Raw genomic sequence first — 144179 nt, forward strand, 5'->3', positions numbered from 1 at the left:
ACAGGTAACCACATGAGCAACAACAAAGAAATCTTTTCTGAAAACATGTTCCCTACAGCTCAGCACACCGCTGTATCCTATTACAATAAATATTTTTTTTTTCCTGACCTTTACAACTAGAAATTAACAGTTAAAAGTGCCTTTAGGTTATATAATAGGTCTGATACTTACAATTACAAGGCACCAAGGCTGGCGTTTACATTCAAACATGGCATCAATGCAAAATCAAACAAAGCTCTACTCACCATTAGTATAGTGGAAGGTGACGAGTGTCCGAATGGAACCTCTTCAAAATAATGTCTTTCCACTCATTTGTGCACTTGCGAGTGAGATCCCTTTCAAATGTCAGCTGTACCAACTGAGCTTTGCGTACATAAAGCATAGCACGTCTATGATCTGTGAAAACGTTTTTATGAGTTGAGAACAAGTTCTTGCACATGGCAGTGGAGGCACCAACAGTTAAAGTGAGTTTGAAAGCAGTCAGTATGCTTGACATGGCCTTCAATGTTTTCTGTTGTGTTTTGAGGATACGTGTAATTGTCCACGGAGCTCCTTGCAGATGTGTGATGCAACTTCATAGTTCGGCAGCTAACTCTGCCCCCAGCATGCAGCATTACATAACAATTCATTATTTTATTTATTATTTTTGAAGCGTATGATCATATCAATATTTTTTGAGGTGGCACAGCATTCCATTTGGGCAGGCATTGCCCGTCAATGCCCCCCCTTGGAGCCGACCCTGAATAAACATCTTCCCCTTAAAAAATAGGCTTTGTGTCACTTAGTGAATACTACCTTAGTATACCCCAGACTGAGCAGAATCAAAGGACACCAAAGTTAGGACCTTAACTTGGGGATAAGATCCCTTAGGAGCCCCCTGAATGTACAGACCATATTCACTCTCATAGGTGATAATGGCAAATACACACATCAAATAAACAATGCCCTATAAAAATTAAGCTTTGTGTCACTTAGTGACTACTACCAAACTATACCCCAGACATAGAAGAATCCAATGTCATCAAAGTGAGGTCCGTAATTTGGGTATAGGACCACTCAGGAGCCCGCTGAATGGACTGCCCCTATCCACTCCCATAGTTTTTTGTTTTTTTAATTGAGACATCTTAAAGGGAAATGCAACATCAATGTTCAACCCACATTTTTCTTTCATGATTAGAAAGAGCATGCAATTTTAGACAACTTTACAATTAACTTTGATTATCTAATTTGTTTCATTCTCTTGCTATTCTTGGTTGAAAAGTATTTCTAATTGTGCATTGCTATTTCTTCAACAAAGGATACCTAAAAAATAACTTTTTTTTCTACTTGGGTAGTAGTTGCTAAGTGACACAAAGCCTAGTTTTTAGAGGGCACATGTTTATATAATGTATGTATTTCCATTATCACCTAGGAGATTGGATAGGGGCAGTGCATTTAATGGGCTCTTGAGGGGTCCTATACCTAAGTTAGGGTCCTAACTTTCATGTCATTGGATTCTGCTCAGTCTGGGGTATACTTGGGTAGTAGTCACTAAGTGAAACAAAGCTTGTTTTTTTTTAGGACAGATGTTTATACGATGTATGTATTTGCCATTATCATCAATGAGACTAGATAGGGGCAGTGAATTCAGGGGGCTGGTGTCATTGAATTCTGCTTTGTCAGAGGTATACTTGGGTAGTGGTCACTGCCTGCCACAAAGCCTAGTTTTTTAGGGCAGATGTTTATATGATATTATTATATATGTATGTATTTGCCATTATAAACTACTAGGTGATAAGCCTACCCAGAGGGCAGTCTATTTAAAAAAAAAAAAAAAAAAAACTACAACCCCCAAAGCTAAAATTACAAAAAAATAAAAATGTAAAATTACAGAAAAATAAACAAAGCTATCCAAAATAAAAAATGTAAACCTAAACTAATACCCCTATAAAAATAAAAAAATCCCCCCCAAATAAAAATACCCCCTAATCTAATAATAAACTACCAATAGCCCTTCAAAGGGCTTTTGTAGGGCAATGCCCTAAGTTAAACAGCTCTTTTACCTAAACAAATGACCAATTACCCCCTAACAATAAAACCCCTCAAAATAAAAAAAAACAACACTAAAAAAAACTAAACTACCCATTGCTCCTAAAGGGGCATTTGTATGGGCATTGCCCTTAAATGGCATTCAGCTCTCTGTTTCGGGCCGCCTTCGATCCAGATGAAGATAGAAGATGATGGAACCGCCTGGAAGAAGACCTTCTCTGCCGGACTTCAGGAACAGTGAGTGTCTATTTGGGGCTTAGGTTTAGGCTTTTTTATTTTAAATTTTTGGGTGTTTTTTTTTAGATTAGGGTTTTTTGGGGCTTAAAAAAGAGCTGTTTGCCCTTTTTTTTTAGTGTTAGTTTTTTTTATTTTGGGGGGTTGGTTGGGTGGTGGGTTTTACTATTGGGGGGGACTTAGGCCCCTATTTAAGAAAGTCTGGCGGACCTGACCCGACAGTGCGGATCAGGTCCGCCAGACCTCGCTGAATACGGCGAGCAATACGCTCGCCGTATTCAGCATTGCACCAGCAGCTCACAAGAGCTGCTGGTGCAACGCCGCCCCCTGCAGACTCGGGGGTGTCAATCAACCCGATCGGGTTGATTTCCGGCGATATCTGTCCGCCTGCTCAGAGCAGGCGGACAGGTTATGGAGCAGCTCGCCAGAAACACGGGGCATCAAGCTCCATTCGGAGCTTGATAGATAGGCCCTTTAGTATTTTTTAGAGGTAAAAGAGCTGTTAAACACAGGGCAATGCACTACAAAAGGCCCTTTTAAGGGCTATTGGTAGTTTAGATTGGGGGTGTTTTTATTTTGGGGCGCTCTTTTTTATTTTCATAGGGATTAGGTTTTTAAAAAAATATATTTTTGATAATTTTATTTTTTCTGTAATGTTACTTTTTATTTTTTGTAATTTAATGTTAGTTTTTTTTTATTTTAATTGTAATTTAGTAGTAATTGGGGTTAATTTAGGGGTTGTTAGGTTAGGGGGCTTAGTAACTAAATTAGTTATTTGCGTTGTGGGGGCTTTGGCGGTTTACAGGTTAATAGGTTGATTGCGATGTGGGTGTTTGGCGGTTTAGAGGTTAATATGTTAATTAGGTTTATTGCAATGTGGGGGGTTGGTGGCTTAAGAGTTAATAGGCTAAATAGGTTTATTGCAATGTGTGGGTTTTGCAGTTTAGGGGTTAATAGGTTAATTAGGTTTATTGCGATGTGGGTGGTTAATATTTTAATTGTTATATGCAAATTAGGGGTTAATTACTTTGTTTTGCGATGTAGGGGTTTGTGATTTAGATGTTTGTTAATACTTCATGCGGGAGGTTATTTTTTTTTTGTTATACTTCGTGCGGGTGGTTATGTGTTTTTTAGTTATTTCGTGCAGGCAGTTGCTTGTTTTTTTTTGTTTTTTTTAAGGCTTCGGGTTTTCCTACGCTGCATCCAGGTGGATTCCAAAAATGGCAGGGTGGTGAAAGAATCCACCTGGATTCTTTCACCACCATGCCATTTTCGGAATCCATCGCTGCATCCAGGTGGATTCTTTTGGCTGCGCATGCAGCCAACATTCTAAAGAGGATGCGTGTGCAACTGGCGACACCAACAGAAGTGTTACAAACGCAATTATAGTATAGATGAGGATGGATAGGAGCAGTGAGTCTGTTCAGGGGCTTCTGAGGTGACGTATACCTAAGTTAGGGAGCTAACTTTGATAATGGGTTTGTCTTAGTCAGGGGTATGTTTGGGTAATAGTCACAAAATGACACAAAACCATTTTTTCATTGTTTTCTTTTAACGTGGACAGTGAATAATGAGTAACAAAAAAGTGTTCTTTAGGTAGGTCTTTGAAGAAAGGTTAAGGCTCCAGAGGAAAACAATAGGATGGTGTGTAGTAAAAATCCTATTGTAGTCATGCCCAGCAGTTTATTGTCCTTTAAAGGGAATAAATATTTGTGATACTTTATGGGGCACGCTTTGAAATCTTGGAGGTCCTGAGATCCATGCAGTCGGGTTGTGGGATTTAATTAGGGTTTATGAGGTAAAAATTTTAATGAGTTAAAGCACTGGTTTTTAAACCTCCTAAAGGCCAGATTTTGAGGATATCTAAATTAGAGCACAGTTGAAATAATCAGCTGATTAGTAAACATGGTTATTTTACCTGCTCTCACCCAAGGTAACCCAGAAAATCTGGTCTGTTAGGGAGGCCTATGAACAGGTTTAAAAAGCAGTAAGTTAGGGGTCAAATGGATAGAAAGGTCAAAAAGGAAAATGTGCATTTAAATTTGGGATAATCTTTGCAATATACTTTAATTAGTAAAAAAAAATGCTTTAAATAAAGGTTATTACTGTTTTTCAGCGTGCAGCAGTATTTAAACACCACACCTTCTCAGAGGGTCAGCAGTTGCAATACACAGCACTGCCAGCTCTCTGAGCAAGCAGTGTCACATACTGGTGCACGGGCCCCCACAAGATGTGTGGGTATGCTGCTGAAAAACAGTAATATCTTTTACTAGAAGCATTTTAGCTAATGGGAGTATACTGCGAGCATGCTTCTATTTCAAACTGAAATGCATTCATGCACATTTAATTTGGATCCTTTTATCCCTTGAATGTGATAGCGTGGTCAGGCATCTATTAAAGACCAGAGGTTTATGGAACTAATGCAGTAGGATCAACTGCAGGATAAAGATCCATGCAACTTGGCAACAATACAATCTGAACCAGCCATTATGGATGTCCACAAAATAATATATTTAGCGCCTTACTTAGTTTTAGTATACGACTAATAACAAATGTAAGGCTATAATAATTAACTCTTTTGATTTTCCTCTTACTAACATTTTTTGTAATGAGTTACTGAAAATGTAATAAAAGTAAGTAAAATCTTCCCTTGCAACGAAACAAGAACGTTGCCTTGCTGAATCTGCTGCTAAAATGGCGCCTTTACTGCGTACAAAGAGGAACCAGAAAGCCGCACCGCGTCACGTCATATCCGCCAAAGTAGCCAACGAAACTGCAGCTTTTAAGTCAACCATTGTGCCTTGGAAATATTAACCAATGAGGAGAACGCCGAATCGGAAAAAGATAGGTTTGCGCATGCGCTCTTGGTTTGTCTTGTGAAGGTTTGGTCGTTGCTCTCGCTAGTCTGTGGATCACGGATTTAATGGTACGGATGGTTCGTGGTGGGTGATTTAACTCCTGCTTCATATTTACTTGCTACAGTGAATGCATTTTCGTTTCAGTCTTAGCAGGTATAGATGAATATATAAAAAGTTAAATGTAAGGGGAAGTATCGCTAGGTAAACAGTCATTTTTACGTATCTTATCTAAATATAGGAATGTGAATTCTGATTAATCTAAAGCATATTTTCTTTCCTATAGCAATGTATGAAAACAAGAGAAATATGAATAACCAAGGTAAATACTGGAAGAAAATGGGCTCTGGGTGGTATGTTAACACATTGGTTACAAGAGAAACTACAGTATATTATCCCTTGTGAACTTTTTGGCAAATTATTGTATATACTGTACGTATGAACTTGAATAGTGGTGGAAAAGTAACATGATTATTGGGATTTTTACCAGTGTATTTGAAGACCTGTAATAGTAGCCTTAGGGAGAAACTGAATAACTGAAAATGTCTCCTTAAAGGGACACTAAAGCCAAATGTTTTTCTTTCATGATTCAAATAGAGCATGCAGTTTAGGCAGCTTTCTAATTTACTCCTATTCATTTTTCTTTGTTCTCTTGCTATCTTTATTTAAATAGCAGAAATGTAAAGCTTAGGAGCCGGAGCATTTTAAGTTCAGCACCCTGGTATAGCGCTTGCTTTATTGGTGGCTACATTTGGCTAACCAATAAGCAAGTGTAACCCAGGTTCTGAACAAAAAGTGGTCTGGTTCCTAAGCTTTACATTCCTGCTTATAGCAAGAGAACGAAGAAAATTTGTTAATAGGAGTAAATTAGAAAGTTGCTTAAAATTGTATGTTCTATCTGAATCATGAAATATAAAAAATTGGGTTTAGTATCCATTTAAATGACCCTTACATAGAAAAGTAAAATAATCTATGCCAGTGCTTGACAAATGTTTAAAAATTAGGAGCCAGTAAGAATATTTAGGAGCCAGACAGTTAGATTTGTATATATGGAGAATAACCAAAAAAGTTAGGCGCCAGAAGTACAATTCTAGGAGCCAGTGACTCCTGGGTTTGTCGAGCCCTGATCTATGTCATTTCAGCTGTATTTTACACATCCAAACACATTGTTTTTTGTGTTTAAACTTTTTAGTTGATTCACACTAAAATATTTGGTAGATTTTGCTCATTTGTGTTAAAGGGACATAATACTCATCTGCTAAATCACTTGAAACTGATGCAGTATAACTGTAAAAATCTGACAGGAAAATATCATTTGAGCATCAGCAGAGTAAGTTCTGTGTAAGAAGTTATAATTCACCTGCTCCCAGCTCCAGGTAAAAAATAAAATGAAGAAATGAACAGCAGCCAATCAGCATCAACAGTGCTGAGGTCATGAACCCTTTTACTGTGATCTCATGAGATTTGACTTAAAGGGACATAATACTCATATGCTAAATCACTTGAAAGTGATGCAGTATAACTGTAAAAAGCTGACAGGAAAATATCACCTGAGCATCTCTATGTAAAAAAGGAAGATATTTTACCTCTCAGTCTCCTCATCTCAGCAGAGTAAGTTCTGTGTAAAAAGTTATACTTCACCTGCTCCCAGCTGCAGGTAAAAAAATGAAGAAATGAACAGCAGCCAATCAGCATCAGCAGTGCTGAGGTCATGAACTCTTACTGTGATCTCATGATATTTGACTTAAAGGGCTATAATACCCAAATGTTTAAACACTTGAAAGTGATGCAGCATAGCTGTAAAAAGCTGACTAGAAAATATCACCTGAACATCTCTATGTAAAAAAGAAAGATATTTTACCTCAAAAGTTCCTCAGTAGCCACCTCCCATAGTAAAGGATTTCTAAGCAGCATTTTAGTGTGTCTGTCCTGGGACATCTGAAGGGATGAGCATCGTGAACTCTCATATTATTTCACCAATCAGGTAAAGGAAGCTTACTATGAAATCTCATGATAGTTAAGGGAAATCTCATGAGATCACAGTAAGAGTTAATGACCTCAGCACTGCTGATGCTGATTGGCTGCTGTTCATTTCTTCATTTTTTTTTACCTGCAGCTGGGAGCAGGTGAAGTATAACTTTTTACACAGAACTTACTCTGCTGAGCTGAGTAAATTGTGAGGTAAAATATCTTCCTTTTTTACATAGAGATGCTCAGGTGATATTTTCCTGTCAGCTTTTTACAGTTATACTGCATCAGTTTCAAGTGATTTAGCATATGAGTATTATGTCCCTTTAACTCTCATGAGATTTCATAGTAAGCTTCCTTTACCTGATAGGTGAAATAATGAGAGTTCACGAGGCTCATCCTTTCAGCTGTTCCAGGACAGACACACTAAAATGCTGCTTAGAAATCCTTTACAATGGGAGGTGGCTACTGAGGAACTTTTGAGGTAAAATATCTTTCTTTTTTACATAGAGATGTTCAGGAGATATTTTCTAGTCAGCTTTTTACAGCTATGCTGCATCACTTTCAAGTGTTTAAACATTTGGGTATTATGGCCCTTTTAACTCATGAGATTTCATTTAAACTTTTTTACACTGAATAGGGAAATAAGATGAGTGTGCACGTAAGATCGCTCCCTTAGCTGTCCCTTTTTACATAGAGATGTTCAGGTGATATTTTTTAGTCAGCTTTTTACAGCTATGCTGCATCACTTTCAAGTGTTTAAACATTTGGGTATTATGGCCCTTTAAGCAGCACAACAGTGTATTCTGCTTAGATACCTTAAAGGGTAATTGCTCAAATTATTTATCTTATGAATGAAAGATTAATTCTTAAACACTTTTTTTTTTTTTTCTATTCGTTTTTTTACTTTAAAACATTTAAAGGGACAGTAAAGTCCAAAATGAAACTTAAATTAATTGGACAGAGCATTACATTGTAAATACTTTCCAATTTGTTTTTCATCATGACTTTTTTGCTTAGTTCTCTTGGTATCCTTTGTTGTAAAGTAAACCTAGGTGAGCTCAGGAGTGTGTACATGGTTTTTAGCCATCTTGCAGCAGTGTTGGCAACAGTATTTATAGCAATACATAGTTGCAATTACTACTGTCATAGACTGCTATAGACACGTGTACGTTCCTAAACTCCTATTCGCATTACCTATGTTTTCTCTTCAACAAAGGATACCAAAGAACAAAGCAAATTTGATCATAGAAGTAAATTGGAATGTTGTTTAAAATTGTATGTTCTACCTGAATCATGAAATTTTGACTTTACTGTCTCTTTTTAATGAAAAAATATTTTACTACATATTCTACAGCAAATGGCGGTTACATGTTTAAATTAAAACATTTAAAAAAAAATTTGATTCAACAATAAATTGACAAAAATGTTTTATATATACAATGATTAATTTATCAACAGTGTTAAAGGGTAGCATTCTCTTGGCATCCTTGTTGCATTAAACTGATACTAAATTTTAGCATTTGTGAATTGCTAGGATTTACCAGTGGAACAAATAAAGGGGAGTTTCATTCCTGAAGTATAAAATACTTAATGCTGAAAGTTTCTTTATTTGTCTGAAGCGTTCGCTGCCCTGAGCTCCTCAGGCAGCCCATGACAGAATGCTATTTTGCTGTGAGGTGATGTTTCCACCTCTTAGCCAATAGTTTCACAAACGTTAGGATTTACTTAAACTTTAACAGCAATTCACTACTGGGAGCTAGCTGTATGCATTGAGTGACCCAATAATATGAAAAAAATAAAATATATATATATATATATATATATATATATATATATATATATATATATATATATATATATCCACCAATCGGCAGCTCCTGGGTCTACCTAGGTATCTTTCAACAAAGGATACTAAGAAAACAAATTAAATAATATAAATTAATTGGAAAGAAGTTGTTTTAAATCACAGGTCTCTGAACCACAAAAGAAAAAAAAATTGGATTTCATGTCCCTTTAATTATCTGTAGTAAGACTTCGCAATAAACTGTAATTATTATATTTCCTCTTTTTCCTGAAATTTAAGTTGGGGGAAATTATGGATTTCCAGTCATGTAAACTAAAATAGCACCTTACCTTGCCACGTCTCCCTAATTTATAGTTTATCTTATCTTTTCTGAAGACACAATGTATATTTTGCTTGCATTCATAACCCAGAAGCCCATATTTTCCTAAATAGTAATATTATACAACTCATATGTTGAGAAACATGGAATATTTAGTTTAGAAATCACTGTTGTATAGGTTTGTATCAACATATGTCTAGAAAATACTTTATGGTTTGTATGTAATTGTGATATTCACTATAAATTTACTTGCAAATGTTTTTCACCAGACCTAGGAAAATGCTATTTTAAATTGATATCTTGCCACACACAACTGAGATGTAACTTTCTGCAAGCTTTTATATTTTCACTTATAAAATTGTATTTACCCATCTTTCTTTGTTAGGCCAAAACTTCAATCCTGGATCTTCAAAAAATTACCAAAATTGGGATGGATCCAAAACATCCAGTAATTTTGTGCCACTTTATAATCAGAACTTTGGAGTGCCATTAGATGGACCTGGGCCTACAGCCAGGTGAGCTATGCCAGTCCTCTGTACCTAAATTATTTGTTATTCTTCAGTATTTTCACTTGTGTATGGCAGAAAGATAGTGTGTGTGTGTATATATATATATATATATATATATATATATATATATATATATATATATATATATATATATATATATATATATATATATATATATATATATTATTCCATGGCAGACTTACAAATGCACATGCCTGGAGTTCAATAATGTAAATGGAAAAAAATTGGAATTAATGTAGGCATCCCTTGAAGGGGCATTGGCGCAGGTTAGGGGTCTCAATGTTCTGTGTATTCTCTCAAGTACAGGAGATTCTGTGCTAAGGGATCCACCAGTAAATGCTTAAAAAGCTCTTGAGATTTTTCTGTTAAAGATTTGTATTTCTCTCCAGTTGGCGCTCTCTCCATATGGCACTTTAGTTGTAGCTATAGCGCTGATTGGAGAACAATTCAGACTGTTGGCTCACAGAAAAAATTGCACTTATGAAGTGAGCCGTAGAGCAAGGGGTATTTGAAATATATATATATATATATATATATATATATATATATATATATATATATATATATATATATATATATATATATATATATATATATATGTTTTAGTCCATCTTCGTTACGACTAATGAATTAAACTCCATCTAAAATATAGCTAACATTCCGGATCTGATTTTAAAAAGGGAAGAGATTACCATCACTTTAAGCAATATCGTCTTTCATTTGAGAAGCATAATCTGGTGGCAAAGAAACATTTTCACAATTATGTTATATATGTGATTTTGGCGACACTGGAGGGGCCTCTTGTGGCTAAAAAAATTGATGACAGAAGTTGATAGTGCAGTTTAGAATTTAACTTGTTTGTCAACTACTAGATGTGTATTGGGGTTGTTTTCGGGTTTTTTCCGAAGCCATATTGGCAGATGTGTGCAATTCGTTGAAATAAATATCCAATGAAAAATGTGTATATATTCAACCACCTATTGCACAAGTAGTAAAAGCTTTAACCCTTTACTTCAGGGACATACTTTGAGGATCTTCAGTTGAGATATATATATATATATATATATATATATATATATATATATATATATATATATATATATATATATATATATATATATATATATATATATATAATTATATATATAATAATAATAATAAAAATAATAATAATAATAAAAATAATACCTTTTTGTAATTTAGCAATAATTTACTCTGTAGCAGACTTTATTATCAAGGTACATTTAGTTTATAGCATGCCAATAGTAAGTAATATGGATCTTGCTGAGTAGAATATATTTTTTATTATACTTTATTTATGAAGCTCCAACATATTCCGCAGCACTTTCATGAATACAATTCAAAAAGCTCAGATAATACAGGAGCATGCTAATACCACTAGGACACTTCAGGAAGTGCTGACTCTATACTCCAATAAGAATTAACACATGCTCATATAAGGTTACGCTCTTCTTTTATAAGCAATAATCACAGAAGCTACTGCTTCATTGTAAAGTCTCCGTTCACATAAATCTGCCTAATGGCAATATACATACTTCTGTTAACGGTAGTATAACACAATAATATGAAAGCCTGAGCAAAGCATATTGTAAAAGTAAACTGAAAGCTGTATTGCTTCTAAGGTAAAGTACTGGGTTGATTTCACCCCCCAAACCGAGTTCGGCATATTTTCCTTCTGAAGCTTGTATATGCAACAGTCTTGTATCCAAGATGGACGTCACTGATAAAAGTGGTCAGCCCTTTAAGTCATTTACAGGCATATACTTTATATGCACAAACATATGTCCCAAGATCGGTTAGAGTGTCTCCCAGTTATTATTTGCATCTTTAAAATGGAAGAGTTTGAATGGGGGTTGGAACCAAGTGTAGACTTACGTCATGTAGGCCATTGCTCGACAAATTTATTTAACCCTTAAGTGCTAAGCCATTTCCCACCTGGGTGCTAAGCTGGATTTGAGCTGTTTTTTTTTTTTTGTTTTTTTTGTTTGTTTTTTCCTCCAGATCCCCAAGACGTTACCATTGGAAAGATTCCAACAGTGGGTCTTGGGGGTCTGTAGCTGCTTATATGCCTGAGATACAGGCTTCTAAGCAGCATACCCCCATTTTTCCTATATTGTTCATTGTAAATTTTAAATAAAGTTGCGCAGTGACGTCATCACACGAAACGTGAAGCCCCGGCGATGGCTGCCATTATACAGGCCAGATTGCCGGGGTGGGAGTCAGTGGGAGCCCCCAAATTGCCCTCAAGGTGGGTGAGTTCTAGCGACGGCTCTAAAACGTTGTCAGCACCTGACTGGAACAATTTGCGACTGCTCAGAGACGTCGTTAGCACTCAAAGGGTTAAAAATTAGCAGCCAGTAAGGATATTTAGGAGTCAGACTGTGCTAGTTGTATATAAATGTATGGAGAAAACCACAATAAGAGCCACGGGTAGAATTCTAGGAGCCAGTGGCTCCCTGGCTAATGGGTTTTTTTCGAGCCCTGATTTAGGCAATATTTAAATGTCATAATAAAGCTTAAACATGTAACCTATGGGTGTATTTATATCATTTTTAATAATTTTGTATACATAGTGCCCTCAAAAAGCTAGTACAGTTTGGATTTGGAATTCCAGATAAGGGGATTTGTACCTTTACTCAGAATTGGTACAGCTGCAATTCTTTCTCTTTTTGATTTAGAAATGTATCATGGAATGTACCCCCTAGCGCAAACAGCCAACCTTCCTTATTACCTTCATTTAACCAGAGTTATGGAAGGCCATCAGAGGGATCTCAACCTCCAGAGAGGCAAGTATTTTCTTTCCTCTACATGAGTGTGTGTAGTATGTATGTGTGTGTGTAAAGCTACTATCACTGAGGGAAAAAGTTAGTAGTCAACTCAATGTTAAAGGTAGGAAAAAGTCAAATTTCTAAGTCGTCAGCTACAAAGTCTTCAGGGACTAGTTTACTACTGGAAATTTCGATGTATGTATGAAAGTGTTTTTAAAATATGAACTATGCAGTACTATAGCAAATCTATTAAACTGTTTCATACTCAGTGTTTGAGGTTTTTTCCTTTGGTTAAGTTAATTGGGCATGATCTACTAGCAGTTCCAATGGCCTTCTGAGTAAATATTGTTATATGGTCAGGTTTGTAAATTCATTGCAATTTGCTATATTGATAGGTAGACAGGAACCAATACAATATATGAATTGTACCACAGCTGAGGTTTATTTTTCTTTTCATTTTAAATTATTAATATTTAACTTATTTTAATGAAACAAACATGTTGGTGGACACATTAAGCATCTTTCTTCTAAGGGTGGAAAAAAATTTCCTTTCACTGAACCGAAAATGTCCGCAGTTTAGAAACCACTAAAATGTAATTATTACAGTCTAGGAAATATTAACATTAAAACATTGTTGTGTTCCTTCACAAGTGCTCTTTCAGTTTTAAGATAATGGATGACAGATACAGTTTATATCAAATTTAGGAGCCAGCTAGAAAATTTTAAAGAACCGGCTACTCACTAAGCAATTGTGTTCCTGTATTAAAGGGACACTGAATCCAAATTTTTTCTTTCATGATTCAGATAGAGAATGCAATTTTAAGCAACTTTCTATTTTACTCCTATTATCAATTTTTCTTCGTTCTCTTGCTATCTTTTTTTTTTTATTTTATTTTTTTTAAAGCAGGAATATAAATCTTAGCAGCCAGCCCATTTTAGGTTCAGCACCATGGATAGTTTTTGCTTCTCAAACCAAAAATGGTTCTCAACCAAAAATGGGCTGGCTCCTATGTATCACATTCCTGCTTTTTAAATAAAGATAGCAAGAGAGAGAGAAGAAAAATTAATAGGAGTAAATAAGAAAGTTGCTTAAAATTGCATGCTCTATATGAATCATAAAATTATTTTTTTTGGGGTTTAGTGTCCCTTTTAATATGAAAAATAATCCAAAAGTTAGGCGAGTGTAAAATTTTAAGTTATAGTTTGCAGAATCTCTATATATATTTATGTATGGTTTAACCAACATCCCATAATGTAGTTCAATCAATTGATGAGTTTAACATCTATAAAAATGTTTTTCTCATTTAGAAATGCATCATCTTGGAATGCACCACCTAGATCAAACCAGGGTTTTGGTATGCCATCAGAAGGACCCCGAGCTCCAGAGAGGTGAGTCCATCACTGTCCTTTACTTGACTCTGAGTTCGTTTACCAATTTATTTTGCACTTATAATTTTTTATATGCAGTAGTAGCTATATATGACATAGGCATTTTGAATCAGGACATTTCCAATACAATGCAAAATCTATGCACCAAAATATAGTAACTTAACTTTGGAAAAAGGACAGTTAAAGGGACAGTATACTGTAAAATAGTTTTTCCCTTAATGTGTTTACAATTGCTTTTTTACCAACTGCAGAGTAAAAAATGTATGAAAATTATATTTTTAAGGCTTATTTGTGTATATTAAAGCTCTGATTTTTTGTTTTGAAGCCACAACCTAATAAAATGGGTTGAGCTTGTTGTTTTAATCAGATCTCATTACTGTATCACATTGTGCACATATACCTGCTTCTTTATCTTATATCTGTCCTTAAAACAATCACCAATACTTTGAGAAAACAATGGAAAATCAACATTGTATTACCTTATCTCTGTTATATCCGACTGGGAGTGTAATTTCTTCTGCTGGCTGTGTTTACAAAGCTTATCTATATCTGGTACGCGCGGCCACAAACTTTGAGAATAGGTGGGGATACCACATGCTAAATTAACAATTTCAAATGCCAATATAAGGGTAAAGGAGCTACTTGTAAACAATTTAATACACTCCAGCAGGTAAAGTGGATCATTGGGAACAAATTAAAGGGGAGAAAATTTTTGAGTAAACTGTCCCTTTAATACATATTTTAACTGTTAAAGAATGACAAGGCCGCACCAGTGCTACCTTTAATAAAGGTAGTATTTATTGTTAGCGCAATTTAATTTGTCAAACCATCACCTCAATATAATTCATCACAAAATGCCCATATTGCATAAATGTTTGCAAAAAAAAATATACAGTCCGGTAGCCACTGAAAATGTTATAATGAAGCTGAAGTGCATATATCACGCTTCCCAGCTAATCCGGATAGAAAAGTTCATGCCGTAACTGGAGCACTTGGTGCACAAGCACGCTCCAAAATAAGCCTGAAAAGTATGGATTGATGTCCATACAGGTAATTATCTCAAATACCTTTTTAGTATGAAGTCCGGTCCAATCCTTAAAAAGATTTAGATTACGCAAGGAAGTTCCACTTCCTAACTGTGTACTTCTATCACTTGCTATTTGTACCTTAAAGTGAATGTCAATTGTGATGCTAAAGTGCCCGGTTTTTAAAAATTCGATTACAAACAGGGGCACTTTAATTCATCAAAATTTACATTTCACTCCTGTTGTGAAAAAACAAAAAAAACAAAACTTTCCTTGTAATCTTCATAGCAGCTCCAGCTTCCTCCACCCGTTGCAAAGCCTCTTCCTGGGTCTAAAATGAGGAATCCGGCTTCCTCCAATCACAGTGTTGAATCAGACATTGATTCCACCCAGGGGGGAAGCCGTGATTGGAGGATGACCTATCCATCATTTCTGACATCAGAAATGGCTTGCAACAACCGGAGGAAGCTGGAGCTGCTGTCAAGATTAAAAGGGAAGTTTTTTTTGTTTGTTTGTTTTTTCACAACAGAAGTGAAATGTAAATTTTGATGAATTAACGTACCCCTGTTTTTAATCGAATTTTCAAAAACCGGGCACTTTAGCATCAAAATTGATATTCACTTTAAACGTGAATGGCTATTGGCTAAGAAAATATGTGCAAATTCAAATGATATCCAGCGTTTTACAAAATTGCCATCACTATCTCCAAAAGCGTACCAGCATTTACATACTACTAGAACTAAATTATGAGCACCGAAGTGTAAAGTATCAAGAGAAATTGATCACGTTCATGTTATTAGTACCTGTTTAATAAACACAAGGAAATGGTGGACATTTTTAATAAATATAGCTTTATTTTGAGATCAAATCAAACTTTAGTCCGCATAATTGGTGAGTAAGTCAGTGTTAGGCATCAGCATTGAAGGGACATGAAACCCAGAATATTTATTTCCAATTTACTTTGATAATCTAATATGCTTTGCTCTCTTGGTATCATTTGTTAAGCAAGTTTTTTTTCCCCCCAATGAGGTTTCCACCTCTTAGCCATGCGTGCCTACAGCATAATGCCAAATGGCCCACCCAGTTATTCGCTAAGATGTTGAAATGTCACCTCATTGAAGAAAAAAAATGATCATTGCCGGCTTGGCTAAGCAGCGAAAGTTAAGCCGCAGCGAAATAAATGTTTTTTTTTTTTATTATTATTATTATTATAAATGATGGTGGCCTTTATTTTTTTTAATGATGGTAAATCATAGTGTGGTGGTTTGTTGTTTTTTTTTGTTTTTTTTTAACGCTAGGTTTTACTATCACTTTAACAATAAACAGGAGAGAATGAAATCTGGAAAAACACAATTTTACAATTGGAGAACCAATGGATCTTGCAGTAATTCCTTTTGGGCTCAATGTTTGTGGATAGATCATTTTTTGAGATACTAAATCTTATGCTGCGAGATGTGCAGCTTTATACTGATTATTTGAGCAGAGATTGAACTTTGTATCAGATTTTCTCCATTATTTTCAAAAGGATCTAGGTTATCAAAGTTAATCTGTGTCTAATCAATAATCTGTCAATCTCTACATGATATACTAATGTATTTGAGAGGTTACTGCGATCTCCTCCACATTTGTGTAACAGCATAGAGTAATTTTATTTAACTGTTTAAAGGGTTGATGTACCAATAACAACAATGGTATGTAAATGCTAAATCATACACCCTGTATCATCAATTATATTTTTCGGTCCATGTATATAGTAATGCTAATAGATCTGATCAGATTCTCTTGATTGGGACATTACCCACATTTTATACATGAATAAAATGTGGGCAATCTGATCCAAGATATGACCGAACAAACACAATCATAGTTTTGATCAGTTCCCATGTTTTGATCACAGATAGAGCAGTCTTGGGGAAAACGTGTGTGGCGGAATAAGGGTATGTGAAAAAGGATAGTTTTTTGTTTTTTTTAGGGGGGGGTTTGTTGTCACGATTAGTATGGCATTGTATATACAATGCTATATCACTTAATTGTGTTGTGACATACATGGTTTGTGAATTGATTTGCTAGACATGTTAAAACATACATGAATTACATGTGTTCATTTTAATGACTGAATATACATCAAGTGATCAACAAATTTAATCACTATGACTATGCAAATCGAATAGACGTCATATGGCTCGATTTCATCCTCTGATTGGCAGGAGGAGGATTGGATACACAGACTTGTCCCTGATAGATGATTAAAGTTGGTTGAACTTGCACTCTTCTGATTGGTAGAACATGTCAATATAAACAAGGCTAGAACTCAGTTGCTTCTAACCTTGAGAATTGCTGGGGTTTTTTTTTTTTGTTTGTTTTTTATCTGATAACATAATAGCATATTTGAAAAAATATGTGTTTTGTGTGCTTTTTACTGTGTGTGACATCTATAGATATAGTGATAAGCCTACATTAACTGTCGTTTATTGAGAGATCCTTAAAGGAATAGGAAAGACAAAATTAAACTTGCATGTTATTTTAAGACACTTTTAAATTCACTTCTATTTTCAAATGTTTTGTTCTCTTGGTATCCCTTGTTGAACAAGGATATGCACATATCCTACCCTAGTAGGAGCTAGCTGCTGATTGGTGCCTGCACAAATGTGTCTTGTCTTGTGATTTGCTAACTAGATGTTTTCAGTTTGCTGTTGCTGCCAGTAGTGCATTGTTGTTCCTTCAGCAATGGATAACAACAAGAAAATTAAGCAAATTTGATATTTAACCCCTTAACGACCGACGACGTATGCCATACGTCCTCAAAAAAAAAAGCACTTAACGACCGAGGACGTATGGCATACGTCGTCGGTTAAACAGAGCACTGGAAGCGATCGAAATCGCTTCCAGCTGCTCTAACAGTATTGCAGGCTTGCCTTGAGGTCTAGGCATCCTGCAATACTGTTCCCGAGTGCCGGGACCGGATTGATCACTCCCCCACGAGTGATCACTTCCGGTTTCGCTCCACGTGGAGCCCGGCAGTGTTTCAGAGCATCGGAAGCGATCGGACACGCTTCCGATGCTCTGCTTGTGTGCTAAGTGCCTCGGTGGGTCGAGGCACTTAGTTAGTTATAAAATAAAAGTAAAAATTTAAAAAAAAAACGTATAAAATAAAAAAAAGCCTAAAATAGCCCCCCCTCCCCCTTCACTAGGCATCCAAGATGGCGATGCCCAGTGCATCATGGGGCCTCTGGGGGTGTCCCTAGCCTGCCTCATCATAGGGGCAAGCTAGGGTCACCCAATCTGAGCCTCCCACCCAAAAAAAAATAATAATAAAATACCCCATTTGTCTGATCATGTCAATATTTGTAAATATTGACTATGATCAGTGTGGATCTCCCTCCCTCTCCTCACTTGCCATTTTGTTGGAGAGAGAGAGAGACCTGTATTTAGCAGAGAGATTTATTTCTTTTATTTGTTAAAAAATATAGAACCAAAGGCTCTTTTCAGAGCCATTAACCCCTAGCTTGCCAGTGATCACTATATATCACTGGCAGTAGCATAGGTGCACTTTTTTTTTGCTGCATTTTGCTGTCTGTGCATTTTTTTAGGGGTTAATTTTGTTGTTGTAATTTTTTAAAAACCCAAAGGCTCTTTTCAGAAACATTTAGTTAATTTAATTTAATTTTCAGAGCCATTAACCCCTAGCTTGCCAGTGATCGCTATAAATCACTGGCAGTTGCATAGCTGTACTTTTTTGCTGTCTGTGCATTTTTTTAGGGGTTCATTTTGTTGTAATTTTTTAAAAACCCAAAGGCTCTTTTCAGAAACATTTAGTTAATTTAATTTTCAGAGCCATTAACCCCTAGCTTGCCAGTGATCGCTATAAATCACTGGCAGTTGCATAGCTGTACTTTTTTGCTGTCTGTGCATTTTTTTTAGGGGTTAATTTTGTTGTAATTTTTTAAAAACCCAAAGGCTCTTTTCAGAAACATTTAGTTAATTTAATTTTCAGAGCCATTAACCCCTAGCTTGCCAGTGATCGCTATAAATCACTGGCAGTAGCATAGCTGTACTTTTTTGCTAGTTAATTTAGTTAATTAATTTAGTTAATTTAATTTTTTTTAGTAATTGTTTTCTGTGACAGATACAAAAATGTCACAGAAAAGATATAGTGCTGAGGAGGCGTATGCCATCCTTGCGTCAGAGTCAGATGCCTCAATTTCTGACTCAGACCCCAATTTTGACCCTGCCATGTGCTCAGATACATCACTAGATGCAGTCTCAACTGATAGTGATGTATCTGTGGCTGCTAGCCCCCCTGCCAGCCCCCCTGCTAGCCCCCCTGCCAGAAGGAGGCGTGTTGCTGCCATTGCTGCTGAAGAGTGGGTAACGCCTCATCTCCAGAGGCCAGATATCCCACCCTTCACAGCAAATGCTGGCATAAATATAGATGTGGCAGGTTTTAGCCCCCAGCAGTTTCTGGAAGTGTTTCTGGGCGATGATATATTGGGGAACATTGTCGCCCAAACTAATTTATATGCCCATCAGTTCCGTGCTGCAAAGCCTGGAACATATTTGGCAAAGCAGCAATGGGCCCCCATCAATGTGCCAGAATTCAAAAAATTCTGGGCATTGACTATGCTGATGGGCATCATAAAGAAACCCTCCATTCGCTCCTACTGGAGTAGTAGCCCCATCTGCTCTACCCCCATTTTCTCCCAGACTATGTCGAGGAAGAGGTATGAAATGATTCTGCATTTCATGCACTTCAGCGACAACAGCCTGTGCCCCCCTAGGGAGCATCCCCAATTTGACAGGCTGTATAAAATCCGCCCCCTGATAACCCACTTTTCTGCCAGGTTTGCAGAGGCTTATACACCTGGAAGGAATATATGCGTTGATGAATCCCTAATGAAGTATAAGGGAAGGCTGGGATTCAAGCAGTATATTCCTTCCAAACGCTCCAGATATGGGGTAAAGGTGTATAAGCTCTGTGACAGCGAGACTGGGTATACTCAGGCCTTCCGGGTGTATGAGGGAAAGGATAGCCACCTTGACCCTCCAGGTTGCCCAGAACATATTGGAACCACTGGCAAGATTGTCTGGGACCTGATATTACCCCTAATGAACAAAGGGTATCACTTGTACTTAGACAATTTTTATACAAGTGTCCTTTTGTTCAAGCTACTGTATTGCTTTGATACAGTAGCTTGCGGTACAATTAAAAAGAACCGTGCAGGTTTCCCAGGACAACTTGTACGCACCCGGCTACGAAGGGGGGAGACCTCAGCTCTACGCCAAGAGGAGCTGTTGGCACTTAAGTACAGAGACAAGAAGGATGTATACCTTCTTACCACCATCCACACAGAGAGGACGGTGGCGGTTTCTGTACGTGGCAGAGCTGAGATCATAAGGAAGCCAGTGTGCATCAAGTCTTATAACCGGCATATGGGTGGGGTTGATCTGGCTGATCAGCTGCTGCAGCCCTACCTAATTATGCGGAAGACAAGGGCCTGGTACAAAAAGGTTGCAATTTACCTAATGCAGATTGCAACCCACAACGCTTTTTTGTTGTTCAAAAAAGCAAACCCCAGAGTTAAAAAAAACTTTTTTACAGTTTCAGCTCCAGATTATTACTGGGATTTTGTACCATGATGCACCTGCTCCCCGGGCGGTGATGGGAGAGAGCAGAGTTGGGGCTACTCATTTTATTTTTAAAATCCCCCCTACTGCCGCAAAGCAGAAACCACAAAAAAAATGCAGAGTCTGTACCAAGAGGGGGAAGAGAAGGGACACCATATATCACTGTCCTGATTGCCCTGGACAGCCTGCACTCTGCATTGGGGACTGCTTCAAGCGGTACCATACAATGGTCAATTTTTAAAAAAATAAATACATTTGGTGTTATATATATATAAATATTTTTTTTTGGTTATGTTTACTGTTAGATGGGTTTTTTTTTTTTTTACTTTTACTGTGCCAGATTTTTACATTTCACTACTCTATTTTTTTCTAAAATTGGGCCTGTTATTTTTTTTAACCAAAACCCCTGTCAAATCTATGCATGGGGGACATAGGTGTTCTCAGGGTGCCTTGCAAAAAACAACCTGAAGTATGTTTTTGTAATAACTTACAACAGTCTCTCCTAAATCATAGTCAAAAAGCAATGTGTCTGTAAAAATGAAAATTGAAAACTAACCACCATACACTTTCTCCAATTTTTTGGGCTAAAACGGTTGCTTCAAAGGCATCAAAGCACACCATATACAATACCTTGGGGTGTCAACATTTAAAAAATATACACTTTCATGGCAATAAATAAAAGTGGGGTATGCAATAGGCCACAAACTAAAGATAGGCCTATCAGAAGAAATACTCTCATTGTTAATAACTAAAATCACAAGTCATAAAATTGTAACATAACCTTCCCAAAATCCTGGCAAACCTATGCATGGGGGGCATAGGTGTACTCAGGGTGCCTTGCAGAAAACAACCTGAAGTATTCTTTTGCAATAACTTACAACAGTCTCTCCTAAATCATAGTCAAAAAGCAATGTGTCTGTAAAAATGAAAATTGAAAAATAACCACCATACACTTTCTCCAATTTTTTGGGCTAAAACGGTTGCTTCAAAGGCATCCAAGCACACCATATACAATACCTTGGGGTGTCAACATTTAAAAAATATACACTTTCATGGCAATAAATAAAAGTGGGGTATGCAATAGGCCACAAACTAAAGATAGGCCTATCAGAAGAAATACTCTCATTGTTAATAACTAAAATCACAAGTCATAAAATTGTAACATAACCTTCCCAAAATCCTGGCAAACCTATGCATGGGGGGCATAGGTGTACTCGGGGTTCCTTGCAGAAAACAACCTGAAGTATTCTTTTGCAATAATTTACAACAGTCTCTCCTAAATCATCATCAAAAAGCAATGTGTCTGTAAAAATGAAAATTGAAAAATAACCACCATACACTTTCTCCAATTTTTTGGGCTACAACAGTTGCTTCAAAGGCATCAAAGCACACCATATACAATACCTTGGGGTGTCAACTTTTCAAATATATGCACATTCATGGAAAACAAATAAATTGGGGTATGTTAAAAGACCCCCCAAAAAGACGATAGGCAAAGAAAATATGTTAAATGTGAAAAAAAATCACAAACGCATGTCAGACATTTGGCATTGCACCCCCCCAAACAAGCCACCAAACCTATGCATAGGTGGTATCACTGAACTCAGGAGATGTTGGTGACCACATATTGGTGTCTTCTTTGGTAGTAACACATAACAGGAGCTGTGAATCCATGTCTAAAGTAAATGTATGTGAACAATAACACAAAAATATGAATGCCCAATAGTTTGACAAAGACTAGTGGTTAAATTAGTGCATGGAAAGTGTTAAAATACCTGCATTTGAAATACCCTAGGAAGTCTACTTTTCAAAAATATATGGTTTGATTGAGGTAAATTACTTTGGCCGGCTAAAGAAATGTCTTAAATAGGACATGGGTGCATGGGATGTGAAAATTCAAAGTGGAAAAAATGGAATGGGCTTCCTAAAAATAAGGCCTTTTAGCCCCCAGAGAACCCAACACACCTATACATGGGTGGTATCACTGTACTCAGGAGAGGTTGTTGAACACATATTGAGGTGTTTTTTGGCAGTAACACATAACAGGAACTGAAAATCCATGCCTAAAGTACAATGTGTGCGAAAAATAACACAAAAAAATGACTAACCAAAAGTTTGACAAAGACTGGTGGTTGAATTAGTGCATGGAAAGTGTTAAAATATCAGCATTTGAAAAACCCTAGGGTGTCTACTTTTCAAAAATATATGGTTTGATGGGGGTAAATTCCATTGGCCAGCTTCAGAAATGTCCCAAATAGGATATGGGTGCATGATGACCGATGTGAAAATTCCAAGTTGAAAAACTGGAATGCGCTACCTAAAAATAAGGCCATTTAGCCCCCAGAGAAGCCGACACACCTATACATAGGTGGTATCACTGTACTCGGGAGATGTTGTTGAACACATATTGAGGTGGTTTTTGGCAGTAACACATAACAGGAACTGAAAATCCATGCCTAAAGTACAATGTGTGTGAAAAATAACACAAAAAAATGACTACCCAAAAGTTTGACAAAGACTAGTGGTTGAATTAGTGCATGGAAAGTGTTAAAATACCAGCATTTGAAATACCCTAGGGGGTCTACTTTTCAAAAATATATGGTTTGATGGGGGTAAACTCCATTGGCCAGCTTCAGAAATGTCCCAAATAGGACATGGGTGCATGATGACCGATGTGAAAATTCCAAGTTGAAAAACTGGAATGCGCTCTCTAAAAATAAGGGCTTTTAGCCCACAGAGAACCCGACACACCTATACATGGGTGGTATCACTGTACCCAGGAGATGCTACTGAAGACATATTAGGGTGTTATTTGGCAGTAACCCTTACCATTTTATCAGTAAATATATTCTTAAATTGCTATTTGTCAAAAAATCTAATTATTTCCCCCCCCCCCCCCCCCCCAAACTTTGGCATAGCTTGGTGGTAAAATGGTTGCATGAAAAAAGTCAAAATACCCCAAGTTTAATACCTTAGGTTGTCTTCTTTTAAAAAATATATACATTTGAAGGGTTATTCAGGGATTCCTGACAGATATTGGTGTTACAATGTAACTATCGCCAATTTTGAAAAAACATGGTTTTGAAATAGCAAAGTGCTACTTGTACTTATTGCCCTATAACTTGCAAAAAAAGCAAAGAACATGTAAACATTGGGTATTTCTAAACTCAAGACAAAATTTAGAAACTGTTTAGCATTGGTATTTTATGGTGGTTGTAGATGTGTTAGAGATTTTGGGGCTCAAAGTTAGAAAAAGTGCGTTTTTTTTTTTTTCATTTTTTCCTAATATTTTATAAATTTTTTTATAGTAAATTATAAGATATGATGAAAATAATGGTATCTTTAGAAAGTCCATTTAATGGCGAGAAAAACGGTATATAATATGTGTGGGTACAGTAAATGAGTAAGAGGAAAATAACAGTTAAACACAAACATCGCAGAAATGAAAAAATAGCCTTGGTCCCAGATGGTCAACAAATTGAAAAGTGGCCTGGTCACTAAGGGGTTAAAGTAAATTGGAAATTTGTTTGAAATTGTATGTTCTATCAGAATCATTAAATAATATTTTGGGTTTGTCGTCCCTTTTTAAATCATACTGTAAATAGGAAAAACTTGCCCATTTAGAGTTACATGTAAAACTATTGTTTTAGATTCACTTTCTCTTGTTAAGTGTATCCAGTCCACGGATCATCCATTACTTATGGGATACTAACTCCTCCCCAACAGGAAGTGCAAGAGGATTCACCCAGCAGAGCTGCTATATAGCTCCTCCCCTAACTGCCATTACCAGTCATTCTCTTGCACCCAACGAATAGATAGGATGTGTGAGAGGACTGTGGTTATTATACTTAGTTTCATACCTTCAATCAAAAGTTTCTTATTTTATAATAGCACCGGAGTGTGTTATTCCTTCTCTGGTAGAATTTGAAGAAGAATCTACCTGAGTTTTTCTATGATTTTAGCCGGAGTAGTTAAGATCATATTGCTGTTTCTCGGCCATCTGAGGAGAGGTAAACTTCAGATCAGGGGACAGCGGGCAGATTAATCTGCAAAGAGGTATGTAGCAGCTTATTATTTTCTGACAATGGAATTGATGAGAAAATTCTGCCATACCGATATAATGTAAACTCAGCCTTAAATGCAGTAGCAGCAACTGGTATCAGGCTGTCATGTATGTATATTTTACACTTCAGTATTCTGGGGAATGGCACTTCACTGGAATTATACTGTATGCATAAAACTTTAGCCTAATTTGCAGGGACTAGCAACAGGCTTTTTAATAACACTCAATTTATTAATGTTAAATGTTTTTTGCTGGCATGTAAAATAGTTTAATTTTCTGAGGTACTGGGTGAAAAAATGTTTTGGGCACTATTTTTTTCCACTTGGCAGTCGTTTTATTTAATTTATGACAGTTTACTGATCTCTCTCACTGTTATTCACTCACAGCAGAGCTGTGAGATTGTAGTTGACTGTGATAAAAAAACGTTTATTTCTGTATTTTTTTTTTTTTTTTCTGCTATCAGGGTTAGTTATCCTTTGCTAATGGGAGCAATCCTTTGCTAAAATTGTGGGGGGTTTTTACAAAGATTTGATGCTATAACTTTTCAGTTTATTAATTTTCAACTGTCATAACTTTTTCTGTGCTTCTTATAGGCACAGTACGTTTTCATATTATAGTAAATTACTTGAAAAGTATTTCCAAGTTGCTAGTTTATTTGCTAGTGTGTTAAACATGTCTGATTCAGAGGAAGATATCTGTGCTATATGTGCTAAAGCCAAAGTGGAGCCCAATAGAAATTTATGTACTAACTGTATTGATGCTACTTTAAATAAAAGTCAATCTGTACAAATTGAACATATTTCACCAAACAACGAGGGGAGAGTTATGCCGACTAACTCGCCTCACGTGTCAGTACCTGCATCTCCCGCTCGGGAGGTGCGTGATATTGTAGCGCCGAGTACATCTGGGCGGCCATTACAAATCACATTACAGGATATGGCTACTGTTATGACTGAAGTTTTGGCTAAATTACCAGAACTAAGAGGTAAGCGTGATCACTCTGGGGTGAGAACAGAGTGCGCTGATAATATTAGGGCCATGTCAGACACTGCGTCACAATTTGCAGAACATGAGGACGGAGAGCTTCATTCTGCGGGTGACGGTTCTGATCCAAACAAACTGGATTCAGATATTTTAAATTTAAGCTGGAAAACCTCCGTGTATTACTAGGGGGAGGTGTTAGCGGCTCTGAATGATTGTAACACAGTTGCAATACCAGAGAAAATGTGTAGGTTGGATAAATATTTTGCGGTACCGGCGAGTACTGACGTTTTTCCTATACCTAAGAGACTTACTGAAATTGTTATTAAGGAGTGGGATAGACCCGGTGTGCCGTTCTCACCCCCTCCGATATTTAGAAAGATGTTTCCAATAGACGCCACCACACGGGACTTATGGCAAACGGTCCCTAAGGTGGAGGGAGCAGTTTCTACTTTAGCTAAGACAGCATGAATCGAGGGCCCCCGATCCGGGAACGGATCTAGTGGGGGGCAGACTTTCTCTCTTCGCCCAGGCTTGGGCAAGAGATGTCCAGGATCCCTGGGCGTTAGAGATCATATCTCAGGGATACCTTCTAGACTTCAAATTCTCTCCCCCAAGAGGGAGATTTCATCTGTCAAGGTTGTCAACAAACCAAATAAAGAAAGAGGCGTTTCTACGCTGCGTACAAGATCTTTTATTAATGGGAGTGATCCATCCGGTTCCGCGGTCGGAACAAGGACAAGGGTTTTACTCAAATCTGTTTGTGGTTCCCAAAAAAGAGGGAACTTTCAGGCCAATCTTGGATTTAAAGATCCTAAACAAATTCCTAAGAGTTCCATCGTTCAAAATGGAAACTATTCGGACAATTTTACCCATGATCCAAAAGGGTCAGTACATGACCACAGTGGATTTAAAGGATGCTTACCTTCACATACCGATTCACAAAGATCATTACCGGTATCTAAGGTTTGCCTTTCTAGACAGGCATTACCAGTTTGTAGCTCTTCCATTCGGATTGGCTACGGCTCCGAGAATCTTCACAAAGGTTCTGGGTGCTCTTCTGGCGGTACTAAGACCGCGAGGAATTGCGGTAGCTCCGTACCTAGACGACATTCTGATACAAGCTTCAAGCTTTCAAACTGCCAAGTCTCATACAGAGTTAGTACTGGCATTTCTAAGGTCGCATGGATGGAAGGTGAACGAAAAGAAGAGTTCTCTCCTTCCACTCACAAGAGTTCCCTTCTTGGGGACTCTTATAGATTCTGTAGAAATGAAGATTTACCTGACAGAAGACAGGTTAACAAAGCTTCAAAATGCATGCCGTGTCCTTCATTCCATTCAACACCCGTCAGTAGCTCAATGCATGGAGGTGATCGGCTTAATGGTAGCAGCAATGGACATAGTACCCTTTGCACGCCTACATCTCAGACCGCTGCAATTGTGCATGCTAAGTCAGTGGAATGGGGATTATTCAGACTTGTCCCCTACTCTGAATCTGGATCAAGAGACCAGAAATTCTCTTCTATGGTAGCTTTCTCGGCCACATCTGTCCAGGGGGATGCCATTCAGCAGGCCGGACTGGACAATTGTAACAACAGACGCCAGCCTACTAGGTTGGGGCGCTGTCTGGAATTCTCTGAAGGCTCAGGGACAATGGAATCAGGAGGAGAGTCTCCTACCAATAAACATTCTGGAATTGAGAGCAGTTCTCAATGCCCTTCTGGCTTGGCCCCAGTTAACAACTCGGGGGTTCATCAGGTTTCAGTCGGACAACATCACGACTGTAGCTTACATCAACCATCAGGGAGGGACAAGAAGCTCCCTAGCAATGATGGAAGTATCAAAGATAATTCGCTGGGCAGAGTCTCACTCTTGCCACCTGTCAGCAATCCACATCCCGGGAGTGGAGAACTGGGAGGCGGATTTCTTAAGTCGTCAGACTTTTCATCCGGGGGAGTGGGAACTTCATCCGGAGGTCTTTGCCCAAATACTTCGACGTTGGGGCAAACCAGAGATAGATCTCATGGCGTCTCGACAGAACGCCAAGCTTCCTCGTTACGGGTCCAGATCCAGGGATCCGGGAGCGGTTCTGATAGATGCTTTGACAGCACCTTGGACCTTCGGGATGGCTTATGTGTTTCCACCCTTCCCGATGCTTCCTGGATTGATTGCCAGAATCAAACAGGAGAGAGCATCAGTGATTCTAATAACGCCTGCATGGCCACGCAGGACTTGGTATGCAGATCTAGTGGACATGTCATCCTGTCCACCTTGGTGGCTACCTCTGAAACAGGACCTTCTGATCCAGGGTCCCTTCAAACATCAAAATCTAATTTCTCTGAAGCTGACTGCTTGGAAATTGAACGCTTGATTTTATCAAAACGTGGTTTTTCTGAGTCCGTTATTGATACCTTAATACAGGCTAGGAAGCCTGTTACCAGAAAGATTTACCATAAGATATGGCGCAAATACTTATATTGGTGCGAATCCAAGAGTTACTCATGGAGTAAGGTTAGGATTCCGAGGATATTGTCTTTTCTACAAGAAGGTTTAGAAAAGGGTTTATCCGCTAGTTCCTTAAAGGGACAGATTTCAGCTCTGTCCATTCTTTTACACAAACGTCTGTCAGAAGTTCCGGACGTTCAAGCTTTTTGTCAGGCTTTAGCTAGGATCAAGCCTGTGTTTAAAACTGTTGCTCCACCATGGAGTTTGAACTTAGTTCTTAATGTTTTACAGGGGGTTCCGTTTGTACCCCTTCATTCCATTGATATCAAGTTGTTATCTTGGAAAGTTCTGTTTTTAATGGCGATTTCCTCGGCTCGAAGAGTCTCTGAGTTATCTGCCTTACATTGTGATTCTCCTTATCTGATTTTTCATTCAGACAAGGTAGTTCTGCGTACTAAACCTGGGTTCCTACCTAAGGTGGTCACTAACAGGAATATCAATCAAGAGATTGTGGTTCCATCTTTGTGTCCTAATCCTTCTTCGAAAAAGGAACGTCTGCTACACAATCTAGATGTAGTCCGTGCCCTGAAATTTTATCTACAGGCAACTAAGGATTTTCGACAAACGTCTTCCCTGTTTGTCGTTTATTCTGGTCAGAGGAGAGGTCAAAAAGCTTCGGCTACCTCTCTCTCCTTTTGGCTTCGTAGCATAATACGGTTAGCTTATGAGACTGCTGGACAGCAGCCTCCTGAAAGAATTACAGCACATTCTACTAGAGCTGTGGCTTCCACTTGGGCCTTTAAGAATGAGGCTTCTGTTGAACAGATTTGCAAGGCTGCAACTTGGTCTTCTCTTCATACTTTTTACAAATTTTACAAATTTGACACTTTTGCTTCTTCGGAGGCTGTTTTTGGGAGAAAGGTTCTTCAGGCAGTGGTTCCTTCCGTATAAAGAGCCTGCCTGTCCCTCCCGTCATCCGTGTGCTTTGGTATTGGTATCCCATAAGTAATGGATGATCCGTGGACTGGATACACTTAACAAGAGAAAACATAATTTATGCTTACCTGATAAATTTATTTCTCTTGTAGTGTATCCAGTCCACGGCCCGCCCTGTCACTGTAAGGCAGGTAATTTTTCCATTAAACTACAGTCACCACTGCACCCTATGGTTTTCCTTTCTCTGCATGTTTTCGGTCGAATGACTGGTAATGGCAGTTAGGGGAGGAGCTATATAGCAGCTCTGCTGGGTGAATCCTCTTGCACTTCCTGTTGGGGAGGAGTTAGTATCCCATAAGTAATGGATGATCCGTGGACTGGATACACTACAAGAGAAATAAATTTATCAGGTAAGCATAAATTATGTTTTTTGATCGAGAAAGCATTTTGGATGATATTTGAGACGTTTATACAATTGGATTGTGTAGCAGGATTGCTCACTCCTGTGAGTGTGGTGGTGTTCATTAAAGTGAAGGTAAACTTTGGTAAATGAAAGCCGTTTTTAAAAAATACTATTAAAAACAGGGACACTTTCATTCATCAAAGTTTACAAAGCAGCCGTTTTGTTAAAAAAAATTAGCTTTTTTCTTTTCACAGCTACAGCAGCTTCCCCCACATAGAGATCCTCTTCACACGTCGGTAATGACTAATCCTGCTTCCTCCAATTACAGCTTTCCCCCCAGGGTAGTCATTGCCTGAGGCCATGCTGTGATTGGAGGAAGCAGGATTAGTCATTGATGACGTGTGAATAGAGGTTTTATAGGTGGGGGAAGCTGCCCTTGTGACAAGAAAAAAGGTAAAAAAAAAAAATTAACAAAACGGCCGCTTTGTAAACTTTGAATGAAAGTGCCCCTGTTTTTAATAGTATTTTTTAAAAATGGGCTTTCATTCACCAAACTTTACATTCACTTTATTCATTAATATTTTTGATGTTTTTAATTATAAAAAGTTAAAGGGACAGTCTACACTATAATTGTTGTTGTTTTAAAAGATAGGTAATCCCTTTTTATTACCCATTCCCCAGTTCTGCATAACTAACATGGTTATATTAATACACATTTTACCTCTTTGATTACCTTGTATCTAAGCCTATGCCCCCTTATTTCAGTTCTTTTGACAGACTTGCATTTTAGCCAATCAGTGCTGACTCCTAGGTAGCTCAATGTTACCTATATGACACAAATGAACTAACACCCTAGTGGTAAAAAACTGTCAAAATGCATGCAGATAAGAGGCAGCCTTCAAGGTCTAAGAAATTAACATATGAGCTTACCTAGGGTTAGCTTTCAAATAAGAATGCCAAGAGAACAAATCAAAATTAGTGATAAAAATAAATTGGAAAGTTGTTTAAAATGACATGCCCTATCTGAATCGTGAAAGTTTATTCTGCACTAGACTGTCCCTTTTTAAGTTTTTATCTTTTGCTCACCTGGGATATAGTACCCCAGTGTTTTTCAACCAGTGTGCCGTGGCACACTAGTGTGCCGTGAGAGATCCTCAGGTGTGCCACGGCAGACTGACAACAGTGTGACATATTTTTTAAACTTTGCTTGTTTTTTACTCCCAGTGCAGAGGTAGTTTGTAGGAGGCATGGCATAACAGCACAATACATACATTATGTGTGTTTGTGTGTATGTGTATATATATATGCTGTATTAGGATACAATGTGTGATTTTTTTTAAACTTTTGGGATGTTGGTGTGCCACAAGATTTTTTAATGTAAAAAAGTGTGCCACGGCAAAAAAAAGGTTAAAAATCACTGTAGTACCCAATGGTAAGTGATAACAGAAGCATGATTGTAATTAAAATGAAAGTCAACCATAGCATTTTTGAAATGCTAGGGTTGACTGTTGAAACAAATAAAGGGCACTTTCATTCATGAAGTATAAGATACTTCATGCAGAAAGTGCCTTTATTAGTTTTAAATGATCGCCGTTCTTAGCTGCTATAGCAGCCCACGACCAAAAATTTTTTGCTAAGAGGTGACGTTTTCACCTCTTAGCAAATAGCCGTGTGGTAAATCTGACTCCCATGGGCGCCAAATGGGATCTACCGCATGGCTATTGGCTAAGAGGTGAAAACGTCGCCTCTTAGTAAAAAAAAATTTTGGCCGTGGGCTGCCATAGCAGCTAAGAACGGCGAACGGTTAAATGAATAAAGGCACTTTCTGCATGAAGTATCTTTTTACTTCATGAATGAAAGTGCCCTTTATTTGTTTCAACAGTCAACCCTAGTATTTCAAAAACGCTATGGTTGATTTTCACTTTATGCCATAGTGGGACGTGAAACCCAGATAGGACATACAATTTTAAACAACTTTCCAATTTACTTCTATTATAAAATTTTCATTCTCTGGGTATCCTTTGTTGAACGCATTGGGTGACCCATTGACAAGAGGCATATATGTGCAGCCACCATTCAGCAGCTAGTTCCCAGTAGTGCATTGCTGCTCATGAGCCTATGTATACTTTACAACAAATGATACCAAGAGAACAAAACAAATACAATAATAGAAGGAAATTTAGAAAGAGCATACAATTTTAAACCACTATCTTAACCATGAAAGAAAAATGTTGGGTTTCATGTCCCTTTTATGGATGCTTTCTTACTCCATCCCTTGGTCTATTTTTTTTTGGGGGGGGGGTACTTTGAGCATTCTGCAACCCCCCACATTATGTAAACTGATATGAAGTAAAGGTTAAGACTGTATCTTAAAGGGATACTGAACAAAAAAAAATCTTTCTTTAGTCTGAGCATGCAACTTTCTAATTTACTCCTATTATCCATTTTTCTTTGTTCTCTTGGTATTTTTATTTGAAATAGCAAAAATTTAACCTTTGCGACCCGGCCCATCTTTTGTTCAGCACCTGGGTAGCGCTTGTTGACAGGTTGCAACATTTAGCCACCAATCAACAAGTGCTATCCATGTGCTGAAGCAAAAATGGTCCAACTTATAAGCTTACATTTCAGCTTTTTCAAATAAAGATACCAAAAGAACGAAGAAAAAATAATAGGAGTAAATTAGAAAGTTGTTTAAAGGGACACCGAACCCAAATTTTTTCTTTCGTGATTCAGATAGAGCATGCAATTTTAAGCAACTTTCTAATTTACTCCTTTTATCAAATTCTCTTCATTCTCTTGGTATCTTTATTTGAAATGCAAGAATGTAAGTTTAGATGCCGGCCCATTTTTGGTGAACACACTGTGTTGTTCTTGCTGATTGGTGGATAAATTCACCCACCAATAAACAAGTGCTTTCCATGGTTCTGAACCAGAAAAATAGCTTATATGCCTTCTTTTTCAAATAAAGAAGGCAAGAGAATGAAGAAAAATTGATAATAGGAGTAAATTAGAAAGTTGCTTAAATTTGCATGCTCTATCTGAATCGCAAAAGAAAAAATTTGAGTTCAGTGTCCCTTTTAAATTGGCGGTACTATCTAAATCGTGAAATAAAAAAAATTGGGTTCAATATCCTTTTTAAAAAATACATAATTTAAAGGGACATTAAACCCACATTTTTTTCTTTCATGATTTAGAAAGAGAATGCAATTTTAAACATATTTCTAATTTACTTCTATTATCTAATTTGTTTTATTCTCTTGATATTCTTTGCTGAAAAGCATATCTAGATATGCTCAGTAGCTGCTGATTGGTTGCTGCACATAGAAGCCTCGTGTGATTGGCTCACCCATGTGCATTGATTTTTCTTCAACTAAGGATATCTAAAAAATGAAGCAAAATAAATAATAGAAGTAAATTGTAATGTTGTTTACATTTGTATTCTCTGTCTGAATCATGAAAAAAAGATTTTGGGTTTAGTGGCCCTTTAATTAGAATGAGATGGGTTTTTTTTTAATCAAGTTCTTTTTATTTATCTAATCATTTAGAAATGTATCCTCTTGGAATAGCCCATCCCCCCTCGTGTCTCGATTTAATCAAAGTTATGGTATGCAATCAGAAGGATCCCGACCTCCAGAGAGGTGAGTAGTCTATCCCTTTATTAAGTTAAATGAAGTTTTAATTTCTGTGTAAGTTCAGATATTCCTGTGTTTAGCGCAATCAATGTAGATTGAGATATCCCTCCGGACTGTAGCCAAATGAATTGTACAGTCACTGGTGGTTTGGTTCCTTTAAATACAATTTTATTTATTTTTACTTTGAGCATTTTTCTCATGCACCCTTTGCACTGAACTAAGAATTTCAGTAGATGGAAGCAAAGAAATCTGTTTATTAAAATCTATGGAAATATTCACCTTTAAACTTTGGTTTTGATGTCCCCCAAATATGAACTATTATCACACTCTGAGGTGTTAAGACATTATTCACAATTCTTGCTATCTACAATCATTCAGCCTATTAAATGAGGCTGCAAATACATCAATAAAATATTGAGTTTTACATTAGAAAACATATTTTGTAGTATAAATCCAATCCATTATATATGAGATATGTCATGACAGGCTAATAGAGGTTATTACTACACCCCCCCCCCCCCCCCTTATAAACATTCAGACCAAGCCTCCTGACTTCCTGACCTGTATAGCAAGAGTTTTGAAGTGATTTTAGGATGGCACAAGCCTTGGGGCTGGTAGACAAAGTGTGTCCAGGTCGTTGAAAATAAATGGCATGTCTTGATTTTACTGGTCATTGTAAATGATCACTTCCACATTTCATTGTGTGTCTCAGGAATACCAGCCTTATCCTGATGATAGAGATAACTTGCTGTTCTCGTATGCCATTCTGATACTGGTAAACTGCTCTGCTGTTTAACTCTTTGTGTGTCAGTGGTATATAAGACAATGTTGGCATCTTACTTAAATGGACAGTCAACACCAAAATTATTGTTGTTTAAAAAGATAGATAATGCCTTTACTACCCATTCCCCAGTTTTGCACAACCAACATTGTTATATTAGTATACTTTATAACATTTAAACCTCCTAAATTTCTTCCCGTTTCTAAGCCACTACAGACAGCCTCTTATCACATGCTTTTTTATTAGATTTTCACAACAAAACCCTGTTAATGTGTGCCATATAGATAACATTGTGCTCTCTCCCGTGGAGTTGTAGCTGACACTGCACTAATTGTCTAAAATGCAAGTCAATAGATAAGTCATGTTAAAAAGGGGGCTGTCAGAGGAGGCTTAGACACAAGGTAATCTGAGTTTTAAAGTATATTAATATAACTGTTGGTTATGCAAAACTGGAGAATGGGTAATAAAGGGATTAGCCATCTTTTTAAACAATAATAAAAAAAAATGTTACTATAACCATGTTGACTGTCCCTTTAAATTAAGGGATAGAAACCCCCCCAAAAAATTACAATTAGCAAAACATCATAAAAAGTTGTTTTACTTTTGGAAATAACATGAATTAGCCAATTATAATCGTTTATCTGTAATTTCCTTTAAAAAAAATATTATTGCTCCCAAACCCATTTCTAACTTCATTATGCACCATGAATTGCCGTGTTCTACCCAAATAGAACAATCCATGGCGACCCGCATGCGCATTTCCAATCTATTACTGCCCGAACATGCACAAAACTTTCTTTACTCCGGGTGTCAGCTGGCATGTCATCAACCCAGTGTCGAATGCTGACGAAGAGGCCTGTGACGACGTGGTGGGAGGGATGCAAGAAGGAGGGATGCAGTGTACTCATTCTGGCTTGTAGGAGCAACCAGAAGTGCACGTTTGAGAGAAGATAAATTAAAATGGGCATATATGTCAATATGGGATTGTCCACAGATTTACTGTGCGTGCAAACTTTTGATGAGAAATACCCTTATGAATATTCAAAGGAGGATCCATACTACCACACGATTGGATGATGGAATCTTATTCATGATTACAAAATACAGCCGCCTTTTATGGGCGGTCGTTAGAGCCGTTCAGAGTAGAGATTGAAATATAATCTCTTTCTAATGGCATGGAGAGTCCACTAATCCATTCAATTACTAGTGGGAATTCAACTCCTGGCCACCAGGAGGAGGCAAAGAACACTTTCTTGTGTATTTTATTTTGACGTATAAATTTGAAAAAATGTATAACCCTTTAAGATGCAAGTATTATGTTTTTAAGAGTTTTGACTATTGGAATCTCAGGATTTGGTGACCTTTGGTGTCATCTAACATATATGCTATTATCTATTACTCAAATGTTCTCTTTCTCAATTAGAAATGTATCATCTTGGAATGTGCCACCAAGGTCAAACAGCCCTCCCCTCCTTGCCCCTCGATATAACCAAGGTTTTGGTATGGCACCAGAAGGATCCCGGCCTCCAGAGAGGTGAGTCCATGACTGTACTCTACTTGACTCCGTTCTTTTACCCTTTTGTTTTGCACTTTAAAATTTCTATTTGCAGTAACTGCTATATATGCACTGGGCCTTTTAAAATCAGGACATTTTTAATGCAATACCAAATCGAAGCAAGAAATGAGACAACTGACAAATTTGTAAATCCCATTTAAGACTATTCTATAGCGGTAGATTTTTGTTATTTTATAACAATATTTTATTTATATATAATACAGAAGGGAGTACACTACTGCAATATCACTTAAATGTCAAATTATTCAAAACTATGTCACCTACCAGTACTTGCATTACTCTTAAAGGGATACTAATCACAAATTTTTCTTCAATGATTCAGATAGAGCATGCATTTTTAAGCAACTGTCTAATTTTACTCCTACTATTCATTTTTTCTTCTTTCTCTTGGTATCTTTATTTAAAAAGCAGGAATTTAAAACTTATGAGCCGGCCTATTTTAGGTTCAGCAGCCTGGATAGTGCTTGCTTATTGGTGGCTACATTTATCAAACCAATAAGCAAGCATAACCCAGGTTCTCAACCAAAAATGGGCCAGCTCGTAAGCTTTACATTCCTGCTTTTTAAATAAAGATTGCAAGAGAACGAAGAAAATTGATAATAGAAGTAAATTAGAAAGTTGCTTAAAAATGCATGCTCTATCTAAATCGTTAAAGAAAAAAATTGGGTTTAGTGTCCCTTTAAGTTTTACAGTAGGGCATTTGTTTATATGTAATATTAGAGCTGCAACAACTAATCGCCATAATAGATTATAAAAATAGTTGTCAACGAATCTCATAATCGATTAGTTGGTTTGTAATTATTTGGTCTGTGCACAGCACCAGCTGCTTTACTCCAATGAGCTCCTGCACATGGTGTTGTGATTTATGGTTATGCCCTTAGCCTAAAGGACTTCTATAGACGTTTACTTTTTACTTTTTCAGGACACTATAAGTTTCTTTTATAGTTTACAACTACTCATGTCTTATGTGCAACCCAGAAATAATAGGACTCATAATTTGGATTGTTTATATTAAATCAGGTGATTTGGGATTATACATTGCATGATCTAGTGCTGAGCTTGTTATTTACACCTAGCCCTAGATTGATGGCATTTGTTATATGAATTGATGTCACTATTAACTGTTTACACAATATTTAGTGAATCGCTTGCTATTGCTGATTATATGTGCTGTATAGATAAATGTCTAAGGCTGTGCCCTGTTACTGATATAGTCTTTAGCCCTTTTGCCTTTTTTGTTTTTTTATATTTTTAATTAATTGGAATATGTACCAAATTCAATCTCTGTAAGTATATATCTGTTATTTTAAGAGAAGACTAGATATTTTTCCCCTAACCTTATAGCTGGTTGTTTACTATTGCATATAGATATTCAAGATATTTTTATGTCAGAATGAAGTCCAGGCTTACATTGTTAAGAGGCCCCTTGCATTGGTGAGAGCTAACAAAGATAAATAGCCCACCTTGGGGAAATTGGTAAAAACCCTACTTATGCATCTCAGGCACCTCAACACCACCTGAATGCCTCTTCTCTGCTGCAGGCAAAATAGCTTGCAAAAAAGAGTCAGCCTCAGCCAGGTGCGTCTGGACATGTTGACATTTTTGCATTTCAATGCAAAGTTTCTGAAACCGTGAATAACAGAATGTTATAAACAGTGGTAGTCTACCTCTTTATACTTCTACCTCTTTTCAAACAGTTTTTGGTTTTGTTTTGCTTTTGGACCAATAGTTGTGTTAATGTAAAGTTGTAACATTTTAGTCTGAAGTTTATATTTGTAACACTCAGTATGTGGATTTTACTTTAAATATAGAAAAACTTTATTTATCTGATTAGTCAATTAATCAAAAAAATAATCTGCCGATTAATCGATTATGAAAATAATCGTTAGTTGCAGCCCTATGTAATATTAAAAACCAACAGTTTAGATTTAGTATATTAAAAATACCAGCCCCACAGTGGCAACTCAATGCTAAGTCATTACACCTTTTATTACGGAGATTAAAATCTTATTCCTTTTCAATACCAGACAGATGGCTCAGCATGCTAATGCACTGTGGCTGAGCTCTGTAGCAACCCGAGGGTTGCAGGTTCGATCCCCGGCAAGGTCCACTCAGCCTTTCATCCTTTCAAAGTCGATAAAATGAGCAGTACCTTGAGACCCTTACGGGTGATTAGCCGCACTTTACAAGTACCCAATACATACATACAATACTTCATATATCCTCCTTTTTTTTTATGACAGACTCAATCCTTCTCTGCATGGAGGATACCAGTGTTCCACATATTTTTGGAGAAATTTTCTGCCATTCTTCTGAGACATTTTTTTTTTTTTTCAGCTGCTCTTTGCTGGAGGTTTTGTGTTGCTCTCTTTCTTTTTAAAATAATACAAAGGTGTTCTATTGCATTCAAGTCAGGCGACATACTTGGCCAGGATTTCATTTTTATTTTATTTTTTAGAAAGTCTTTGGTGATTTTGTCAGTGTACTTTGTATCATTCTCATGCTGGAATATTCCTCTTCTGCCAAGCGTCTGAAGATGGGATTCATCTTATCAAGCCAGTATGTTGGTATATCCAAAGGCATTCATTGTGCCATCTCCCCCACACCTTTTGTACTGATGCAGCCCCATATCACACTCCGTGCTTCAGTGTTGGAACTATACATTCACTGTAATAAAACAGAAAATCGAGAGACTCACTCAACTGAGACTTGAACAAGCAAGGAAGTTTTTCTATCTTTTGTTCTAAGGCCAGTGCCACTCAGGGAACTTTCTCTTTTAGCACTATATGCCTTTCACAGAGGAGAAATATCATGTAGAACATCACTGATCCAGCCCCGAAATACCATGCAAATCTTCTCTGAATGAGAGAAAACAATAAACCCCAGACATACTTTTTGTCCTCCTTTGGGCTTCGTCATTGAGGTGCAGTTGCATCTCTCTAGCGCAGTGCTTGACAAATATGTTCAAAATCTAGGAGCCAGCCCACAAATCTAGGAGCCAGGTATTTTTCATGGCTTATGTATGTGTGTTGTGTGTGTGTATGTATATGTGTGTATATATATATATATATTTGATTTGCCATGTTTTTCTGCTGCCCCAGATATGCTGGAGTGCATTGGCAGATATACATGAGCACCTGTGCAGTGATCAAGCATTCACTGTGTAGAATGTTGCATTCCATCATTTCTTGGGCAGTAAACATTGAGGAAAACAGTGCCAATCAAATAATGAAAGTGCATTGCAAAGTTTGTTTGTTTTTAAACACACAATGATGAATGGTTTTTTTTTAAAACAAACTTTGGCATGTACTTACTACTTTCATTATTTGATAGCTCAATTTTCCTTTAATTTTCCGGTGTTTTTTCCCCCACTGCCTTAGAAATGCTGGAATATATTGGCAGATATACATGAGCTCCTGCAGAGATGCAGCAATCACTGTATAGAATGTTGCATTTTATCATTTGGTAGTTGAAAAACACAGGAAAAATTGGAGGAAAATAAGGCAAATAAAATTATGAAAATGCAATGCAAAGTGTGCAATTCCTTTTGAAAATGTCACCTGTGATCTTTATCATAATGATAATTCCTTTATATCGTAGCTATCATCACAATAACACTGTAACATGGGGCCCTAGGAGAGATACAAACTTCTCTTTTACGAGATATATGAATTTTTTTGTGTGTGTGTGTAAAAAGCAAAAAGCATTTACTCATTAGTAGAGCAATTCTGCTTACAAGAAATAACATACAAAATTCCCCTTTTTTGAAAGATAAATCCTTCTATTATGTCTAATATTATAGTTTGGAAGAGTTTGCAGTCTGACTGCTATTGTTAGTAATTTATATTTCCCTCGACTTTGGAAACTTTAGATGTAGCAGCAATGATACTCTGTAGGAAGGATCAATTTTAAGCCATTAACTGCACCTGCTCCACATACATGTAAACAGGCACTAATCTATGAATGCAAATTATCTGCACACATGAAGTGACGTTGAGCAATTTCCATGCCAGAGATTATGCCATAATCTCTGGCATGGAAACGTCTCAACTTCACTTCATGTGTGAGTTGTTTTGGACATGACTGAAGCGCTCCGAAACCACTGATGTGATCAGCAAACACAGGCCTGAAAGGTCCAGCAGCCACATCTCACCCCCCCCCCCCCCCCCCCGGGGGATTAATGGAGAGGCGACCTCTGGCTCAGATTAGGTTATTTCATTCGCCCCCTGAAACAATGTGCACGATACAAAATACAACGCACCGTTCTGGGCGCTGACTAAGAGCTCCTCTTGTGCTACAGCCGCATATAAAATTCCCCGTCCAGCTGCTCTCTGCCATTCACCCCCCGGTGCCCGTAATCCTGCTTGCGTCTTGCGGTCCTGTATTCTTGCCTCCAAGTAGACGCCAAGTGCAGTAACCCTCCAGCGCCGCCGCCTTCTTAAATTAGATTGTAACAGAAAGGACGTGCACATGCGTAGTAGCACCCCCTGCACCACTTAGATTGTGCATCGCCAGCCGCAACAGGAAGTAAAATGAATCAGGCGGCTGGCGGAGGACCAAGGGCAGTGTGGCGGTGGTAAAAGGCACAATAGGGATTGATGAGGAGAATACAATTAAGGCGCCAGACACAATTTTGAAGACGCCAAAGATGATCAAGCTCTGCTCTAGGGCGCGCCAGACACAATTTTGAAGACGCCAGGGATAATCGAGCTCTGCTCTAGGGCATGTGTCCAAGGACTCCACGTCTGGTTTCCCTACTCTTAGGGAGACCCTGGGGTTTGTTGTTTTCTCTAGTTCAGAGTAGAATTGCCTGGTATTTAGGAGCTTGACTATCATTGGGCAGGATCAGACTGATAAGTTACAGGATATTTCTTCTTTGTGAAAGAAATAGTGTGCTAAAAGGGACTGCATCTTGAGTGGCACTGGCCTTAGGAACAAGCAATGGATGTTTTTCTAGCCTTTGTTCTGTCTCATGTGAGTGCATCTCTCTCTTTTCTTTTTTTATGCATTCACTGTAATAATCCTGGCCAGATTCACGCCAAACATGCTGGACCCCATCTGAGCCAAACAAATTTATCTTGATCTCATCTGACCAAAGAATGTGCTCCCAATATTCATCAGGCTTCTTTTCATGCTGTTTAGCAAAGTTTAATCTTGCAGTTTTGTGCTGAAGAGCAAGCAAGGTTTTTTTCTCCAACATAGGTGTGTCCGGTCCACGGCGTCATCCTTACTTGTGGGATATTCTCTTCCCCAACAGGAAATGGCAAAGAGCCCAGCAAAGCTGGTCACATGATCCCTCCTAGGCTCCGCCTACCCCAGTCATTCTCTTTGCCGTTGTACAGGCAACATCTCCACGGAGATGGCTTAGAGTTTTTTAGTGTTTAACTGTAGTTTTTTATTATTCAATCAAGAGTTTGTTATTTTGAAATAGTGCTGGTATGTACTATTTACTCAGAAACAGAAAAGAGATGAAGATTTCTGTTTGTATGAGGAAAATGATTTTAGCAACCGTCACTAAAATCCATGGCTGTTCCACACAGGACTGTTGAGAGCAATTAACTTCAGTTGGGGGAACAGTGTGCAGTCTCTTGCTGCTTGAGGTATGACACATTCTAACAAGACGATGTAATGCTGGAAGCTGTCATTTTCCCTATGGGATCCGGTAAGCCATGTTTATTACGATCGTAAATAAGGGCTTCACAAGGGCTTATTAAGACTGTAGACTTTTTTTGGGCTAAATCGATTCATTATTAACACATATTTAGCCTTGAGGAATCATTTTATCTGGGTATTTTGATATATTGATATCGGCAGGCACTGTATTAGACACCTTATTCTTTAGGGGCTTTCCCAAAGCATAAGCAGAGCCTCATTTTCGCGCCGGTGTTGCGCACTTGTTTTTGAGAGGCATGGCATGCAGTCGCATGTGAGAGGAGCTCTGATACTTAGAAAAGACTTTCTGAAGGCGTCATTTGGTATCGTATTCCCCTTTGGGCTTGGTTGGGTCTCATCAAAGTAGATACCAGGGACTGTAAAGGGGTTAAAGTTAAAAACGGCTCCGGTTCCGTTATTTTATGGGTTAAAGCTTTGGTGAATTTTGAACAATTCCTTCATGTTTTTTCGCAATTGCAGTAATAAAGTGTGTTCAGTTTAATATTTAAAGTGACAGTAACGGTTTTATTTTAAAACGTTTTTTGTACTTTGTTATCAAGTTTATGCCTGTTTAACATGTCTGAACTACCAGATAGACTGTGTTCTGAATGTGGGGAAGCCAGAATTCCTATTCATTTAAATAAATGTGATTTATGTGATAATGACAATGATGCCCAAGATGATTCCTCAAGTGAGGGGAGTAAGCATGGTACTGCATCATTCCCTCCTTCGTCTACACGAGTCTTGCCCACTCAGGAGGCCCCTAGTACATCTAGCGCGCCAATACTCCTTACTATGCAACAATTAACGGCTGTAATGGATAATTCTGTCAAAAACATTTTAGCCAAAATGAACACTTATCAGCGTAAGCGCGGCTGCTCTGTTTTAGATACTGTAGAGCATGACGACGCTGATAATAATATTTCTGAAGGGCCCCTAACCCAGTCTGATGGGGCCAGGGAGGTTTTGTCTGAGGAAGAAATTAGTGATTCTAGAAACATTTCTCAACAGGCTGAACCTGATGTGATTGCATTTAAATTTAAGTTGGAACATCTCCGCATTCTGCTTAAGGAGGTATTATCCACTCTGGATGATTGTGACAAGTTGGTCATCCCAGAGAAACTATGTAAAATGGACAAGTTCCTAGAGGTGCCGGGGCTCCCAGAAGCTTTTCCTATACCCAAGCGGGTGGCGGACATTGTTGATAAAGAATGGGAAAGGCCCGGTATTCCTTTCGTCCCTCCCCCCATATTTAAAAGATTGTTTCCTATGGTCGACCCCAGAAAGGACTTATGGCAGACAGTCCCCAAGGTCGAGGGAGCGGTTTCCACTTTAAACAAACGCACCACTATACCCATAGAGGATAGTTGTGCTTTCAAAGATCCTATGGATAAAAAATTAGAAGGTTTGCTTAAAAAGATCTTTGTTCAGCAAGGTTACCTTCTACAACCTATTTCATGCATTGTCCCTGTCGCTACAGCCGCATGTTTCTGGTTTGATGATCTGATAAAGGCGGTCGATAGTGATTCTCCTCCTTTGGAGGAGATTATGGACAGAATCAATGCTCTCAAATTGGCTAATTCTTTCACCCTAGACGCCACTTTGCAATTGGCTAGGTTAGCGGCTAAGAATTCTGGGTTTGCTATTGTGGCGCGCAGAGCGCTTTGGTTGAAATCTTGGTCGGCTGATGCGTCTTCCAAGAACAAGCTACTTAACATTCCTTTCAAGGGGAAAACGCTGTTTGGCCCTGACTTGAAAGAGATTATCTCTGATATCACTGGGGGTAAGGGCCACGCCCTTCCTCAGGATCGGCCTTTCAAGGCCAAAAATAAACCTAATTTTCGTCCCTTTCGTAGAAACGGACCAGCCCAAGGTGCTACGTCCTCTAAGCAAGAGGGTAATTCTTCTCAAGCCAAGCCAGCTTGGAGACCAATGCAAGGCTGGAACAAGGGAAAGCAGGCCAAGAAGCCTGCCACTGCTACCAAGACAGCATGAAATGTTGGCCCCCGATCCGGGACCGGATCTGGTGGGGGGCAGACTCTCTCTCTTCGCTCAGGCTTGGGCAAGAGATGTTCTGGATCCTTGGGCGCTAGAAATAGTCTCCCAAGGTTATCTTCTGGAATTCAAGGGACTTCCCCCAAGGGGGAGGTTCCACAGGTCTCAGTTGTCTTCAGACCACATAAAAAGACAGGCATTCTTACATTGTGTAGAAGACCTGTTAAAAATGGGAGTGATTCATCCTGTTCCATTAAGAGAACAAGGGATGGGGTTCTACTCCAATCTGTTCATAGTTCCCAAAAAAGAGGGAACGTTCAGACCAATCTTAGATCTCAAGATCTTAAACAAGTTTCTCAAGGTTCCATCGTTCAAGATGGAAACCATTCGAACTATTCTTCCTTCCATCCAGGAAGGTCAATTCATGACCACGGTGGATTTAAAGGATGCGTATCTACATATTCCTATCCACAAGGAACATCATCGGTTCCTAAGGTTCGCATTCCTGGACAAGCATTACCAGTTCGTGGCGCTTCCTTTCGGATTAGCCACTGCTCCAAGGATTTTCACAAAGGTACTAGGGTCCCTTCTAGCTGTGCTAAGACCAAGGGGCATTGCTGTAGTACCTTACTTGGACGACATTCTGATTCAAGCGTCGTCCCTTCCTCAAGCAAAGGCTCACACGGACATAGTCCTGGCCTTTCTCAGATCTCACGGATGGAAAGTGAACGTGGAAAAGAGTTCTCTATCTCCGTCAACAAGGGTTCCCTTCTTGGGAACAATAATAGACTCCTTAGAAATGAGGATATTTCTGACAGAGGCCAGAAAAACAAAGCTTCTAGACTCTTGTCGGATACTTCATTCCGTTCCTCTTCCTTCCATAGCTCAGTGCATGGAAGTGATCGGGTTGATGGTAGCGGCAATGACATAGTTCCTTTTGCGCGCATTCATCTAAGACCATTACAACTGTGCATGCTCAGTCAGTGGAATGGGGATTATACAGACTTGTCTCCGAAGATACAAGTAAATCAGAGGACCAGAGACTCACTCCGTTGGTGGCTGTCCCTGAACAACCTGTCACAAGGAATGACATTCCGCAGACCAGAGTGGGTCATTGTCACGACCGACGCCAGTCTGATGGGCTGGGGCGCGGTCTGGGGATCCCTGAAAGCTCAGGGTCTTTGGTCTCGGGAAGAATCTCTTCTACCGATAAATATTCTGGAACTGAGAGCGATATTCAATGCTCTCAAGGCTTGGCCTCAGCTAGCGAGGGCCAAGTTCATACGGTTTCAATCAGACAACATGACAACTGTTGCGTACATCAACCATCAGGGGGGAACAAGGAGTTCCCTAGCGATGGAAGAAGTGACCAAAATCCTTCTGTGGGCGGAGTCTCACTCCTGCCACCTGTCCGCTATCCACATCCCAGGAGTGGAAAATTGGGAAGCGGATTTTCTGAGTCGTCAGACATTGCATCCGGGGGAGTGGGAACTCCATCCGGAAATCTTTGCCCAAGTCACTCAGCTGTGGGGCATTCCAGACATGGATCTGATGGCCTCTCGTCAGAACTTCAAAGTTCCTTGCTACGGGTCCAGATCCAGGGATCCCAAGGCGGCTCTAGTGGATGCACTAGTAGCACCTTGGACCTTCAAACTAGCTTATGTGTTCCCGCCGTTTCCTCTCATCCCCAGGCTGGTAGCCAGGATCAATCAGGAGAGGGCGTCGGTGATCTTGATAGCTCCTGCGTGGCCACGCAGGACTTGGTATGCAGATCTGGTGAATATGTCATCGGCTCCACCTTGGAAGCTACCTTTGAGACGAGACCTTCTTGTTCAGGGTCCGTTCGAACATCCGAACCTGGTTTCACTCCAGCTGACTGCTTGGAGATTGAACGCTTGATCTTAAGCGAGGGTTCTCAGAAAAAATATATCTGTTGGTGTGAATCTAAAGGATTCCCTTGGGATAAGGTTAAGATTCCTAAGATTCTATCCTTCCTTCAAGAAGGATTGGAAAAAGGATTATCTGCAAGTTCCCTGAAGGGACAGATTTCTGCCTTGTCTGTGTTACTTCACAAAAAGCTGGCAGCTGTGCCAGATGTTCAAGCCTTTGTTCAGGCTCTGGTTAGAATTAAGCCTGTTTACAAACCTTTGACTCCTCCTTGGAGTCTCAATTTAGTTCTTTCAGTTCTTCAGGGGGTTCCGTTTGAACCCTTACATTCCGTTGATATTAAGTTATTATCTTGGAAAGTTTTGTTTTTGGTTGCAATTTCTTCTGCTAGAAGAGTTTCAGAATTATCTGCTCTGCAGTGTTCTCCTCCTTATCTGGTGTTCCATGCAGATAAGGTGGTTTTACGTACTAAGCCTGGTTTTCTTCCAAAAGTTGTTTCTAACAAAAACATTAACCAGGAGATTATCGTACCTTCTCTGTGTCCGAAACCAGTTTCAAAGAAGGAACGTTTGTTGCACAATTTGGATGTTGTTCGCGCTCTAAAATTCTATTTAGATGCTACAAAGGATTTTAGACAAACATCTTCCTTGTTTGTTGTTTATTCCGGTAAAAGGAGAGGTCAAAAAGCAACTTCTACCTCTCTCTCTTTTTGGATTAAAAGCATCATCAGATTGGCTTACGAGACTGCCGGACGGCAGCCTCCCGAAAGAATCACAGCTCATTCCACTAGGGCTGTGGCTTCCACATGGGCCTTCAAGAACGAGGCTTCTGTTGATCAGATATGTAGGGCAGCGACTTGGTCTTCACTGCACACTTTTACCAAATTTTACAAGTTTGATACTTTTGCTTCTTCTGAGGCTATTTTTGGGAGAAAGGTTTTGCAAGCCGTGGTGCCTTCCATTTAGGTGACCTGATTTGCTCCCTCCCTTCATCCGTGTCCTAAAGCTTTGGTATTGGTTCCCACAAGTAAGGATGACGCCGTGGACCGGACACACCTATGTTGGAGAAAACAGAATTTATGTTTACCTGATAAATTACTTTCTCCAACGGTGTGTCCGGTCCACGGCCCGCCCTGGTTTTTTTAATCAGGTCTGATAATTTATTTTCTTTAACTACAGTCACCACGGTACCATATGGTTTCTCCTATGCAAATATTCCTCCTTAACGTCGGTCGAATGACTGGGGTAGGCGGAGCCTAGGAGGGATCATGTGACCAGCTTTGCTGGGCTCTTTGCCATTTCCTGTTGGGGAAGAGAATATCCCACAAGTAAGGATGACGCCGTGGACCGGACACACCGTTGGAGAAAGTAATTTATCAGGTAAACATAAATTCTGTTTTTCTTTCACGCCGTCCATAGAGGTTGACATTATGCAATGTCCTTCATTCTGTAAGAACTGCCATTTAAAAAAAAAACCTGAAGCACTTGCCAGTCTGTTTTTCAAAGCTAGCTTATGCAAGTAGCGCACTGTTTTTGGGGTCATTTTAGGACGGCGGCAAGTGCTGGTTAGTGGTACTATGGCTAGTTCTATACCAACTGATTTTCAATTTGTCTGACAATTCTTTTCCATGTGGAGCCTTGATGCAGTAATGCAAATAGACAAAGCCTATAGGTCCAAATTGAGAAAGTTCTGGTGTTCACTGTTTTTTTTTTTGTTTTTTTTTATAACCATGTTTATGCTATTATGCTAATTGGAAATTGGGCGTCCTTCATTTTGATTCAATGATCTAACTTGTGTGAGTGATCACAGGTGTATTCACCTTTTTGTTGCTTCTACTTTGGGGCCTGTATTTTCAATATAGTCTTTCTAAAGTATTTGTTTTTGATTGTTAATAAGAGGAATTGCTCCACTTGTCAACTTAGAAATAATGCAATTATTAAGTGGTGATACAATTTTCAATCCTTTGACATTTAAGTGATATCAAATCTATATATCGGGGTTCAAATTTCCACTAGCTATTGGTGAGTAGAAATTGAGCTGAGGCGAGTAGTGAAAGATAGAGTGAATGTTAAATAGATATTCACTTACTATCAAAGCCTGGGCATGTAAGTGCAGCAGTTAAATGCTGCTTTAAAGTTGGAGCATTGCCGCAAATGTGGAGATGCTAAGAAGAACCCGGTGTGGGTTGTCAACTGAAGTGAGGCTTGTGTGATATGTAGGGCCCTGATCTGGCTGATTTGAATTCTGGGGGCAATACAAAATAAGAGAATAGGAAGGCATATGTGAATAGAAAAACCTAATTGGTTGTTAGTACCAATTAAGTAGTATTTCTGAATTTAGGTGGGATAGTTTTGGAGAGGTATACATAAAACCTTGAGCAACAGTTTAAGAGATTGGGGGCATTTTTTTGCTTTTTTTTTTTTTTTGCTTTCAGATATCCTATTTGGGATGCAATTAAGGGGAATGTGCTTAAAACATTTAATGAGAAATACTCTGTCCATAGAACAGGTTTTAGCAGATAACTCCCTTAAAGGGATAATCTACTCAGGTTACAACTCATGCCAAAAAAATAAATAACAAAAAAATTGAACACTAAATGGATTGAACTTGCTCAGGTTTACACAACTTTGCATCATGTGAGATGGAGATAAATGCTGCCTATACACTGTGCCAAATGGCCAATAAATATATATATATTTGTAAACATTTTGAGCCCTAGTTTTTAACATGGTATGCAAGCTTTGCAAATCAGAATAAACCATTTGACTAACCGTTTTTAATCCATTTCCCTCTCAGACATTGATTGGTAAAAGAAATGTAAAAAAAAAGCAAAACTGTACATTTTTACAAAAACACTCCAAGATGGGCTATATAATGGGATCATCTACAAAACAGTGTACAATGTCCCTTAAGACTTGTCTGCTGGTGCTCTATAACAGCTCAACAGAAATGTGTTGTAATTGCAAGGTGTTCACTGTCCCTTTTAAAGTAGTACAGATGTAAGTGCCTTTTCTCTTTTTAATTTAGAAGTTTGTCATCTTGGAGTCTACCACCTAGGTCAAACAGTCCGCCACCCCACGTCCCTCAATTTAACCAGGGTTTCAATTTGCCATTAGAGGGATCTCGTCCTTCAGACAGGTGAGTCATCACTGTCCTCTACTTGACCGTTTATATATATATATATATATATATATATATATATATATAAATGCACACACACACTAGCTCACTGTACCTTTTCATTTCCAATACAATACCAAATCTCTACAATGAAATGAAGTCATTGACAGGTGTGTGAATGCCCTTTTGATTATAAAACATTTCACCATTTTGTTATCTTTGTGAATCTAGATGACATATTTGATTGACATGAATCTTCTTGTAGTAGGGCCCCCCCCCCCCCCTCCTAAAAAGATATTAATATTTTTATATGTGCATTGTTTATATTGGTAATAATGTGTATTGCAGAAGATCTACATATAATAGTATGGACTTAAAAGGACATTAAACCCAAAAATTGTCTTTCATTATTCAGACAGAGAATACCATTTTAAACAACATTCCAATTTACTTCGATTATCTAATTTGCTTCACTCTTTTATATAGCCTTTGTTAAAGAAATAGCAATGCACATGGGTGAGCCAATCACAGGAGGCAAATATGTGCAGCCACCAATCAGAAGCTACTGAGCATATCTAGATATGCTTTTCAGGAAGGAATATCAAGTGAATGAAGCAAATTAGATAACAGAAGTAAATTAGAAAGTTGTTTAAAATTGTATTCTCTATCTGAATCATGAAAGAAAAAATTTGGGTTTAATGTCCCTTTAAAGGGACACTGTACCCAAACATTTTCTTTCGTGATTCAGATTGAGCATGAAATGTTAAGCAACTTTCTAATTTACTCCTATTATCAAATTTTCTTCATTCTCTTGGTATCTTTATTTGAAATGCAAGAATGTAAGTTTAGATGCAGGCCCATTTTTGGTGAACAACCTGGGTTGTCCTTGCTGATTGGTGGATAAATTCATCCACCAATAAAAAAGTGCTGTCCAGAGTACTGAACCCAAAAAAAAGCTTAGATGCCTTATTTTTCAAATAATGATAGCAAGAGAATGAAGAAAAATTGATAATAGGAGTAAATTAGAAAGTTGCTTAAAATTGCATGCTCTTTCTGAATTACAAAAGAAAAAAATTGGGTACAGTGTCCCTTTAAGTTTAAATAAAAATGTAAAAATATGTTGCATACATATGTCTGCACCTCTACAATGGCCTTAAAGTGATGGTAAATTCACTATGACAAAGCTATTTTCTAAAGCTTTCATTACAAATTTACCTTGTGTACTTATTTCTTTACTAAACAATGTTTAAGACGGAGTAAATCTGCTACATGAGGCTATCGGCTTGTCTGACAACTACACTTGAGCAGTGTACATTGTTAATTCAGAGTCCTCAAAGGACCAGTGCGAGAGCAAATACATAGGGCGTATGGTGCATCCGCTATTGGATGCACCATATGTCAATCACATTCAGAATCTGTATTTTTTACACGGAGGCGGCCAGAGACGGGTAACGCTGCAAATAAAAAAGCGGATTTACTGTCTTTAACATTGTTTAGTAAAGAAATAAGAGTACACAAGGTATATTTGTAATGAAAGCTTTAGAAAATAGCTTTGTCATTATAGTGAATTTACCATCACTTCAACCCCTTGACCGGACCATTTTTCAATTTTTTTACCCTTAAGGACAAGGGCTATTTTTACATTTCTGCAGTGTTTGTGTTTAGCTGTAATTTTCCTCTTACTCATTTACTGTACCCACACATATTATATACCGTTTTTATCGCCATTAAATGGACTTTCTAAAGATACCATTATTTTCATCATATCTTATAATTTACTATAAAAAATGTATAAAATGAGGAAAAAATGTAAAAAAATAACACACTTTTTCTAACTTTGACCAAAATTAGCGCTAGTTACATTGGAAAACTGATATCTGTCAGGAATACCTGAATATCCCTTGACATGTATATATTTTTTTTTAGAAGACATTTCCAAAGTATTGATCTAGGCTCATTTTGGTATATTTCATGCCACCATTTCACCGCCAAATGCGATCAAATTAAAAAAAGTTCACTTTTTCACAAACTTTAGGTTTCCCACTGAAATTATTTACAAACAGCTTCTGCAATTATGGCACAAATGGTTGTAAATGCTTCTCTGGGATCCCCTTTGTTCAGAAATAGCAGACATATATGGCTTTGGCATTGCTTTTTGGTAATTAGAAGGCCGCTAAATGCTGCTGCGCACCACACGTGAATTATGCCCAGCAGTGAAGGAGTTAATTAGGTAGCTTGTTAGGGCGCTGGCAGGGTTAATTTTTAGCTTTTAGTGTAGAGATCAGCCTCCCACCTGACACATCCCACCCACTGATCCCTCCCAAATAGCTCTCTTCCCTCCTCCACCCCACAATTGTCCCCGCCATCTTAAGTATTTAACTTTTAAAAAAAAAAAACTTTTTTTCATTGGTGTCAGTGGCTAATGCGCGCCCGTGCACACGCGCGCGCCCCCACAGACCCCCCCCCCGCGCTCCCGGCACCCGGCGTGCACATGGCACTTACAGGAACCAGATGCCGGGTAGCGATGGGCCGCCTCCCTGCTACGCTCCCACCCGGACAACGGCACCATCGCTACCGGTGCAGAGACGGCCACAGAGTGGCTCTCTCTGCATCAGAGGCTTGTAAAAATGTATTGCAGGTGTTCAGACCGTTTGCAAACGGTACACAGAGTTGTATAATGTGACCTTATTGTATACTTCTGAATCTTCCTTAATAAAGCTTGTTTAAAAAAAAAAAAAAAAAAAAAAAAGGTATTGCAGGATGCCTCCATATTGAGGCATCACTGCAATACCCTGAGAACTAGCACTTTATTAGACAACTGACGTACCAGGTACGTATATTGTCATTAACAGTTAATGACAACTGACGTACCAGGTACGTCATGCAAAAACTAAGGGGTTAAAGGGGTATGAAACCCTAAAATTTTCTTTCATGATTCCGACAGAGCATGCAATTTTAAAAAACTTTGTAATTTACTTCTATTACTATTATATTTTTCTATTACTTCTATTATAATTTTCTTCGTTCTTTTGGTATCTTTTGTTTAAAAGCAGGGATGTAAGCTTAGGAGCCTGCCCATTTCTGGAGCACTATATGGCAGCAGTTTTGCAAGATTGTTTTCCATTTGCAAGGGCACTAGATGGCAGCACTATTTCCTGCCATGTAGTGCTCCAGACACCTACCTAGGTATCCAACACAGAATATCATGGGAACAAAATTGTTTGCTGTCTGAATCATAATATAAATATATATTTTTTAAAATATTTCATATCCCTTTAAAGGGGCAGTCTAGTCAAAATTAAACTTTCATGATTCAGATAGAGCATGTAATTTTAAACAACTTTCCAATTTACTTCTATTATCTAATTTGCTCAATTCTTTAGCTATCCTTTGTTGAAGAAATAGCAATGCACATGTGTGAGCCAATCATACAAGGCCTCTATGTGCAGCAACCAATAAGCAGCTACTGAGCATATCTAGATATGCTTTTCAGCAAGTGATATCAAGAGAATGAAGCAAATGAGATAATAGAAGTGAATTAGAAAGTTGTTTATAATGACATGCTCTTTCTAAATCACGAAAGAAAAAATTTGGGTTTCATGTCCCTTTAAGTGTGCTTAAGTACTTCCTTCTCTGAGCACACTTTCTAAGATTTCTGACTTTTGTGGATGAGTTGGGAAATTAGAGCTATGTAAACCCAAAATGTTTGTCATAATTGAGGCAGTGTCATTTTTTTTAAACAACTTTTCAATGTACTTTATGTACTAATTTGCTTTTGTTCTCTTGTTGAAAAGCATACCTAGGTATGGGCAGAAAAGCATTACTGGGAACTGGCTGCACACGTAGGTCTATTGTTATTGGCTCACCTAATGTGTTTAGCTAGCTCCCAGTAGTGCATTGCTGTTTCATTAACAAATGAAACAGAGAACAGTCAATTTGCTAATAGAAGTAAATTGGAAAGTTGTTTAAAATTGCATTATTATTTGTTTTCTGAATCCCAAAATTTTGGGTTTCATGTCCCTTTTAAGATACATTTAAAGGGCTAGTAAACGCCAAAAACATTTTTCACATTTTAGATAGAGCATCTTCTGTTATCTAATTTGTTTTGTTCTTCTCGTATCCTTTGTTGAAAAAGGATACCTAGGTAGACTCAGGAGCTGCATATTGGTGGCTGTATATTCATGCCTTCTTGTCATCTTATTGGCTCACCCATTGCGTTCAGCTAGTTCCCACTAGGGTATTGCTGCTTCTTCAGCAAAGTAAATAAAGAAAAGTAAATTAGATAATATAAGTAGACAGGAAAGTGGTTAAAACTTGTATTCTCTAAGTCCCTTTTAATGCAAAAGCACAATAGGCCATACATGTAAATTGAATATTGGTTGGGTTTATTTTTTTTATTTTATTTTTTTGTATACTTATGTTTTGTCCATTCCCCCCCCCCCCCCCCCCCCCCCCCCCCCTTAGAATACCTTTCCAGTCTGCTGGTCCATCCGGATTTAACAGTGGATCTGACTGGCATCTGGGGCCAAGTACTTCACAATGGAGTATTCACGGTGGAACCCAGTCCTACAACCAAATTTCATCTGATTTCAACCGGAAAGGTGTTAATAACTGGATGGGACGGGGTAATAAAGGAGGATTCAACAAGGTAAGCTAATGAAAAATAGTATTAGGTTACGAGATGAAAATATTACGATATAGAAATCCATCAAAAACATACAATATTACAGTTTGACTGTGAAAGACAGAAACTTATGTAATTTTAAGACTATCGACCCTAAACTACTATTTACTCTAGCAAAGGAGTTAAATACACTGTAGAAATGGCGTTTTAGACCTGCAGAGCATTGCAGGTCCAGAGCAGAAGCTACTGCTGACTGGATCAGCGGTGGTGTATGCTCAGGTCCCGAACAGCACTTCTACGGTATATTTTACTTCTTTGCGCGAGTAAACACACAGCACAGTAGTGTAGGGTTGATAGTATTATAATATGTTCTAATGAATTGCAGCATGCCAGTTGTTTTTTTGTTTTTTTTTTTAAATTTATGGCTCTTTAAGTCACCACTATATAAGATGCTTGTAGTAGTGGTTTAAGTTACGTTTCTCAGAAAAACTAATTAGTGTTGGGAATTCAACACCTGGCCACCAGGAGGAGGCAAAGACAGCCCCCCCCCCATACCCCAGTCATTCTTTGCCTCTGTAACTATGAGGTGGTGAAGATGGTGCTCTGAAGATGATTTTGGAATTAAGTCCTTTAATGGGTAGTTTCCCTTCAAGATAGGACTGGGGTTAATGCTGTGTCCATGTAATCCACTTAGTAAGAGTATTGTTAGCTGCTGGATGTTGCAGGGAACTTCTTTGTCCTCCTTCCTGCAATCTGTGCCAACATCCCCATCATGCAACCAGTGTTTGCTTACACTGTGTTCAGAAAATCCACATAGTGAGTTGAGGACACTGATATTGGGGTTTGACTTGAGCATGATATGGGAACTATAATTCTCATGATGCCAGTGGTCACAGAGGTCTTTAACATAACGGCTAGCCATATGGTGGAATGCAAATACAGGGGAATGCCAAGAGTCACAGATCTCTGCTTAAACACAATTAGACCCTGGCACCTTACATTTATTGAGCCTTGGTCTTAAGGCCACTTGACTTTTTATAAGCCAGAACTGTAGGTTCTGAGATTGTAAATATCCTGGATGAAAGTTCATTCACTTTCATGTTTTTTGAAGGGGAAAAGGAGAGGCCAAATGATGCAGAAAAAGAAGCGGAAGTTGCCTGGCGGTTTTGAAGAGCCAAACAAGAAGCGTCATATTGAAAACAACACGGACAATGGTTTGCTTTTTTTTCGTTTTTTTCATCATCCTTGTATATCCAGTCAGTTTGTATTAAATCCATCATACTTTAATATCTTGTAGTAAACTTTTATAAAACAATCTCAATAAGTGCCTTATTATCAAAAAACTGATTCTCAATGTACAATCTGTTTCTAAAATTTTGAAGGATCTGTCTTAGCCAGAGATCATTAGATCATAAGGCCCTAAATGAGCTTGTTTATGTCTCACTAGTCCTGTAGAGTTGGTAGTTGTACAACATATGTCAGCAGAAAGATATAATAATCTTGTAGTCACTCTCAATTTGTAAAAAAAAATTGTTTTGTTTTTTTTTGTTTTTTTTTTAAGATGGCGAACAAAAACCGCTAAATAAGCCAGGAAATACACCAGTAAAGAAGCCAGGAAATACCCCAGAAAATAAACCAGTAAAGACGCCAGGAAATATACCACAAAATAAACCAGTAAAGACGCCAGGAAATACACCACAAAATAAACCAGTAAAGACGCCAGGAAATACACCACAAAATAAACCAGTAAAGACGCCAGGAAATACACCACAAAATAAATCAGTAAAGACGCCAGGAAATACACCACAAAATAAACCAGTAAAGAAGCCAGGAAATACACCAGTAAGTATAAAAATTATAGTACTTTTTAAACTGACAATAGTTAAATGGACAGTCAATTCTAGAATTGTTATTGTTGAATAGATAATCCCTTTATTACCCATTCCCCAGCTTTGCATAACCAACACACGGTTATATTAATATACTTTTTACCTCTGTAATTACCTAGTATCTAAGCCTCTGCAGACTGCCTCCTTATTCCAGTTTATTTGAAAGACTTGTATTTTAGCCAATCAGTACTGGCTCCTAGGTACCTCCACTGACGTGAGCACAATGTTAACTATATGGCACACAGAAAACTAACCCTCCAGCTGTGAAAAACTGTCAAATGCAAAGTTTTGACTAGACTGTCCTTTTAAATGGACAATGGATACAAATCCCTGCAATTTTTCTCCAACATTGGTGTGTCCGGTCCACGGCGTCATCCTTACTTGTGGGAATATCTCTTCCCCAACAGGAAATGGCAAAGAGTCCCAGCAAAGCTGGCCATATAGTCCCTCCTAGGCTCCGCCCACCCCAGTCATTCTCTTTGCCGTTGCACAGGCAACATCTCCACGGAGATGGTTAAGAGTTTTTTGGTGTTTAAATGTAGTTTTTATTCTTCTATCAAGTGTTAGTTATTTTAAAATAGTGCTGGTATGTACTATTTACTCTGAAACAGAAAAGGATGAAGATTTCTGTTTGTGAGAGGAAGATGATTTTAGCAGACAGTAACTAAAATTGATTGCTGTTTCCACATAGGACTGTTGAGATGAAGTAACTTCAGTTGGGGGAAACAGTTAGCAGACTTTTCTGCTTAAGGTATGACTAGCCATATTTTTCTAACAAGACCATGTAATGCTGGAAGGCTGTCATTTCCCCTCATGGGGACCGGTAAGCCATTTTCTTAGTCAAACAAACAGAATAAAGGGCTTAATATGGGCTAAAAAACTGGTAGACATTTTTATGGGCTAAATCGATTGCTTTATTTGGGCATTTTATTCATATTTATGCTGACAATTCGCATTTATAAACTTGGGGAACGTTTATTAAACGGCAGGCACTATGTTAGACACCTTTTCCAGTCAGGGGGCCTTCCTAGTTGTAGACTGAGCCTCATTTTCGCGCCATTACTGCGCGTTAAATTTGTAAACGGCTCCGGTTCCGTTATTTTAAGGGTTAAAGCTCTGAAATTTGGTGTGCAATACTCTTAATGCTTTAAGACACTGTGGTGAAATTTTGGTAATTTTTGAACAATTCCTTCATACTTTTTCACATATTCAGTAATAAAGTGTTTTCTGTTTAAAATTTAAAGAGACAGTAACGGTTTTGTTTTAAAACGTTTTTTGTGCTTTGTTGACAAGTTTAAGCCTGTTTAACATGTCTGTGCCTTCGGATAAGCTATGTTCTATATGTATGAAAGCCAATGTGTCTCCCCATTTAAATTTATGTGATAATTGTGCCATAGCGTCCAAACAAAGTAAGGACAGTACTGCCACAGATAATGAAATTGCCCAAGATGATTCCTCAGATGAGGGGAGTAAACATACTACATCATCTCCTACTGTGTCTACACCAGTTTTGCCCACACAGGAGGCCCCTAGTACATCTAGTGCGCCAATGCTTATTACCATGCAACAATTAACGGCTGTAATGGATAACTCCATAGCAAATATTTTATCCAAAATGCCTACTTATCAGAGAAAGCGCGATTGCTCTGTTTTAAACACTGAAGAGCAAGAGGACGCTGATGATAATTGTTCTGTCATACCCTCTCACCAATCTGAAGGGGCCATGAGGGAGGTTTTGTCAGATGGGGAAATTTCAGATTCAGGAAAAATTTCTCAACAAGCTGAACCTGATGTTGTGACATTTAAATTAGAACATCTCCGCGCACTGCTTAAGGGGGTGTTATCTACTCTGGATGATTGTGACAACTTGGTCATTCCAGAGAAATTATGCAAGATGGACAAGTTCCTAGAGGTTCCGGTGCACCCCAACGCTTTCCTATACCCAAGCGGGTGGCGGACATAGTAAATAAGGAGTGGGAAAAGCCCGGCATACCTTTTGTTCCCCCCCCTATATTTAAGAAATTATTTCCTATGGTCGACCCCAGAAAGGACTTATGGCAGACAGTCCCTAAGGTTGAGGGGGCAGTTTCTACTCTAAACAAACGCACTACTATTCCTATCGAAGATAGTTGTGCTTTCAAAGATCCTATGGATAAAAAATTGGAGGGTTTGCTTAAAAAGATTTTTGTACAGCAAGGTTACCTTCTACAACCCATTTCGTGCATTGTTCCTGTCACTACAGCAGCGTGGTTCTGGTTCGAGGAACTAGAAAACTCGCTTAGTAGAGAGACTCCATATGAGGAGGTTATGGACAGAGTTCACGCACTTAAGTTGGCTAACTCTTTTTTATTTTAGATGCCGCTTTGCAATTAGCTTGATTAGCGGCGAAAAATTCAGGGTTTGCTATCGTGGCGCGCAGAGCGCTTTGGCTAAAGTCTTGGTCAGCGGATGTGTCATCCAAGACAAAATTGCTTAACATCCCTTTCAAAGGTAAAACTCTATTTGGACCAGAATTGAAAGAGATTATTTCAGACATCACTGGGGGAAAGGGCCACGCCCTTCCACAAGATAGGCCTTTCAAGGCCAAGAATAAGTCTAATTTTCGTTCCTTTCGCAATTTCAGGAACGGACCGGCCTCTAATTCTGCATCCTCTAAGCAAGAGGGTAATGCCTCACAACCCAAACCAGCCTGGAAACCGATGCAAGGCTGGAACAAGGGTAAGCAGGCCAAGAAGCCTGCCGCTGCTAACAAAACAGCATGAAGGAGTAGCCCCCGATCCGGGACCGGATCTAGTGGGGGGCAGACTCTCTCTCTCTCTTTGCTCAGGCTTGGGCAAGAGATGTTCAGGATCCCTGGGCGCTAGAAATAGTTTCTCAGGGTTATCTCCTGGAATTCAGGGAACTACCCCCAAGGGGAAGGTTCCACATGTCTCACTTATCCTCAAACCAAATAAAGAGACAGGCGTTCTTACATTGTGTAGAAGACCTGTTAAAGATGGGAGTGATACACCCAGTTCCAATAAAGGAACAAGGAATGGGATTTTATTCCAATCTGTTCGTAGTTCCCAAAAAAGAGGGAACTTTCAGACCAATTTTGGATTTGAAGATCCTAAACAAATTTCTCAGGGTACCATCGTTCAAGATGGAAACCATTCGAACGATTCTACCCACTATCCAGGAAAGTCAATTTATGACTACCGTGGATCTAAAGGATGCGTACCTACATATCCCTATCCACAAAGAACATCATCGGTTCCTAAGGTTCGCTTTTCTGGACAAGCATTACCAGTTTGTGGCCCTCCCATTCGGTTTAGCCACTGCTCCAAGGATTTTCACAAAGGTACTAGGGTCCCTTCTAGCGGTTCTAAGACCGAGGGGCATTGCAGTAGTACCTTACTTGGACGACATTCTAATACAAGCGTCGTCCCTGTCAAAAGCAAAGGCTCATACAGACATCGTTCTGGCCTTTCTCAGATCACACGGATGGAAGGTGAACATAGAAAAAAGTTCTCTGTCTCCGTCGACAAGAGTTCCCTTCTTGGGAACCATAATAGATTCCTTAGAAATGAGGATTTTTCTGACAAGGGTCAGAAAGTCAAAACTTCTAAGCACTTGTCAAGTTCTTCATTCTGTTCCTCGTCCTTCCATAGCGCAGTGCATGGAAGTAGTAGGGTTGATGGTTGCTGCAATGGACATAGTTCCTTTTGCACGAATTCATCTAAGACCATTACAACTGTGCATGCTCAAACAGTGGAATGGGGACTATATAGACTTGTCTCCAATGATTCAAGTAAATCAGAAGACCAGAGATTCACTCAGTTGGTGGCTGACCCTGGACCATCTGTCCCAGGGAATGAGCCTCCACAGACCAGAGTGGGTCATTGTCACGACCGACGCCAGTCTAGTGGGCTGGGGCGCGGTCTGGGAATCCCTGAAAGCTCAGGGTCTATGGTCTCGGGAAGAGTCTCTCTTCTCCCGATAAACATTCTGGAACTGAGAGCGATATTCAATGCTCTCAGGGCTTGGCCTCAACTAGCAAAGGCCAGATTCATAAGGTTCCAATCAGACAACATGACGACCGTTGCGTATATCAATCATCAGGGAGGAACAAGGAGTTCCCTGGCGATGTAAGAAGTGACCAAAATAATTAAATGGGCGGAGGATCACTCCTGCCACTTGTCTGCGATCCACATCCCAGGTGTGGAAAACTGGGAGGCGGATTTTCTGAGTCGTCAGACATTCCATCCGGGGGAGTGGGAACTCCATCCGGAGATCTTTGCCCAAATAACTCAATTATGGGGCATTCCAGACATGGATCTGATGGCGTCTCGTCAGAACTTCAAGGTTCCTTGCTACGGGTCCAGATCCAGGGATCCCAAGGCGACTCTAGTAGATGCACTAGTAGCACCTTGGACCTTCAACCTAGCTTATGTATTTCCACCGTTTCCTCTCATTCCCAGGCTGGTAGCCAGGATCAATCAGGAGAGGGCCTCGGTGATCTGATAGCTCCTGCATGGCCACGCAGGACTTGGTATGCAGACCTGGTGAATATGTCATCGGTTCCACCATGGAAGCTACCTTTGAGACAGGACCTTCTTGTTCAGGGTCCATTTGAACATCCAAATCTGGTCTCCCTCCAGCTGACGGCTTGGAGATTGAACGCTTGATTCTATCGAAGCGTGGGTTTTCAGATTCTGTGATAGATACTCTGGTTCAGGCCAGAAAACCGGTAACTAGAAAGATTTACCATAAAATATGGAAAAGATATATCTGTTGGTGTGAATCCAAAGGATTCCCATGGAATAAGATAAAAATTCCTAAGATTCTCTCCTTTCTACAAGAAGGTTTGGAGAAAGGATTATCTGCAAGTTCTCTAAAGGGACAGATCTCTGCTTTATCTGTCTTACTACACAAAAGACTGGCAGCTGTGCCAGATGTTCAAGCATTTGTTCAGGCTCTGGTTAGGATCAAGCCTGTTTACAGACCTTTGACTCCTCCCTGGAGTCTAAATCTAGTTCTTTCAGTTCTTCAAGGGGTTCCGTTTGAACCTTTACATTCCATAGATATTAAGTTACTATCTTGGAAAGTTTTGTTTTTGGTTGCAATTTCTTCTGCTAGAAGAGTTTCAGAGTTATCTGCTCTGCAGTGTTCTCCGCCCTATCTGGTGTTCCATGCAGATAAGGTGGTTTTGCGTACTAAGCCTGGTTTTCTTCCAAAGGTTGTTTCTAACAAGAATATTAACCAGGAGATAGTTGTACCTTCTTTATGTCCGAATCCAGTTTCAAAGAAGGAACGTTTGTTACACAATTTGGACGTAGTCCGTGCTCTAAAATTCTATTTAGAGGCTACAAAAGATTTCAGACAAACATCTTCCTTGTTTGTTGTTTATTCTGGTAAAAGGAGAGGTCAAAAAGCGACTTCTACCTCTCTTTCCTTTTGGCTTAAAAGCATCATCCGATTGGCTTATGAGACTGCCGGACGGCAGCCTCCTGAAAGAATCACAGCTCACTCCACTAGGGCTGTGGCTTCTCATGGGCCTTCAAGAACGAGGCTTCTGTTGACCAGATATGTAAGGCAGCGACTTGGTCTTCACTGCACACTTTTGCCAAATTTTACAAATTTGATACTTTTGCTTCTTCGGAGGCTATTTTTGGGAGAAAGGTTTTGCAAGCTGTGGTGCCTTCCGTTTAGGTAACCTGATTTGCTCCCTCCCTTCATCCGTGTCCTAAAGCTTTGGTATTGGTTCCCACGGGCGGGCCGTGGACCGAACACACCAATGTTGGAGAAAACAGAATTTATGCTTACCTGATAAATTACTTTCTCCAACGGTGTGTTCGGTCCACGGCCCGCCCTGGTTTTTTAATCAGGTCTGATGAATTATTTTCTCTAACTACAGTCACCACGGTACCATATGGTTTCTCCTATATATATTTCCTCCTGTCCGTCGGTCGAATGACTGGGGTGGGCGGAGCCTAGGAGGGACTATATGGCCAGCTTTGCTGGGACTCTTTGCCATTTCCTGTTGGGGAGGAGATATTCCCACAAGTAAGGATGACGCCGTGGACTGGACACACCGTTGGAGAAAGTAATTTATCAGGTAAGCATAAATTCTGTTATTGTGTATTCCAGTGCTTGTATATGCCACAAGGTACTTTGTGCGTAATGTTTTGTGTCTCTATCAATAACCATGAGTTTACAATTGACATAATATGCATAATGACAAATAGTCCAACCAATAGACTTTCTAATAATGTTGTGGGAATAAATTAAATGGTCAGGAAATGCTTTTTGAGAGCATAGTAAAACAAACAAAAAACTTTGCAATGTACTTATGCCTTTATTTCCCCCCTTTCCCTATAGTTTGTTTTAATAGTGTGGGTTATTAAAGGGACATGAAACCCCAAAAATGTCTTTCATGGTTCAGATAGGGGATACACTTTTAAACAAGTTTCTAATTTACTTCTATTGTCTAATTTGCTTCGTTCTCTTGATGAAAAGGACTCGGGAGCCAGGAAGCAGCGGCTGCACAAATATACCTCTTATCATTGGCTTACCAATGTGTTCAGCTAGCTCCCAGTAGTGCATTGCTGCTCTTTTAAAAAAAATACCAAGAGAATGATGCAAAATTGGTAATAGAAGTAAATTGTTTAAAATTGTGTGATCTATAATCATGAAAGAACATTTTGGGGTTCCGTTTTCCTTTTTAAGTCCTGAAAAATGAATGAAAGAGCACAATGCAGATTTCACAAGCCTAACCCTGCCACATACAGGGAGTGCAGAATTATTAGGCAAGTTGTATTTTTGAGGATTAATTTTATTATTGAACAACAACCATGTTCTCAATGAACCCAAAAAACTCATTAATATCAAAGCTGAATAGTTTTGGAAGTAGTTTTTAGTTTGTTTTTAGTTATAGCTATTTTAGGGGGATATCTGTGTGTGCAGGTGACTATTACTGTGCATAATTATTAGGCAACTTAATAAAAAACAAATATATACCCATTTCAATTATTTATTTTTACCAGTGAAACCAATATAACATCTCAACATTCACAAATATACATTTCTGACATTCAAAAACAAAACAAAAACAAATCAGTGACCAATATAGCCACCTTTCTTTGCAAGGACACTCAAAAGCCTGCCATCCATGGATTCTGTCCGTGTTTTGATCTGTTCACCATCAACATTGCGTGCAGCAAGCAACCACAGCCTCCCAGACACTGTTCAGAGAGGTGTACTGTTTTCCCTCCTTGTAAATCTCACATTTGATGATGGACCACAGGTTCTCAATGGGGTTCAGATCAGGTGAACAAGGAGGCCATGTCATTAGATTTTCTTTCTTTTATACCCTTTCTTGCCAGCCACGCTGTGGAGTACTTGGACGCGTGTGATGGAGCATTGTCCTGCATGAAAATCATGTTTTTCTTGAAGGATGCAGACTTCTTCCTGTACCACTGCTTGAAGAAGGTGTCTTCCAGAAACTGGCAGTAGGACTGGGAGTTGAGCTTGACTCCATCCTCAACCCGAAAAGGCCCACAAGCTCATCTTTGATGATACCAGCCCAAACCAGTACTCCACCTCCACCTTGCTGGCGTCTGAGTCGGACTGGAGCTCTCTGCCCTTTACCAATCCAGCCACGGGCCCATCCATCTGGCCCATCAAGACTCACTCTCATTTCATCAGTCCATAAAACCTTAGAAAAATCAGTCTTGAGATATTTCTTGGCCCAGTCTTGAAGTTTCAGCTTGTGTGTCTTGTTCAGTGGTGGTCGTCTTTCAGCCTTTCTTACCTTGGCCATGTCTCTAAGTATTGCACACCTTGTGCTTTTGGGCACTCCAGTGATGTTGCAGCTCTGAAATATGGCCAAACTGGTGGCATCTTGGCAGCTGCACGCTTGACTTTTCTCAGTTCATGGGCAGTTATTTTGCGCCTTGGTTTTTCCACACGCTTCTTGCGACCCTGTTGACTATTTTGAATGAAACGCTTGATTGTTCGATGATCACGCTTCAGAAGCTTTGCAATTTTAAGAGTGCTGCATCCCTCTGCAAGATATCTCACTATTTTTGACTTTTCTGAGCCTGTCAAGTTCTTCTTTTGACCCATTTTGCCAAAGGAAAGGAAGTTGCCTAATAATTATGCACACCTGATATAGGGTGTTGATGTCATTAGACCACACCCCTTCTCATTACAGAGATGCACATCACCTAATATGCTTAATTGGTAGTAGGCTTTCAAGCCTATACAGCTTGGAGTAAGACAACATGCATAAAGAGGATGATGTGGTCAAAATACTCATTTGCCTAATAATTCTGCACTCCCTGTATAGGCTCGAAAGCCTACTACCAATTAAGCATATTAGGTGATGTGCATCTCTGTAATGAGAAGGGGTGTGGTCTAATGACATCAACACCCTATATCAGGTGTGCATAATTATTAGGCAACTTCCTTTCCTTTGGCAAAATGGGTCAAAAGAAGGACTTGACAGGCTCAGAAAAGTCAAAAATAGTGAGATATCTTGCAGAGGGATGCAGCACTCTTAAAATTGCAAAGCTTCTGAAGCGTGATCATCGAACAATCAAGCGTTTCATTCAAAATAGTCAACAGGGTCGCAAGAAGCGTGTGGAAAAACCAAGGCGCAAAATAACTGCCCATGAACTGAGAAAAGTCAAGCGTGCAGCTGCCACTTGCCACCAGTTTGGCCATATTTCAGAGCTGCAACATCACTGGAGTGCCCAAAAGCACAAGGTGTGCAATACTCAGAGACATGGCCAAGGTAAGAAAGGCTGAAAGACGACCCCACTGAACAAGACACACAAGCTGAAACTTCAAGACTGGGCCAAGAAATATCTCAAGACTGATTTTTCTAAGGTTTTATGGACTGATGAAATGAGAGTGAGTCTTGATGGGCCAGATGGATGGGCCCGTGGCTGGATTGGTAAAGGGCAGAGAGCTCCAGTCCGACTCAGACGCCAGCAAGGTGGAGGTGGAGTACTGGTTTGGGCTGGTATCATCAAAGATGAGCTTGTGGGGCCTTTTCGGGTTGAGGATGGAGTCAAGCTCAACTCCCAGTCCTACTGCCAGTTTCTGGAAGACACCTTCTTCAAGCAGTGGTACAGGAAGAAGTCTGCATCCTTCAAGAAAAACATGATTTTCATGCAGGACAATGCTCCATCACACGCGTCCAAGTACTCCACAGCGTGGCTGGCAAGAAAGGGTATAAAAGAAGAAAATCTAATGACATGGCCTCCTTGTTCACCTGATCTGAACCCCATTGAGAACCTGTGGTCCATCATCAAATGTGAGATTTACAAGGAGGGAAAACAGTACACCTCTCTGAACAGTGTCTGGGAGGCTGTAATTGCTGCTGCACGCAATGTTGATGGTGAACAGATCAAAACACTGACAGAATCCATGGATGGCAGGCTTTTGAGTGTCCTTGCAAAGAAAGGTGGCTATATTGGTCACTGATTTGTTTTTGTTTTGATTTTGAATGTCAGAAATGTATATTTGTGAATGTTGAGATGTTATATTGGTTTCACTGGTAAAAATAAATGATTGAAATGGGTATATATTTGTTTTTTGTTAAGTTGCCTAATAATTATGCACAGTAATAGTCACCTGCACACACAGATATCCCCCTAAAATAGCTAAAACTAAAAACAAACTAAAAACTACTTCCAAAAATATTCAGCTTTGATATTAATGAGTTTTTTGGGTTCATTGAGAACATGGTTGTTGTTCAATAATAAAATTAATCCTCAAAAATACAACTTGCCTAATAATTCTGCACTCCCTGTATGTCTATTTTGCAATTTATCTTAGAATTTCTTGCAATTTGTAGCCCCAGCGTTTTTTTTTTTTTAGTTCCATGTGGTATGTGATTAGATTTGATCAAACTGAAAGAATGGCCTGGTAAATAGCCAATTTAACACAGGTTTGGGTTTTTAAAAAGGAAATGTTGAAGCCTAGTAGCACCAAAGGCACATGTGAAAATAAAATCATAATATGGGTCAATATAGCACTCAAGTATTATAAATGTGATAGTGAAAGACAGCACCTATTTACCTTCTGGGGCACAGGAAAAGGGTTAGCCAGACCCCAATATGTATCCAAAAGAAGTATTTTTCCAGCCACCAGTTTAAACTTTAAAAAGATCTTTATTCATTTCTTACAGGGTCCATCATATCAACAACGTTTCAAACCTATGCCAGGTTCTTAATCATGTCTCAATGATTAAGAACCTGGCATAGGTTTGAAACGTTGTTGATATAATGGACCCTGTAAGAAATGAATAAAGGTCTTTTTTAAAGTTTAAACTGGTGGCTGGAAAAATACTTCTTTCTCCAACATAGGTGGGGTCCGGTCCACGGCGTCATCCTTACTTGTGGGATATTCTCTTCCCCAACAGGAAATGGCAAAGAGCCCAGCAAAGCTGGTCACATGATCCCTCCTAGGCTCCGCCTACCCCAGTCATTCTCTTTGCCGTTGTACAGGCAACATCTCCACGGAGATGGCTTAGAGTTTTTTAGTGTTTAACTGTAGTTTTTATTATTCAATCAAGAGTTTGTTATTTTGAAATAGTGCTGGTATGTACTATTTACTCAGAAACAGAAAAGAGATGAAGATTTCTGTTTGTATGAGGAAAATGATTTTAGCAACCGTCACTAAAATCCATGGCTGTTCCACACAGGACTGTTGAGAGCAATTAACTTCAGTTGGGGGAACAGTGAGCAGTCTCTTGCTGCTTGAGGTATGACACATTCTAACAAGACGATGTAATGCTGGAAGCTGTCATTTTCCCTATGGGATCCGGTAAGCCATGTTTATTACGATCGTAAATAAGGGCTTCACAAGGGCTTATTAAGACTGTAGACTTTTTCTGGGCTAAATCGATTCATTATTAACACATATTTAGCCTTGAGGAATCATTTTATTTGGGTATTTTGATATAATATATCGGCAGGCACTGTTTTAGACACCTTATTCTTTAGGGGCTTTCCCAAAGCATAGGCAGAGCCTCATTTTCGCGCCGGTGTTGCGCACTTGTTTTTGAGAGGCATGGCATGCAGTCGCATGTGAGAGGAGCTCTGATACTTAGAAAAGACTTTCTGAAGGCGTCATTTGGTATCGTATTCCCCTTTGGGCTTGGTTGGGTCTCAGCAAAGCAGATACCAGGGACTGTAAAGGGGTTAAAGTTCAAAACGGCTCCGGTTCCGTTATTTTAAGGGTTAAAGCTTCCAAATTTGGTGTGCAATACTTTTAAGGCTTTAAAATTTGGTGAATTTTGAACAATTCCTTCATGTTTTTTCGCAATTGCAGTAATAAAGTGTGTTCAGTTTAAAATTTAAAGTGACAGTAACGGTTTTATTTTAAAACGTTTTTTGTACTTTGTTGTCAAGTTTATGCCTGTTTAACATGTCTGAACTACCAGATAGACTGTGTTCTGAATGTGGGGAAGCCAGAATTCCTATTCATTTAAATAAATGTGATTTATGTGACAATGACAATGATGCCCAAGATGATTCCTCAAGTGAGGGGAGTAAGCATGGTACTGCATCATTCCCTCCTTCGTCTACACGAGTCTTGCCCACTCAGGAGGCCCCTAGTACATCTAGCGCGCCAATACTCCTTACTATGCAACAATTAACGGCTGTAATGGATAATTCTGTCAAAAACATTTTAGCCAAAATGAACACTTATCAGCGTAAGCGCGACTGCTCTGTTTTAGATACTGAAGAGCATGACGACGCTGATAATAATGTTTCTGAAGGGCCCCTAACCCAGTCTGATGGGGCCAGGGAGGTTTTGTCTGAGGGAGAAATTACTGATTCAGGGAACATTTCTCGACATGCTGAACCTGATGTGATTACATTTAAATTTAAGTTGGAACATCTCCGCATTCTGCTTAAGGAGGTATTATCCACTCTGGATGATTGTGACAAGTTGGTCATCCCAGAGAAACTATGTAAAATGGACAAGTTCCTAGAGGTGCCGGGGCTCCCAGAAGCTTTTCCTATACCCAAGCGGGTGGCGGACATTGTTAATAAAGAATGGGAAAGGCCCGGTATTCCTTTCGTCCCTCCCCCCATATTTAAAAAATTGTTTCCTATGGTCGACCCCAGAAAGGACTTATGGCAGACAGTCCCCAAGGTCGAGGGAGCGGTTTCCACTTTAAACAAACGCACCACTATACCCATAGAGGATAGTTGTGCTTTCAAAGATCCTATGGATAAAAAATTAGAAGGTTTGCTTAAAAAGATGTTTGTTCAGCAGGGTTACCTTCTACAACCAATTTCATGCGTTGTCCCTGTCGCTACAGCCGCATGTTTCTGGTTCGATGAGCTGATAAAGGCGGTCGATAGTGATTCTCCTCCTTATGAGGAGATTATGGACAGAGTCAATGCTCTCAAATTGGCTAATTCTTTTACCCTAGACGCCACTTTGCAATTGGCTAGGTTAGCGGCTAAGAATTCTGGGTTTGCTATTGTGGCGCGCAGAGCGCTTTGGTTGAAATCTTGGTCGGCTGATGCGTCTTCCAAGAACAAGCTACTTAACATTCCTTTCAAGGGGAAAACGCTGTTTGGCCCTGACTTGAAAGAGATTATCTCTGATATCACTGGGGGTAAGGGCCACGCCCTTCCTCAGGATCGGCCTTTCAAGGCAAAAAATAAACCTAATTTTCGTCCCTTCGTAGAAACGGACCAGCCCAAAGTGCTACGTCCTCTAAGCAAGAGGGTAATACTTCTCAAGCCAAGCCAGCTTGGAGACCAATGCAAGGCTGGAACAAGGGAAAGCAGGCCAAGAAACCTGCCACTGCTACCAAGACAGCATGAAATGTTGGCCCCCGATCCGGGACCGGATCTGGTGGGGGGCAGACTCTCTCTCTTCGCTCAGGCTTGGGCAAGAGATGTTCTGGATCCTTGGGCGCTAGAAATAGTCTCCCAAGGTTATCTTCTGGAATTCAAGGGGCTTCCCCCAAGGGGGAGGTTCCACAGGTCTCAGTTGTCTTCAGACCACATAAAAAGACAGGCATTCTTACATTGTGTAGAAGACCTGTTAAAAATGGGAGTGATTCATCCTGTTCCATTAAGAGAACAAGGGATGGGGTTCTACTCCAATCTGTTCATAGTTCCCAAAAAAGAGGGAACGTTCAGACCAATCTTAGATCTCAAGATCTTAAACAAGTTTCTCAAGGTTCCATCGTTCAAGATGGAAACCATTCGAACTATTCTTCCTTCCATCCAGGAAGGTCAATTCATGACCACGGTGGATTTAAAGGATGCGTATCTACATATTCCTATCCACAAGGAACATCATCGGTTCCTAAGGTTCGCATTCCTGGACAAGCATTACCAGTTCGTGGCGCTTCCTTTCGGATTAGCCACTGCTCCAAGGATTTTCACAAAGGTACTAGGGTCCCTTCTAGCTGTGCTAAGACCAAGGGGCATTGCTGTAGTACCTTATTTGGACGACATTCTGATTCAAGCGTCGTCCCTTCCTCAAGCAAAGGCTCACACGGACATAGTCCTGGCCTTTCTCAGATCTCACGGATGGAAAGTGAACGTGGAAAAGAGTTCTCTATCTCCGTCAACAAGGGTTCCCTTCTTGGGAACAATAATAGACTCCTTAGAAATGAGGATATTTCTGACAGAGGCCAGAAAAACAAAGCTTCTAGACTCTTGTCGGATACTTCATTCCGTTCCTCTTCCTTCCATAGCTCAGTGCATGGAAGTGATCGGGTTGATGGTAGCGGCAATGGACATAGTTCCTTTTGCGCGCATTCATCTAAGACCATTACAACTGTGCATGCTCAGTCAGTGGAATGGAGATTATACAGACTTGTCTCCGAAGATACAAGTAAATCAGAGGACCAGAGACTCACTCCGTTGGTGGCTGTCCCTGGACAACCTGTCACAAGGGATGACATTCCGCAGACCAGAGTGGGTCATTGTCACGACCGACGCCAGTCTGATGGGCTGGGGCGCGGTCTGGGGATCCTGAAAGCTCAGGGTCTTTGGTCTCGGGAAGAATCTCTTCTACCGATAAATATTCTGGAACTGAGAGCGATATTCAATGCTCTCAAGGCTTGGCCTCAGCTAGCGAGGGCCAAGTTCATACGGTTTCAATCAGACAACATGACAACTGTTGCGTACATCAACCATCAGGGGGGAACAAGGAGTTCCCTAGCGATGGAAGAAGTGACCAAAATCATTCTATGGGCGGAGTCTCACTCCTGCCACCTGTCCGCTATCCACATCCCAGGAGTGGAAAATTGGGAAGCGGATTTTCTGAGTCGTCAGACATTGCATCCGGGGGAGTGGGAACTCCATCCGGAAATCTTTGCCCAAGTCACTCAGCTGTGGGGCATTCCAGACATGGATCTGATGGCCTCTCGTCAGAACTTCAAAGTTCCTTGCTACGGGTCCAGATCCAGGGATCCCAAGGCGGCTCTAGTGGATGCACTAGTAGCACCTTGGACCTTCAAACTAGCTTATGTGTTCCCGCCGTTTCCTCTCATCCCCAGGCTGGTAGCCAGGATCAACCAGGAGAGGGCGTCGGTGATCTTGATAGCTCCTGCGTGGCCACGCAGGACTTGGTATGCAGATCTGGTGAATATGTCATCGGCTCCACCTTGGAAGCTACCTTTGAGACGAGACCTTCTTGTTCAGGGTCCGTTCGAACATCGGAACCTGGTTTCACTCCAGCTGACTGCTTGGAGATTGAACGCTTGATCTTATCGAAGCGAGGGTTCTCAGATTCTGTTATCGATACTCTTGTTCAGGCCAGAAAGCCTGTAACTAGAAAGATTTACCACAAAATTTGGAAAAAATATATCTGTTGGTGTGAATCTAAAGGATTCCCTTGGGACAAGGTTAAGATTCCTAAGATTCTATCCTTCCTTCAAGAAGGATTGGAAAAAGGATTATCTGCAAGTTCCCTGAAGGGACAGATTTCTGCCTTGTCTGTGTTACTTCACAAAAAGCTGGCAGCTGTGCCAGATGTTCAAGCCTTTGTTCAGGCTCTGGTTAGAATTAAGCCTGTTTACAAACCTTTGACTCCTCCTTGGAGTCTCAATTTAGTTCTTTCAGTTCTTCAGGGGGTTCCGTTTGAACCCTTACATTCCGTTGATATTAAGTTATTATCTTGGAAAGTTTTGTTTTTTAGTTGCAATTTCTTCTGCTAGAAGAGTTTCAGAATTATCTGCTCTGCAGTGTTCTCCTCCTTATCTGGTGTTCCATGCAGATAAGGTGGTTTTACGTACTAAACCTGGTTTTCTTCCAAAAGTTGTTTCTAACAAAAACATTAACCAGGAGATTATCGTACCTTCTCTGTGTCCGAAACCAGTTTCAAAGAAGGAACGTTTGTTGCACAATTTGGATGTTGTTCGCGCTCTAAAATTCTATTTAGAAGCTACAAAGGATTTTAGACAAACATCTTCCTTGTTTGTTGTTTATTCCGGTAAAAGGAGAGGTCAAAAAGCAACTTCTACCTCTCTCTCTTTTTGGATTAAAAGCATCATCAGATTGGCTTACGAGACTGCCGACGGCAGCCTCCCGAAAGAATCACAGCTCATTCCACTAGGGCTGTGGCTTCCACATGGGCCTTCAAGAACGAGGCTTCTGTTGATCAGATATGTAGGGCAGCGACTTGGTCTTCACTGCACACTTTTACCAAATTTTACAAGTTTGATACTTTTGCTTCTTCTGAGGCTATTTTTGGGAGAAAGGTTTTGCAAACCGTGGTGCCTTCCATTTAGGTGACCTGATTTGCTCCCTCCCTTCATCCGTGTCCTAAAGCTTTGGTATTGGTTCCCACAAGTAAGGATGACGCCGTGGACCGGACACACCTATGTTGGAGAAAACAGAATTTATGTTTACCTGATAAATTACTTTCTCCAACGGTGTGTCCGGTCCACGGCCCGCCCTGGTTTTTTTAATCAGGTCTGATAATTTATTTTCTTTAACTACAGTCACCACGGTACCATATGGTTTCTCCTATGCAAATATTCCTCCTTAACGTCGGTCGAATGACTGGGGTAGGCGGAGCCTAGGAGGGATCATGTGACCAGCTTTGCTGGGCTCTTTGCCATTTCCTGTTGGGGAAGAGAATATCCCACAAGTAAGGATGACGCCGTGGACCGGACACACCGTTGGAGAAAGTAATTTATCAGGTAAACATAAATTCTGTTTTTGGATCAATATAGCACTCGGCACACTCAATGTTATACAAAAATATAAAAATCAATGTTCAAAGTACTTCTGTTAAAACACCTTAAAGGGACGCTGAAACCAAATTTTTTGCTTTTATGATTCAGATAGAGCATGGAATTTTAAGAAACTTTCTAATTTTACTCCTATTATCAATTTTTCTTTGTTCTCTTGCTATCTTTATTTAAAACAATTTTACATAAACAAAATTCTGCACATAGGGCAGAATTATGTAACATTATATTAGCGACAGCTTTAAAAATCAAGATTTTACAGATTGTAGCCTTCCCCCCCTAATGTTAAACTTACCTCTTTCTTCTCAAGGCACTTCTGATCGGGTCTAATCGCAACGCGTCCGATCGCACTATTGAGCTACCAGAGTGGGAGTGAGCTACATTTAGTTCAATAGTGGGAAAAGGCGAGCTGTGATTAGACAGCGCCGACCGCGAAACACTTTTGAAAGAAAGACTTGTCGGCAATTAACAATTTGAGTAATTACCAGATGGTACAAGTACCTTAGGCTATCTGTGCAGGTGCTGTGTTTACAATGCTGATACACGGTGCATACTTAAATACACTTTTGAAGCAGCTATAGCTTTTATTAGAAGCATTTTTGCTAATACATGTATATTTCAAAAATGCTTCTATTCAAAACTGAAATGTATCCATGTGGATTGCAATATTGGCTGGATTGTCCCTTTACAATGAGTTTGCAATATTGGATTGCAATATTGGCTGGATTGTCCCTTTACAATGAGACTGCATATTTCAGTGTAAGGTTGTATTACATTATCAGGTTTAATTTTTTTTTTTTTTTTTTTTTTGCAGCAGAATAAGAAGACAAAAACACAAAATGGGAATGCAAATAAAAATAAGCCTGTTTCATCAGAACCAAATCCTGCTGCTGGTGAGGATCTTGTGTTTATACTTTATGTGACTTCACCCAGTGCATCAAGTGTAATAAATTCCTAATTTTGCAGAAAACTCTCAAAAATTCTCAAGACGAAAGACGAGGAGAGGGAGAAGAGGAAAGGGACATTGGATGCATGCTTCAGATCCGTAAGCTTAGCCCCCTGACCTTATTTCTTTGTAAACTAATTGCTTGCTCTTTCTATAAATGTGCATAAAACATAAACTGGATTTCTTATAAATTGTTTAACCATAGTGTTTTCTGAAATTTTAACTCTGATTCTATGAAGTTGAGAGAATTTTAGCTAACAGATAAATTTATAAAAGTAATTGCATTCCATTTTCTTTCTAATGACACGGTGAGTCCACGGATCATCAATTATTGTTTGGAATATCACCCCTGTTAGCAGGAGGAGGCAAAGAGCACCACAGCAAAGCTGTTAAAGGGACACTGAACCCAAATTTTTTGTTTTGTGTTTCAGATAGAGCATGCAATTTTAAAGGACCAGTCAACATAGTAGATTTGCATAATCAACAAATGAAAGATAACAAGACAATGCAATAGCACTTAGTCTGAACTTCAAATGAGTAGTAGATTTTTTTCTGACAATTTTAAAAGTTATGTCTTTTTCCACTCCCCCTGTACCATGTGACAGCCATCAGCCAATCACAAATGCATACACGTACCATGTGACAGCAATCAGCCATTCACAAATGCATACACGCTTATTCTTGCACATGCTCAGTAGGAGCTGGTGACTCAAAAAGTTTAAATATAAAAAGACTGTGCACGTTTTGTTAATGGAAGTAAATTGGAAAGTTGTTTAAAATTGCATGCTTTATCTGAATAATGAAAGGTTAATTTTGATTGAGTGTCCCTTTAAGCAACTTTCTAATTTACTCCTATTATCAATTTGTCTTCGTTCTCTTGCTATCTTTATTTGAAAAAGAATGCATCTAAGCTTTTTTTGGTTCAGACTCTGGACAGCACTTTTTTATTGGTAGATGAATTTATCCACCAATTGGCAAGAACAACAGAGGTTGATCACCAAAAATGGGCCCGGCATCTAAACTTACATTCTTGCATTTCAAATAAAGGATACCAAGAGAATGAAGAAAATTTGATAATAGGAGTAAATTAAAAAGTTGCTTAAAATTGCATTCTCTATCTGAATCATGAAATAAAAAATTTGGGTTCAGTGTCCCTTTTAAATATCACTCCCCTACCCTCAACCCCCCCCAGTTATTCTAGGTGATGAAGTTTAGGTGTCTGATAAGTTTTCTTCAATTTTATTATTTTTTTACTTTCTGGGGTCTAGACTAGTCCAGATCAGTCTCTTCAGTAGGGCAGTGGTGGCTTTTGAGAACTTGTGAGGTACAATCCTCATTGCATTTTCTCAAGAATCTGCTGCCCTAACTAGAAGACCTGAGTAGTTTTTCTCTCTTCACATGTCCATGTGAGGTGCTGCACCCTCTCAAACCAGGTGAGCTGTCCTGCTACCGGACAGCACTTTCAGGTAAGTGCCATTTTAATTTTCTTTTGCAAGGAGATTGCTGGCACTTGTTACAGCTAAAATCTGTCTTATTTAATATGGGACTTTATTAAACCTTCATGTTTGGGGTTTCTTTTAGGCAGTTTGGGCATTGAGACTCTGAGGTGGTGGCTCAATGTGTTATAGTAATTTTTTTTATACTTTAAGTTTTGGTCATGGAGATTACTGTTGTAAGCCATTTTTTCCGGCAGTTTAAAGCTCTGTAACCGCTCTGTATTTGAAGAGGATTGTTTCTTCTTTGAGGAAAGTCACTCTGTGAGCTGCAGGACAGGTAGACACCTCAGTAAAGCTACTGAGGTGTATAGGTAGCCTGAGGTCTATTTGGTTTGTTGCACTAACACACATTTCTATTTAAAGACACAGTACACATTTAATTTTATTTTCAAATAAAGATTTTTTACACTTTATTACATAAGATGGATCAAGAGGCTTTTCAAACCATTATCCCAGGAGAAGTTGCTGCTTGTCAGTTATGTTTTGAGAGAACTTTAAGTTATAGAGATATTTGACCATGAGCCACCATTATCCTAGGCAAATGCTGTTCAGGTGTCTCCTGTTGCAGATATGCCGCAGCTTTCTCCTCAAGCGTCCCAACTTTTTCCGTCTCCACATACAGTGCCCTGTGTTTCCTCTTGCAATCCTGTAGGATTTTCTCTACAAGACATTTCTTCCCAGGTATCCCTTGCGTTATCTGAGGCCTTGTCAGCTTTCCCCATGTTGCAGGGAAAGCGTAAAAGGAAATTGAAGGAAACAGTAAGGTATCTGATCAAGTTCTGGCTATCCAGAGTCTCCCTTCCCATAAGCCTGAGGAAGAAGACATGTCGGTAGCATCTGTGGGGGAAATCTCAGACTCAGACAGTGTAATTCCTTCTTCTGATGCTGAAGTGGTATCTTTCAGATTTAAGCTAGAACACTTTTGCTTATTACTTAAGGAGGTTTTGGCTACTTTGGACCACTTTGACACAACTATCGTAGTCAGTCCTAAAGTGTCTAGTAAATTGAACAAATACTTTGATGTTCCCTCCACGGTGGAGGTTTTTCCGGTTTCTGACCGTGCTGCAGAGAATGGGAAAGACCTGGTATTCCTTTTTTTCCATCTCTTATTTTTAAGAGTTGTTCTTTTAAAGATCCAATGGATAAAAAATTGGAGGTTTTACTAAGAAAGATGTATGTCCACCAGGGTCTACAATGGCAACCTGCAGTGTGTATCGCCACTGTTACCAGCGCTGCGGCTTACTGGTTTGATGCGTTGTCTAAATCTCTTCAGGCGGATACCCCTTTTGAGAAGATCCAGGACAGAATTAAGGCTCTCAAGTTAGCCAATTCCTTCATTACAGATGCTTCCTTACAGGTTATTAAACTGGGAGCCAAAATTTCTGGTTTTGCGGTCCTAGCCTTGTATTTGAAGTCCTGGTCTGCGGATGTTTCATCTAAATCTAAGCTCATGGCTATTCCCTACAAGGGTAAGACCTTGTTTGGACCTGGTTTAGCGGAAATTATCTCGGCTATTACTGGAGGGAAGGGTGCTTTTCTTCCTCAAGATAAAAAGAATAAGCAGAAGGGACGTCAGAGTAATTTTCGTTCCTCCAAGCAAGATCAGGCCAAGCCTTCCTGGAAGCCCAACCAGTCCTGGAATAAGGGATAGCAATCTAAAAAGCCTTCAGCTGGTTCCAAGTCAGCATGAAGGGTTGGCCCCCGATCCGGGAGCGGATCTTGTAGGGGGCAGACTCTCTCTTTTTTTTTTTCCCGGGCTTGGATAAGAGATGTACTGGATCCCTGGGCGGTGGACATTGTCTCCCAGGTATACAAAATAGACTTCAAATATTTTCCTCCCAGAGGCAGGTCTCTCCTCTCCAGATTATCTGTAGACCAGATAAAGAGAGGCGTTCTTACATTGTGTCAAGGACCTTGCCTCCCTGAGGGCAATAGTACCAGTTCCCTTTCAGGAAAGGGGTCTGGGATTTTACTTGAATATGTTTGTAGTTCCCAAAAAGGAGGGAACTTTTCAACCAATCCTAGATCTAAAAGTTTCTCAGAGTGCCATCCTTCAAGAGAGAGGTCAGAAAAAGAAAGATTTTCGACTCTTGTTTTGCCCTTCAGTCCTCTCCTCGGCCGTCAGTTGCTCAATGTATGGAGGTAATCTGTCTGATGGTGGCTTCCATGGACGACATTCCGCTTGCTCGGTTCCATCTCAGACCTCTGCAGTTATGCATGCTCAGACAATGGAACGGGGACTATATGGACCTGTCTCCTCGTGTAGATCTAGATCAGGTGTCAAGACTCTCTTCCGTCGTGGCTTTCTCAGGATCATCTCTCCCAGGGTACTTGCTTCAGCAGACCCTCCTGGGTGACTGTGACCACGAATGCCAGACTACTAGGTTGGGGAGCAGTATGGGGCTCATTGAAGGCTCAGGGCTTATGGACCCAGAGTCAGTCCTGCCCATAAACTTCTTAGAGCTGAGATCAATCTTCAATACTCGACTGGCCTCAGTTAGCCTTAGCCCGGTTTATCAGATTCCAGTCGGACAACATAACCTCAGTGACCTACATCAACCACCAGGGGGGAACTCTGAATTCCTTGGCCATGACAGAGGTAGCCCAAATTATTCAGTGGGTGGAGACCCACAACTGCTGTCTTTCTGTGATGCACATCCCAGGAGTGGACAATTGCGAAGCGGATTTTCTGAGCAGACAGACTTTTCATCCTGGGGAGTAGGAACTTCATTCGGATGTGTTTTCCAGCTTGACCCTCAAGTGGGGGCAGCCGGAGTTGGATCTCATGACTTCCGAGATACGGCTCGAGGTCAAGAGATCCGCAGGCATTTCTGATCGTTGCTCTGGCAGTTCCTTGGAACTTCAGTTTAGCATACCCATTTCCTCAGTTTGCTCTCCTTCCAAGAGTCATTGCTCAAATCAAGCAGGAGAGGGCGTCTGTAATTCTCGTAGCCCCGACGTGGCCTCGCAGGATTTGGTATGCAGGCCTAGTGGAAATTTCAACCTTGGAGACTGCCTCTGAGGAAGGACCTTCTTCTTTAGGGTCCCTTCCTTCATCCAAATCTCGTTTCTCTGAAGCTGTCTGCTTGGAGATTTATCTAAGTGTGGATTTTCAGAGTCGATCATTGAGACCTTGATTCAAGCTTGTAAGCCTGTGACTCGCAGGATTTACCAGAAGATCTGGGGTAAATACTTGTATTGGTGTGAATCCAAAGGATACTCTTGGAATAGAGTAATGATTCCTAGGATTTTGTCCTTTCTCCAGGATGGTCTGGAGAAGGGTTTGTTGGCAAGTACTCTAAAGGGTCAGATTTCGGCATTGTCTATTTCTTTTTTTAAGACACGATGAGTCCACGGATCATCTTAATTACTAAAGGGATATTCACCTCCTGGTCAGCAGGAGGAGGCAATGAGCACCACAGCAGAGCTGTTAAATAGCTCCTCCCTTCCCTCCCACTCAAGTCATTCTCTTTGCCTACATTAGTGATAGGAAGAGGTAAAGTGAGGTGTTAGAAAAGATTCTTCAATCAAGAGTGTTTTATTTTTAAGGTAGTGCAAGATTGTGCTGCTTTGTCCTAGGGTGTAGCCGTGGTCAATATCAGTCTCTTCAGTAGAGCTTTGGTGGCTTTAGAGCATTGGGAACTTGTGGGACATAATTCTCACTGTGCCTCCCATATATTGATGCTGCCCTGCCTCTGGCAAACCTAAGAGATTCTGACTCAGGACTTTCTCTTCATTCACAGGTCCATGGGAGGGATAGGACCTCTCAAACCTGGAAACTGCCTTGCTGCCAGGCAGAAGATGAGGTGAGTGCTGACTTTATTTCTGGGGGTACAAAGAAATCTCAGAAAAAGTTTGGGCACTTTATTTTTTTTTTTTTACACAGGCCTCATCGAAATTGGGCTCCTTATTAAGGGGGTTAACAGACGCATTCTCCTAGTTGTTTTTAGGGGACACGTGGCAGCTGGGACGCACACAGTGGTACTGTATGGGACATGTGACTCTTATCTCCCGGCGGTTTCATAATTAATACATAGCCGAACGGGAGATTTCATACTAACAGACTGTGTACTGCAGAGAGCGAGCTCAGTATGAGGGTGTTTAACTCTTAAGAGATATCATAAGGACCAAGCAGCCGCCTAAGGAATAGGAAAGGAACCTGAGCAGTCTGTTATGTGTTCTCAGTTGTTTATCTAATAATGGTTATCGGGAGAGGGCTATTGAAACGCCCACGAGGGGCGGAGCTTGTGTGGCACCAATTTGGTTGTGCACCGCTTATTTAGTACTTCCGGTTATCGGAAAGGAGACTAGTGTTTGCACTTAGACACCTCTCCCTAGTACTTCCAGTTATCGGAGGGAGCGGACAATATTATGTCAGTGTGTTGCGCTTAGAGACAGTGCTACAGCTGTCAGGATTTTAACAGAAGGAATGGCAGGCACCTCAGCGGGGTTATACCGAGGTGTAAAGGGGTTTGCTGTACTCATGTACGTCATGTACCTACTTAGCCTGTTTTTTCTACCCTCATAAATAAAAAGGTTTCCACTTTAAATTTTAAGGAGACAGTAACAGTCTTTGTGTTTATATGGATTAAAGACCTTTATGGGATTAATCATTCATACTTCAGTCTTATGGTTTAAGAGACCCTACAATGCAGGGTTATCACCACCATAGTGTTTCTCCTTCTGGTGTTAAACTAACCATTTCCCTGTTTCTTTGTTGTGAGAATTTTTCTGTAGAGTTAAAAAGGGATTCTCATTAAGTGTCCATAAAAAAAAACAAAAAAACATTTTTTACAGTCCACTCATGCAGTGCCCTGCGCTTCCTCACCAACTCCATCTGTAGTTTCTTAGCAAGACATCGCTTCTCTAAATGTCTTTGGCGATATCTGTTGCATTGTCTGTGTTTACCATGTTCCAGGGAGAACACTTGATGAAATGTATTTAATCACATACAGAGTAACTGTTCCGAATGTTTATTCCCTGAAGTTGAAAGTGGAAGATACTTTGGTAGTATATAAGGGAAACCTCTCAGACTCCGTCTAGGTAATTCCTTTGTCTGATACTGAAGTGGTTTTCTGGATCACCTCGGTTTGCTACCTAAGGAGATTCTAGTTACCCTGAAGGGCTCTGGTATGACTGGCCTTTTTCTTCATCTCCTATATTTAAAAAGATGTTTCCCTTAGCCGATGCGGTTAAGGAGGCTTGGCAAACAGTCTTCAAGGTGGAAGGAGCTGTTTCCACATTAGCCAAGAGAACTACTATTCCTATAGAGGATAGTTGTGCTTTCAAATATCCTATGGACAAGAAGTTAGAGGGTTTGCTTAAAAAGCTTTATATTCACCAGGGTCTGCTATTGCAGCCTGCAGCATGCATTGCTACCTTCACTAGTGCGACAGCTTATTGGTTTGATGCTCTGAGTCTCTCAGGATTGAGACTTCTTTGGAGGAGATCAAAGACAGGATAAAGGCTCTGAAGCTAGCTAATGCTTTTATTACGGGCGCTTCACTTCAAATTATTAAACTGGGAGCTAAGAGCTCGGGTTTCTCTTGCTAGCCCACAGAACCTTATGGTTAAAACCTTGGTTTGCGGACGTGTCATCTAAGTCTAAGCTTTTAGCGATTCCTTAAAAGGGGAAGACCTGGCCTGTCAGAAATTATTTCTGATATCACGGGAGGGAAGGGTCATCTACTCCCTCAGGATAAGAGAAACAAACAAAAGGGACAACAGAGTAACTTTCGTTCCTTTCGAAATTTTAAGGGAAATTCTTCCTCTTCCTCCTCTAAGCAGGAACACTCTTAGCCTACTTGGAGACCCAGCCAGTCTTGGAACAAGGGTAGACAACCTAGGAAGCCAGCTATTGCATCCAAAACAGCATGAAGGGCATGCCCCCGATCCGGGACCGGATCTGGTAGGGGGCAGACTTTCCTTCTTCATTCAGGCTTGGGTTCGGAACGTTCAGGATCCCTGGGCGATAGAAATAGTCTCTCAGGGATACAAATTGGAGTTCAAAAGTTTTCCTCCCAGAGGCAGGTTTCTGCTTCAAGATCATCTGCAGACCAGACAAAAGGAGAGGAGTTCTTACATTGTGTAAAAGACCTCTCCGCTTTGGGAGTGATTGTTCCAGGAACAGGGTCAGGGTTTTTATTCCAATCTGTTTGTGGTTCCCAAAAAAGAGGGAACCTTCAGACCAATTTTAGACCTAAAGAGTCTAAACAAATTTCTCAGGATTCCTTCCTTCAAGATGGAAACTATTCGTTCCATTCTTCCCTTAATCCAGGAGAATCAATTCAAGAAAACTGTAATTTAAAAGACTCGTACCTACATGTCCCTATTCACAGGGATCATCACAAGTTCCTAAGGTCCTTCCTAGACAAACACTTCCAGTTCGTGGCTCTTCCTTTCGGCCTGGCCACGGCTCCCACAATTTTCACAAAGGTTCTGGGGTCTCTGTTGGCGGTCCTTCGGTCACAGGCATTGGGGTGGCCTTATCTGGACGACATTCTAGTCCAGGCATCATCTTTTCTGCAAGATCCCACACCAACATAGTGTCTTTCCTGAGAGCTCACAGGTGTAAGGTAAATTTGGGAAAGAGTTCCCTAGTTCCACAAGAGTCACTTTCTTGGGAACCATAATAGACATGTCCATGAAGATTTTTTCTGACAGAAGTCAGGAAATCGAAGATTATCGATACTTGTCTAGTCCGCTCAGGCCGTCAGTGGCTCAGTGTATGGAGTTAATCGGGCTGATGGTTGCGGCAATGGACATCATCCCGTTTGCTCGTTTCCATCTCAGGCCTCTGCAGTTAAACATGCTCAGGCAATGGAACCTAGATTATACAGACTTGTCTCCTCGAATAACTCTGGAGCAGGAGACAAGGGACTCTCTTCAATGGTGGTTGTCTCTGGATCATTTCTTCCAGGGAACCTGCTTTCACAGACCGCCTGGGAGGATTGTGACAGACGCCAGCCTTCTGGGCTGGGGAGCAGTGTGGGGCTTCCTAAAGGCTTAGGGAGTTTGGACTCAGTCAGAGTCTGTTTTTACTATATACATTCTAGAACTGAGAGCAATCTTCAATGCTCTTCTGGCCTGGCCCCAGCTAGCCTCACTGCAGTTTATCAGGTTTCAGTCGGACAACATAACTTCAGTGGCTTACATCAATCATCAAAGAGGAACGAGGAGTTCCTTAGCAATGACAGAGGTAACCAAAATAATCCAGTAAGTTGAGGCCCACTCTTGTTGTCTATCGGCGATCCATATCCCAGGTGTGGACAACTGGGAGGCGGATTTTCTGAACAGGCAGACCTTTCATCTGGGGGAGTGGGAACTCCATCCGGAAGTGTTCTCCAATCTGATTCTCAAGTGGGCTCAGCTTGAATTGGATCTCATGGCATCCCGTCAGAATGCCAAGCTACCGAGATTCGGGTCGAGGTCCAGGGAATCCCAGGTGGAACTGATAGATGCTTTGGCGTTCCCTTGGACCTTCAGTCTACAGTTTGCTCTTCTTCCTCAGGTAATTGCTCAAATTAAACAGGACGACTTTGGTGATCCTCATAGCACCGGCCTGGCCTCGCAGGATTTGGTATGCGGATCTTGTGGAGATGGCATCTCTGCCTCCTTGGAGTCTCCGTTGAGGAAGGACCTTCTCCAAGCGGGGATTTTCTGATTCGGTCAGAGACCATGATTCAGGCTCGTAAGCCTGTATCTAGAAGGATTTACCATACGATTTGGTGTAAATATCTCGGTGCGAATCCAAGGGCTACTCATGGAGTAGAGTTATAATTCCTAAAAAAAAAAAAAATTCTCCAAGAGGGTTTGGATTAGGGTTTATCGACTAGCTTCTAAAAGGGTCAAATCTCGGCCTTATCTATTTTGTTACACAAACGTCCGGCGGATTTCCCAGATGTACAATCTTTTTTTTGTCAGGCCTTGGTCAGGATCCGGCCCTGTGTTCAAACCAGTTACTCCTCCATGGAGTCTTAATTTACTTCTCAAAGTTCTTCAAGGGGCTTTGTTTGAGTCTATGCATTCCTTAGATATTAAGTTGTTATCTTGGAAAGTTTTTTGTTTCTTGTTGCTATTTCCTCTGCTCGGAGAGTTTCTGAATTCTCTGCTTTACAGTGTGATTTCCCCTTATCTTATATTTCACTCTGATAAGGTGGTTCTGCGTACTAAGTTTGGTTTCCTGCTCAAGGTTGTTTCAGTCAAGAATATTAATCAGGAAATCGTTGTACCTTCTTTGTGTTCTAATCCTCCTCACAAAGAACGCTTGTTACATAATCTGGATGTTGTGCGAGCGCTGAAATTTTATTTGCAGCCAACTAAGGACTTTCGTCAGTCTTCTGCATTGTTTGTTTGCTTTTCTGGGAAACACAAGGGTCAGAAAGCTACGGCTACTTCACTTTCCCTTTGGCTGAAGAGAGTTATTCGCTTGGTATATGAGACTGCTGGACAGCAACCTCCTGAGAAAATCACAGCTCATTCCACAAAGGCTGTTACTTCTTCCTGGGCCTTCAAAAATGAAGCTTCTGTGGAACAGATTTGCAAGGCTGCAACTTGGTCATCTTTGCACACTTTTTCCGAATTCTATAAATTTGATACTTTTGCCTCGGCTGAGGCTTCTTTTGGGAGAAAGGTTCCTCAAGCAGTGGTGCCTTCTGTTTAGGTTCCTGTCTTGTCCCTCCCTTATCATCTGTGTCCTCTGGCTTGGGTATTAGTTCCCAACAGTAATTGATGATGATCCGTGGACTCATTGTGTCGAAATTTATGCATACCTGATAAATTTATTTATTTCTTGACACGGTTAGTCCACAGCCCGCCCTGTATTCAGTTTTTTATATAATCCTCAGGCACCTCTGCACCTTGTGTTACTTCCTTTCTCTCCTTTCCTTTTGGTCAAATGACTGGGGGATTGTGGGTAGGGGAGTGATATTTAACAGCTTTGATATGGTGCTCTTTGCCGCCTCCTGCTGGCCAGGAGTTATATTTCCAACAGTAATTGATGATGATCCGTGGACTCACCGTGTCAAGAAAGAGAGAAATTTATCAGGTAAGCATAAATTTCGTTTTTATAACCAATACATTAAAAGGGGTTGCAAGTTCCAAGGCAGAATGTGCTGTCATCTTAGATGTAATTTTAGAAAATGCAGCATGTATGCAGAAATAATGGGACACATGCAGGAACTTTTTATGTATGTAATTTTATATTTTTCTTTCCATTGTGCATCACCTCATGTGTTGGTGCATTGTATGCAAATGTGAATCCCACCTATAGTGTGTTTGTAACTCCAGTGAGATCTTGCTAGTTTAAAGGGACAGTCAACTCCAATTTAAATTGTTATTGTTTAAAAAGATATGTAATCCCTTTATTACCTATTCTCCAGTTTTGCACAGCCAACATGGTTATATTAATATACTTTTTACCTCTGTGATTACCTTTTTATCTAAGCCACTTCTGACAGCCCCTTGATCACATGGCTATTTATTTGTCTATTGACTTGCATTTTGGTCAATTATTGCAGTGTCAGCCACAACTCCTGGGAGAGAGCACAATGTTATTTATATGGCACACATGAATTAGCAGTGTCTTGTTGTGAAAAGCTAATAAAAAGCATGTGATAAGAGGCTGCCTATAGTGACTTAGAAACAGGCAGAAATGTAGAGGTTTAAATGTTATAAAGTATATTAATAAATCAATGGTGGTTGTGCAAAGCTGGGGAATGGGTAGTAAAGGCGTTAGCTATCTTTTTAAGCAATAACAATTTTGGTGTAGACTTTCCATTTAAATAATGACCATCAGATGTCTTTGTTCTATATTATCTTTGTCCCGGTGTTGGTGATTTATATGACATATTCATAAATTAGAGCAAACTTCCTAAAATAGTAATTGATTTATGCAGACATAGTCTCCTAGATTGCCATCCTTTTTAGGATTTATGTTGCGGTAGTATATGACAACTGTCTTCATTTTTTTTTTCTTTTTTACAGGAATCCTCATTTTTCTTGCTGCTTATGCTGCTTTGATACTCAAAATGAGATAGAGATTCAAAAGCATTTTAAATGTACGCTGCACCATAGTACTCTGAAACATCTGTGTACTTATTTTCCAAAACAGGAAGTGGATTTTCTACAGGTAATCCTCTTTCTATTGGTGTGTACCACCTTTTATATATAATGCCATGATAACATTTTATCTTTTTTATTTTAAACGCACTAGGAATACATGGTATATGATAATTGGAAGCTTAACGCTAATAAGTCAAAGGATTTTGTTCCCAAGAATGGTTCCTTTAGAGGTGAGAATTGTTACATAACTTATTTTGTTATTGTGTGTTTCATCTTTGCTGCATATTAGGTGTTCATTTTGCTCTCTTGCAGGTATAGGACAAGAGCACTTTTTTCGCCGTGTCGAGGCTGCCCACTGCATTGCTTGTGATGTCCTCATTCCAGATATTCATCAACGTTTGATGGAGCATATAAAAACTGAAAGTCATTCATTGAATCGTAGGGTACGAACTAAAATAACAATTTACTTTTCCTTTTTTTTAAAAAAATTAATAAAAATATCTACCTCAATATTTTCTGAATAAGCAGGGTGAAAAAATATCACTTGTTTACTAGGTAAAAGAAGTTACCGGTCAGGCGAAGAATTTCCTTTACTTGTCTGCTTTTTCTTACTAGTCTCAGATTGACAATTTACAGACCCAGCTGTATGGCTGCTGCTATGGATTAGAAACACAGATTTTGGCGACAGATGAGAATAGGCCAAAAGTGTAAATGCATAAGGCTACCCTATGAACTAGATACATGTCCCAGGCATTATTGAAGTCCCCCACAGTGTTTGTCATTGCCACCCTTTCTGTGAAAAAAATGCTTCCATAGATTACTCCTGAAACTACTACCCTTCGGCTTGAGATCATGGCCCATTATTCTTTTAGTAAAAAATACTCTTAGCCTCTGCTTTACTAAGCTTCTTAATATACAAAGTTACTATCATGTTCTCTTCCCATCTCTCCTCTAAGCTATACATACTTGTCAGTCATTCTTTGTAAGTTTATTTTTTAGACCATGTACCATTTTAGTAGCCCTCCATTGAACAGAATCTCTGTTTAGGACTAGCAGTTCTCTTCCGCTCCAGAGTAATACTTTAAACTATATATTTAATCCCTTTCTATGGTTGCTAGTTGTAGGGTCACTACTGCCAAAATGAAATACTCAAATTATACCATGTAATTATTTTACACTGTAAAGGCCCTTTTATGACCCTTTTAAATAGATATTGGAATTGTATCTAATGGCAAATGTATTGGATTAGGAAGCAGGAATATGAAATGACAAGTTTGGTTTTTCTTCCATAAAAAGAATAAGTAAATAAATTCTTGTATTGGTTGATCACAAACAATACTCATATCTATTTTTCCTTTTTGTAAACAGGCATTAAATCAAGATCTAAAGAAAAAGAGTATTAAGACAGCAGATTGGATGTTCAAAAATAAACGTTTCAAGCAGATGTTTGCTGCACATGTTAAGGTAAGATTCAGTGATAACGTGTCTATTCCCTTGCTTTTTCACAGAATAGATATATATACTGTGTATGTATATATATGTGTGTGTGTGTGTGTATATATATATATATATATATATATATATATATGTGTGTGTATATAAATGTGTATGTACATAGAAACATTCAGCACTCGCCCAGCTAGCTCACAGCTAAGATAAAATCACATCTGGAAAGGTTAGTTACCGCATCTGGCCAAATGGCAAAGCTCAGGCACCACGTCAAGGTCCTTTCCATTGCCTGAGTCCCTAACACAGCCACACCATCATGCGAGCTAACAAAGCCAAACAGACTGAGAACAAAGAAGGGGTGCACAGGTGGATGTAATCACCCAGAGAAAATACAAAACATGGAAGGTCTTGGAGTGCAGCTCCCTTCCATGTTTTATATATATATATGTATATATGTGTGTATGTATGTATGTATGTATGTATGTATATATATATATATATATATATATATATATATATATATATATATATATATATATATATATATATATATATATATATATATATATATATATATATATATATATATATATATATATATATATGTGTGTGTGTATATATATATATATATATATATATATATATATATATATATATATATATATATATATATATATATATATATATATATATATATATATATATATATATTACAAGATATGACGAGTCCACAGATTTCATCCGTACTTTTGGGATATCGCCTCCTGGTCAGCAGGAGGAGGCAAAGAGCACCACAGCAGAGCTGTATATATAGCTCCTCCCTTCCCTCCTACCCCAGTCATTCTCTTTGCCTGTGTTAGTGATAGGAAGAGGTAAAGTGAGGTGTTAGTTTAGATTCTTCAATCAAAAGTTTATTATTTTTAAATGGTACCAGTGTGTGCTATTTTTCTCAGGGCTAGAGCTTCTGGCTTTTCAGCAATGGACTGGGGAGATTTTCATTCTTTCTACGCTCCCATATTGATTGCTGCCCTGCTGATGGTCTTAGCAGATATTCTCTAAGACCCTGTTTGTCCCCACAGATGTGCTGGTGGTGAGGAAAAGGAACATCATTGTGTGGGACAGCTTCATACTGCGCTCAGCATTGAGGTATGTACAGTCATTTATTTCTGGGGAGACTTAAGTATCTCAGAACAGACTGGCACTTATTCCCTGTACAGGGAAGGGGTAATCAGTTTGCACTGGGTCAAAATGTGTGCATAGGTATCCCCTTTTTATTTGGAAATAAAGCATAATCCGTGACCTAATAAAGGGTTAACCGGTGGCTATGTTTCATTGTGGGCTTGACGCTGGGAGATTGTGGCATGAGCAGCAAAATGTTCTAACTTTAACTTTGGCTAATGTAATAGTTGGACAGAGTGTGTTTTTATTACGTTTATTTCCCATGCGGTTCTTACTGTAGCCGGGGACTTTAGTTGTGCCCACGATGGGCGGGGCTTAGTTTTGCGCGCTCAGACGCACATTTACTATCAGGATCCTGTCTTTGAGCAGCATGTCTCTAGGCTCCGGTGTGGCCTAAGTCGCTTGTGTTTGCAATTATCACAAGCGGCCTTAGGAGCGCCGTTCACGGAGGTCTATTTAGTGTTCGTTGGGACAGGTAGGCACCACAGCAGAGCTGTGGCGAGGTGCAAGGGTTTAATTTAGTTCCTAAGTCATTATGCATATTTAATCTGTACAGTTACAGTAAAATCTTTTAAAGGTGTTATGGTGCTTCCCTGTTACTGCAGGTTTATTGCGAAGCAGTAAAAGCATATACCGCTTTGTCAAAGAGACAGTACACTCGTTTTTCAAAAAAAATTCTAAGTGTTTGCTTTTTATTTTTATTTTCAGTAAAAACTACCAATATTGCTGTTTTTTTTTTTTGTCATGGCTGACCTTCAGGAAAGTACATGTTCTATGTGTTTAGATGCCAATGTGGAATTCCCTATTCCTTTTTGTCCCTCATGTACTGAGAGGGCTTTACAGTTTAAAGAACAAATTTTCTTTAATGCAAGTGTATCTAAGGATGTTTCTCAACCTGATGAGACTCTGGGTATGCAGCAACTTTCTCCCCAAGCATCGCAACCTTTAACGCCCGCTCAAGCGACGCCATGTTCAACTGCGTCCACTTCATTCACTCTGCAGGATATGGCTGCAGTTATGTCATCCACTCTTACAGAAGTTTTATCTAAGTTGCCAGTTTTACAAGGCAAACTCAGTAGGACAGAGGCCCATGTGGTCCCTGCGACTTCTGATGCTTTGATGGCTATCTCCGATGTACCCTCCCAGGGCTCTGAATTGGAGGGTAGGGAGGCCCTGTCTGAGGGGGAACTTTCTGACTCAGGAAGTGCATTGGCCCCGACAGATTCGGAAGTCATGTCCTTCAGATTTAAGCTTGAACATCTCCGTCTTTAGCTGCGAGAGGTTTTGGTGACTCTGGACGACTGTGACTCTATTGTGGTCCCACCAGAGAAATTGAGTAAGATGGACAAATACTTAGAGGTCCCTTCTTATTCCAATGTTTTTCCGGTTCCTAAGAGAATTTCGGAAATTATTGCAAGGGAATGGGAAAGACCGGGTATCCCGTTCTCCCCTTCCCCTATTTTTAAGAAAATGTACCCTATAGCTGACACCGTTCGGGACTCTTGGCAGACGATCCCTAAGGTGGAGGGAGCTATCTCTACTCTGACGAAGCGTACGACTATTCCTATTGAGGACAGTTGTGCTTTCAAAAACCCCATGGATAAGAAGTTGGAGGGTCTTCTCAACAGAACTCTATATTCATCAAGGGTTTTTATTGCAACCGGCGGGCTACATTGTAACCGTCACGACTGTGGCTGCTTTTTGGTTTGACGCTCTAGAAGAGTCTCTTAGAACTGAGACCTCTTTAGTGGAAATACACGACAGAATTAAGGCCCTTAAGCTGGCTAATTCTTTGATTACGGATGCTTCCTTTCAGATCACCAAATTAGCGGCTAAGAGTTCGGGATTCTCCATCTTAGCACAAAGAGCTTTATGGTTAAAATCTTGGTGTCCTCTAAATCCAAGCTCTTGGCTATTCCTTTCAAGGGAAAGACCCTATTCGGGCCTGACTTGAAAGAAATAATTTCTGATATTACGGGAGGTGAGTCATCTCCTCCCTCAAGAAAAAACATCTAAGCAAAGGGGTCGACAGAGTAATTCCTTTCGTAATTTTAAAGGAGTCCCCCCCTTCCTCTTCCGCTAAACAGGAAGGGAATTATTCACAAGCCAAGCCCACCTGGAGGCCCAACCAGGCTTGGAACAAGGGCAAACAACCCAAGAAAGCCCGCTGCTGCTCCTAAGTCGGCATGAAGGGGCAGCCCCCGATCTGGGACCGGATCTAGTAGGGGCAGACTTTCTCTCTTTGTCTAGGCTTGGATAAGAGACGTTCAGGATCCCTGGACACTAGAAATCGTGTCTCAAGGGTATCAGTTGGAGTTCAAAAATTCCTCCCCAAGGGGAAGGTTTCTTCTTTCACGATTGTCTGTAGACCAGATAAAAAGAGAGGCGTTCTTACGTTTTGTAAAAGACCTCTCCACTATGGGAGTAATTTGTCCCGTTCCAATACAGGGGCAGGGGTTTTACTGAAATCTTTTTGTGGTTCCCAAAAAAGAGGGAACGTTCCGACCCATTTTAGATCTCAAGAGTCTAAACAAGTTTCTCAGAGTCCCTTCCTTCAAGATGGAGACTATTCAGACAATTCTTCCATTGATCCAGGAGGGTCAATATAAACCGTGGACTTAAAGGATGCATATCTTCATATTCCTATCCACAGAGATCATCACAAGTTCCTGAGGTATGCCTTTCTGGACAAACATTTTCAGTTCGTGGCCCTTCCTTTCGGACTGGCCACGGCACCCAGAATCTTCACAAAGGTTCTAGGGTCTCTGCAGGCGGTTCTCAGGCCGCGGGGCATTGCAGTGGCGCCTTATCTGGACAATATTCTGATCCAGGCGTCGTCTTATCAGCTGACAAGGTCTCATACTGACATTGTTCTCTCCTTTCTAAGGACTCACGGGTGGAAGGTGAATCTAGAAAAGTTCTCTAATCCCACAGACAAGGGTTCATTTCCTGGGAACTCTAATAGACTCTCTATCCATAAAAATCTTTTGACGGAAGTCAGAAAGTTAAAATTTCTGAATACATGCAGATCCCTTCAGTCCAATCCTCGGCCATCAGTGGCTCAGTGCATGGAGGTAATTGGATTGATGGTGGCTGCAGTGGACATCTTTCCGTTTGCTCGTTTTCATCTCAGACCTCTACAACTGAGCATGCTCAGACAATGGAATGGAGATTATGCAAATTTGTCTCCTCAAATAGATCTGGATCAGGAGACGAGGGACTCTTCTTTGGTGGTTGTCGCCGGATCATCTGTCCCAAGGGACGTGGTTCCGCAGACCCTCATGGGTGATAGTGACAACGGACGCCAGCCTACTAGGATGGGGTGCAGTTTGGAATTCCCTGAAGGCTCAGGGTGTGTGGACTCGGTCGGAGTCTCTACTTCCCATCAATATTCTGGAGTTGAGAGCAATATTCAATGCGCTTCAGGCTTGGCCTCAGTTGGCTTCGGCCAAATTCATCCGATTTCAGTAGGACAACATCACGACTGTAGCTTACATCAATCATCAGGGAGGAACAAGGAGTTCCTTAGCGAAGATAGAAGTATCCAAGATAATTCGGTGGGCGGAAGCTCACTCTTATCTGTCAGCAATCTACATCCCAGGAGTGGACAACTGGGAAGCGGATTTTTTGAGCAGACAGACGTTTCATCCGGGGGAATGGGAACTCCATCCGGAGGTCTTTGCCAACCTGATTCTCAGATGGGGCAGACCGAAGCTGGATCTTATGGCATTTCGTCAGAATGCTAAGCTCCCGAGATACGAGATCCAGGTCCAGGGATCCTCAGGCCGAAATGATAAATGCCTTGGCAGTGCCTTGGTCGTTCAACCTAGCTTATGTGTTTCCGCTGTTTGCTCTATTTCCCCGTGTGATTGCTCGGGTCAAACAGGAGAGGGCTTCTCTCAGCCGCCGTGGAAGCTTCCATTGAGGCAGGACCTTCTCATTCAGGGACCCTTCCATCATCCGAATCTAGTTTCTCTGCAGCTGACTGCTTGGAGATTGAACGCTTGATTTTATTTAAGCGTAGGTTCTCTGATTCGGTCATTGATACCTTGATCCAGGCACGTAAGCCTGTTACTAGAAAGATTTACCATAAGATATGGCGCACATATCTTTATTGGTGCGAATCCAAGGGCTACTCATGGAGTAAGATTAGGATTCCTAGGATTTTATCTTTTCTCCAAGAAGGATTGGAGAAAGGGTTATCAGCAAGTTCCTTAAAGGGACAGATTTCTGCTTTATCTATTTCGCTACACAAACGTCTGGCAGATATTCCAGATGTTCAATCTTTTTTTCAGGCTCTGACTAGAATCAGGCCTGTGTTTAGACCTATTGCTCCTCCTTGGAGTTTGAATTTTGTTCTTAAGGTTCTTCAAGGGGTTCCGTTTGAACCTATGCATTCCATAGATATTAAATTGTTATCTTGGAAAGTTTTATTTTTGGTTGCTATTTTTCTTCTGCTCAGAGTTTCTGAGCTTTCGGCATTACAATGTGATTCTCGTTGCCTTTATTTTTTATTCCAATAAGGTAGTGTTACGTACCAAACCTGGTTTTCTTCCTAAGGTTGTTTCCAACAAAAATATTCAGGAAATTGTTCCTTCATTGTGTCCTAATCCTTCTAAGAAGGAGCGTCTGTTACATAACTTGGACGTGGTCCGTGCCCTGAAGTTTTACTTGCAGGCGACTAAAGAATTTCGTCAATCGTCTTCATTATTAGTTGTTTTTTCTGGAAGACGTAGGGGCCAGAAAGCTACGGCTACCTCTTTCTTTTTGGCTGAAGAGTATCATCCGTTTTGCATATGAGACTGCTGGACAGCAGCCTCCTGAAAGAATTACGGCTCATTCTACTAGGGCTGTGGCTTCCTCATCGGCATTTAAAAATTATGCTTCTGTTGAACAGATTTGCAAGGCTGCAACTTGGTCTCCTCTTCACACTTTTTACAAATTTTACAAATTTGATACTTTTGCCTCGTCCGAGGCTGTTTTTGGGAGAAAGGTTCTTCAAGCAGTGGTGCCTTCCGTTTAGGTTCCTGTCTTGTCCCTCCTTTTCATCCGTGTCCTATAGCTTTGGTATTGTATCCCATAAGTAAGGATGAAATCCGTGGACTCGTCATATCTTGTAATAGAAAAGGAAATTTATGCTTACTTGGTAAATTTATTTATTTTACGATATGACGAGTCCACGGCCCACCCTGTCATTTTCTATGACAGGACTTTATTTTTGTTACACTTCAGTCATCTCTGCACCTTGGCTTTTCCTTTCTCTTCCTATCTTCGGTCGAATGACTGGAGTGGGAGGGAAGGGAGGAGCTATATATACAGCTCTTCTGTGGAGCTCTTTGCGATATCCCATAAGTAAGGATGAAATCCGTGGACTCGTCATATCGTAAAAGAAATAAATTTATCAGGTAAGCATAAATTTCCTTATATATATCATTTTCATATTCCATAGGAAAGGAGGTTACTCACAGGATCTTAATACAAATTTACCCAATACTTTACTAATAAACCTCCTTTTCTATGGACTGTATACAATTTTGCTGAGGTGCACCCAGGGCGACGCAGGTTGATTGCCTTTCAAGTTTTACCAGGAGTGTGTCTACCTTTTGGATATATATATATATATATATATATATATATATATATATATATATATATATATATATATATATATATATATATATATATATATAGTGTACCAGCACCCCTAGTTTAGTAAGTATCAGTTATATACACTGAGAATAAATATCGTGTATCCTATATAAGGACACACTTCTCAGTGTAGTGCACGGTAAGGGTATTTGATTAATATTTAAATAAAAAGAGAGAGAAAGACCCTTATTATTCCAGCACCCAACTATGTATTGAACATTATAGTGTTAGTCTCAGAATTCAGATTGAGCCAAAAAATCAACGTTAATGCAGGTGCGGCACCAAAATTTGCAACACTCTCAATGCAGGATTTATAACTTTATTTCTCCAACATAGGTGTGTCCGGTCCACGGCGTCATCCTTACTTGTGGGATATTCTCTTCCCCAACAGGAAATGGCAAAGAGCCCAGCAAAGCTGGTCACATGATCCCTCCTAGGCTCCGCCTACCCCAGTCATTCTCTTTGCCGTTGTACAGGCAACATCTCCACGGAGATGGCTTAGAGTTTTTTAGTGTTTAACTGTAGTTTTTCATTATTCAATCAAGAGTTTGTTATTTTCAAATAGTGCTGGTACGTACTATTTACTCAGAAACAGAAAAGAGATGAAGAATTCTGTTTGTATGAGGAAAATGATTTTAGCAACCGTAACTAAAATCCATGGCTGTTCCACACAGGACTGTTGAGAGCAATTAACTTCAGTTGGGGGAACAGTTTGCAGTCTCTTGCTGCTTGAGGTATGACACATTCTAACAAGACGATGTAATGCTGGAAGCTGTCATTTTCCCTATGGGATCCGGTAAGCCATGTTTATTACGATTGTAAATAAGGGCTTCACAAGGGCTTATTTAAACTGTAGACTTTTTTTGGGCTAAATCGATTGATATTAACACTTATTTAGCCTTGAGGAATCATTTATTCTGGGTATTTTGATTTAATAATATCGGCAGGCACTGTTTTAGACACCTTATTCTTTAGGGGCTTTCCCAAAGCATAGGCAGAGTCTCATTTTCGCGCCGGTGTTGCGCACTTGTTTTTGAGAGGCATGGCATGCAGTCGCATGTGAGAGGAGCTCTGATACTCATAAAAGACTTCTGAAGGCGTCATTTGGTATCGTATTCCCCTTTGGGTTTGGTTGGGTCTCAGCAAAGCAGATACCAGGGACTGTAAAGGGGTTTAAAGCTTAAAACGGCTCCGGTTCCGTTATTTTAAGGGTTAAAGCTTCCAAAATTGGTGTGCAATATTTTCAAGGCTTTAAGACGCTGTGGTGAAAATTTGGTGAATTTTGAACAATTCCTTCATGTTTTTTCGCAATTGCAGTAATAAAGTGTGTTCAGTTTAAAATTTAAAGTGACAGTAACGGTTTTATTTTAAAACGTTTTTTGTACTTTCTGATCAAGTTTATGCCTGTTTAACATGTCTGAACTACCAGATAGACTGTGTTCTGAATGTGGGGAAGCCAGAATTCCTATTCATTTAAATAAATGTGATTTATGTGATAATGACAATGATGCCCAAGATGATTCCTCAAGTGAGGGGAGTAAGCATGGTACTGCATCATTCCCTCCTTCGTCTACACGAGTCTTGCCCACTCAGGAGGCCCCTAGTACATCTAGCGCGCCAATACTCCTTACTATGCAACAATTAACGGCTGTAATGGATAATTCTGTCAAAAACATTTTAGCCAAAATGAACCCTTGTCAGCGTAAGCGTGGATGCTCTGTTTTAGTTACTGAAGAGCATGACGACGCTGATATTAATATCTCTGAAGGGCCCCTAACCCAATTTGAGGGGGCCAGGGAGGTTTTGTCTGAGGGAGAAATTACTGATTTAGGGAACATTTCTCAGCAGGCTGAATCTGATGTGATTACATTTAAATTTAAATTGGAACATCTCCGCATTTTGCTTAAGGAGGTATTATCCACTCTGGATGATTGTGAAAATTTAGTCATCCCAGAGAAACTATGTAAAATGGACAAGTTCCTAGAGGTGCCGGGGCTCCCAGAAGCTTTTCCTATACCCAAGCGGGTGGCGGACATTGTTAATAAAGAATGGGAAAGGCCCGGTATTCCTTTCGTCCCTCCCCCCATATTTAAAAAATTGTTTCCTATGGTCGACCCCAGAAAGGACTTATGGCAGTCAGTCCCCAAGGTCGAGGGAGCGGTTTCTACTTTAAACAAACGCACCACTATTCCCATAGAGGATAGTTGTGCTTTCAAAGATCCTATGGATAAAAAATTAGAAGGTTTGCTTAAAAAGATGTTTGTTCAGCAGGGTTACCTTCTACAACCCATTTCATGCATTGTCCCTGTCACTACAGCCGCATATTTCTGGTTTGATGAACTGCTTAAGGTGCTCGATAGTGACTCTCCTCCTTATGAGGAGATTATGGACAGAATCAATGCTCTCAAATTGGCTAATTCTTTCACTCTAGACGCCTCTTTGCAATTGGCTAAGTTAGCGGCTAAGAACTCTGGGTTTGCTATTGTGGCGCGCAGAGCGCTTTGGTTGAAATCTTGGTCGGCTGATGCGTCTTCCAAGAACAAGCTACTAAACATTCCTTTCAAGGGGAAAACGCTGTTTGGTCCTGACTTGAAAGAGATTATCTCTGATATCACTGGGGGTAAGGGCCACGCCCTTCCTCAGGATCGGCCCTTCAAGGCAAAAAATAGACCTAATTTTCGTCCCTTTCGTAAAAACGGACCAGCCCAAGGTGCTACGTCCTCTAAGCAAGAGGGTAATACTTCTCAGGCCAAGCCAGCTTGGAGACCAATGCAAGGCTGGAACAAGGGAAAGCAGGCCAAGAAACCTGCCACTGCTACCAAGACAGCATGAAATATTGGCCCCCGATCCGGGACCGGATCTGGTGGGGGGCAGACTCTCTCTCTTCGCTCAGGCTTGGGCAAGAGATGTTCTGGATCCTTGGGCGCTAGAAATAGTCTCCCAGGGTTATCTTCTGGAATTCAAGGGACTTCCCCCAAGGGGGAGGTTCCACAAGTCGCAGTTGTCTTCAGACCACATAAAAAGACAGGCGTTCTTACATTGTGTAGAAGACCTGTTAAAAATGGGAGTGATTCATCCTGTTCCATTAAGAGAACAAGGGATGGGGTTCTACTCCAATCTGTTCATAGTTCCCAAAAAAGAGGGAACGTTCAGACCAATCCTAGATCTCAAGATCTTAAACAAATTTCTCAAGGTCCCATCGTTCAAGATGGAAACCATTCGAACTATCCTTCCTTCCATCCAGGAAGGTCAATTTATGACCACGGTGGATTTAAAGGATGCGTATCTACATATTCCTATCCACAAGGAACATCATCGGTTCCTAAGGTTTGCATTCCTGGACAAACATTACCAGTTCGTGGCGCTTCCTTTCGGATTAGCCACTGCTCCAAGGATTTTCACAAAGGTACTAGGGTCCCTTCTAGCGGTGCTAAGACCAAGGGGCATTGCAGTAGTACCTTACCTGGACGACATTCTAATTCAAGCGTCGTCCCTTCCTCAAGCAAAGGCTCACACGGACATTGTCCTGGCCTTTCTCAGATCTCACGGCTGGAAAGTGAACGTGGAAAAGAGTTCTCTATCCCCGTCAACAAGGGTTCCCTTCTTGGGAACAATTATAGACTCCTTAGAAATGAGGATCTTTCTAACAGAGGCCAGAAAAACAAAGCTTCTGGACTCTTGTCGGATACTTCATTCCGTTCCTCTTCCTTCCATAGCTCAGTGCATGGAAGTGATCGGGTTGATGGTGGCGGCGATGGACATAGTTCCTTTTGCGCGCATTCATCTAAGACCATTACAACTGTGCATGCTCAGTCAGTGGAATGGGGACTATACAGACTTGTCTCCGAAGATACAAGTAAATCAGAGGACCAGAGACTCACTCCGTTGGTGGCTGTCCCTGGACAATCTGTCTCAAGGGATGATGTTCCACAGACCAGAGTGGGTCATTGTCACGACCGACGCCAGTCTGATAGGCTGGGGCGCGGTCTGGGGATCCCTGAAAGCTCAGGGTCTTTGGTCTCGGGAAGAATCTCTTCTACCGATAAATATTCTGGAACTGAGAGCGATATTCAATGCGCTCCAGGCCTGGCCCCAGCTTGCGAGGACCAGGTTCATACGGTTTCAATCAGACAACATGACGACTGTTGCGTACATCAACCATCAGGGGGGAACAAGGAGTTCCCTAGCGATGGAAGAAGTAACCAAAATTATTCTTTGGGCGGAGTCTCACTCCTGCCACCTGTCTGCTATCCACATCCCAGGAGTGGAAAATTGGGAAGCGGATTTTCTGAGTCGTCAGACATTGCATCCGGGGGAGTGGGAACTCCATCCGGAAATCTTTGCCCGAGTCACTCACCTGTGGGGCATTCCAGACATGGATCTGATGGCCTCTCGTCAGAACTTCAAAGTTCCTTGCTACGGGGCCAGATCCAGGGATCCCAAGGCGGCTCTAGTGGATGCACTAGTAGCACCTTGGACCTTCAAACTAGCTTATGTGTTCCCGCCATTTCCTCTCATCCCCAGGCTGATAGCCAGGATCAAGCAGGAGAGGGCGTCGGTGATCTTGATAGCTCCTGCGTGGCCACGCAGGACTTGGTATGCAGATCTGGTGAATATGTCATCGGCTCCACCTTGGAAGCTACCTTTGAGACGAGACCTTCTTGTTCAAGGTCCGTTCGAACATCCGAATCTGGTTTCACTCCAGCTGACTGCTTGGAGATTGAACGCTTGATTTTATCGAAGCGAGGATTCTCAGATTCTGTGATCGATACTCTTGTTCAGGCCAGAAAGCCTGTGACTAGAAAGATTTACCACAAAATTTGGAAAAAATATATCTGTTGGTGTGAATCTAAAGGATTCCCTTGGGACAAGGTTAAGATTCCTAGGATTCTATCCTTCCTTCAAGAAGGATTGGAAAAAGGATTATCTGCAAGTTCCCTGAAGGGACAGATTTCTGCCTTGTCGGTATTACTTCACAAAAAGCTGGCAGCTGTGCCAGATGTTCAAGCCTTTGTTCAGGCTCTGGTTAGAATCAAGCCTGTTTACAAACCTTTGACTCCTCCTTGGAGTCTCAATTTAGTTCTTTCAGTTCTTCAGGGGGTTCCGTTTGAACCCTTACATTCCGTTGATATTAAGTTATTATCTTGGAAAGTTTTGTTTTTAGTTGCGATTTCTTCTGCTAGAAGAGTCTCAGAATTATCTGCTCTGCAGTGTTCTCCTCCTTATCTGGTGTTCCATGCAGATAAGGTGGTTTTACGTACTAAACCTGGTTTTCTTCCAAAAGTTGTTTCTAACAAAAACATTAACCAGGAGATTATCGTACCTTCTCTGTGTCCAAAACCAGTTTCAAAGAAGGAACGTTTGTTGCACAATTTGGATGTTGTTCGCGCTCTAAAATTCTATTTAGATGCTACAAAGGATTTTAGACAAACATCTTCCTTGTTTGTTGTTTATTCAGGTAAAAGGAGAGGTCAAAAAGCAACTTCTACCTCTCTCTCTTTTTGGATTAAAAGCATCATCAGATTGGCTTACGAGACTGCCGGACGGCAGCCTCCCGAAAGAATCACAGCTCATTCCACTAGGGCTGTGGCTTCCACATGGGCCTTCAAGAACGAGGCTTCTGTTGATCAGATATGTAGGGCAGCGACTTGGTCTTCACTGCACACTTTTACCAAATTTTACAAGTTTGATACTTTTGCTTCTTCTGAGGCTATTTTTGGGAGAAAGGTTTTGCAAGCCGTGGTGCCTTCCATTTAGGTGACCTGATTTGCTCCCTCCCTTCATCCGTGTCCTAAAGCTTTGGTATTGGTTCCCACAAGTAAGGATGACGCCGTGGACCGGACACACCTATGTTGGAGAAAACAGAATTTATGTTTACCTGATAAATTTCTTTCTCCAACGGTGTGTCCGGTCCACGGCCCGCCCTGGTTTTTTTAATCAGGTCTGATATTTTATTTTCTTTAACTACAGTCACCACGGTACCATATGATTTCTCCTATGCAAATATTCCTCCTTAACGTCGATCGAATGACTGGGGTAGGCGGAGCCTAGGAGGGATCATGTGACCAGCTTTGCTGGGCTCTTTGCCATTTCCTGTTGGGGAAGAGAATATCCCACAAGTAAGGATGACGCCGTGGACCGGACACACCGTTGGAGAAAGAAATTTATCAGGTAAACATAAATTCTGTTTTGTTGGTGAAAAGGTTAATTGAGGACAAGTTAAGTTTTTGTCTGATAAATTAACCACGGGTGAAACGCGCGTAGCTTGTTTGTTGGAGCGGTGCAACAGCTGAGCACCGTCTAACAGCTGATCCCCCAAGAAATTCACATCTCTGCTAAAGGATAAGGCGTGCGGATGCACTTAAAGAGCCGACAACTGCGGAGGAAGAGTAAAGGTGACAAAGTTGAAAGTCCCGGTCTTTGTTGAAGTAGCTGGAAGCAATGAGCAGGTAGTTTTTGGCACCATGACACCAAGGAAACAGGTACTTGTTTATCGTGTTACAATATGCTGAACAGAGCTGTTAAAATCAAGATGAACATGGTAATGTTAAGCTGCCATTCAATTATATCTTGTTGAAGTTGATACAAGTTTCAAATCTGCATTAAGAATGCTGCGATACAAGTTATAAATCCTGCATTGAGGGTGTTGCAATTTTTGGTGCCGCACCTGCATTAACGTTGATTTCCACTTTTGGATTACAAATATGCTAAATAAAGGCATTTGAATATATAATTCCAATACACCGGAGCACCAAGGGACTAAACCTATGAACTCTTACCTACAACCCGGGTTGTGTACTATTAGCTATATATTTGGGGGTAATGCTTATATTCATTGTGTTGCTGTGACTTTTATAAAAACAAAATTAATCGCGCACTTTAAAGAGTTTGTTTTTCATCAAATTTTGGCTCAATCTGAATTCTGAGACTAACACTATAATGTTCAATACATAGTTGGGTGCTGGAATAATAATAATAATAATATATATATCTCTATCTATCTCAATCAAAATTTCCACTCTTTACTAGCCATTTTCAAGTGAAAATGTAATGGTGGCGAGTGAAAGCTAGTGAGTGAATGTTGAATCAAAATGTACACTCCTATTGCAGCATTGACCTGTGCTAAAAATATTATATATCATAGAAAGGGCAAGGATATGTTATTCCTCAAGGGTTGTAGGAACACCATTTGTGCTTAGACTGTACCTTCTGAGAGGGTAAACAGGGGCAGAGAGAGAGAGATTGGAGAAGAAGGTGGCATTATGAGAAAGTGGAGAGGAAAAAAAAATAAAAAGATATGAGAGAGGGAAAACAAAGTGTGTAAAGAGAAGATATGGCCTGAGAGATAAGGGAGAGGGTAAAAAGAGAGATTGAAGAGAGGAAGGAGGGGAGATAGTTAAGAGAGAGGAGAAAGAGATGATTATTAAAAGAAAATCTCCTGGTCTGTTATGACCTTCCATGACTATCAACACTCTTTCTTTCACTTCAACAACTTCCTATTTCTATCCAGCTGTCTTACCCAGAACCACCAAGTTGATGTTTATGTTAATCTATTATTGTATGTAGCATTATTTAATTTATTAAGGTATAAAAAAATATTAAAAATGACGGCACAATGTGTTTCACAATGGCTAAATTTATGCAACGAGGGGGTGGAGTAGTGGGTGTGATATGGGTAGGATCAGAAGTGGCGAGTAAACTTTTGGCCTGGCTAGTAGCTTACGTCCTGAATTTTTTGAGCCGTGTGTGTGTATGTGTATATATATATATATATATATATATATATATATATATATATATATATATATATATATATATATATATATATATATATATATATATATATATATATATATATTTATTATGTGTGTATATATACTCTATATCTAGAGAGCATTTAATTTTTTTTCTGCTACAATGTCCCCTTGAATATATAAATTACAAGGGGCACTAGTTCTAAGATGGATTTCCTTGACTAATTGGAGCACTTTAGTTTTGCATTAAATTGTCCTCCTTTATTATTAAATTTAGAAGACTTTTGTTGCTGCAACAAAGCAATACTCCTTTGGGGAATTCTATAGTGAATAGTGTGTATTTTATATTGCAACATGTAATGAGTTGTATTCCTATTACCTTGGTGCATTAAATGGTCCGTTTATAATAATTTCTTCTTCTTTTAATTTGTTTACAATGATCCATTTTACCTTTATAAAGTGTATTAAGTTGTTTACAAACTTTACGTTATCTGCATTTTAAATAACTGATTTTGCCCGCAGTATCCCTACCTATTCTGAAAGTTTCTATACTTAAGTATAGGTTACAGAAAACCTTTGTAAAAGGGAGGTAAATGAGATAAGCAATACAATAATCATTTACAATTGTTCTATGTATTGGGCTTTGTTTTACAGAGATAATATAAAAAAAAGTGTGTGTACAGAAAGTGATAAACTAACAATATCTGATTTCCCTTTTTGATGGGTTGTGGTTTCATAGATCAAAACCAGCTATTTCAAATACAAAAAGAAGTCCAAGTGAACTATTTCTCTTACGTTTTATGCATTTGAAATAACTGATTTTGATCTTTGAAACTACAACCCATCAAAAAGGGAAATCAGCTGGTATAACCTCATTGGAAACCAAAATAACTATTTTGCATTATACGGCCTTTAAACCTTGTGGGACACACACACACGGAGAAAGCATCCTTCTCATTATGCTTTTAAATCCTGAAAGGCTGTGTGTGTATACTTTGCTTCACCTCCTGTCTGTCTAACATGGATGTATCATGCCCCATGCCTGATTTTTAAGTTTTAGTAATTTACTTTTCTTTCTAATGGTTGAGAGTCAACAACCTTACTCTTGGGATTTCAACACCTGGCCACCTGGAGGAGGCAGACACCCCACATTCAGAGCTTTTAGTAACCCTCCTACTTCCTGCTCTCTCCCAGTAGTCCTTTGTTTCGTCAAGGAAAGGGCACCAGCACGGGTGTTTAATTTAGTTTTCTGTCAGAATTTCTCTCAAAGGAGATTTCCTGTAAGAGAGGGAATTAGGAGGAAGCCACAGGTGTCGCTGGGAAGTCCCCAAGCCGCCTCCTGTTGGATAAGTGCAAGTTTTCTCTGGTTATGGTCCCACTTGTCGGTTACACAAGAGGACCCAAAGCAGCAAGGTTTCCGTCCTACCTGGCCTATCAGGGACTAAACCGAGGGGACAGGCCTTACTTGGGACTTTGTTGGTCCTTAAGCAGCTAAGGGGTTATCAGGGCACTCTGTGAGTGATTATTGCTTTTATCTAAAGGCATTTCAGATGCTATGCAGAGGTTTGTGCATAGTTAAGTGTGTTGTATAAGTCGTTTATTAAAGGGGTTGGAGGCTCCCAGCTTTCTCCAACTACCTGAGTGAAGCTTTCCAGAGCACTCATACGCTATAGCATTACATTGTGAGCCGTTTTCACTATGCACCTAATTTAGGTGCTCAGACACCTTAAGAAGAGCAATAATAGCGGTTTCTCTTTCATCAGCACTCCGCTGTCAGTGTTGAACTTGGAAACGCTGAGGCAGCAGCGGTTTTGCAAGAATCCCACAGGAGCATGGCATGTTGAGCCTCCTGTGGCGAGGGAAGTGTTAGTGTTCCCACCACAGGAAGGCAGTGCTTTCATCGCCGCTCGCTGTGAGATCCCAGAGGGGGTTAAGACCTGTACACTGGTGCTCAGGGGGCTAAACTACCTTAAATACTTAGCGTTTCTTTATAGGTGATGGTTTATAGGCCTGACATTGTTGTGGTCTATCTCCACATCATTCCAGGGATATATTGTATTAAGGCCCTGTATGTATTTAATTTACCTAAAGAAGTTAATATTTCTGAGGATGAATCCCTGGAACTCAATATTGCAGTTAATAAATGTTGCGTAAACTGGTTACTGCCTGTCCACTGGCACAACTTTATTCCTGTTTATGATCTGTTCTACAGTCCCCTTCTGAGGCTCCAACCACTGCTGCTGCAGCGGGACAACCACCTGTTTGTTACACGGGGTGGAGTGACTGATTTTACACCCACTTTTAAGAAACCCTTACAATCAAATGTGTCTGAATCTATAGCTGCTTTCCTTACAAGGGTAAGCTCAATCATATCTCATCTGCTTCTAGGGCAGTTACCCCAGCCCTGCTGGTGCATGGGTCTGAGGGTTGTTGTTCTTCAGATGGGGAGGTTTTCTCAGGATTCTGGGTCTGTGTTGGACAAGGAATCAGATATTACTTCCCAGTTTAAGATGGAGCATCTACGCTTTTTAGTGAAGGAGGTCCTGAGGACCCTAGGGGTACAAGATGCCAAACCAGTTGAAGAAAAACCGGGACAGAAGTTAGATATGATTTTTCAAGTCTAAGGATCCAGATTCCTTCCCGGTACCAACTTTGGTGTCTGATTGTTACCAAAGATTGAGAGAAACCAGGAGTCCCCTTTTCTTCATCGCCTACTTTTAAGTACTGTCGCTATAGCAGGTGCTGTGGTACTCTGGTGTGACTCCTTAATAACTTTAGTTTATGAGGAATCTTCCTTGGAAAATATTTAAGACCGTATCCTATCCCTAAAGAGGGCAAATGCCTTTTATTTGTGATGCGGTCATGCAGATTGTTCGTATTGATGCCAAAACACAGCATTGGCGGTTCTGTGCTGAAGGGCCGTTTTGGCTTAAATTATGGTCTGCAGACATGGTATCTAAATTGTTAAAGGGACACTAAACCCAAAATTTTTCTATCGTGGATCAGAGCATGCAATTTTAAGCAACTTTCTAATTTACTCCTATTATCAATTTTTCTTTGTTCTCTTGCTATCTTTATTTGAAAAAGAAGGCATCTAAAGAGCAAGTCAATTTTTGGTTCAGACACTCGACAGCACTTTATTGCTGCTGTACAATCAGCAAGGACAACCCAGGTTGTGAACCAAAAATGGGCCGGCTTCTAAACTTACATTATTGCTTTTCAAATAAAGATAACAAGAGAATGAAGAAAAATTGATAATAGGAGTAAATTAGAAAGTTGCTTAAAATTGCATGCTCTATCTGAATCATGAAAGAAAAAAATTGGGTTCAGTGTCACTTTAACTCTTGCCTTCAAGGTTAAAGGGACACTGAACCCAAATTTTTTCTTTCATGATTCAGATAGAGCATGCAATTTTAAGCCGCTTTCTAATTTATTCATATTATGAATTTTTCTTCATTCTCTTGCTATCTTTAATTTAAAAAGAAGACATCTAAGCTTTTTTTTTAATTCAGACATTGGACAGCACTTTTTTATTGGTGGATAAGTTTATCCACCAATCAGCAAGAACAACCCAGGTTGATCACCAAAAATGGGCCGGCATCTAAACTTTCTTGCATTTCAAATAAAGATACCAAGAGAATGAAGAAAATTTGATAATAGGAGTAAATTAGAATGTTGCTTAAAATGCCATGCTCTATCTGAATCACGAAGGAAAACATTTGGGTACAGTGTCCCTTTAAGATCTTCTTGCTTGGCACTGGTTTAGATTCCATTATCTCTACTGTCATGGGTGGCAAAGGAGCTTTTTTGACACTGGAAAAGGGAGGTCTAACGCTAGGTTTTGTTCCGTTCACCAGAACAAGCACCAGAAATAATCTAACCAGCAGTCAGACCCTCCAAAGCCCACCTGGAGACCTTCCTCAACTTGTAATAAGACCAAGGCCTCTTCCGACAACAAGTCAGCATAAAGATGTGGCCCCCGATCAAAATTCAGCTCTAGTAGGGAGTAGGCTAATCCTTTGATTAGGTTTGGGCAAGTTCTGTCTAAGATTCTTGGGTTATGGAAATAGTGTCTCAGGGATACAGGATAGGCCTTAGAACACAACCTCCACGGGGAAGATTTATCCTGTCGCACATTTCCAGACGTAAAGAGGGAAAAAAGCTACCTTCCTTCAATTTGTAAAAGATCGAGAGGACAGAACGCTGTATAGGATTTTATTACAATCTCTTCATTGCTCCAAAGAAGGAAGGACAATTTTAGACCCATTCTGGACTAATTTTTGAGGGTACCTCCCTTTAAAGTGGAAACGATAAGATCCATCCTTCCTCTGGTTCTAGTCATACCTTCACATCCATTTTCATTCGGATCATCGCCAATCTCTGCAGTTTGCCTTTTTAAATGAGCATTATCAGTTTGTTGCCTTACCTTTTGGCCTGCCTACTGCTCCTTGAGTGTTCACCAAGGTTCTGGGAGCACTTCTGTTGGTAATTTGGGCCCAGTGGGCTATTGTCACCTTACCTGGACTATATCTTGGTTCAGTCTCCATTTTTTCATTAAGTGACTGTTCACATAGAGACTTTGGTTTTTTACTTTATTTCTTACTTTGGTTTCCTTGCAGTCATGGCTGGAAGATCAACATTACCAAGAGTTCCTAAACCCCCTTACTACCTGGACTTTCCAAGAAAAACTTGTCCAAAATACTGGAGAATTTTTACTATCCCTCACTTTAAACAGAAATAGAACCTTTGTTTTTTATTTATTTATCTGTCAAAACTATATTTCTTTAACTAGACAACCCAAGGTATTGATATAGGCCCATATTGGTATTTTATGCCACCATTTCATCGCTAAATGCGATCAAGTAAAACATTTTCTTCTATAAAGGTAAGACGAGTCCACGGATTCATCCTTTACTTGTGGGATATTTTCCTCCTGCTAACAGGAAGTGGCAAAGAGCACCACAGCAGAGCTGTCTATATAGCTCCTCCCTTAGCTCCACCCCCAGTCATTCTCTTTGCCTACTCTAAGTACTAGGAAGGGTAAAGTGAAAGAGGTGATAAAATATTCGTTTTTAATTTCTTCAATCAAGAGTTTATTTTAAATGGTACCGGTGTGTACTATTTACTCTCAGGCAGCAGATGAATGAAGACTTCTGCCTAGAGGAGGATGATCTTAGCATTTGTAACTAAGATCCATTGCTGTTCCCACAAAGGCTGAGGAGTACAGGAAACTTCAGTGTGAGGAACGGTTTCATGCTATGCAGCACTGAGGTATGTTCAGTCACATTTTTCTGGAGAGACTTTGCATTTCAGAAAGGCTGACATTATACCCAGGAGGGTAAGGGTAAGCAGTAATCCTAGAGCTAAAAGAAGGGCATTACTTGGCTTGCATATGGGGCCAATTACAAATATACAAATATGGTTGACACTGAGTTGTGAATGTTTGTGGGCAAACGTTTTTATGATTTGGGAGTGCTTTAACGTTTTTGTGGGCAATAATGTTTTGGGCAACTTTGAGGGCACACATGGCTTAACGTTTGGGTCTCAGAACCCACATGGCTAGTTATAACCGCTCTGGTGCAGTTCTTTAAGGCTGTGGAGACATCGAGTGAGATGGGCCGGGCCTATTTTCACGCCTCAGGTGCACAGTTAGTTTTCTCAGCAAGCTCTAACTCCTGAGAGCCCTGGTGTATGTTCTGGGCCAAATCGAAGCTTTTGCCCCACATTTTCGATCCCTGAGGGCAGGTAGGGCCACAGCAGGGCTGTGGCAAGGTGCTGAGGGTGTTTTTTCTGGATCTGGGCCTATTTTCAATCCGGTTCGCAAATTAAGGGGTTAAATGTTAAAATTCCTTGCGGGGCAATCTTAACTACTTATATTGTATCTGCATACAAAATTTTGAAAATTTTGGTGCATGTTTAGGCTGTTTTGCAGAACGTGTATGCTTTTTTTCTCTTAAAGGCGCAGTACCGTTTTTTAAGATTGTTCTTTTTTTCACTAAATAAACTTGTTTTCATGCTTGTTTGTAGTCATTACTAGCCTGTTCAATCAGAAAAATATAAAAAGATAATCAGTGCGCCAACGGTCAAATGACTGATATATATATATATATATATATATATATATATATATATATATATATATATATATATATATATATATATATATATATATATATATATATATATAGTGGTTAACTAAATAAGTGGCTATCATAAAACAATTGTTAAGAGACTGGAACCAGATGTGATAGCTCCTGTGCCGATAAATAAAGGATAATATAGTAATAATACGTTATAGAAAACTCATTAACGAATGAGTTGATATAGCATTGAAATACAAAGTAGGAGTCATATAGTAGACCAGATGTTGTTGAGGTATATAAATGACAGTCCCAACCACAAAGTCCTATTGTATTCGAATGTATTAGGGATAATATACAAGTCACAGGTGGCAAGCAGCTTCTTCAAACGATCCCTGTTGGTGACCCAGGGCGAGTAACTAGATAGATAATAAGATAAAAGAAGGCGCCAACATAGTGCAGATATCAATGGGGTAGGACACGCAATACATGTAAGTCAATATACTCACAGGATTTCAGACACTTGATAAGTGTCACAAAAGCCTCCTAGACCCTCAGAGTCGTCCAGCTAACTCCCACTCCACTGTGGTAGGAAGAATCCGCTCGTATCTACCGGCTGTAATGGCTCCGCTATTGGTCTCAGCTCCAAACTATGTTCCAAATTGACAGACCTGTGGCCAGCTCAGGATATACAAATGCGGTCAGTGCTCTCCGGTAAGGAGTCAAAAGGCAAGACAACTCAAAAGTTGGTGATGTATTGGCAAAATCAAGTTTACCAATTAAGAATGTAAATGAAAGTTCGTGGCTACAATCTTAAAAATAAATAAGACTTTAATGGCACTTTTCAACATGTCTGACATTGAAGAAAGTCATTGTTCAATATGTTTAGAAGCCATTGTGGAACCTCCACTTAGAATGTGTCCCTCATGCACTGAAAGGTCAATAAATTGTAAAGAAGATATTTTAGCTACTAAAAGTATGTCGCAGGATGATTCTCAGTCAGGAGAGAATCAGGTTATGCCATCTAATTCTCCCCAAGTGTGACAACCGTTAACGCCCGCACAAGCGACGCCAAGTACTTCTAGTGCGCCTACATCTTTCACCCTGTAAGATATGGCCGCAGTTATGAATACTACCCTCACAGAGGTTTTATCTAAACTGCCTGGGTTGCAGGGGAAGCGCAGCAGGTCTGGTGTGAGAACAAACACTGAGCCCTCTGACTCTTTATTAGCCATATCCGAGGTACTCTCACAATGTTCTGAAGTGAGGGATTTGCTGGCTAAGGGAGAGATTTCTGATTCAGGAAATATGTTCCCTCAGACAGATTCAGATATGACAGCTTTTAAATTTAAACTAGAACACCTCCGCTTATTGCTCAGGGAGGTTTTAGTGACTCTGGATGATTGTGACCCTATTGTAGTTCCAGAGAAATTGTGTAAAATGGACAGATTCCTAGAGGTTCCTGCCTACACTGATGTTTTTCCGGTCCCTAAGAGGATTTCGGAAATTTTTACTAAGGAGTGGGATAGACCAGGTATTCCTTTCGCTCCCCCTCCTACTTTTTAAGAAAATGTTTCCCATATCAGACACCGTGCGGGACTCGTGGCAGACGGTCCCTAAGGTGGAAGGAGCTATTTCTACCCTAGCTAAGCGTACAACTATACCTATTGAGGACAGTTGTGCTTTCAAAGATCCTATGGATACAAAATTAGAGGGTCTCCTGAAGAAAATATTTGTTCATCAAGGTTTTATTCTCCAAACTATAGCGTGCATTGTTAATGTAACTACTGCAGCGTCCTTTTGGTTTGAGGCTCTGGAAGAGGCTCTTCAGGTTGAGACCCCATTAGATGATATTCTGGATAGAATTAGGGCTCTCAAGCTAGCTATTTCTTTCATTACAGATGCCGCTTTTCAATTGGCTAAATTAGCGGCAAAGAATTCCGGTTTTGCCATTTTGGCGCGTAGAGCATTATGGCTTAAGTCCTGGTCTGCTGATGTGTCATCAAAAGCTAAGCTTTTAGCCATCCCTTTCAAGGGTAAGACCCTATTTGGGCCTGAACTGAAAGATCATTTCAGACATCACTGGAGCGAAAGGCCATGCCCTTCCTCAGGATAAGACGAATAAGATGAGGACCAAACAAAATAATTTTTGTTCCTTTCGAAACTTCAAAGGTGGTCCCTCTACCTCTTCCCCTGCCGCAAAGCAAGAGGGGAATTTTGCTCAATCCAAGTCAGTCTGGAGACCTAACCAGACTTGGAACAAGGGTAAACAGGCCAAGAAGCCTGCTGCTGCCACCAAGACAGCATGAAGGGGTAGCCCCCGATCCGGGACCGGATCTAGTAGGGGGCAGACTTTCTCTCTTCGCTCAGGCTTGGGCAAGAGACGTTCAGGACTCCTGGGCTTTAGAAATAGTAACCCAGGGGTATCTTCTAGATTTCAAAGATTCTCCCCCAAGGGGGAGATTCCATCTTTCTCAATTGTCTGTAAACCAGACAAAAAGAGAGGCATTCTTACGCTGTGTAGAAGACCTATATACCATGGGAGTGATCTGCCCAGTTCCGGAAACAGAACAGGGGCAAGGGTTCTACTCCAATCTGTGGTTCCCAAAAAAGAGGGAACTTTCAGACCAATTTTGGATCTCAAGATCCTAAACAAATTCCTCAGTCCCATCCTTCAAGATGGAGACCATTCGGACTATTATGCCGATGATCCAGGAGGGTCAATATATGACCACCGTGGACTTAAAGGATGCGTAGCTACACATTCCTATCCACAAAGATCATCACCAGTTCCTCAGGTTCGCCATTCTGAACTATCTGCATTGCAATTCGACTTGCCTTATCTTGTTTTCCATGCTGATAAGGTGGTTTTGCGTAAAAAAACCTGGATTCCTTCCTAAGGTTGTTACTAATAAGAATATTAATCAGGAAATTGTTGTTCCTTCTCTGTGTCCTAATCCTTCCTCTAAGAAGGAGCGTCTATTGCACAACTTGGATGTGGTTTGTGCTTTAAAGTTTTACTTGCAAGCGACCAAAGATTTCTGTCAAACATCTTCTTTGTTTGTTGTCTGTTCTGGAAAACGTAGAGGTCAAAAAGCTATGGCTACCTCTCTTGCCTTTTGGCTAAAAAGCATCATCCGTTTGGCATACGGGACTGCATACTCGTCTTACCTTTATAGAAGAAAAGTAAATTTATGCTTACCTGATAAATTGATTTCTTCTATGGTAAGACGAGTCCACGGCCTGCCCTGTCATTTTAAGACAGATTGTATTTTTTTTTTTATTTCAACTTCAGTCACCTCTGCACCTTGTAGTTTCTCCTTTTTCTTCCTGTACCTTCGGTCGACTGACTGGGGGGTGGAGCTAAGGGAGGAGCTATATAGACAGCTCTGCTGTGGTGTTCTTTGCCACTTCCTGTTAGCGGGAGGATAATATCCCACAAGTAAAGGATGAATCCGTGGATTCGTCTTACCTTTATAGAAGAAATCAATTTATCAGGTAAGCATAAATTTACTTTTTTTTTTCATTTTTTCACAAACTTTAGGTTTCTCACTGAAATTATTTCTATACTGCTTGTGCAATCATGGGACAAAATGTTGTAAAAGCTTCTCTGGGATCCCCTTTTGTTCAGAAATATCAAAAAGCAATGGCAAAGCCATATGTCTGCTAATTAGAAGCCTGTTGATTGCAGCTGCGCACCAAGCCTCTATTTCCGGCAGTGAAGGGATTAATTGGGTAGCGTGTAAGGTTAATTTTAGCTTTCAGCTCTTTCCTTTTCCAGATGCCATTCCGTTTGCACGTTTTCATCTGTGTCCCCTCCAAATATATTATGCATGCTGAGGCAGTGGAACGGGGATCATTCAGATTTGTCTGTCAATTTCTTTAGAACGGACCGCAAGACAGTCTCTCTCTCTTAGTGACTGGCCGTGGATGAGCTTCCTCCAACCGACGTGGCAGATAATCACCAAGGATGCCTTTCAGAATGGGGCGGCGGTTTGGGGTTATTTGAGAGCACAGGGATTCTGGTTGCGACCGAAAGCGGCCTTGCCTATCAATGTCCTGTAGCTCAGGGCTATCTTCAAGGCTCTGTAAACTTGGCTTCGTCTTCGCCTGGTCTTATTTATCCATTTCCAGTCAGACAATATAACAACTGTGGCATATATCAGTCATCAAGGGGGTACCCACAGCTCTATAGCATTGCAAGAGGTAGCTCACATTCTTCTGTGGGCAGAGAGGTATCAGTACACCATTTCAGCTATTTACATTCCAGTAGTGAACAACTGGGAGACGGACTATCTGAGAAGTCAGTCTCTCCACTCCGGGAGTGGTCTCTCAATCAGGAGACTTTCAGCAACTTGATAGCTCGCTGAGGATGCCCAGAGCCAGATTTGATGGCGTTTCGCATGAATCACAAACTTCTGAGATATAGCTCAAGTTTACGAGATCTTCAGGCAGAACTTGTGGATGCCTTGACAGCTTATTGGCAGTATCAGTTGGTGTACATCTTTCCTCCAATAGTTCTCATGCTGAGGGTGGTAGCCCGTCTCAAGTAAGAGAAGGTTTCAGTTATCCTCATTGCTTCCTGCATGGCCCAGAAGGACTTGGTATGTCAGCTTAGTTTGATACTTTGATACAGGTGTGGAAAACGTAACTGTCGTGGTGTTTGGGTAGGGGTTAACCCTGGCATTCTGTGAAGATTCCCTATATTCTCCAGTCCCTTCAGGAGGGTCTGGATAAGGGTTTATCTGCTAGTTTCAGCACTTTTAGTTTTACTTCACAGTAAGTTGGCTCTTCTTCCGTGGAGCCTTAATTTGGATTTCAAGGTTGTTACCGCTCCTTCCCTTTTGAGCCTATGCATGCTCTAGACATCGAGTTTCTCTTGAAAGGTTCTGATTTTGCTTGCTATTTCTTGTGCTCGGAGTGACAAAATTATCAGCCTTACATTGCAAGCCTCCATACTTAATGTTTCACCAGGATAAGGCTATCTTGGTAATAGTATCTGGTTTTCTTCTGAAAGTGGTCTCATCTGAGAATATGAATCAGGGGGATCGTTGTTCCTTCTAAGGCAAGTGGTAGTAGGGAGTTTGGCTAATGAAAAGCAATTGCAGCAAATGAGATTCTAATTTACTTTAAAAATGTTTAGACTTGACTATTATGTTGTATAGCAACACAACAGAAATATCTTGTAATTACAAGGCATTTACTGTACCTTTAAGGGTAGGTGACTATCAAATGATAGAGTACTGTAATTTCATTGGTGGTTTTAAATTCTGACCTATTAAGGGATATTCTAATCCCAGATAACATGCTCTTATTACATGTGCTTTGTGCATTACTGGCACTAGAAAACTACATGTTTTAACCACCGTGAATGGGTTAAACACGCCGGTAATGTCCCACTCAAGTGCCTGCAAGCTTGACAGAGCCGGTAATTGTTGTGGTTGTGTGACTGTTGCTTCTGTTTGGATCACCAGCTGTGTCCTGATCATGAACCGCAAGGCTTGCAGCTTCCTATCGACTTTACTGCATGAGTTAAAGGGACAGTCTAGTCCAAAATAAACTTTCATGATTCAGATAGAGAATGTATTTTAAACAATTTTCCAATTTACTTTTATCACCAATTTTGCTTTGTTCTCTTGGTATTCTTAGTTGAAAGCTAAACCTAGGAGGTTCTTTTGCTAATTTCTTAGACCTTGAAGGCCGCCTCTTCTCTCACGGCATTTTGACAGTTTTTCACCACTAGAGGGTGTTAGTTCACTTTTATCATATAGATAACACTGTGCTCAAGCACGTGGAGTTCCAGTGAGCAAGCTCTGATTGGCTAAAATGGATGTCTGTCAAAAGAAGTGAAATAAGGGGGCAGTTTGCAGAGCCTTAGATACAAGGTAATCAGAGGTAAAAAGTGTATTTATATAACTGTGTTGGTAATGCAAAACTAGGGAATGGGTAATAAAGGGATTATCTATCTTTTTTTCAAACAATACAAATTCTGGTGTAGACTTTCCCTTTAAATACGGTTACCTACGCTTGCAAATAAGAGCTTGTTGTTTTTTTTGCATCCCCTAGAGTTCAGATTTAAAGGGACATGAAACCCAATATTTCTTTTTAAAGATACGATGAGTCAACGGATTTCATCCTTGTGGGATATCGCCTCCTGGTCAGCAGGAGGAGGCAAAGCGCACCACAGCTGAGCTGTATATATAGCTCCTCCCTTCCCTCCCACTCCAGTCATTCTCTTTGCCTGTGTTAGTTATAGGAAGAGGTAAAGTGAGGTGTTTAGATTCTTCAATCAAGAGTTTATTTTTAAAATGGTACCATTGAGCGCTTTTTACTATAGGGTGTAGCCGTATTCCTTGTCAGCCTCTAGAGTAGAGCTACAGGTGGCTTTAAAGCAATGGGAACTGGTGGGACTTAACCCTCACTGTGCCTCCCATACTAGTGCTTCCCTTCTGTTGATGATGGTCTTGGCAGATATTAACTAAGGCCCTTTCTGTGTCCACAGAACTACAGGAGGGAGAAGACCTCTTGATCCTGTGAAACGTGTCATGCTGTCGCTCAGCTTAAAGGTAAGTGCAGTCTTTATTTTTCTGGGCCACTTGCTATCTCAGAAATTGCTGTACTTTTATCTGTTGGGGAAAACATATGCTCTCTGGAAAGGGCTTTCCTTGTTAACAGAGTGTGTGGTTCTCATGTGGCCATGTCAACCGACACTGTACTTTTATATTGTCACTGAACTTTATAATAGACTTACTATGAGGGCTCCCTACAGGTCACTGGCTAATGTGTACTGGGGATATGTTACCAGAGACTCCGGTTCATGGCTGTGTGTTTTAGTGGCACTATGACTGACTTTTAAGTTGCGACCAAAACATATCTGTCGGCTTGCTTAACTATACAGGGCTACGGCGATCTTACACGGATGGCTTAGGTGATGCCCACGAAGGGCGGGGCTTACTTTGGCGTGCTGGGGCTTGGAAAATAGCAGCGCAGCGTACATTTACTTCCGGAAAGTCCCGACTGTCTGTAGGAGCCATCGCTAGTGACGCCACGACCGCATGGTTGCGAGCTAAGCAGGCGGTCTTGGGCGTTGTCGGATCGATCCGGACTTGTGCCTAAGAGTGGTTGGTGGACCGTGGGGGCAGGTAGGCGCCTCAGCAGAGCTGTTGAGGCGAGGTGCTGCTTGCTTACTTGTTAAAATAGTCTAACTGATTTGCACTAAAAACAAAAAAGATTGTTAGCCGTTTTATTTCTTAAAGGCACAGTATTTTGTCGGGATCACATGTACGGAGAAGTATTTAGTTTGTGCTGTTATGCACTGTACATTTTGGCCATAAATTGAGAAACTATATAATTTAAAGGGGACAAGACCAATTTTTTGCTTGCTTTTCTGTTATCATGGATTCAGATGATATTCAGACTGTACCATGTTCCATGTGTTTGGATGCCACTGTGGAACCTCCTGTTCCTTTTTGCCCTTCATGCATTGAGAGAGCTTTACACTATAGAGACCATTTTTTTTTTTTTTTTTATAAATCTTTGCCTAAGGCAGATGCTTCTCAAGAGTCTATGAATGAGATGCAGAGAATGCCGCAGCTTTCTCCCCAAGCGTCACAGCCCTTCACGCCCGCTCAAGAGGGACCATGTATTTTACCAGTTTCTGCTGCATTTACCTTAAAGGACATAGCTGCAGTGATGTCCTCTACTCTTTCTGATGCGTTATCTACCCTTCCCATATCGCACGGCAAGCGTACAAGAAGGGACAATTATGTGGTCAATGCAGCCTCTGATACTAGTATGGCGATTGCGAAAGTACCCTTCCGGGGTTCTGAGTTGGAGGGTACGGAGGTCCTATCCGAAGGTGAACTTTCTGACCCAGGAAGTGCTTTGCCCCTGTGGTTTCTTTCAGGTTTAAGCTTGAACACCTCCGCTTATTACTGAGGGAGGTGTTGGTTACTCTGGATGATTGTGACTCAATAGTGGTTCCTCCAGAGAAATTGAGTAAGTTGGACAGATACTTGGAAGTTCCATCTTACTTAGATGTCTTTCCAGTTCCAAAAACGACTTCAGAGATTATTGCAAAAGAGTGGGAGAGACCAGGCATTCCCTTCTTTCCTTCTCCCGTTTTTAAAAAGATGTATTCTGTAGCCGACGCTATTAGGGATTCTTGGCAGACGGTCCCTAAAGTTGAGGGAGCTATTTCTACCCCGGCCAAACGAACTACTATTCCTATCGAGGATAGTTGTGCTTTCAAAGACCCTATGGATAAGAAGTTAGAGGGTCTCCTTAAGAAGATTTACATTCACCAGGGATTCCTATTGCAACCAGCGGCTTGCGTTGTTAAAGTCACCAGTGCGGCTGCTTATTGGTTTGATGCTCTGGAAGAGTCTCTTAAGACTGAAACTCCTTTGGAAGAGATACAGGATAGGATTAAAGCTCTTAAGTTAGCCAACTTGTTTATTACGTATGCTTCTCTGCAGATTACTAAATTGGCGGCAAAGAGTTCTGGCTTTGCCATCTTAGCACGCAGGGCTTTATGGCTGAAGTCTTGGTCTGCGGATGTGTCATCCAAGTCTAAGCTTTTGGCTATTCCTTACAAGGCGGAAGACCCTGTTCAGGCCTGACTTGAAGTAAATCATTTCTGCCATCACGGGAGGCAAGGGTCATCTCCTCCCTCAGGATAAAAAGTCCAAACAGAGAGGTCGACAGAGTGATTTTCGTTCCTTTCGAAATTTCAAGGGCGTTCCCCTTTCCTCTTCCGCTAAACAGGAAGGGAACTATTCACAAACCAAGTCCACTTGGAGACCCAACCAGTCTTGGAACAAGTGTAAACAATGCAAGAAGCCTGCTGCTGCTTCGAAGTCAGCATGAAGGGTCGGCCCCCGATCCGGGACCGGATCTAATAGGGGGCAGACTCTCTCTCTTCGTCCAAGCTTGGAGAAGGGATGTTCAGGATCCCTGGACACTAGAAATTGTATCTCAGGGATATCAGTTGGAGTTCAGAAATTCTTCCCCCAAGATACGGGTCCAGGGATCCCCAGGCCGAGCTGATAGATGCCTTGGCAGTGCCTTGGTCTTTCAGCCTAGCTTATGTATTCCACCGTTTGCTCTCCTTCCCCGGGTGATTGCTCGAATCAAACAGGAGAGGGCGTCTGTGATCATCATCGCCCCTGCATGGCCTCGCAGGATTTGGTATGCCGATCTGGTGGACATGTCATCTCAGCCACCATGGAAGCTCCCATTGAGGAAAGATGTCATTCAGGGTCCCTTCCATCATCCAAATCTCGTTTCTCTACAGCTGACTGCTTGGAGGTTGAAAGCCTGATTTTATCTAAGCGAGGTTTTTCTGTTTCGGTCATAGACACTTTGATTCAGGCACGTAAGCCTGTTACTAGGAAAATTTACCATAAGATATGGCGTAAATATCTTTTTTGATGTGAATCCAAGGGATACTCATGGAGTAGGGTTAGGATTCCCAGGATTTTGTCTTTTCTCCAAGACGGATTGGAGAAGGGGTTGTCCGCAAGCTCTTTGAAAAGACAGATTTCTGCTTTATCTATTTTGTTACACAAACGTTTGGCAGATGTCCCAGATGTGCAATCTTTTTGTCAGGCTCTGACTAGAATCAAGCCTGTATTTAGACCAATTGCTCCTCCTTGGAGTTTGAATTTAGTTCTTAAAGTTCTTCAAGGGGTTCCGTTCGAACCTATGCATTCCATAGATATTAAGTTATTATCTTAGAAAGTTTTATTTTTGGTTGCTATTTCTTCTGCTCATAGAGTATCTGAGCTTTCGGCATTGCAATGTGATTCTCTTTATCTTATTTTCCATTCAGATAAGGTGGTGGTACGAACCAAACCTGGTTTTCTTCCTAAGGTGGTTTCAAATAAGAATATTAATCAGGAAATTGTTGTTCCTTCCTTGTGTCCTAATCCTTCTAAGAAGGAGCGTCTGTTACATAATTTGGACGTGGTCCGTGCTTTGATGTTCTACTTACAGACAACTAAGGATTTTCGTCAATCATCTTCCTTGTTTGTCGTTTTTTCAGAGAAACGTAGGGGTCAGAAAGCTACGGCTACCTATTTCTTTTTGGCTGAAGAGTATCATCCGTTTTGCATATGAGACTGCTGGACAGCAGCCTCCTGAACGAATTACGGCTCATTCTACTAGGGCTGTGGCTTCCTCATGGGCATTCAAAAATGATGCTTCTGTTGAACAGATTTGCAAAGCTGCAACTTGGTAGTCTCTTCACACTTTTTCCAAATTTTACTAATTTGATACCTTTGCCTCGTCTGAGGCTTTTTTTGGGAGGAAAGGTCTTCAAGCAGTGGTGCCTTCCGTTTAGGTTCCCTGTCTTGTCCCTCCCTTTTCATCCGTGTACTATAGCTTTGGTATTGTATCCCACAAGTAAGGATGAAATCCGTGGACTCATCGTATCTTTAAAAAGAAGAGGAAATTTATTCTTACCTGATGAATTTGTTTCTTTTAAGATACGATGAGTCCACGGCCCACCCTGTTTTTATGAGACAGGTCTTTATTTTTGTTAAACTTCAGTCACCTCTGCACCTTGGCTTTTCCTTTCTCTTCCTAACTTCGGTCGAATGACTGGAGTGGGAGGGAAGGGAGGAGCTATATATACAGCTCTGCTGTGGTGCTCTTTGCCTCCTCCTGCTGACCAGGAGGTGATATCCCACATGTAAGGATGAAATCCGTGGACTCATTGTATCTTAAAAGAAACAAATTTATCAGGTAAGAATAAATTTCCTTTTTTCTTTCATGATTTAGATAAGCATGACATTTTTAAAGGGACAGTCAACACCAGAATTTTTGTTGTTTAAAAAGATAATCCCTTTATTACCCATTTCCCTCTGCAAACTGCCCCCTTATTTGTTCTTTTGACAGACTTGCATTTTAGCCAATCAGTGCTCACTCTTAGGTATCTTCACGTGCGAGAGCTCAATGTTATCTATATGAAACTCATGAACTATTGCCCTCTAGTGGTGAAAACTGTCAAAATGCTTTCAGATTAGAGGCAGCCGTTGTCTAAGAAATTAGCATATGAACCTCCTAGGTTTAGCTTTCAACTAAGAATACCAAGAGAGCAAAGCAAAATTGGTGATAAAATTCCATTGGAAAGTTGTTTACATTCCCTATCTGAATCACAAAAGTTTTGGGGGGGTTTTGGACTTGACTGTCCCTTTAAATAACTTTCTAATTTATAACTTTCTAATTTACTCCTATTAAGTAATTTAGAAAGTTGCTTAAAATTGTATGCTCTATCTGAATCATGGAAAAGGGGGGTTTCATATCCCTTTTTAAGTTGCTTTTTTTTTTTTTGTCATTGTAGTGATTCTAAAATTATAGCTGTTAGGTAGGTCACATTCTGTAGATCTACTTGCCTTCTATTTTTTTTTTTTTACACTAGTAATTGAGTATCAATAACTGAATTGACTTCTAACGCCTATCTTTTTTTGTGACTACTTAGGGGGAAGATCCTTTTAAAACTGCGGAAGATGTTTTAACTACTGTTGAGGATCTAGTGTCTGAGGACGATGCCGCTTCTGAAGATGACGTTATAGAAGTACCTTGCAAAGATGCAGAAAATGAAAAGTTGTGCCCTCCAGAACTTCAGCCACATCAGACTGAAGAGGAGGGCCCCATTAACCTAGAGGAGGGCCCCATTAACCTAGAGGAGGGCCCCATTAACCTAGAGGAGGGCCCCATTAACCTAGAGGAGGGCCCCATTAACCTAGAGGAGGGCCCCATTGACCTAGAGGAGGGCCCTGTAAACTCAGAGGAGGGCCCCATTGACCTAGAGGAGGGCCCTGTAAACCCAGAGGATGCTCCTATTGACCTAGAGGAAACACCTGTTAACCCAGAGAATGCTCCTATTGACCCAGAGGAAACACCAGTTATCCCAGAGGATGCCCCCAGTGAACCACAGACTGTTGACACTGAAATGTAAATAGTTATATGCAGTTAATATGCCTTTTTAGTAGACCAACACATGTTGTTTGTTGATTAGTGCCCACTAGTCGTCAAGTGTTCAAAATATGTTCCCTTGTTATCAATGGAAATATCCCCATATTATAAATCCGAACAAAAGGGATCATAAAATTATTTCTTTACACCATTTTAATGTTTTAAGTTGTTTCTTTAAAGACAGTTCAGAACTGACTCATGCAATTCATACTTGACCAAGAATTGTTTATCACAATAATATTCAGTGTAATTGTTCACTAAATAATTGAACATTTCTGATAACTTGCAATGTTTGTAATGTTTTCTTTATCCCCTTAAGGCCACAGCTCAGTTTTGTACTTAAAGGGACAGTCTAGTCAAAATTAAAATTCATGATTCAGATGGGCATGAAATTTTAAACAACTTTCCAATTTACTTTTAGCATCAATTTTGCTTTGTTCTTTTGGTATTCTATGTTGAAGTCTAAACCTCGTTAGGCTTATATGCCAATTTCTAATCCCTTGAAGGCTGCCTCTTATATCAGTGCATTTAATTAGCTTTTCACAGCCAGACAGTGCTATTTCATGTGTGCCATGTAGATACCATTGTGATCACTCCCGTGGAGTTATTTTTGAGTCAGCGCTGATTAGCTAAAATGCAAGTCTGTCAAAAGAACTAAGATAAGGCATCAGTCTGCCGAGGCTTTAGATGCAAGGTAATCAGAGGTAAAAAGTGTATAATATAAGTGTTGGTTATGCAAAACTGGGGGAATGGGTAATAAAGGGATTATCTATCTTTTTAAACAATAAAAAAATTCAAGTAGATTGTCCCTTTAAGGACACAAATAATTTGGAATTTTTGTTGTGTGTGTGTTCAACCCTAATTTCCATCTTTCTCATTGATTGCACCAACACATAATATATACCGGTTTTAAAAGGACTTTCAGTTGATGTGACATATAAAATCTCGTTTACAAAAGAAAAGTAATTCAAAATAAATTCATTGAATTGTCCTGATTTACACAGTACATCATATGTCTAGGAGTTTAGTTTATTTTGGTAGTTATAGGTCACAAAATACAAGGTGTAAAAAACAGTTTCAATGTGGAACGATTTTAGAATTTGATGTTTGTCTTCCAAGTTTAATAGCCATCATAAAAAAAAAGTATATATTTATTATTATTATTATTATCGGTTATTTGTAGAGCGCTAACAGATTCAACAGTAGACCTCACAAGGTTTTGTGAAGTTAAAGTTGGAATTTTCATAGATGGATTTGATGGGTCTATGTCTCATTTTAAAGCATTTTAGCAGTTTGCCAGAAAGGCATTTTTGAAAGTAAACACCCCAGGGTATCTCAAATTGCATATTTTGAACCTTATAGTGGTGCAATTATTTCACTAGTTTGTACCAAGTGTAGTGGTAAAAAAAAAAGAAAGAAAAGTATTCACACACACTGATTTTGCTGCATACTTTGCAATCTTTATGTGTGTTATGCAGTATTATCGATTATATGTAGAGCACCAACAGATTCCGCAGCGCTAGTATAACATTTTTAATATGTTGTTCAGCTATGTCTTATCACAGTAATACTCCCATGTGTACTTTTGCAAGGTATATGTTGATGTTGAAGGCCCCTTCCGCCATCTTTTATTATTAAAAACTTTGCATTTTGGTGCTGGGTCTGGGTCTATGTACCATTTTAGAAGTTTGCTAGTTCAAACTACCCCACAAAAGCCTACCATTTCTTAAGTAGACTCCCCAGGTTACATGTGGATGTTGAAGGGGCAAGTTTGAGACACATCCATTTTATATTTTTCCAAAGTTGATGCTGGGCCTATGTCTCATTTTAGCTTCTCATGATTGCAAATTACCCCACAAAGGCAACATCTGTTTTTAAATATAAGCAGCTTGTCAATTAAAATTAACGAGAGCATACTATTTGCTTTGAAAGGGGGCGATATTTGTTAAAAATTATCAGGGGGTAGGTACCCAGTTATCTGCATCATGGACAGCACTAGGGGGATTCATACCTCTCTGCTGGGGCCCTGCAGAATCAGGCAAATAATCCATCGCTTTATCAAAATATGACACACTGTCGCCTCTGAGTCCGCTGTCAGAATTCTGTAAGCTTCCTCTCTGCCCTTAACTTCCTAAGCATTTTTAACTGTTGTATCCCCTAACTACATATACACTAACCTACCCAATTTCCCACTAACTACCACCCACCCCAACTAATTCACAAAAATAATAAAATAGCGGTCAAAATTTTATAAGCCCTGAACTTCCTCAGCATTTTAAACAGAAGAACTTTAACTAAAAAAATTATAATATACCCCACATGATGACATAAATTATGCCCCAAATCTGGTCTCTTACTTGCCCTGTGTATGATAGACGCAAAGGCAAGGCTCAGAGGTGCAGTCAGGGCAATAAAAACTGGTTTCTGTTATGCTCAGATCAACAGATGGACCCTAACTGTGGAATCCCTGAGATTAGTTGATGCATTAAAAAGGTACGTTTCACTTTAGTGTTTGTCTTTTTGTACAATATGTACAGATTGTGGGTTTGCATTAAATATATTCCCACTTTCTCTTGTTAAGTGTATCCAGTCCACGGATCATCCATTACTTGTGGGATATTCTCCTTCCCAACAGGAAGTTGCAAGAGGATCACCCACAGCAGAGCTGCTATATAGCTCCTCCCCTCACTGCCATATCCAGTCATTCTCTTGCAACTCTCAACTAAGATGGAGGTCGTAAGAGGACTGTGGTGTTTTATACTTAGTTTATTTCTTCAATCAAAAGTTTGTTATTTTTAAATGGTACCGGAGTGTACTGTTTATCTCAGGCAGTATTTAGAAGAAGAATCTGCCTGCGTTTTCTATGATCTTAGCAGAAGTAACTAAGATCCTTTGCTGTTCTCACATATTCTGAGGAGTGAGGTAACTTCAGAGGGGGAATAGCGTGCAGGTTTTCCTGTAATAAGGTATGTGCAGTTAAAATATTTTTCTAGGGATGGAATTTGCTAGAAAATGCTGCTGATACCGAAGTAATGTAAGTAAAGCCTTAAATGCAGTGATAGCAACTGGTATCAGGCTTATTAATAGAGATACATCCTCTTATAAAAGTGTATTTTAAAACGTTTGCTGGCATGTTTAATCGTTTTTTACATATGTTTGGTGATAAAACTTATTGGGGCCTAGTTTTTTTCCACATGGCTGGCTTGAATTTTGCCTAGAAACAGTTCCCTGAGGCTTCCCACTGTTGTAATATGAGTGGGAGGGGCCTATTTTAGCGTTTTTTTTGCAAAGCAAAAATTACAGACACAGACATCCAGCTTCTTCCTGCATGATCCAGGACTTCTCTGAAGGGCTCAAAAGGCTTCAAAAGTCGTATTGAGGGAGGTAAAAAGCCACAGTAGAGCTGTGGCAGTTGTGACTGTTTAAAAACGTTTTTGTCATTTGTTATTCCGTTTTTGGTATTAAGGGGTTAATCATCCATTTGCAAGTGGGTGCAATGCTCTGCTAACTTATTACATACACTGTAAAAATTTTGTTAGTGTAACTGCATTTTTTCACTGTTATTTCAAAATTTGTGTTTCTTAAAGGCGCAGTAACGTTTTTTTATATTGCTTGTAAACTTGTTTTAAAGTGTTTTCCAAGCTTGCTAGTCTCATTGCTAGTCTGTTTAAACATGTCTGACACAGAGGAACCTACTTGTTCATTATGTTTGAAAGCCATGGTGGAGCCCCATAGGAGAATGTGTACTAAATGTATTGATTTCACCTTAAACAGTAAAGATCAGTCTTTATCTATAAAAGAATTGTCACCAGAGGGTTCTGTCGAGGGGGAAGTTATGCCGACTAACTCTCCCCATGTGTCAGACCCTTCGCCTCCCGCTCAGGGGACGCACGCTAATATGGCGCCAATTACATCAGGGACGCCCATAGCGATTACCTTGCAGGACATGGCTGCAATCATGAATAATACCCTGTCAGAGGTATTATCTAGATTGCCTGAATTAAGAGGCAAGCGCAATAGCTCTGGGGTTAGGAGAGATACAGAGCGCGCAAATGCTGTTAGAGCCATGTCTGATACTGCGTCACAATATGCAGAACATGAGGACGGAGAGCTTCAGTCTGTGGGTGACATCTCTGACTCGGGGAAACCTGATTCAGAGATTTCTAATTTCTAACCGGCTCCGGTTTCCTCATTTTAAGGGTTAAAGGTCTGAAATTTGGGGTGCAATGCTTTGAATGCTTTAAGACACACTGGTGAAAATTTGGTTAAATTTGATCAATTCCTTCATAGTTTTTCACATATTCAGTAATAAAGTGTGCCCTGTTTAAAATTTAAAGAGACAGTAACGGTTTTGTTTTAAAACGGTTTTTGTACTTTATTGACAAGTTTAAGCCTGTTTAACATGTCTGTGCCTTCAGATAAACTGTTCTGTATGTATGGAAGCCAATGTGTCTACCCCTTCAAAATTGTGTGATAATTGTGCCATAGCGTCCAAACAAAGTAAGGACAGTACTGCCACAGATAATAAAGTTGCCCAAGATGATTCATCAGATGAAAGGAGTAGACATAGTTCTACATCATCTCCTTCTGTGTCTACACCAGTTTTGCCCACGCAGGAGACCCCTAGTACTTCAAGCGCGCCAATGCTTGTTACTATGCAACAATTGACGGCAGTAATGGATAACTCCATAGCAAATATTTTATCCAAAATGCCTGCATTTCAGAGAAAGCGCGATTGCTCTGTTTTAAACACTGTAGAGCAGGAGGGCGCTGATGATAATTGCTCTGTCAATCTGAAGTGGCCATGAGGGAGGTTTTGTCAGATGGGGAAATTTCTGATTCAGGTAGAATTTCTCAACAGGCAGAACCTGATGTTGTGACATTTAAATTAGAGCATCTCCGCGCACTGCTTAAGGAGGTGCTATCTACTCTGGATGATTGTGACAACCTGGTCATTCCAGAAAAATTGTGTAAGATGGACAAGTTCCTAGAGGTTCCGGTGCACCCAGGCGCTTTTCCTATACCCAAGCGGGTGGCGGACATAGTGAATAAGGAGTGGGAGAAGCCCGGCATACCTTTTGTCCCCCCTCCTATATTTAAGAAATTATTTCCTATGGTTGACCCCAGAAAGGACTTATGGCAGACAGTCCCTAAGGTCGAGGGGGCAGTTTCTACACTAGCCAAGCGCACTACTATTCCTATCGAGGATAATTGCGCTTTCAAAGATCCTATGGATAAAAAATTGGAGGGTTTGCTTAAAAAGATTTTTGTACAGCAAGGTTACCTCCTGCAACCTATTTCGTGCATTATTCCTGTCACTACAGCAGCGTGGTTCTGGTTCGAGGAACTAGAAAAGTCGCTCAGTAGAGAGACTCTGTATGAGGAGGTTATGGACAGAATTCACGCACTTAAGTTAGCTAATTCCTTTATTTTAGATGCCGCTTTGCAGTTAGCAAGATTAGCGGCGAAAAATTCAGGGTTTGCAATTGTGGCGCGCAGAGCGCTCTGGCTAAAGTCTTGGTCAGCGGATGTATCTTCCAAGACAAAATTGCTTAATATCCCTTTCAAGGGTAAAAGCCTTTTTGGGCCAGAATTGAAAGAGATTATCTCAGACATCACTGGGGGTAAGGGCCACGCCCTTCCACAAGATAGGCCTTTCAAGGCCAAGAATAAGTCTAATTTTCGTTCCTTTCGCAATTTCAGGAATGGACCGGCCTCCAACTCTGCAGCCTCTAGACAAGAGGGTAATGCTTCACAAACCAAACCAGCTTGGAAACCGATGCAAGGCTGGAACAAGGGTAAGCAGGCCAAGAAGCCTGCTGCTGCTACCAAAACAGCATGAAGGAGTAGCCCACGATCCGGGACCGGATCTAGTAGGGGGCAGACTCTCTCTCTTTGCTCAGGCTTGGGCAAGAGATGTTCAGGACCCCTGGGCACTAGAAATAGTTTCTCAGGGTTATCTTCTGGAATTCAAGGAACTACCCCCAAGGCTAAGGTTCCACATGTCTCACTTATCTTCAAACCAAATAAAGAGACAGGCATTCTTACATTGTGTAGAAGACCTGTTAAAAATGGGAGTGATACACCCAGTTCCAACTGTGGAACAAGGAATGGGTTTTTACTCAAATCTGTTTGTAGTTCCCAAAAAGAGGGAACTTTCAGACCAATTCTGGATATAAAGATCCTAAACAAATTTCTCAGCGTGCCATCGTTCAAAATGGAAACTATTCGAACGATTTTACCTACAATCCAGGAGGGTCAATTTATGACTACCGTGGATCTCAAGGATGCGTATCTACATATTCCTATCCACAAAGATCATCATCAGTTCCTAAGGTTCGCCTTTCTGGACAAACATTACCAGTTTGTGGCTCTCCCATTCGGGCTAGCCACTGCTCCAAGGATTTTCACAAAGGTACTCGGGTCCCTTCTAGCGGTTCTAAGACCAAGGGGCATTGCAGTGGCACCTTACTTGGACGACATTCTGATACAAGCGTCGTCTCTTTCAAAGGCAAAGGCTCACACAGACATCGTTCTGGCCTTTTTCAGATCTCACGGATGGAAAGTGAACATAGAAAAAAGTTCCCTGTCTCCGTCGACGAGAGTTCCTTTCTTGGGGACAATAATAGATTCTTTAGAAATTAAGATTTTCCTGACAGATGTCAGAAAGTAAAAACTTCTAAACGCTTGTCAAGTTCTTCACTCTGTTCCACGACCTTCCATAGCTCAGTGCATGGAAGTAGTAGGGTTGATGGTTGCAGCAATGGACATAGTTCCTTTTGCGCGAATTCATCTAAGACCATTACAACTGTGCATGATGAAACAGTGGAATGGGGACTATACAGACTTGTCTCCAGTGATTCAAGTAGATCAGAAGACCAGAGACTCACTCAGTTGGTGGCTAACCCAGGATCACCTGTCCCAGGGAATGAGCTTCCGCAGACCAGAGTGGGTCATCGTCACGACCGACACCAGTCTAGTGGGCTGGGGCGCGGTCTGGGACTCCCTGAAAGCTTGAGGCTATGGTCTCGGGAAGAGTCTCTTATCCCGATAAACATTCTGGAACTGAGAGCGATATTCAATACTCTCAGGGCTTGGCCTCAACTAGCAAAGGCCAGATTCATAAGATTCCAATCAGACAACATGACGACTGCTGCTTACATCAACCATCAGGGGGGAACAAGGAGTTCCCTGGCGATGAGAGAAGTGACCAAAATCATAAAATGGGCGGAGGATCACTCCTGCCACCTATCTGCGATCCACATCCCAGGAGTGGAAAACTGGGAGGCGGATTATCTGAGTCGTCAGACATTCCATCCGGGGGAGTGGGAACTCCACCCGGAGATATTTGCCCAGTTGACTCAATTATGGGGCATTCCAGACATGGATCTGATGGCGTCTCGTCAGAATTTCAAGGTTCCTTGCTACGGGTCCAGATCCAGGGATCCCAAGGCGACTCTAGTGGATGCATTAGTAGCGCCTTGGACCTTCAACCTAGCTTATGTGTTTCCACCGTTTCCTCTCATTCCCAGGCTAGTAGCCAGGATCAAGCAGGAGAGGGCCTCGGGGATCTTGATAGCTCCTGCGTGGCCACGCAGGACTTGGTATGCAGACCTGGTGAATATGTCATCGGCTCCACCATGGAAGCTACCTTTGAGACAGGATCTTCTAGTACAAGGTCCATTCGAACATCCAAATCTAGTTTTCCTCCAGCTAACGGCTTGGAAATTGAACGCTTGATTTTATCTAAGCGTGGGTTTTCGGATTCTGTAATAGATACTCTGGTACAAGCCAGAAAACCTGTAACTAGAAAGATTTACCATAAAATATGGAAAAGATATATCTGTTGGTGTGAATCCAAGGGATTCTCATGGAGTAAGATCAAAATTCCTAGGATCCTTTCCTTTCTACAAGAAGGTTTGGATAAGGGATTATCAGCGAGTTCTCTAAAGGGACAGATTTCTGCTTTATCTGTCTTGTTACACAAACGACTGGCAGCTGTGCCTGATGTTCAAGCTTTTGTTCAGGCTTTGGTCAGGATCAAGCCTGTTTACAGACCTTTGACTCCTCCCTGGAGTCTGAATTTAGTTCTTTCAGTTCTTCAAGGGGTTCCGTTTGAACCTCTACATTCCATAGATATCAAGATGTTATCTTGGAAAGTTCTGTTTTTGGTTGCTATTTCTTCTGCTAGAAGAGTTTCTGAGTTATCTGCTTTGCAGTGTAATCCGCCCTATCTGGTGTTCCATTCAGATAAGGTTGTTTTGCGTACTAAACCTGGTTTCCTTCCAAAGGTTGCTTCCAACAAGAATATTAACCAGGAAATAGTTGTGCCTTCTTTGTGTCCGAATCCAGTTTCAAAGAAGGAACGTTTGTTACACAATTTAGATGTAGTTCGTGCTTTAAAGTTCTATTTAGAAGCAACAAAGGATTTCAGACAAACGTCTTCTCTGTTTGTCGTTTATTCTGGCAAGAGGAGAGGTCAAAAAGCTACTGCTACCTCTTTCCTTTTGGCTAAAAAGCATCATCCGATTGGCTTACGAGACTGCCGGACGGCAGCCTCCTGAACGCATCACAGCTCACTCTACTAGGGCTGTGGCTTCCACATGGGCCTTCAAGAACGAGGCTTCTGTTGATCAGATATGTAAGGCAGCGACTTGGTCTTCCCTTCACACTTTTGCCAAATTCTACAAATTTGATACTTTTGCTTCTTCGGAGGCTATTTTTGGGAGAAAGGTTTTGCAAGCCGTGGTGCCTTCTGTTTAGGTAACCTGATTGGCTCCCTCCCTTCATCCTTGTCCTAAAGCTTTGGTATTGGTTCCCACAAGTTATGGATGACGCCGTGGACCGGACACACCAATGTTGGAGAAAACAGAATTTATGCTTACCTGATAAATTACTTTCTCCAATGCTGTGTCCGGTCCACGGCTTGCCCTCGTTTTTTAATCAGGTTTGATGAATTTCTTTCTTTAACTACAGTCACCACGGCACCTTATGGTTTCTCCTGTTTTTTCTCCTGTCCGTCGGTCGAATGACTGGGGTGGGCGGAGCCTAGGAGGGACTATATGGACAGCTTTTGCTGTGCTCTTTGTCATTTCCTGTTGGGGAAGAGAATATATTCCCACAAGTTATGGATGACGCCGTGGACCGGACACACCGTTGGAGAAAGTAATTTATCAGGTAAGCATAAATTCTGTTTTTTGTTCATCAAGGTTTTCTTCTCCAACCTATTGCGTGCATTGTTCCTGTAACTACTGCAGCTGCTTTCTGGTTCGAGGCTCTTCAGATGGAGACTCCATTAGAGGATATTATGGATAGAATTAAGGCCCTTAAGTTGGCTAATTCTTTCATTACAGATGCCGCTTTTCAACTGGCTAAATTAGCAGCAAAGAATTTAGGTTTTGCCATTTTAGCGCGCAGAGCGTTATGGCTTAAAGGGACAGTCTACACCAGAATTTTTATTGTTTTAAAAGATAGATAATCCCTTTATCACCCATTTCCCAGTTTTGCATAACCAACACAGTTATAATAATATACTTTTAACCTCTGTGATTATCTTGTATCTAAGCCTCTGCAAACTGCCCCTTTTTTCAGTTCTTTTGACAGACTTGCAGTCTAGCCAATCAGTGCCAGCTCCCAGATTACTTCACGTGCACGAGCACAGTGTTATCTATATGAAATATGTGAACTAACACCCTCTAGTGGTGAAAAACTGTTAAAATGCAATCTGAAAGAGGTGGGCTTCAAGGTATAAGAAATTAGCATATGAACCTCCTAGGTTAAGCTTTCAACTAAGAATACTAATAGAACAAAGCAAAATTGGTGATAAAAGTAAATTGGAAAATTGTTTAAAATTACATGCTCTATCTGAATCATGAAAGTTTATTTTGGCCTAGACTGTCCCTTTAAGTCCTGGTCTGCTGATGTGTCATCTAAACCTTTGAACATCCCTTTCAAAGGAAGGACCCTATTCCGGCCTGAACTGAAAGAGATTATTTCAGACATCACTGGAGGGAAAGGCCATGCCCTCCCTCAGGATAAAACAAATAAAATGAGGACCAAACAAAATAATTTTTGTTCCTTTCGGAACTTCAAGGGTGGTCCTGCTTCAGCTTCCCCTGCTGCAAAGCAAGAGGGGAATTGTGTCCAATCCAAGTCTGTCTGGAGACCTAACCAGGCTTGGAACAAGGGTAAACGGGCCAAGAAGCCTGCAGCTGCCTCCAAGACAGCATGAAGGGGTAGCCCCCGATCCGGGACCGGATCTAGTAGGGGGCAGACTCTCCGCTCAGGCTTGGGCAAGAGATGTTTACGATTCCTGGGCTTTAGAAATTGTGTCCCAGGGATATCTTCTGGACTTCAAAGACTCCCCCCCCCCCCCCCCCCCCCAAGGGGGAGATTTCACATTTCTCAATTGTCTGCAAACCAGACAAAGAGAGAGGCGTTCTTACGCTGTGTAGAAGACCTACATACCATGGGAGTGATCCGCCCAGTTCCAAACGCGGAACAAGGGCTAGGGTTTTACTCAAACCTGTTTGTGGTTCCCAAAAAAGAGGGAACTTTCAGACCAATCTTGGATCTCAAAATTCTAAACAAATTCCTCAGAGTACCATCATTCAAGATGGAGACTATTCGGACTATTCTGCCTCTGATCCAGGAGGGTCAATATATGACTACCGTGGACTTAAAGATGCGTATCTGCACATCCCTATTCACAGAGATCATCATCAATTCCTCAAATTTGCCTTTCTGGACATGCATTACCAGTTTGTGGCCCTTCACTTCGGGTTGGCCACGGCTCCCAGAATCTTCACAAAGGTGCTAGGGTCCCTTTTAGCGGTTCTAAGACCGCGGGGCATAGCAGTGGCACCTTATCTAGATGACATATTAATTCAAGCGTCTACTTTCCAGCTAGCCAAGTTTCACACGGACACCGTGTTGGCTTTTCTGAGATCTCATGGGTGGAAGGTGAACATAAAAAAAGAGTTCTCTCTCCCCTCTCACAAGAGTTTCCTTCCTAGAGACTCTGATAGACTCGGTAGAAATTAAAATATTTCTGACGGAGGTCAGAAAATCAAAACTCTTAACCACCTGCCGAACTCTTCATTCCATTCCTCGGCCATCAGTGGCTCAGTGTATGGAGGTAATCGGACTTATGGTAGCGGCAATGGACATAGTTCCTTTTGCCCGCCTACACCTCAGACCACTGCAACTATGCATGCTCGAACAGTGGAATGGGGATTATGCAGATTTATCTCCTCAAATACATCTGGATCAGGAGACCAGATATTCTCTTCTCTGGTGGTTGTCTCAGGACCACCTGTCTCAGGGAATGTGTTTCCGCAGGCCAGAGTGGCTCATAGTAACGATAGATGCCAGCCGGCTGGGGTGCAGTCTGGAACTCCCTGAAAACACAGGGCTTATGGTCTCGGGAGGAAACTCTCCTCCCGATAAACATTCTAGAACTGAGAGCGATATTCAATGCGCTTCAGGCTTGGCCTCAGCTAGCGACGGCCAAATTCATCAGATTTCACGATTTTTACATCACGACTGTAGCTTATATCAATCATCAAGGAGGAACACTGAGTTCTCTAGCGATGATGGAGGTAACCAAAATAATCAGATGGGCAGAGACGCACTCTTGCCATCTTTCAGCAATCCATATCCCAGGGGTAGAGAACTGGGAGGCGGATTTCCTAAGTCACCAGACTTTTCATCCGGGGGAGTGGGAGCTCCATCCGGAAGTTTTTGCCCAGCTGAGTCAGCTATGGGGCACACCAGAATTGGATCTGATGGCATCCCGTCAGAACGCCAATCTTCCTTGTTACGGGTCCATGTCCCGGGATCCCCAGGCAGTACTGATAGATGCTCTAGCAGTGCCCTGGTCCTTCAATCTGGCCTATGTATTTCCACCGTTACCTCTCCTTCCACGTCTGGTTGCCAGAATCAAGCAGGACTTGGTATGCAGATCTGGTGGACATGTCATCTGTTCCACCATGGACTCTGCAGATGCGGCAGGACCTTCTAATCCAGGGTCCATTCAAGCATCCAAATCTAATTTCTCTGCGTCTGACTGCTTGGAGATTGAACGCCTGATTTTATCAAATCGTGGGTTTTCTGAGTCGGTCATTGATACCCTGATTCAGGCTAGAAAGCTTGTCACCAGGAAAATCTATCATAAGATATGGCGAAAATATCTTTATTGGTGTGAATCCAAGGGTTACTCATGGAGTAAGATTAGGATTCCTAGGATATTGTCTTTTCTCCAAGGATTGGAGAAGGGATTATCAGCTAGTTCCTTGAAGGGACAGATATCTGCTTTGTCTATTCTTTTACACAAACGTCTGGCAGATGTCCCAGACGTTCAGGCGTTTAGTCAGGCTTTAGTCAGGATCAAGCCTGTATTCAAACCTGTTGCTCCGCCTTGGAGCTTAAACTTAGTTCTTAAAGTTCTTCAAGGGGTTCCGTTTGAACCTATGCATTCCATAGATGGTAAAGGGCCACTGTAAGTAAATATTTTCTATGCCTGTTACTAACTAACTACCCCAAATACGCTTTTTATCAATAGCATTTCATTAACATATCTCTACCGTATATATCAGAAATCTTGTCTGCAAATTTAATTGTTTTCCAAACCCACTCCGTAGGTATCCTTTGCTCTGTACCAATCCGTTTACAATGCCTAGGTTTCAAAATGGCGCATTAAACACAAAGTTATTGGTTTAAGTATTTTGAACACTCAGTGCTGAAAATAGTGGGCAGGATAACGTGACATCATCGGTGAATAAAAGATATAACTTTTAGAACGTTATGAAACTTCGTTTTGGAGAAAATATAGGTCAGTAGGTTTTAATTAATGTTTATTAACTTTAATATGTTAGTTGTTTAGCTTAAAAATTATAACAGAAAGTAATCCTTTAAATTTCTATCTTGGAAAGTTCTGTTTTTATTAGCTATCTCTTCGGCTCGAAGAGTTTCTGAGTTATCTGCTTTACAGTGTGACTCACCTTATCTGGTTTTCCATGCAGATAAGGTGGTTTTATGTACCAAACCTGGATTCCTTCCTAAGGTTGTTTCTAATAGGAATATCAATCAGGAGATTGTTGTTCCTTCGCTGTGTCCTAATCCTTTTTTAAAGAAGGAACGTCTGTTGCACAATCTTGATGTGGTTCATGCTTTAAAGTTCTACTTACAAGCAACTAAAGATTTCCGTCAAACATCTTCATTGTTGTTTATTCTGGTAAGCGGAGAGGTCAAAAGGCTACGGCTACCTCTCTTTCTTTTTGGCTGAAAAGCATCATCCGTTTGGTTTATGAGACTGCTGGCCAGCAGCCTCCTGAAAGGATTACTGCTCATTCTACTAGAGCTGTGGCTTCCACATGGGCTTTTAAAAATGAGGCTTCTGTTGAACAGATTTGTAAGGCGGCGACTTGGTCTTCGCTTCATACTTTTTCCAAATTTTACAAATTCGATACTTTTGCTTCTTCGGAGGCTATTTTTGGGATAAAGGTTCTACAAGCAGTGGTGCCTTCCGTTTAAGGTACCTGTCTTGTCCTTCCCTTCATCCGTGCCCTAAAGCTTTGGTATTGGTATCCCACAAGTATGGGTGAATCCGTGGACTCGATACATCTTGCAAGAGAAAACAGAATTTATGCTTACCTGATAAATTTCTTTCTCTTGCGATGTATCGAGTCCACGGCCCGCCCTGTCTATTTAAGAAAGGTAGTATATTTTTATTTTTAAAAAACTTCAGTCACCTCTGCACCCTATAGTTTCTCCTTTTTCTTCCTAGCCTTCGGTCGAATGAATGGGGGGTGGAACTAAGGGAGGAGCTATATAGACAGCTCTGCTGTGGGTGCTCTCTTCCACTTCCTGTTAGGAAGGAGAATATCCCACAAGTATGGATGAATCCGTGGACTCGATACATCGCAAGAGAGAGAAATTTATCAGGTAAGCATAAATTGTTTTGGGTTTTTTTTTAAACCAGTCCCTGTACTTGATTTTCTTATACTGCCACAGGCCACTGTATCAAAACAATACAGCATCTCCAAGGGTGGGACGCTATTATAATCTATGTACTAGTTGTACCCCTTTTTTAACAAAGGGTTGATAAGGTCCCAGACAATTTTCCACCTTGTCCCTATGTGTGTGGGATCACAGTGGCTGTCCTTTTCCTCATTTACACAGGACTATACATTTATATCTGGATCTTTTTGATGGTATAAACTGTTTGAACCCCAGTTGTATATATTTCATTAAGGACTCATACATTGAAGATATTTGGGGAGGGATATAAAGGCTTGCAAATTTTGCTTTGAAGGGGGAACTTACTGTTGACATTGAATTGTATAAACCACAATATTTCATATCTGTGTATTTTCACTGTTTGGAAAAAAAATTAACTGCAAATAGGATTTTTTGCCCAATATCGCCGAATACTTGACTTCTTTATTATTTCCATTAGCATAGTGAGGGCCCAGAATTTCTTTTTATCTGGTACATTGGTGCATACCAGCATCTTTTTTTCTGTCATTAAAAGTCTCTGGATTCTGGTCAACCTATTGCTTGGCATAGATATTTGGGTGACAATCTCCCCTAAAATATCATCCCCCAGGAACAGCTGCATAATCTCCAGTGGACTATAGCTCGTCACGTCAGCCTGTATGCCAGGAGTTGCTGTGAAGAGAGGAATATCTGGGGTAAAATTAGCAGGGGGTACCCAATAATCTGCATCATAAGCAGCGCTAGGGGAATCTGTACTTTCTGCAGAATCAGGTGAATCATCCCATTTACCTGTAGTACTGTCTGTCGCCTCCCAAAATTCTGTAATCTTCATCGGCACTGAACTTCCTTTGCATTTTTATGCCTGAAGGTACACCACAATAAACTTTTTTCTTTTTAAAGATACGATGAGTCTACGGATTTCATCCTTACTTGTGGGATATCGCCTCCTGGTCAGAAGGAGGAGGCAAAGAGCACCACAGCAGAGCTGTATATATATATATATATATATATATATATATATAGCTCCTCCCTTCCCTCCCACTCCAGTCATTCTCTTTGCCTGTTTTAGTGATAGGAAGAGGTAAAGTGAGGTGTTAGTTTAGATTCTTCAATCAAGAGTTTATTATTTTTAAAATGGTACCAGTGAGTGCTATTTTACTATAGGGTGTAGCCGTATTCCTGGTCAGCCTCTAGAGCTACAGGTGGCTTTAAAGCAATGGGAACTGGTGGGATTACATTCTCACTGAGCCTCCCATACTGAGTGCTGCCCTTCAGATGATGGTCTTAGCAGATATTAACTAAGGCCATGTATGTCTCCACAGAACTGCAGGAGGGAGAAGACCTTTTGATCCTGTGGGACCGGTCATGCTGTCGCTCAGCATAGAGGTATGTGCAGCGCTTTATTTTTCTGGGACATTTATTACCTCAGAAACGGCTGTATATCTTGCCTATTTCATAGTGGGGTAATGGACCTTTATTCTCAGGGTTCCCCTCTTTACTATGTACCACTCAGCTTCTCATTCATAGATTAGGTGATGCAGTGGGAGAGAGTCACGAATAGGGGCTATAATATTAGCATAAGGGCTCCTACTGTGACGTATTGCTCTGTTGGGACATATCTCTCCTATATTAGAATTAGGAGGATTTTCTGACATGTTTTATTGCAGGCTCTGGGGCTAAGGAGAGTGGCTTTGGGGACACTTAACCGGGCTGGATGCCATGAGGGTTATGTCCTATAACGGTGAAGGATAAAACCTTTGGTATAACTCTTGATATTTTTGTTGTATAAGCAATAATATATCAGTTATACACTTTTTATTCCTTGCTCTGATATTCTTTTTTGCTCCAGACTCGAGGTTTTCAGTTGCATCTCGCGGTATACTATCTTTATCTTAATGATGGCGACCGGGAGAACACGCATTGTTACGCCCACGAAGGGCGGGGTTTCGTTTTGCGCCTTTTTCTTTTCAGCTGCATGTTTGATAACATCTATGCAGTCTCTAAGATGGTAAGGTCACGCCCACGAAGGGCAGAGCTTGAGGCCGATTTAGACCGCAACTGCTCTAGGACGCATGGAGCAGTTTTTGAGATGGGGCTGATTCCGGGCTGGATTATCATCTGTGATTTGTTCTAGGTGGCGGAGAGTGCTACAGCTGCGCTCCGGATATGTTTTCATTCTGTCTGGTATCTGTCAAGTCGTTAGCTACATGACGTTTTTAAGAATGCAGAAATATCTGGAGGGCACCTCAGCAAGTTTTTCTCTGAGGTTTATGCCGGTGTCTATGTGTTGGTGTCCTAGTCTCAAGCACTTCTACACACAAGAATAAAAAGTTTCTGTTTGGGGAACTTCCGGGTGGCGGCCATGACAGGTCACATGTTTTTCAGCTCTATTCATCTCCAGCACAATTCTACTTGAAATATTGGTCTTAATACTGCATCTTGTGTATTTTTCTAGAGAATCTGGCACAACTAAGCAATCTGTATTGGGCATTATTATCATTGCTGGATTTACTGCAATTTTCAGCTCCCCGGCAAGAACTAGAGGTTGCTGCCTACCATTCTAACCTCCGGCAGGGCAATCATTTGCCACTGTCGTTAAGAAGCAGTGATGAACCGCAAGCCACTGCAAGTTCTCAAAACAACAGGATACTATTTGTAACACTCACAGCTTTGATCACCAACCAACGCTTGCTCCTACCTAATTTAAAATGGAGATCCCATCAAACTTTTTTGTGGAGATGCGCAACTTTCTCTTGCGCCACCACGCCGCATTGCAAAGTAGGCTTTACTCCATACCTGATAACAGCGTCCCCTCCTTGGTCCCGCAGCCCACCAGCATTGAGAGCAACCCGTTGGAGGGTGGGGGTGGCGGCGCCCTGGGGCCCCGGCCCCGGCCCCCTACATCCGATGGGTCTATGAAGGAGCCGGCGAATAAGACAGAAGGAGCAGAGAAGCAACAAGAGAGCAGGCTGATAGATGAAACAGCGGTTGCTCCCAAAATTCTCACAAGTATATCTCAGGCCTACACTTTTACAAGTACTGACCTTGCGGAAGCTGAGCAGCAGTACAAAGAGTACACTAAGCGCACCTCTCAAGTGTGGTTATCTCGAGCACAGGAAGGTGTGTTTGGCAACGTATGTACTGGGGATCCAGGACAATCTTCACAAACGCCACTGGAGCCAATTATCCACCATCGCTCTGTCATATTATTTCTCAAATGGGACCCTGGGGGTTCGTGGGTCCTCTGTGAGGGGAGTGCAGATTGAGGTTGCTGATTCTCTTCACTATCTATCTGTGGCTTGTGTACTGCTGTAGGGGACTGATGGAGAGTTATTTCATGGGACATCTCGGTGCATGTGTAATTTAACGTTCACTATGAGAGGCATGTTTGGACACTCACTATTTTATCCGTGACACTTTTAGCGCACAGATTGTTGGACCTGAATGTGAGGATATTAATCCTCTTATAAGTAGTGCTACTGGAATTCGCCTAGAGCTATGGGTAATAGATATACACATGTATAATGGGTACAACGAGCAAATGTTGGTTTATTTAACTTCTTAATTACATAACACATCTAGTATGTGCAAAAATGGGATCTGTACATTTTATTTGTTAAGGTTGTGATCTTCATTCTGATGTACCTATCTTTTTCCTCTTTCATGTGGGCCACGCTTCTGTCGCAGGCAGGTACTGTGCTGATACTTTCTCTTTGAAGAGTTGAAGGAAATACTATATCAATTTGTACCCAGCACTATGCACTCTTATTTATGCTATTACCTCATGTCATTGATGGTCCAGTTAGCTTGCATGCAACCTCCACAATTTGCAATTTTAAAGCCTAGTTAGATCTTAGGTGTGTCCTACAGGCCTCTTGCCTCAAACCCTGATTTCATTGCAGTCCATCCTGTGCTCTAACGCCTTGTTTACCTACGCTGTTTTATTTCCCATTTGCGATGCTATGTACACCTTTAAATTTATATTATGCCCTAGTTAATTTCAATATATCCCAGGAGCAAGCTACCTCAGTCATCTTCATTGGCTTAGTTAGCTCATGTATACCCCCTTCTTCCCCACCCAAGCTATATGAAGGGACCTCCAGAACTCTAATTAAACTGTCTTTTAGACCTATAATCTGACTAACTTTTAACTGAAGGACAAGTGTTGGTACTTCAAATGTTAATGTTTTGTTTATTTAATGTTGAGAACTCAAAAATTTGAGGTGAATCTGGTGAGATCCATAAGTGGTCTCTACTCTTATAATTAGCCTTCAGTCAAAGCAGTTCTACTACATGAGCATGGGTCCAAGAGTGGCCCTTAACATGAAGAAGAACGCTTAAACTTATAGTGGCATATGTGTATTTTATTTCTAGAAAGCATTACTTCCACTAATGACCCTATATTATGTGACTAGCTGAGTTTGTTTTCTCAGAGAACGTTGGTGCAACATCTGCTAGTCATATTGATAATTGGCTTTGTTACTATCCAGTGGCGGCTGGTGACTTTTGAGGATGGGGGAGCACTAGCCCTGCCCCTCAGATGGCCCCGCCCATTTTAATGTGTGTGTGTATGTATATATATATATCTATATATAACTTATATTCTCAAATTTGCTTCATTATCTTTGTATCCTTTATTGAAAGAGCATCAATATCTCACTGAGAGCTAGTTGAACATATTGGGTGAGCCAATGACATGAGGCATATATGTGCAGGCACTAAACATCAGTTAATTCCCAGTAGTGCATTGCTGCTTTTGAGCCTACCTAGGTATCCTTTTTTACAACAGATATCAAGAGAACAAAGCATATTGGATAACAGAAGTAAATTGGAAAGTTGTTTAAAATTATTCTATCTGAATCATGAAAGGAAAAATGTGGGTTCAGTGTCCCTTTAACTCATTATTACATTTTCTTCATAATGTACATTTGGAGGTTACCTGCATATAATTTATGGTTATTAGAGAGAGAGGGGGGGGGGGAGAGAGACAGACAGAGAGGGGAGAAAGAGAGGGGGAGATAAAGAGCGAGATACAGAGAGAGAGACATAGTGAGAAGGGTGAGAGAGAGGGAGAGAGACACAGAGAGAGAGCAACAAAGAGGGGGGAGAGAGATACAGAGAGGGGGATAGTGAGATACAGAGAGGGGGAAAGAGAGAGACATAGGGGGAAGAGGGAGAGAGGGGGAGAGATACAAACACACAGATACAGAGAGGGGGGAGAGATACAGAGACAGAGAGGGGAGATACACAGACAGAGAGGGGGAGAGATACAGAGACAGAGAGAGGGGAGGGATACAGAGACAGACAGGGGGAGGGATACAGAGACAGACAGGGGGGAGAGATACAAAGACAGAGAGGGGGGAGAGATACAAAGACAGAGAGGAGGGAGAGATACAGAGAGGGGGGGAGAGATACAGAGACAGAGAGGTGGAGGGGGGAGAGATACAGAGACAGAGAGGGGGAGAGATACAAAGACAGAGAGGGGGAGAGATACAAAGACAGAGAGGGGGTAGAGATACAAAGACAGGGAGGGGGAAGAGATACAGAGAGGGGGGAGAGATACAGAGACAGAGAGGGGGGAGAAATACAAACACAGAGAGGGGGGAGAGATACAGAGACAGAAAGTGTTGGCAAATTTACATAGGGAAATCATGGTTTTGCCACTGTAATTTAAACTATTTAATACCTGAATAGTTAAAACACTGACAAGGGAGGCACTAGGCAGCCAATAAGGACTCTACCCCCTGGCTGGAATTTATTAGCCTGCACACTCTGCAGAGATGTTATTGCTAAATAGCAAGCACAGACATTCATATAGGATAGAAGCTTTATGCTGTGGGATTTAGCTCCGTGTGCTAAACACTGCCTGTCAAGATGATATATGCAGTGTTTAGCACACGGAGCTAAATTGCATCACATAAAGCTTAGATTCCACTGCTCTACTTCTCAATTCTAGCAGACAGTGCAGGAGGGAAGACTGTTGCTACTAAACTACTGAAGGGTGACTGGGGGAGGAAGCCAGTAACGTGCGTCTGCTTTTTTTGCTACAATCACTTAGGCTGCATCTGCCGAGTGCTTCTGACTGCTTGTTTTTCTTCTCTCTCCCCCCCCTTAAAACTAAAGTTACAGCCTTAAGGCTGTGACACACTGCAAGCGATGCGGCGCGAGGCAAAGCAGCTGCTTTGCTCCTCGTCGCATCGCTTCTGAAGTTCAAATATTTCATCTCTGAGCGCTTAGCTACGCGACCTGACGCAGCAGAGTGCTCAGAGATGAAAAGGCAGGACACACTGAGCGCGCACAGCTGCATCTACACACTGCGCGTCGCTCTGCTTGCAGTGTGTCACAGCCTTTACAGTAATGATAACTAACTGACCACGCTGAACTGGAACTTCCTAAACACAGATATCTATACATTATATACCGTGCAATATATAATGCATAGATATCTGTGTTTAGGAAGTTCCAGTTCAGCGTGGTCAGTTAGTTATCATTACTGTAAGGCTGTAACTTTAGTTTCAAGGGGGAGAGAGAAGAAAAACAAGCAGTCAGAAGCACTCAGCAGATGCAGCCTAAGTGACAGCGGCCACCGGCCAGGCTCAAATGTAGTTGATGACGTTGCCTGTTGTGCCATGTAGAGTTGTGTGTATAATATACACACTGGGCCACCACCGGAAACAAATGACTAAATATACAGCAGAGCATTTATATTAGTAACTAAACATGGTGTGATCAAACCACAAAAATAAAAAAAATACATAAGCCCTTACCTCTACCTTTTAGCGTGCAAACACTGTCTGGGGCATCGCAGCAACAACTCTCACTCTCCCGGTCTGCAGGCAGTCAAAAGGATGTCACATGATCACATGGGAATGATGAGTTGATGACGCGGCTCTTCTCTGTGACTCTATCATTGGCTGCTGATGGCCTGCTGCCTGTCTCCCTCGAGTCCCTCCCACCCCTCGCACAGGCTGAAGTGTGCGAACAGCTAAGTATGGGGATGGGGAGGCTGGGAGCTGCGCAGCAGGCAATTTTAGATTGCGCAAAGCACAGTGCCATAGCTTAGGCTATCGCACGTGCGGTAGGGCTTTGATAGATAGATTAAAATTTAGTACAGGGGCCAGGCAGGCAGGCTGTGTATCTATGTAAGCTAAGTAATACTGTATTTGTGTAATATTATGGCACTTTTACTTAAATAATTGGGAAAAAAAATAAAATAAAAGTTTATATTGTATTTTTTTCTGGGGGGTAAAAAAAAAAACATAATTTATGTAAGAACTTACCTGATAAATTCATTTCTTTCATATTAGCAAGAGTCCATGAGCTAGTGACGTATGGGATATACATTCCTACCAGGAGGGGCAAAGTTTCCCAAACCTTAAAATGCCTATAAATACACCCCTCACCACACCCACAATTCAGTTTAACGAATAGCCAAGAAGTGGGGTGATAAGAAAAAAGTGCGAAAGCATATAAAATAAGGAATTGGAATAATTGTGCTTTATACAAAAAAATCATAACCACCACAAAAAAGGGCGGGCCTCATGGACTCTTGCTAATATGAAAGAAATTAATTTATCAGGTAAGTTCTTACATAAATTATGTTTTCTTTCATGTAATTAGCAAGAGTCCATGAGCTAGTGACGTATGGGATAATGACTACCCAAGATGTGGATCTTTCCACACAAGAGTCACTAGAGAGGGAGGGATAAAATAAAGACAGCCAATTCCTGCTGAAAATAATCCACACCCAAAATAAAGTTTAATGAAAAACATAAGCAGAAGATTCAAACTGAAACCGCTGCCTGAAGTACTTTTCTACCAAAAACTGCTTCAGAAGAAGAAAATACAACAAAATGGTAGAATTTGGTAAAAGTATGCAAAGAGGACCAAGTTGCCGCTTTGCAAATCTGATCAACCGAAGCTTCATTCCTAAACGCCCAGGAAGTAGAAACTGACCTAGTAGAATGAGCTGTAATCCTATGAGGCGGAGTCTTACCCGACTCAACATAGGCAAGATGAATTAAAGATTTCAACCAAGATGCCAAAGAAATGGCAGAAGTTTTCTGGCCTTTCTAAAACCGGAAAAGATAACAAATAAACTAGAAGTCTTTCGGAAAGACTTAGTAGCTTCAACATAATATTTCAAAGCTCTAATAACATCCAAAGAATGCAACGATTTCTCCTTAGAATTCTTAGGATTAGGACATAATGAAGGAACCACAATGTCTCTACTAATGTTGTTGGAATTCACAACTTAGGTAAAAATTCAAAAGAAGTTCGCAACACCGCCTTATCCTGATGAAAAATCAGAAAAGGAGACTCACAAGAAAGAGCAGATAATTCAGAAACTCTTCTGGCAGAAGAGATGGCCAAAAGGAACAAAACTTTCCAAGAAAGTAATTTAATATCCAATGAATGCATAGGTTCAAATGGAGGAGCTTGAAGAGCCCCCAGAACCAAATTCAAACTCCAAGGAGGAGAAATTGACTTAATGACAGGCTTTATACGAACCAAAGCTTGTACAAAACAATGAATATCAGGAAGAATAGCAATCTTTCTGTGAAAAAGAACAGAAAGAGCAGAGATTTGACCTTTCAAGGAACTTGCGGACAAACCCTTATCTAAACCATCCTGAAGAAACTGTAATATTCTCGGTATTCTAAAAAAAATGCCAAGAAAAATGATGAGAAAGACACCAAGAAATATAAGTCTTCCAGACTCTATAATATATCCCTCTGGATACAGATTTACGAGCCTGTAACATAGTATTAATCACAGAGTCAGAGAAACCTCTTTGACCAAGAATCAAGCGTTCAATCTCCATACCTTTAAATTTAAGGATTTCAGATCCTGATGGAAAAAAGGACCTTGAGACAAAAGGTCTGGTCTTAACGGAAGAGTCCACGGTTGGCAAGAGGCCATCCGGACAAGATCCGCATACCAAAACCTGTGAGGCCATGCCGGAGCTACCAGCAGAACAAACGAGCATTCCTTCAGAATCTTGGAGATTACTCTTGGAAGAAGAACTAGAGGCGGAAAGATATAGGCAGGATGATACTTCCAAGGAAGTGATAATGCATCCACTGCCTCCGCCTGAGGATCCCGGGATCTGGACAGATACCTGGGAAGTTTCTTGTTTAGATGAGAAGCCATCAGATCTATTTCTGGAAGTTCCCACATTTGAACAACCTGAAGAAATACCTCTGGGTGAAGAGACCATTCGCCCGGATGCAACGTTTGGCGACTGAGATAATCCGCTTTCCAATTGTCCATACCTGGGATATGAACCGCAGAGATTAGACAGGAGCTGGATTCCGCCCAAACCAAAATTCGAGATACTTCTTTCATAGCCAGAGGACTGTGAGTCCCTCCTTGATGATTGATGTATGCCACAGTTGTGACATTGTCTATCTGAAAACAAATGAACAACTCTCTCTTCAGAAGAGGCCAAGACTGAAGAGCTCTGAAAATTGCACGGAGTTCCAAAATATTGATCGGAAATCTCACCTCCTGAGATTCCCAAACCCCTTGTGCCGTCAGATACCCCCACACAGCTCCCCAACCTGTAAGACTTGCATCTGTTGAGATTATAGTCCAGGTCGGAAGAACAAAGAAGCCCCCTGAACTAAACGATGGTGATCTGTCCACCATGTCAGAGAGTGTCGTAAAATCGGTTTAAAGATATTAATTGAGAAATCTTTGAGTAATCCCTGCACCATTGGTTCAGCATACAGAGCTGAAGAGGTCGCATGTGAAAACGAGCAAAGGAGATCGCATCTGATGCGGCAGTCCTAAGACCCAACATTTCCATGCATAAGGCTACCAAAGGGAATGATTGTGACTGAAGGTTTTGACAAGCTGATATCAATGTTAAACTTCTCTTGTCTGACAAGGACAGAGTCATAGACACTGAATTTATCTAGAAACCTAAAAAGGTTACCCTTGTCTGAGGAATCAATGAACTGATTGGTAAATTGATCCTCCAACCATGAACTTGAAGAAACAACACAAGTCGATTCGTATGAGATTCTTCGAAAATGAGAAGACTGAGCAAGTACCAAGATATCGTCCAAATAAGGAAATACCAAAACCCTATTCTCTGATTACAGAAAGAAGGGCACCGAGAACCTTTGAAAAAAATTCTTGGAACTGAGGCTAGGCCAAACGGTAGAGCCACAAAACTGGTAATGCTTGTCTAAAAAGAGAATCTCAGACACTAAAAGTGATCTGGATGAATCGGAATATGCAGATACACATCCTGTAAATCTATTGTAGACATATAATGCCCTTGCTAAACAAAAGGCAGGATAGTCCTACAGTAACCATCTTGAATGTTGGTATCCTAACATAACGATTCAATAATGATAGATCCGGAACTGGTCTGAAGGAATTGACCTTCTTTGGTACAATGAAGAGATAAAATAAAACCCCAGCCCCTGTTCCAGAACTGGAACTGGCATAAATACTCCAGCCAACTCTAGATCTGAAACACATTTCAGAAATGCTGAGCCTTTGCTGTGTTAACTGGGACACGGGAAAGAAAAGAATCTCTTAGCAGGAGGCCTTCACTTGAAGCCAATTCTGTACCTTTCTGAAACAATGTTTCTGAAACCAGAGAATAAGAACGGAATTGATCCAAATTTCTTTGAAGAAAACGTAATCTGCCCCATACCAGCTGAGCTGGAATAAGGGCCGCACCTTCATAGGTACTTAGGAGCTGGCTATAGGTTTCTATAAGGCTTGGATATATTCCAAACTGGAAATAGTTTCCAAACTGATACCGCTCCTGAGGATGAAGGATCAGGCTTTTGTTCCTTGTTGTGAGGAAAGGAACGAAAATGATTATTTACCCTGGAAAGAAAGGGAAAGCAAAGTTGACTTAGAAGACATGTCAGCATTCCAAGTTTAATCCATAAAGCTTTTCTAGCTAAAATAGCTAGAGACATATACCTGACATCAACTCTAATGATATCAAAAGATGGTATCACCAATAAAATTATTAGCATGTTATAGAATAATAATAATGCTATAAAATTATTATCTGTTACTTGTTGCGCTAAAGCTTCTAACCAAAAAGTTGAAGCTGCAGCAACATCCGCTAAAAATATAGGAGGTCTAAGAAGATTACCTGAACATAAGTAAGCTTTTCTTAGAAAGGATTCAATTTTCCTATCTAAAGGATCCTTAAAAGAAGTACTATCTGCCGTAGGAATAGTAGTACATTAGCAGGAGTAGAGACAGCCCCATAACCTTAGGGATTTTTGTCCCAAAAAACTCTAATCTGTCAGATGGCACAGGATATAATTTGCTTAAACGTCTAGAAGGAGTAAATAAATTACCCAAATTATTCCATTCCCTGGAAATTACTTCAGAAATAGCATCAGGGAGATAAAACACTTCTGGAATAACTACAGGAGATTTAAAAACCTTATTTAAATGTTTACATTTAGTATCAAGAGGACCAGAATCCTCTATTTCTAATGCAAATAACACTTCTTTAAGTAAAGAACGAATAAATTCCATCTTGAACAAATACAAAGATTTATCAGCATCAACCTCTGAGACAGAAACCTCTGAACCAGAAGAACCATTATCAGTATCAGAATGATGATGTTCATTTAAAAATTCATCTGAAAAAAGAGAAGTTTTAAAAAGACTTTTATGTATACTAGAAGGAGAAATAACAGACATAGCCTTCTTAATGGATTTAAAAAATAAAATCTCTTATGTTATCAGGAACACTCTGAAAATTAGATGTTGACGGAACAGCAACAGGTAATGTAACAGTACTAAAGGAAATTTTATCTGCATTAATAAGTTTGACATGACATGCAATACAAATAACAGCTGGAGAAACAGATACCAAAAGTTTATAGCAGATACACTTAGCTTGGTAGCTCCAGCACTGTGCAGTGATTTTCCTGAAGTATCTTCTGACTCAGTTGCAACGTGGAACATCTTGCAATATGTAAAAGAAAAAAACAACATATAAAGCAAAATTGATCAAATTCCTTAAATGACAGTTTCAGGAATGGGAAAAAAATGCCAGTGAACAAGCTTCTAGCAACCAGAAGCAATAAATAATGAGACTTAAATAATGTGGAGAAAAAAATGACGCCCATATTTTTTAGCGCCAAAAAAGACGCCCACATTATTTGGCGCCTAAATGCTTTTGGCGCCAAAAATGACGCCACATCCGGAACGCCGACATTTTTGACGCAAAAAAACGTAAAAAAATGACGCAACTTCCGGCGACACGTATGACGCCGGAAACAGAAAAAAAAATTTTGCGCCAAAAAAGTCTGCGCCAAGAATGACGCAATAAAATGAAGCATTTTCTGCCCCCGCGAGCCTAACAGCCCACAGGGAAAAAGTCAAATTTTTTTAAGGTAAGAAAAAATGATTGAAACAAATGCATTTATCCCAAATATGAAACTGACTGTCTGAAAAATAAGGAATGTTGAACATTCTGAGTCAAGGCAAATAAATGTTTGAATACATATATTTAGAACTTTATAAATAAAGTGCCCAACCATAGCTTAGAGTGTCACAGAAAATAAGATTTACTTACCCCAGGACACTCATCTACATGTTTGTAGAAAGCCAAACCAGTACTGAAACGAGAATCAGCAGAGGTAATGGTATATATAAGAGTATATCGTCGATCTGAAAAGGGAGGTAAGAGATGAATCTCTACGACCGATAACAGAGAACCTATGAAATAGACCCCGTAGAAGGAGATCACTGCATTCAAATAGGCAATACTCTCCTCACATCCCTCTGACATTCACTGCACGCTGAGAGGAAAA

At 40.5% G+C, this 144179-nt stretch overlaps 1 protein-coding gene across 3 annotated transcripts; it reads left to right on the forward strand.

The window, feature by feature from the left end:
- The first annotated feature begins 5101 nt into the window (after positions 1-5101).
- On the forward strand, positions 5102-117661 carry LOC128663659 (DBIRD complex subunit ZNF326). 3 transcript variants are annotated; one of them, XM_053718096.1, is made up of 18 exons: positions 5102-5188; positions 5404-5439; positions 9597-9726; positions 12441-12548; positions 13839-13919; positions 32943-33035; positions 35234-35344; positions 47948-48058; positions 52505-52688; positions 53776-53878; positions 54226-54506; positions 71593-71671; positions 71745-71823; positions 83205-83349; positions 83434-83512; positions 83595-83725; positions 84651-84746; positions 116876-117661. In XM_053718096.1, the coding sequence occupies exons 2-18, from the start codon at positions 5406-5408 to the stop codon at positions 117353-117355; spliced, it is 2325 nt and encodes a 774-aa protein (XP_053574071.1). In that variant the 5' UTR covers positions 5102-5188; positions 5404-5405; the 3' UTR covers positions 117356-117661. The 3 variants fall into 3 exon arrangements, with proteins under 3 accessions (XP_053574071.1, XP_053574069.1, XP_053574070.1); XM_053718094.1 differs by having other exon boundaries at positions 5180-5204; XM_053718095.1 differs by having other exon boundaries at positions 5180-5204; positions 71596-71671.
- The last annotated feature ends 26518 nt before the right edge of the window (positions 117662-144179 follow it).

Source organism: Bombina bombina, chromosome 6 (assembly GCF_027579735.1).
Source record: "Bombina bombina isolate aBomBom1 chromosome 6, aBomBom1.pri, whole genome shotgun sequence".
Lineage (NCBI taxonomy): Eukaryota > Metazoa > Chordata > Amphibia > Anura > Bombinatoridae > Bombina > Bombina bombina.

Bases quoted from the DNA above. Each gene is read 5' to 3' on its own strand.
- LOC128663659 (XM_053718094.1), top strand. The intron at 5,440-9,596 runs GTAAATACTGGA...TTTCTTTGTTAG, and splicing joins GAGAAATATGAATAACCAAG to GCCAAAACTTCAATCCTGGA. The intron at 52,689-53,775 runs GTAAGCTAATGA...TGTTTTTTGAAG, and splicing joins ATAAAGGAGGATTCAACAAG to GGGAAAAGGAGAGGCCAAAT.